Source organism: Megalopta genalis, chromosome 2 (genome assembly GCF_051020955.1).
Source record: "Megalopta genalis isolate 19385.01 chromosome 2, iyMegGena1_principal, whole genome shotgun sequence".
Taxonomy (NCBI): domain Eukaryota; kingdom Metazoa; phylum Arthropoda; class Insecta; order Hymenoptera; family Halictidae; genus Megalopta; species Megalopta genalis.
Window position 1 is genome coordinate 22,415,256 of NC_135014.1, and position 121,896 is coordinate 22,537,151.

The 121,896-nt window shown below is 32.4% G+C and overlaps 16 protein-coding genes and 2 long non-coding RNA genes across 47 annotated transcripts in view; 10 read left to right on the top strand and 8 right to left on the bottom strand.

The window, feature by feature from the left end:
* LOC117220695 (carcinine transporter) overlaps positions 1 to 157 on the top strand; it is an 11,590-nt gene extending 11,433 nt beyond the window's left edge. For all 5 annotated transcript variants that reach the window (XM_033470914.2, XM_033470917.2, XM_033470918.2 and 2 more), the window contains exon 10: positions 1 to 157. This exon is cut by the window's left edge and continues 1,642 nt beyond it. The gene's annotated coding sequence lies outside the window, so the exon portion shown is untranslated.
* Positions 158 to 1,894: 1,737 nt separating this feature from the next.
* On the top strand, positions 1,895 to 7,468 carry kra (basic leucine zipper and W2 domain-containing protein kra). The gene is made up of 8 exons (XM_033470907.2): positions 1,895 to 2,053; positions 4,545 to 4,616; positions 4,688 to 4,968; positions 5,028 to 5,332; positions 5,420 to 5,663; positions 6,353 to 6,572; positions 6,651 to 6,828; positions 7,027 to 7,468. Exons 2-8 carry the CDS (start codon positions 4,556 to 4,558, stop codon positions 7,034 to 7,036), a joined length of 1,299 nt encoding a protein of 432 aa, XP_033326798.2. The 5' UTR covers positions 1,895 to 2,053; positions 4,545 to 4,555; the 3' UTR covers positions 7,037 to 7,468.
* A 145-nt stretch (positions 7,469 to 7,613) lies between these two features.
* On the bottom strand, positions 7,614 to 9,738 carry SerRS-m (Seryl-tRNA synthetase, mitochondrial). Its single transcript, XM_033470905.2, has 4 exons — positions 9,598 to 9,738; positions 8,781 to 9,511; positions 8,476 to 8,643; positions 7,614 to 8,231 (listed from the first exon to the last, which is right to left on the bottom strand). Exons 1-4 carry the CDS (start codon positions 9,658 to 9,660, stop codon positions 7,910 to 7,912), a joined length of 1,284 nt encoding a protein of 427 aa, XP_033326796.2. The 5' UTR covers positions 9,661 to 9,738; the 3' UTR covers positions 7,614 to 7,909.
* Positions 9,739 to 10,016: 278 nt separating this feature from the next.
* On the top strand, positions 10,017 to 12,404 carry Coprox (oxygen-dependent coproporphyrinogen-III oxidase). Its single transcript, XM_033470906.2, has 2 exons — positions 10,017 to 10,156; positions 10,339 to 12,404. Exon 2 carries the CDS (start codon positions 10,345 to 10,347, stop codon positions 11,503 to 11,505), a length of 1,161 nt encoding a protein of 386 aa, XP_033326797.1. The 5' UTR covers positions 10,017 to 10,156; positions 10,339 to 10,344; the 3' UTR covers positions 11,506 to 12,404.
* Positions 12,405 to 12,618: 214 nt separating this feature from the next.
* On the bottom strand, positions 12,619 to 21,013 carry Remo (Remoulade). Of its 2 annotated transcripts, XM_076518747.1 has the most exons (13): positions 19,812 to 21,013; positions 19,328 to 19,531; positions 19,078 to 19,221; positions 18,437 to 18,508; positions 18,292 to 18,363; positions 18,099 to 18,170; positions 17,664 to 17,747; positions 17,256 to 17,585; positions 17,037 to 17,173; positions 15,794 to 16,666; positions 15,472 to 15,718; positions 15,119 to 15,412; positions 12,619 to 14,951 (listed from the first exon to the last, which is right to left on the bottom strand). In XM_076518747.1, the coding sequence occupies exons 2-13, from the start codon at positions 19,513 to 19,515 to the stop codon at positions 12,689 to 12,691; spliced, it is 4,776 nt and encodes a 1,591-aa protein (XP_076374862.1). In that variant the 5' UTR covers positions 19,516 to 19,531; positions 19,812 to 21,013; the 3' UTR covers positions 12,619 to 12,688. The 2 variants fall into 2 exon arrangements, with proteins under 2 accessions (XP_076374862.1, XP_076374863.1); XM_076518748.1 differs by lacking the exon at positions 18,292 to 18,363.
* A 250-nt stretch (positions 21,014 to 21,263) lies between these two features.
* Ide (Insulin degrading metalloproteinase) lies at positions 21,264 to 30,226 on the bottom strand. 6 transcript variants are annotated; one of them, XM_076518752.1, is made up of 14 exons: positions 30,108 to 30,226; positions 26,932 to 27,122; positions 26,334 to 26,834; positions 25,863 to 26,065; positions 25,537 to 25,785; positions 24,778 to 25,167; positions 24,592 to 24,701; positions 24,333 to 24,477; positions 23,873 to 23,983; positions 23,665 to 23,785; positions 23,361 to 23,567; positions 22,952 to 23,244; positions 22,493 to 22,702; positions 21,264 to 22,417 (listed from the first exon to the last, which is right to left on the bottom strand). In XM_076518752.1, exons 2-14 carry the CDS (start codon positions 27,104 to 27,106, stop codon positions 22,175 to 22,177), a joined length of 2,958 nt encoding a protein of 985 aa, XP_076374867.1. In that variant the 5' UTR covers positions 27,107 to 27,122; positions 30,108 to 30,226; the 3' UTR covers positions 21,264 to 22,174. The 6 variants fall into 6 exon arrangements, with proteins under 6 accessions (XP_076374867.1, XP_076374868.1, XP_076374866.1 ...); XM_076518753.1 differs by having other exon boundaries at positions 30,023 to 30,162; XM_076518751.1 differs by lacking the exon at positions 30,108 to 30,226 and adding an exon at positions 28,536 to 28,790.
* Positions 30,227 to 30,334: 108 nt separating this feature from the next.
* LOC117220687 (activator of 90 kDa heat shock protein ATPase homolog 1) lies at positions 30,335 to 36,772 on the top strand. Its single transcript, XM_033470904.2, has 9 exons — positions 30,335 to 31,061; positions 31,986 to 32,137; positions 32,348 to 32,427; positions 32,874 to 33,067; positions 33,589 to 33,709; positions 33,892 to 33,974; positions 34,356 to 34,493; positions 36,003 to 36,238; positions 36,395 to 36,772. The coding sequence occupies exons 2-9, from the start codon at positions 32,058 to 32,060 to the stop codon at positions 36,477 to 36,479; spliced, it is 1,017 nt and encodes a 338-aa protein (XP_033326795.2). The 5' UTR covers positions 30,335 to 31,061; positions 31,986 to 32,057; the 3' UTR covers positions 36,480 to 36,772.
* A 4,051-nt stretch (positions 36,773 to 40,823) lies between these two features.
* On the top strand, positions 40,824 to 71,512 carry mAChR-A (muscarinic Acetylcholine Receptor, A-type). Of its 4 annotated transcripts, XM_033470902.2 has the most exons (8): positions 40,824 to 41,374; positions 41,877 to 42,075; positions 54,719 to 54,844; positions 58,036 to 59,537; positions 60,261 to 60,540; positions 61,180 to 61,303; positions 61,922 to 62,212; positions 66,568 to 71,512. In XM_033470902.2, the coding sequence occupies exons 4-8, from the start codon at positions 58,913 to 58,915 to the stop codon at positions 67,114 to 67,116; spliced, it is 1,869 nt and encodes a 622-aa protein (XP_033326793.2). In that variant the 5' UTR covers positions 40,824 to 41,374; positions 41,877 to 42,075; positions 54,719 to 54,844; positions 58,036 to 58,912; the 3' UTR covers positions 67,117 to 71,512. The 4 variants fall into 4 exon arrangements, with proteins under 4 accessions (XP_033326793.2, XP_076374873.1, XP_076374872.1 ...); XM_076518758.1 differs by lacking the exons at positions 40,824 to 41,374; positions 41,877 to 42,075; positions 54,719 to 54,844 and adding exons at positions 55,830 to 55,947; positions 56,933 to 57,011; XM_076518757.1 differs by lacking the exons at positions 40,824 to 41,374; positions 41,877 to 42,075; positions 54,719 to 54,844 and adding an exon at positions 55,830 to 55,947.
* Positions 55,848 to 77,474, bottom strand: LOC143258817 (uncharacterized). Its single transcript, XR_013032706.1, has 3 exons — positions 77,353 to 77,474; positions 63,793 to 63,973; positions 55,848 to 55,986 (listed from the first exon to the last, which is right to left on the bottom strand). It is a non-coding gene; the product is annotated as an uncharacterized LOC143258817 (long non-coding RNA).
* Positions 77,475 to 77,721: 247 nt separating this feature from the next.
* Positions 77,722 to 79,715, top strand: LOC117220682 (E3 ubiquitin-protein ligase TRAIP). 4 transcript variants are annotated; one of them, XM_076518760.1, is made up of 4 exons: positions 77,722 to 77,983; positions 78,408 to 78,752; positions 79,181 to 79,267; positions 79,324 to 79,715. In XM_076518760.1, exons 1-4 carry the CDS (start codon positions 77,871 to 77,873, stop codon positions 79,550 to 79,552), a joined length of 774 nt encoding a protein of 257 aa, XP_076374875.1. In that variant the 5' UTR covers positions 77,722 to 77,870; the 3' UTR covers positions 79,553 to 79,715. The 4 variants fall into 4 exon arrangements, with proteins under 4 accessions (XP_076374875.1, XP_033326784.2, XP_076374877.1 ...); XM_033470893.2 differs by having other exon boundaries at positions 79,342 to 79,715; XM_076518762.1 differs by having other exon boundaries at positions 79,015 to 79,267; positions 79,324 to 79,506.
* A 146-nt stretch (positions 79,716 to 79,861) lies between these two features.
* On the top strand, positions 79,862 to 82,435 carry LOC117228265 (E3 ubiquitin-protein ligase TRAIP). 4 transcript variants are annotated; one of them, XM_076518765.1, is made up of 4 exons: positions 79,862 to 80,760; positions 81,187 to 81,540; positions 81,901 to 81,994; positions 82,062 to 82,231. In XM_076518765.1, exons 1-3 carry the CDS (start codon positions 80,648 to 80,650, stop codon positions 81,989 to 81,991), a joined length of 558 nt encoding a protein of 185 aa, XP_076374880.1. In that variant the 5' UTR covers positions 79,862 to 80,647; the 3' UTR covers positions 81,992 to 81,994; positions 82,062 to 82,231. The 4 variants fall into 4 exon arrangements, with proteins under 4 accessions (XP_076374880.1, XP_076374881.1, XP_076374878.1 ...); XM_076518766.1 differs by having other exon boundaries at positions 82,089 to 82,231; XM_076518763.1 differs by having other exon boundaries at positions 80,626 to 80,760; positions 81,901 to 81,987; positions 82,062 to 82,435.
* LOC143258818 (uncharacterized) lies at positions 81,815 to 83,821 on the bottom strand. The gene is made up of 2 exons (XR_013032707.1): positions 83,558 to 83,821; positions 81,815 to 83,445 (listed from the first exon to the last, which is right to left on the bottom strand). It is a non-coding gene; the product is annotated as an uncharacterized LOC143258818 (long non-coding RNA).
* On the top strand, positions 83,120 to 86,511 carry nopo (TRAF interacting protein no poles). Of its 6 annotated transcripts, none has more exons than XM_033470888.2 (7): positions 83,120 to 83,422; positions 84,554 to 84,910; positions 85,086 to 85,187; positions 85,262 to 85,384; positions 85,462 to 85,705; positions 85,784 to 85,924; positions 86,153 to 86,511. In XM_033470888.2, exons 1-7 carry the CDS (start codon positions 83,310 to 83,312, stop codon positions 86,252 to 86,254), a joined length of 1,182 nt encoding a protein of 393 aa, XP_033326779.2. In that variant the 5' UTR covers positions 83,120 to 83,309; the 3' UTR covers positions 86,255 to 86,511. The 6 variants fall into 6 exon arrangements, with proteins under 6 accessions (XP_033326779.2, XP_033326782.2, XP_033326778.2 ...); XM_033470891.2 differs by having other exon boundaries at positions 83,121 to 83,422; positions 84,554 to 84,919; positions 85,784 to 85,826; XM_033470887.2 differs by having other exon boundaries at positions 83,122 to 83,422; positions 84,554 to 84,919.
* A 321-nt stretch (positions 86,512 to 86,832) lies between these two features.
* Positions 86,833 to 91,885, bottom strand: RpII140 (RNA polymerase II subunit RpII140). The gene is made up of 5 exons (XM_033470622.2): positions 91,681 to 91,885; positions 88,884 to 91,504; positions 88,477 to 88,819; positions 88,132 to 88,390; positions 86,833 to 88,061 (listed from the first exon to the last, which is right to left on the bottom strand). The coding sequence occupies exons 1-5, from the start codon at positions 91,697 to 91,699 to the stop codon at positions 87,776 to 87,778; spliced, it is 3,528 nt and encodes a 1,175-aa protein (XP_033326513.2). The 5' UTR covers positions 91,700 to 91,885; the 3' UTR covers positions 86,833 to 87,775.
* Positions 91,886 to 92,205: 320 nt separating this feature from the next.
* On the bottom strand, positions 92,206 to 97,705 carry Rsod (Related to Sod). Its single transcript, XM_076518756.1, has 19 exons — positions 97,490 to 97,705; positions 97,047 to 97,269; positions 96,800 to 96,965; positions 96,498 to 96,720; positions 96,131 to 96,410; positions 95,739 to 96,004; positions 95,475 to 95,658; positions 95,165 to 95,404; positions 94,986 to 95,076; positions 94,644 to 94,894; positions 94,380 to 94,554; positions 94,042 to 94,316; positions 93,807 to 93,918; positions 93,656 to 93,742; positions 93,297 to 93,431; positions 92,931 to 93,205; positions 92,722 to 92,846; positions 92,500 to 92,655; positions 92,206 to 92,422 (listed from the first exon to the last, which is right to left on the bottom strand). The coding sequence occupies exons 1-19, from the start codon at positions 97,515 to 97,517 to the stop codon at positions 92,322 to 92,324; spliced, it is 3,393 nt and encodes a 1,130-aa protein (XP_076374871.1). The 5' UTR covers positions 97,518 to 97,705; the 3' UTR covers positions 92,206 to 92,321.
* A 4,266-nt stretch (positions 97,706 to 101,971) lies between these two features.
* On the top strand, positions 101,972 to 108,292 carry Mlc2 (myosin regulatory light chain 2). The gene is made up of 5 exons (XM_033470719.2): positions 101,972 to 102,127; positions 105,852 to 106,082; positions 106,601 to 106,784; positions 107,107 to 107,179; positions 107,810 to 108,292. Exons 1-5 carry the CDS (start codon positions 102,125 to 102,127, stop codon positions 107,961 to 107,963), a joined length of 645 nt encoding a protein of 214 aa, XP_033326610.1. The 5' UTR covers positions 101,972 to 102,124; the 3' UTR covers positions 107,964 to 108,292.
* Positions 108,293 to 109,379: 1,087 nt separating this feature from the next.
* Positions 109,380 to 117,094, bottom strand: LOC117220577 (vacuole membrane protein 1). 6 transcript variants are annotated; one of them, XM_033470678.2, is made up of 5 exons: positions 116,904 to 117,094; positions 111,866 to 112,210; positions 111,020 to 111,529; positions 110,673 to 110,942; positions 109,380 to 110,594 (listed from the first exon to the last, which is right to left on the bottom strand). In XM_033470678.2, the coding sequence occupies exons 2-5, from the start codon at positions 112,187 to 112,189 to the stop codon at positions 110,463 to 110,465; spliced, it is 1,236 nt and encodes a 411-aa protein (XP_033326569.1). In that variant the 5' UTR covers positions 112,190 to 112,210; positions 116,904 to 117,094; the 3' UTR covers positions 109,380 to 110,462. The 6 variants fall into 6 exon arrangements, with proteins under 6 accessions (XP_033326569.1, XP_033326568.1, XP_033326567.1 ...); XM_033470677.2 differs by lacking the exon at positions 116,904 to 117,094 and adding an exon at positions 116,375 to 116,803; XM_033470676.2 differs by lacking the exon at positions 116,904 to 117,094 and adding an exon at positions 114,639 to 114,668.
* An 854-nt stretch (positions 117,095 to 117,948) lies between these two features.
* Hacd2 (3-hydroxyacyl-CoA dehydratase 2) lies at positions 117,949 to 121,570 on the top strand. Its single transcript, XM_033470681.2, has 5 exons — positions 117,949 to 118,413; positions 118,493 to 118,609; positions 119,372 to 119,606; positions 120,532 to 120,636; positions 120,725 to 121,570. The coding sequence occupies exons 1-5, from the start codon at positions 118,330 to 118,332 to the stop codon at positions 121,288 to 121,290; spliced, it is 1,107 nt and encodes a 368-aa protein (XP_033326572.2). The 5' UTR covers positions 117,949 to 118,329; the 3' UTR covers positions 121,291 to 121,570.
* The last annotated feature ends 326 nt before the right edge of the window (positions 121,571 to 121,896 follow it).

Here is a 121,896-nt window from a genome sequence, read left to right on the forward strand (position 1 = left end):
TGTAATACTTTTAAGACAGAAGAGAAAGAGAAGTTAATCGTTTAAAATGTACGTACTGAATCATAAAAATGTCGGTAAATTCATTGACGAATTATACGAAACGTTACATGCCAGCACACTTTTTATAATTATGCATAATATATAAATTTAACATCCATTTGTTTTGTTTGTATTTATTTCAATGACAATAACGGACAATGCTTCAAGCAGACAATTTGTTTACAAACAAATTAAATAATCATAGTTATTAGGGATTTTAACTTGCATTGATTATTCATTTACAATTTTAAAAAATTTTAAAAACTATAGTGATTAAAAGTGTTTGTATTTTACGGGTTATTTTGAATTGACTTTAATATGTATTCCCGTAGAAATGTTCAAACTTCCGAGGGCTCAAATTGAAGCTGAAGAATCATATTTTGTATTGTACTGAATGTTATTTAAAATCGAAGAAGTCTCCAAAAGATTTATAAACTTGTCGTCTCTATCTTTTCTTGTTTAAATAAATCGAGTGAATGTGGCGCCGCTGTGACGACTTTTAGAAGCTCGCTTCGGGGTTCGTACAGCGTCAATTAGTGTAGTGGCAAAACGCTCAAACTGTTAGCCACAATCAGCTATCGGTAATTTGAATAGCAGTTTGAACGTTTTGCCATTACATTAATTGGCGCTGTACGGACCTGAAACCGAGCTTCAAGATTTCACCACAAAGAGTGAGCTAGTTGTCAAATACGGCGCTAATTTTAAATTTTCAACGAGCTTCGGGATTTTTGGAGATGAATTTCGATCAAAGAAATATTAGAGAGCAGTGAAAGCAATTTTATCGTTATATCACTTTTTAAATATTATTTTAAGTAGCGTGTTATTTTATTTCACAATTTGATAGTGATCAGCTCTAATTATCACCTCTGAGCCTGGTTTACACGAACATCCTCATTGACATTTCTGCAAATAAAATTTCTACGATCTAAGTATATCAAATAATTATCCGATAATAAAACAGCAGTGTTTTTTCAAAGCAAACTGCTACAAAGATTTCTTGAAATAAGATCTTGTTGCATATTATTTCGAAGACTATTTCTTTTGTTATATTCGAAATAAAAAATAATGAAATAATTCATTAAGTCGAATTATTTTACATAGTTATTTCTTATTTTCACTTCAAAGAAAATTTGCTCAGGTCTGTTCTATGAACATGTATTTATCTCATTTGCATTACGACAGGTTTTATGATTCGGTAGCCATACATTCATTTGGGCGCACACGTCTGTACATAATTTGCATACTGAATACAGATTGGTTCTCAAAAAACGCCGAAGTTTCTTACCTGTTCAATTACATAATCATAGACTCAACACTAACTCTTGCAACCTTTGGTCACGGTGGCGGTACTATCGCAACAACGAATTGTCAGCCAATCCCAACAAGGAAAAACTTCAGTTTCCTTCTTCATTGTGTCATTTTGCTTTCCGAATTCTACATTACAGAGAATTTGTATACATATTGATATGATCAACAATTTTTCTCATTGTCATTCATAGAAATAAAAAAATATGTAATATTATTTCCACCTAGCTTTACATCACCTACGTGGTATATATACATATATATACATAGTACGCAATTATTGCATGACACAATCTCTGCAATTCTGTAGACAAGTATCAACACAGCGAAAATATTACATACACTTATATTTGTAATTTTACCTACATTAAGAATGATTGACTTAGATACGTAAAATAATGTCTCTATTCAAACTTCATTAATCTTGTAGCGCACCACAGTGAAATAGAAAATTAAATTAATGGTACTATGTGTTTCATATCTCTTTGGTTTCTAGCGCCCTCTTCCTTCACTTATTTAGATGGCGCTAAGGAGATGTTATGAAACAGAAATTCGAGTATCCCATCTATTCCCTGTCAATTGTAACTTCTCCTCAGATTGATTCTCTTCGGTTTCGCTGATCTCGAGTACACAAAATCCTCTTTGAGATATTTCTTATTGCCTTTATTCACCTGGAAAAGGGTAGTTCTACAGTTGTACGTGCATTTATGTAAGTCAAAGAACAAATTTCATTAATACCAGCCCAACAACTTTTCGTTTTCGTGACAACTGGAACCAGTTCGTACATCACACGCAGTATAACATTTTCGTAGATTTCAGCCATCGTGGTCTCATTGCATGACCTTAACCTTAGAAATAATAGACTACTTAAAATATACGAATTTCATACGAATTTCGAGTAACAGTAATAACTTTCATGTATCCGACAACTATAAGTTATGATATAAGACGGTATATTTAACAAAAGGCGCCATTTGATAGCGAGCTGCCAACAGCAGTTCCAAAGTTAAATGTTACGTGCCTTGTCTTCGTATTATAGTCCGCCTGACCTTATAACGCTATAAAACGGACAATTTCGGATAAGAATACCTTAAATTGTAATTTACAACGAAAACAATTCATATATACGACTTAAACATTAATATTCTACGATAGAAAATGTTTTTTACGATGTGCGAACAATATTTTAGCAACAGATATAGCACAAAAGTTACAACGGAAATTTGTTTAAACGTATCTTTAATTTGACCTTGTTTCTGAGTTAAGGCCAATTTTAGGTCGACTGAGTTACTAATAATTATTTATATAAGTAATACGATTATTTCTAATTTATTAGATATTTAAGCTATGTCATTGTGTAGAAAGATAACAGTTATGAGACATATAAAGAATGGATCAGTAGAGTGTTGCAGACTGATTCTGAAATTATAGCACATATAAATTTCATTTTTTTTAAATTAAATAACTGAGGAGAGAAATAGAGCATCATTTCATGTGCAACACACAAATTTTTCTAGGTCACTGTGAAGTATAGAAAATGAGGTCCTTTTTTTCCAATTTTATTTAAAGAGTATCTCAAGAAATTAAAAGTATATAATATTTACATAGAGTATTTTTTTCTTTTTTGCATACTTCAAAAGTTGTAAGAACAAATTCAATTCAAATCTAATAATAAATAGGTTTAAAGACAACATCATTGCAAAAATATTGTTTTTTTTTAACTCTAAAGCATATACTAAGCTATTATATTATTAGAATATTGTCAACACAATATATAAAGTAACTAAAAAACTGTGTCAAAACAATATAGTGTAGCTAGCAGGTCTAAACCTGCTATATATTCTAAAATATATCTAAATATTCAAAAGATACCATTTTTAAGAAGTAGTATAGTTCTATTGTCTACTTTTGTACATTGCAAGTTATTTTAAAACCATTTAGAAATATGCTCATAGATTATTTCAATATTTGTCTGACCTCCCTTATAAAATAAATATTTGAAATAACAAATATTGACAGAAATTTTGAAATATCATTAGTGTCAGAAAAAACTACTGTAACTACAGAACACTAAGGATTTGCATGTAAGAAAATTGCATTCAATATAATTGTTTTTTTAAAGTCTGTTCTAAATTATTTTTTTAACAAAGATGATTTCTGTGACTGGATTTTTCTTACCAATAACAAGTAATGCTCATTCAATATAATTTTTTGCATTTTAACACCGTTGACCAATACCTATTTTAACAAACTTTGAATGCTGTATATTGTGCTAATTAAAGGAAACATATTTGCCACATATTTAAAAAATGTTTCACTAGATACAACGTCTTAAGACATTTCAATATTAATGACAAGACAGTGATTACTTATAAAGTGATAACTTACTGAAATTGTAGTTCATATGAGAAACAGATTTTATTTGTATTTGTAAAAAAATGTGAAATAGAAATATTGATTAAATTCAACAATATAATAATGTCATATCTTGCACACAAGATTGATTCAGTGCATTTTTAAGTCCTTGATAAGATATTATGGTGCATAAGATATTAAAAATATGTTTTAAAAAATGCATTTATAAAATATATGATTTGTTCTTTACCACCTCGATTGTCATATTGAATATTAGCAGTTTCTTTTTATACAGATACATTCCAAAGTATGTATTACATCATTTAATTCGTTAATATTATTATCAATGAAACAATCATAATATGAAAGAAAAATCAAGTTACATTGTTATTCACTTTGTTTTCTCCAACTTAAAATTAGCTTATATTATAATTTTTAGATTCTTCGTAAATGTTAACAAATATGTTATTTGTGTGTGTGTGTGCAATATATAATAAAATACTTCTTACTTTAGGTATTATTTTACCTTTTCCAGATACTTTGTTTGGTTTCCTCAAAAAAGTATTCTTTGCATAACTTATTAACAATATAAAATAATGATCCTTTGCTCCTTCCTAATCAAAATTCTTCTGGAAAAAACTGAGATTAATATCTGCTTCAATTTCAGAGAAAACACTTCATAACATTTTATATCAATTAAGACAAGATATAGTCATGTATACTCTTTTAACCTTTGTTGTTACTTTATATCTTAAACTCATTATAATATTTTAAATGCATTATTAAAAATAACAATGTGTATAGAAGAAATTATTATATCATTGCATTACTTGTTATAATTTCAGAAAGGTATTGTATGAGTCAAAAAATAGAAAAACCAATATTATCAGGTCAACGCATAAAGACCAGAAAAAGAGGTATGTTTTGATGATAATAACAATTTTAAACTGATATTTAGACGTATAATTAAAAACAAACTTATTTTCAGATGAAAAAGAAAAGTATGATCCAAACGGATTTAGAGATGCTATTATATTGGGTTTGGAAAAAGCTGGTAACGACCTAGACGCCATTTCGAAGTACTTGGATGCAGCTGGTTCAAAATTAGATTACCGCCGATATGGGGAAGACCTATTTGACATCTTAATAGCTGGGGGCCTTTTGGTTCCTGGTGGTTTTATTGTTCAAGATGGTGATAAACCAGTCAAAACTACTGCTTGCGTCTTTGATCAAGCAGAAGATATGGAATCAATGCGGAACTTTGAACAAGTAATTTACCTTTTTTATGACATGCGTTTATAAAATTTTGAATATAAATTAATTTTTAGGTGTTCATTAAACTTATGCGACGCTATAAATATCTGGAAAAAATGTTTGAGGATGAAATGAAAAAAGTATTGGTCTTTATGAAAGGATTTTCTCCTAAGGAAAGAATAAAATTGGCTAGGATGACAGCTCTGTGGATTTCGAATGGTTCTGTACCACCATCGGTTCTTTCAGTTTTAATCAATGAACATCTCGTCAAGGATAATTTAGCACTAGACTTTTTGTTAGAAGTCTTTGTTACTTGGAGAGATGAGAAAGGCTTATCTAGTTTAATGACTGCATTGAAAAAAGGCAATATTGAACGAAGGTACCGAACGTTTTATTCAATCTGTCATATAATACCTTGCATTTATATCTTATATTGTTGTGTTCTAATGAAATTTTACCACATAAGGTTAATGGAATTTGTACCACCCAATAAACGAACAGAGGAATATTTTCGATCTGTATTTGAAGCTGTTGGTCTCGCAGATATTGTAAAATTACATAAAGCTCAAGCAAGTCAGGAAGCAAAACGAGATTTACAACAACTTCTATTGGACGATTTGGCTGATAATCGCCCAATGAAAGATGTTATACTTGATCTCAAAGAAATGGCACAAAGAAATTGCATTCCTGAACATGAAGTTATTGGTTTGGTAAATGTGGCTTTATTACTACACAGTTATTCATTTAAAGTATTAGTAAACTAAAAACTCTAGATACACCAATAATATAGTATTGTAACTATTCACACTACTCTGAACACCAATATAGCATCACCTGTTTGAGATGATTGCTTTGTGGTGGATAATTATAGTAATTTCAATGCACTCGCTAGATTTCAAAAACTATCTGTTAAGAAGCCTAGAAGGTATATCAAAATTTTCAATAATTTAGTTTTATTCACATTATTAGGTGCATTTGGTAGTTAATCGGAATATTTCTTCTATTAATAAATTTTAAATTTAGCTGGTAAATATAAATGAACATGTTTAAACATAATCCAAGGTGATTGAATTTTTCTTATAATTTAAAATTATGCTACGCTAATATTTCCGATCGATTGAATGTTCCTTTGACGAAAAACGAATTGAAGTATTCCATAATAACGATTTAGAAGCTTTTTAACGGATCGTGTTTCTGAAACTCTACGAGTGCGAAATCTTGAAGTCTGATAACTTTTATGTCACATTGTCCGTTCGTCATTGCACGAACAATTCAGCGTGATTTACAAATTCAATGAGAGAACTCTCTCGTCTCTATATTATTACTGTAACTTGTAATTAGTTATTATTCATTTATAGTTATCTAGTAATTAAATTAATATTTTAACTTCAATTTATAGATTTGGGTTGTTGTAATGGGTCAAGCCGAGTGGAACAAAAAGGAAGAACTGGTAGCTGATCAAGCACTGAAACATTTAAAAGTTTATACTCTACTGTTTGATGCTTTCACAGTCACTGCCAGATCTGAGCTAGCACTTCTTCTTAAAATTCAGGAATTCTGTTATGAAAATATGAACTTCATGAAAGTCTTCCAAAAAATCGTTTTACTATTTTATAAAAGTATGTTATATGAAGTATAAAGTAATTTATATGAGTTCCATAAATATTTCTGCATTCTAATAATTTTGTTTGATTCAGCTGATATAATATCGGAGGAAGTGATTTTAAAGTGGTACAAGGAAGGCCATTCTGTCAAAGGAAAACTGCTTTTCCTGCATCAAATGAAAAAATTCGTAGAGTGGTTACAGATAGCCGAGGAAGAATCTGAATCAGGGGAAGAGGAGGATGGCGAAGAGGAAGAAGAAAAGCAACAAAAGTATTCGATTTGAATTTACACCGGGCACCATGAGAAAGCTATTTTTTCATTCTGAAACATAGCTTTCCTTACAAAAACCTGTCCTTTCTAGTAAAAAAGATATCGTAATAGAATAAGAAAAGAAAGTAGCTCTCTCGTGGATTTTACTGGATCAAGATTTAATTTTATTTGAATTCATTATATTTCTTTGTATTTCAGGATAACATAACCTTCATTATCAGAATCTAACTTTTGGATTTTATCCAAAATTTAAAAAAAGAATTAGGCATAAACTACAATTGGATTGTACTGACAAATAGAAATTTTTAAAAACCAAAGTTTGTATTATTGCGAGGCACAGTATGACGAATCAAGTATATAAAACTTTTTAATTGTTAATAAACAGGAATCGACATTACCGGCATCCAATTAGTGTGCAAGATAAAATGTAAATTTGCAATGTCCTTAAATTGTATTACTTTAAGAAGAAATATTTTGTGTTACATTTTTATAATACCGCAACAAAATATATACAGAATAACAAAAAAAGTAATTGAGGAATAGATCTTTATCCCTGTGTGTGCATAATTTTTAGACCCTCTTTCTTTGTATGAGAATATTGTATTAGTTTATAGAAAATATATTGTCAGGTGATGTTTAATATTTGAAGTTTTGGTAAATCCTAGCTTCCTGTAATAATGTTAAATGATTTTAAGGTGTTTAATTATGAAGATATATTTATCTTATAGTACCTGCAAACAGATTTTGTGCTTCAACACCAAACTATAATTTAACATTAACTAGAATTTAATTATTAATATATTGCTTTATTTGATCAAATAATACAAATTGTTCAAAGTACATATTTTTAAATCTACATGTAACTTGTGTATTTTATTCTATATATGATTACTTAATCATTTGTTTAGTTAAAAGTATTAGTATTGTTTATAAGTATATAATTCATCAAATTATTTTGAACACTTATTTAATAAATATTTTATATATAATATTATATAATATAAATATTAAATATTTTTTAATTTACTAAATATTTTGAAACAAGACATGGATATGTTTACACGTATATAACGATGATGCATTAAATTTTATGTTTATATTTATACGTTTTTGAATTTGGAATAGGTTGTTTCTTAATTAACGTTTTATTCCTCATATAAGGAAGTAATATTTCAGGAACCATAATTCGAGAATGTTTCGTTTGGTGTGTTTCACAAAGTGCAATTAACATACGAGGTATTGCACAAGCAGTTCCATTTAGAGTATGCACATGTAAGCATTGACCATTTTGTGTTTTGTATTTTATGTTAAGTCGTCGTGACTGATAATCTGTACAATTACTGCAACTAGATAATTCTCCATATATTTTTTTTCCAGGCATCCAACCTTCTATATCAACCTTCCTAAATTTAATAAATTAACAAATTAGAAAATTTCAATCATATACATATAATGTGTAGAATGAACAAATTCAGGTAAATTTAAAGAAAATGAAACTACGTTAAGGAAGTATGCAACCTCTTAAAAAAGATTGAAAATTTGTTTGCTTATATGTACAGAATATTGTGATAGCAGAAGTATTCGAAATACAAAGAATTTGTAAAATTATAACAATTTTGCAGCATAATATTGCCATTCTTTATATACCTATATGCGGGAGCTCCTAAATCATGAGGTGGCATATCAATTACTTGGAAATGTAAATTTAGAGATGAAAATAAATTTTCTTGAATTTTTTGAAGTTCCTGAAATTGATCCATTGACTTCTCTTGTGCAGAGCATACAAACATTTCAACTTTTGTAAATTGATGAACTCTAGTAACATACAAACATATTGAAATGCAATAGTCAAATTATAATTTAGGATATATTGATCAAGTTTCAACAGTTGCATAATAATAAATTATATTAGTAATACTTTTTGTAACACTAAAGAGAATAAGAAAAGTTACCTGTATATTCCTTTTTGATCAGACACACTAGAAATTTCTGCTCGGAAACATCTACTTACAGCAGCTAATTTTAAAGGTAATTCTTCAACAGAAAATGTATTATTCATAACATAATAAGCTAACGACATTTCTGCTGTTCCAGACAAACTGTAGTTATCTCCATAAGATGGACTTAGATTATATATAAGGGTTCGTCCACCATCTGATAACAATCCACATCTTTCTATAATATTAGTAGGAATAATGTCAGGAACAGAAACAATTTTAAAGCCGTTCTTCAATAATTGTTTAATTGTGTAATGAACCAATGCTTCTTCTAAATCTGATAAATCTCCTATAAACATATATCCCCTTTGACCTATCAAAGGACCAAGAAATTGGTGTTTCAATAAGTTTAATTTCGTAGTCAATTCTACAAAATCTTTTGGTTCAAAATCAAATTCTGGTTTATGACCATATTCTCTTAGCATCTGTGGTTTATCACCATAAGATAATACAACTGGATCTGTTTGATTCGGTATTTTACTCAATTCATGCAAGAAGAATTGTTTTAATTCTGGTTTTTGTGACAATTCAAGAACCTTGTCAATATCTCCAACACCTTTTCTTGCTGTTATATTATTGAAAATATCATCTCGATTAACAGGATTGCATAAATAGTTTATATTATACTCAGGTTCTGGAATACATTTCATTAAGCATGTATCATTTTGTATGCATCGTTTCTGAGTCTGTAATGAACCCCATATATAACAAATTATAACTTCTTAAAAAACATTTATCAACTATGTATAAAAAAATATATTTTATAATTTACCAAGAAATGTGTATAAAGTCGTTGATTCTTAACAAAACGGTGAAATCCTTGTTTAAACGACATTTTAAAAATTGATAAATATCAGTTTTACATACGTATCTATTAGTTGCTGTTGATATTTATATAACCTAATATATGTATAAACATGTAATTGTACTTTTCACAAACGTAATAACAAATACCGTCGTGGTATTACTACCATTACTATTTTAAAATAAGAAAAGATAATAACATTTACTACATTTATAATTATACTATTGTCATCAATTGTATGACCGGTTTGTGGAACAATTTACAATCTCTAGCGTTACCCACATTCATTCTCACAATTTATAGCAATATACACTTAGCTTTGTTGATAATTTCTTAAGTATTAAGATTAAGACACATGTGAATAGTCTTAAAACAGTATTACATATTAAATAAATATTACAATATTAAATCAATTTATTTAAATCGTTTCTTTACATAAGTTAGGTTATATACGATTTACACGAACAACTCTTGGATTATTATATTACTACACAAGTATTTGTTAATTTATTTGAAAGTAAAAATAGTAAGTATCACTAAGTTTTTATAAAACATAAGAAATAAATAGTTTAATTATTAACAATACAGTTTTAATGTAAAATTAATGTTAACCTTTTTCACCACTCACTTTTTACTATAAAGCTGATAGTAAGATTTGATGGCATAAATCATGTTATACGAGCTTAAATTTGTAAATAATAATTGCAGATCGTTATGGGTCTCCGTATGCTATCAAAGAGATGGTCTTCTCTACGTTATCTTCTTTCCAATCATCATGAGTTTAAAGACAAAACTAGAAATTTTAAATATTTTGGAGTCGGTGTTTTCACAGCTGTTGTGATTTACAATACATCTGGAAAATCTATTTTAGCAGCACAAAATGAAATAGATATTACAAAATTTATGGCAGAACCCATCACTGATATTAAGGATTTAAAGAAAAATAATAATATGAGGAAAAAGATGGAGATATTAGTAATGAAAACTCAAACAGACTTCTGTAAATCTTTAGAATCATTAGAAGAACCAGATTGTCATTTTAAAACTGATAGATGGACTAGAAAAGAAGGTGGTGGTGGAATTACTTGTGTTTTACAAGATGGAACTGTATTTGAGAAAGCTGGTGTAAATGTGTCTGTTGTTACCGGTACATTACCACCAAGTGCTGTGCAACAAATGAGAGCACGAGGCAAAAAAATGCAAGAAGGTCCTGTCCCATTCTTTGCAGCTGGTGTAAGTGCTGTAATACATCCTCGCAATCCTATGGTTCCCACGATACATTTTAATTATCGTTACTTTGAAGTTGAAAATTCAGATGGTACAGTTCAATGGTGGTTTGGAGGTGGTACTGATTTAACACCTTATTATTTAAATGAAGATGATGTGAAACATTTTCACAGTACTTTAAAAACTGCATGCGATAAGCATAATCCATCTTATTATGCAAAATATAAAAAGTGGTGTGATGATTATTTTCTTATTACACATAGGGGAGAGCGTAGAGGTGTAGGTGGTATCTTTTTTGATGATCTTGATGAACCAAGTCAAAATGAAGCATTTCAGTTTGTAACATCTTGTGCAGAGGCTGTAATTCCCTCTTACATTCCATTAGTAAAGAAACATAAAGATGATGGATATGGATATGCTGAAAGACAATGGCAATTATTGCGTAGAGGAAGATATGTTGAATTTAATTTAATATATGATCGTGGTACAAAGTTTGGTTTATATACTCCTGGTGCCCGATATGAAAGTATATTAATGTCTTTACCCCTATCTGCCAAATGGCAATACATGCATGAACCAGAAGCTGATTCACAAGAAGCAAAACTTATCGAAGTGCTAAAAAATCCTAAAGATTGGTTGAGTTTGTAAAAAATATCTCTCATCCATCAAAGGTAGAAATGAAAAATTACTCAGCAAGAATATATTTATGTTACCTCGTATTAAAGTAGTATAATAATTTGTTCTTTTTTTATATTTCATATATCTGACAAATTGATATAGATACAAAAAATATATTATTGTATAAAAATACTATACAATACAATTAAGATTCTCTAATATAAATCATGTAATTCATACATTAATTACTTAAGAAACTGGGTGCTAAAGAGTGTCAAAGTTGATATATTCTGTATGAAAGTAATATTTATATACAATGAATATGTATAATATGTATACTATTGTATATATATATATATAATGTATTTTTAAACATTATATAAGATAATTTTACTGGAATAATTGTTGATTTACACAAGTACTGTTTAATATACATATTTATTTATATTAAAAGTAACACTGAAAACTATGTACAATATACAAGATTTAAAAGTAAATGCATAAATTATATGATCCTTGTACATATAAATATATAGTACACAATATAATTATATTATAAATACGATATAATCTCATTTACTTGTTAAAATATTCAGTCTTAAAAACACACTTTATTAGCGGCAGAAGGTATTAATATTCCGTGAGAATATTTTTAAAAGCGATATACAATATTACGTCATAGAGTAAATTACATAAAATATTATTACAAATAGATCAGTATAAAAGTATGTATAAAAAGGAAACGAATGTTAATGACTATTTCATGTAACTATAATTATATAAATTTCGATTACTTCTTACCTAACGAAGATGTATGATTATAAAATTAGGTGAATTGGTTTTAAATAATAAATGTGGTTATTAACGTTAAAAATTCATTAACTATGTATATACACCTTGATGAGAATAAAAACATGTTCTAAAAGTCATTTAAGATGTACATTTTTCTTATGTTTTTATATAAACAAAAATATATGGAAGATATTTGGCATTTTTGGAAAAGTCATTAGTAGAAGATAGAATATTTCCTATATAAAGAATAACTTTTGTCGTTGTAGGAACTATACTTTATAAAAGCAGCGACATAATGTAATAAGTCATCAAATTTCTTAGATTTAATAGGGTATAGCTATTATCGTTAAATTATGTTTGCTTTTCCAAATATTTTTACTAAAATAAATGTTATTCGTTACATGTCAATAAACAGATTTGATTAAACGCTTGTTTCCTTCTTAGCAACTTGTAGATAAATGTTCTGATTTTTCAAATAAAATTTACTGATCTCAGCCTGTTGTATACTATTTAAGTTTGTATTTTTGTTTACATTTTCTATTTCATTGTTGGAATCAAAGTTTTTTACAATATTGCAAGGACTTGATATAAGTGATCTAGTGTCAGTTAAACAATTGATAGTCTTTTCTTTAGACTCTTGTGGCACATTAGTGTGATTTCTGTTAGATAACGTGATTTCAGTAGGAAAACAAGAATTGTATTCCTTTGTGCATGCATTAGAGACACATTCAGCGTTTATTAAAGATTCATACTTAAATTTCAATGGTTCCTCTAAGTTAGGTGTACTTTCACTATTGAAGTTCTTTTTTTCAGAAAATAATTCAAATTGATTAAGTGATTTTCGTGAAGCAGAAACCCGATTAAACAAAATTGAACTTTCAGTACATTGTGCGTTTATTAATAATGATTTCGAATGTTCACAGTTCTTTGAATTAACGAAAGATGTGATGTCATTTAGTGAGTTACAATAATTACTTCTTAAAGGTTTCGTAGTGTCTACTGGAAGACAGAACATACTATTAGAATGAGATATAAGTTGTAAGTTACTTTTTGAGTGCCGTTGTCTTGTTTCATGAGATTCATTCATGCTTTGACATCTTTTCCTTACAAAATTTTCTTCTAAAACCGTTTCTGCAATTTCATAAATTTCTGGTAAATTATGATCACTCTTTTCACTGGTCATTTGAGTAGCTGATTCTATTTCAGAGCTGTATTCTAAACTACATTGTTGTGAAACATTTCGCAGATGTTTCTCTTCATCACTTTTAACATCTACATCTGACTCATGTGATATAGTCTTTTGCAATCTGCAATTGTTGTTAATTTTATTGACATTTCGAAGAAGACTTTCTTGGCCAATAACAAACCGCATTGGAACATTTCTCTCTTCTGACATGCTACCACCGCTATCCGAGAGAATGTTAACGTTCTTAGAATCCGTTATTGGATTCAATTCGACATGTATATTTGTATTATTTACTTTTGCACTAGTACTTAGAATAGTTTGACCTATATTACTTTCTAATTTTGCAGTAGATCGCGGTGCAGACATACAACTGCCAGCGTCACTAGTAGCACCGCCATCACCTTGTTTCCTAGGACCAAGATTATTATTCTTTGTATGACGGCGTTGCTTCCTAAAAAACTTCCTAGCAACACCACTTTGATGTGGGTTATAAAACATTTCAACACAAGTCGGTTCAGTATATGTTGTAACAGAATTATTAGATCTATATTGTTGACGGTGTAATACAACTAAATTTACATTTGCCATTTTTCTAACATCAGGCAAGGATTCTCGATTGCTTAAAGCATCTGTAAATTTAAATGCATTACACGTTTGAGATCTATTCGTACACCTCGACGAATTAATAGAATTGGAGTCAGATGTTACTTGAATTGCCTGAGAATTAGATAACGGTGGCACCAAATGTTGTGCTAGAGGATGCGTTGGTATTACAGGATTTGTATCAGAAATGCTTCTTGTTCTGCAACAACGGTTTTTTCGCTTTTGAAGCCAGCAACTCATCTTCAACCACTCTGATTTAACATCGTTTCGTACAATTCCATAAAAAAAAAGTAGAAAAATACCAAGCGAACTTGAAAAAAGTGAATATAAAATGGAAAATATGATTTCATCAAATAATATGTATGAGCTGAATGGCTTTGCGGTCGCTGCTGCTGCAGTGAACCATGATATTAAATATAAAATAAATACAACAATTTGGCCTTTTAATTGTCCTATTTGAGTGTGTTCAGAATCTACAATATCAGACGATACTGGTGCACTGTGCATGCTATTTCTATTCATAGGCAGATTCGTGCTTGGTTCTAATAATTCTAAATCCATGTTTTCTGTACCTTGTGTACCTTCAAATGATTGAGCAGTCACATCTTCATTTTGAAGTGCACATTTAATAAGTAAATAAAAAATTATTAAATATACAATTAAAATTGCTGCTGGAAGAAATAGTGCAGCAAGAGCAGGACCTGATGTAAGAAAGCAATAAGAATGTCCTGCATATTCCTGGAGATTGATTGCTCCAGATATACCACAAATTATCATAGCTATACCCCAGCCAACTAAATAAATGCCTAGTAATGGTTTTGGTATTGGTTCATCTGACAGTTCATTATTTTGAATGTCTTCAAGGTCTGGTTTAGAAAACTGATTATACATATTGCTGCAAATAAATTAAGTTTTTACATAACGTCGTTTAACAACAATGCAAATATAATCTATAAAATGCATTAATAAAGACTTTGATCTGAAAAAACTAGGTGTCTTAACTAACTTGAATACCTCAAATATCTCGCTTATTGTTTCTTTTAGAATATAAAAAGTAATTACCTAGCAGTTGCTGCCATCCATAGTAGACAGCACAAAGATAAGTAGTGAAGTGTTAAGCCAACTCCTTGACAAATTTGAATGTTTTCTGTTTGATGAATGCCAACAGTATAAGAGAATGTTAGTAATGCTACAGCAAACCAAGTATTAATAACACAGTGTTTTGCTTTTTTTGGCATAGCAATCGATGTGTAACAAATAATATATGTTACAAAGATAATAATTAAACATGTAATTGTCACAGCACTTCCAATATATATCGCAGGATTTGAGTATTTAAACTTTGCTCCAAGTAAACTAAAAAAGAGATAAGGATGAAATTCAAAGAAGATATCGAGGCATTATTAAATACATACCTATTGGTGCTTCTATCAAGATAAGAAATATCTTGCAGAAGTCCATAATATCCTAATCGATTGCAATGAAATAATATTAAATTGTTTAATTCACTTCTTAAATGACAACCATCGCTCGTCCAACCACCTGATTTATCAAGTGTTTCATCCCAAACCATGGGCTGCAATCTTTTTGCAGAATAATAATAAGTCGGTATTCTTAACATAACATACACAGGTTCAGTTAAATTTTTTACCGATATTCCAACTGAAAATGTTTTAATTTTATACACTATTACTTAATTCATGCATTTTTCTATGAATATATATTATCCATACATACATAATTTGCTTCCAATAATACACGATGTAATATCCATATTATTATTGTTATTAGGAAATTCATTGTTGATATTATCACTAATAGGAAATAATTTATTATTGCTATATGCAGAGATCATTAATTGATGAGTAATGATTTCTTGTGAGTATTCTAATAATGAAGCAGGCAAATGTATCGAAGCTTCTATTATTTTGTCTTTTGTATTAATTGGAGTACTTCTATTGTTTGTGGTGCATTGTAAGAATTTTGAATCGGGGTCACCAACGAAAGCAACATTGGAGTACCATGTACATATTAACCCGGAAAAACTGTTGCGTTTTATCTTAAATTCTTCTAGAGCCATGTTTTTTCTGAATGATTGTATTGATGGAGTATACTGCACAATTTTTTCCACTGTTTTTATAAGCCTTGTGCATGACTTGAAAGAAAGTTCGGCTCGTTTTAATATGGTTTTTGGCAAATTACTCACAGAACTAATAATATCAAGTAATATAGTACCAAGATCCTTTTCTTCAACTAAAAAGTTCAAGTATTTTTCTATAGTTTGAGTTATAAAATTTACTTCAATAGGATCAGTTACTTTAATGTCTTGCCCTGTGTAATTTTTAAATTTTTTGGCAGTTTCCAATAAATTGATCTTTGCAAGAGAAAGATTAGCTTTAGAAAATTGTTCTAAGCTTTTTGTTGTCTGGGATATATAAGGACACAGTTCTGTATTTAGGCTTTCCCAATATCCCGTGTTGTTGCAGTGATAAAACGCTTTTGAAGGCATTTGCATTGAACCTGAGAAATGATTGCCTTCACATGGCAGTTCTGCTCTCCATCCAACCACAGTTTTTGGCCATGTGTAAACACCCTTATTGCTCTTAGTTACTGCAACACATTGATTTATTAAATATTTATTTGTATCAGTATAACAGTAATGGTTACTAGTTTCAGGGATGAACCTGCATCCTTGGATTAATGGATATTTGTAAAGAAAATTGTCACAAAATTGTCTGCAGTCGCTCAATGAGTACTCCTTTTCTTAGAAAACTTCATATCTAGAGCCCTTAATCTAATCATTTATTGAATGCTTACTAAAATTTCATTAATTTATATCTTGAAAATTATTTGTTATAGAATATTTTAACTTCAAATTTTTTTCCTACAAATGCTGATTAATATAAATATGGAAGCATAAAATCACCTCTGAGAACAGTAACCATTTCTTTTGATACATCTTGTGCGTATAATGTTTTACCTGCTAGAGGACAATAACGAGTTTGATCAGAAATGACAATCACAATAATTGATTTTGTTCTATTGCCATTCACTGAAAGTAATAAACAATTCCACTGCCCATTATGTTCTTCTTTAACTGAAATAATACTAAGTGAACTGAAAAAATAGTGATATAACTATATCAATGTACACAAATATATAAAAATACTAATTTATCTTTGTATGAAATATTAAATACCTGTCTACTATTCCACTGTCTTTAAGATATCGATTATCAATTTTAATATTAGATAAACTTTTTTGTGGATCTGAAAATGCATTTAAATCCACAACATTAGTAGTAGTGTTAGGATACCATAGCCAACTCAATTTTGCATTTTTATCTTCCGTGATACTTGGAGCTCTACACTTTAAAGTCAATGAATCTCCAGCAAAAACGACTTGATTTTGGATAGGTCGAAGTTCTATTGTAGGAGGTGCCCATTGGCATTGAATATTTTCTGAATATCTTAGTTTTTTTACGAATTCTCCTTTAATATTTTCAGGAGATGTACATTTTGGAGCATTACTGAAACATCGAACACAGTTTATTGCATATCTATGAAAACGAAAATAAAAGTAAGTTTTATAAACAAATATATATTACATTAACTTGACAGAACTCTTATGAACCCAATCACTAAACCAATATAATTCACAATCACATTTCCATGGATTACCAGAAAGATCTCTAAAACAGAACATAAAGTTGAACTTCCTTAGATAGAATATACTTAAATTATTATTATTACTTCATTCTAAAGATTAATACTAGCAACTAAGTCAAGTTCATGGTCTACATTCTAAGTAAACTCAAAAAATTTAATAAAAAGTACAAGTGTATATATATGTGTGTATGTATGTACAAGTGTATATTATCATTTTTTACATTGTACCAATAAATGAGAAGCAAAGTAAACTACTATTATATTTACTTGACAAAAAATTGAAACTTTCAGATTATAAAAGTTTCTTTATTAGAACATAGGTATGACTACACCTAGTTGCTAGAATCATTTTTTATATTATTTCCCTTACTTACAATTGTTTTAAGGATTTAAGACGATAAAAAGTGCCTTCCTTTAAAGATGTTAACTTATTTTCATTTAATTTCCTAAAATATTTGAACAAATTAATACCTTTCTGAATATTCTTAAATGTAACTTGATGTATATGAAAATATTTAGAATGATTAAATTACATAGATGTAAAAAAAAAGTAAAGAACTCACTTACAAATGTTCTAAAGCCAGTAAATCATGAAATAATGATGATATCATGACACTTATGTTGTTTCTTGATAAATCACTAATAATTAAAGAAACAATGTACATATAAGGTACATATAAAATATGTAATAATATATGAGTAATAAACTTACAGTCTTTTTAAATTGGATAATTTTCGAAATGCATAAGCATCTATGGATAAGATTTGGTTCTCACTTAAATCTCTAAAATTCAATAAATATAGTATTAATAAACAATATTACATAATACAGTTGTTATTAACAAGTTAATATATCAAAGTGACATCACCATTTTTGTGAAACTTTAGTAGAAAGTGTTTTCTGACTACTGTGAAGACAGGATTTTAATAAAAGATGCAGTATATACATATTTTGTTCTTTTTACCACTATAAAAATACAAGAAAATAGATAAACATTTACTTTGAAAATTCATAAGAAAATTTTGCTGTTAATATATTACTTAAACAAATGGAATTATTTGAAATCGGATATTTAAATTATTCTTCTAGTTTTAACAGTTTCCAAATCATTTAACCAAATAATTTACTTTGCGATATAAAATATTCTTTTGTCTTTGTCACATCTCTGTTAATATAAAGCTATATTTATATAAGTTGCAAAAACAATTGAGTCACTGTAATGGTTTCTTGTTAAAAGATATTACCTAGAGGTAAGAAATTACTTTCTATCAGTTTCATCAAAATAAGTTTATATCTGTTAATATGGATAAAACTTTTATATCTAGTAAAGTATCTACAGCAAATATTCTTACAGTCTTTCTAAATTTCCAAGACCATTAAAACAACCTTCGCCAATATGAGTTATGTTGTTTTGTGATAAATCCAAACGTTTAAGATTCGTTAAGTTTTTAAAAATATCAACATCAATGTCGAAAATATTGTTTTTACTTAAATCCCTGTAAAATATTATTTTATAAGTAGTGAAAAAATGTATACTATATATTATAGTTTACACATTTGACACATATATTTATCATGACAAAATACTCTTTGTGATCTTACAGTTGCACTAATTCCAAACTGACACTATCAAAATTAATGTTTTTAATATCCTGCAATTCATTGCTACATTTAACACGTAACCATTCCGCCTGAGCACCTAGTTTGCAGGTACAATATTGTGGACACGTTTGTACTGTTTTTCCTCTTGCTTGGGTTAAAATTAAAAACACAAGTGCAGTTCTCATCATTATGGAAGACTTTTACCTATATAATAATAGAACCAATTTAAAAGATTAATATAAAATCATGAGCATCAAATTGTTTGTACACAATACGTTTACAAAGTAGTATTTTTAACATCAAAAAACAAATATATTGAGCGGAGTAATTATAACTTCTTTTGTTTACACAGTGCAGGCTACACTATCAACAAATACATAATTTTCACTCATAAATAACTATTTATCTCATAAAAGAACAAAGATAAAGTAAATAATTTTTGTTAAAGTGTACAAAATACAGTTATAAATCGAAAGTTACTTACAACATTCACGATCACGATAACAATTGTATTTGTCACATCCTTGTATTGTCAAACTTTACAGGTTTTTCTCACATATTGTCCGAAACTGTTTGCAAACATTCATTGTAAATGATCACAGGAACACGAAAGTATTGTCAGAATAAGTACCGGGATCTCTATGAATTACTATCGGCTACATATGCAGAAAACTTTCGATACCAGCTCTGTCTTTCGACAGATTTGAAGCAAGCTATGTTGCGTGGGTTTTGGGGGATATTATACAGTTCGTTCACGTTAAAGATATATGTATATACATACATACATACACTATACACGGTTGAACACAACACAGAACACAATACAGCACGTACAATGTATGTACATACATATGTACATCTACTCTTTTATATATTCCACTGTTTCTCTTTGAAAGCACTGGACCACACTGGACAGTACGTATGTACCACATTCCCATCTATAATATATGGTTTCATGGTGCAGATTGCAGCGACACATATGTACATAATATCGTTCTGAAATTAATCTTACTGTTGGTACCAAAAGGGTTACACCTAGGGATTTTACCACAAGAGACGTCCTATGATTGTCCCACATTTCATTGAACAATGTATAAAAAATAGTATGTAAACAAAATTTAACTTATGTCGCAATGCTTGATGTCCTACTTTTATTATCGCTCGTATATTCCGTACAGAACACGTTGACTCTAACTCCCAGGTGTTGAATTGTTATATGAATGAGCGTACAAAGGGGAACCCCGTATTAATAGGGATATTTGTTCATTCTCGAAGTAGAATATTTGATTATTCTTCGAGCGAAATAGTAGTTCTAAAACTAATTCATGATGTACAATACAAACTTGTGTACGCATTCGCATATAAAGACAAAGGTTTATTTTTACTACAATGTTGCTGCTACATGTACGAAAAATGTACAAGTCCATCTTTGTTTCTGCAAAAAGCAATCGAAGAATGGCTTTCTTTATTCTAGAACGTATTTCAAATGAATAGACAATAAGGACCTTTATTGTATAAGAAAAAATAGAAAACAAACTTTTATTTTATCGGATTAAATATTCATGTATTCCTTAAAATTTCAAACGGTAGATTTCGATCGCCAGTTGAGATTATCAATTAAAGTAGTCATCTTCTTTTAACAGGATGTTATCTTGTAAAAATTGGTAACGGAACGGGTTCGAGAACTAGTTCCCGACTCTGTCCACAATTTAAATATCCTGGGGTTGTATACGGTCCAAAGTCTTCCTCTACGAAACCTAGGGCATCTTCGACAGATTTCCCTCAAGTAAAAAAAAGTTACGAATGCCTTGATAGAGGAATTAAATTAAACGCAGAAAATAATGATTCAAATGAATTTTTTAATTATATACTTATTGAAAATTCTCAACCTATTCGATGAGGAGGATGGCAGCGGTTTAATGACCAGCGGAGAATCTTTAAAAGATTTCTCTTTTGTATTTATTCGTATGACATTTTCTCATACAAATTTTCAAAACCACGCTCGTACAAAGGAGAAAAATAAATTGGCAACAATTGCGATCGATCGCAACTTGCCCCGCTCTCCTCGTGAAAGTTTGGCTGGACTGGATAGTTCGTACCTCGCGAACATTCTAATATTTCCGTATTCTGAGTTATTTGTTATGACAATTGCGATTGTTGAAACTGTTGTTATTCTAAAAACCGCTCTCTTCCGGTGAACATCATTAGTGAAACACAAAGTTAAGGCCCCATAATACCACAGACTGGTAGCAAAATAATGTGAATGTTAAACTTATACGATTATGATAACAATTCGAAGCAGGAATTTTTCTTAAAATCTTTCTACAATTTCTTTTACACACAATGTAATTTAGTACGCGTCTAATATTTGTGGAGCTATTCCCATCTTTTCTTAAAACAGTTCGAACGGTTTTTCTCTATTTTGTTTAAATTCGCGCTTTTCATTATCATATCAGCTACACTCAAGAAGAGAGATAACTGACAATTCTCAGAACACCTATTTTTCTTAACAATACTCATGATTATGCAATTTTAAATGTTACTTGATTGTTGTATACTACAATTTATAGGTACATCAATAAATTAGTGTGCATGTTAGTGTCAACATAGTGTAGCAGAATCGAAGAAGAAAGTTTAGATGTTATTCAGCCTTCAGACATGATTGTAGACAGTTAACACAAAAATAAAAGTTAATAATGGGCCACAGAGTGGGGTACATAAGGGTGTTTTCTGATAAGTGGACTGTATAAGACCGCACAGCACTTACCCCAAATCAATGATAAGGACATTGCTCCGTATTTTTTTATACTAAAATTTCTAATATGCAATTACGATCTCTTAAAATCGTTACAATTTGGATGAGTGTGCGCCCTTTCTAGGTATATTGCTAAAGGGCTTCAGTAATGGATGCAATGACTGACTAATTCTAAATCCCATAATGTCATCTATCTTCTTGTAATCGAAAGATTCTACTATTGAATTATCCAAATCGGTACTTTTGCTTGCGTCCTTTTCTGTTGTATCTTGATCTCCTATAGTTGAAACTATGTGTACCGACAATTTATGCTGCATATTACGTTGGAGCATGTTCTACAAATAATGTTTATTTTAAATTAATATAATTTGTATTAATATTGAAGTGTATAACACAATTTTGATATATACCTTGTAGAATTTTAGTATATCTGCCTTTTCTATTGTTTTCAAATATGCAACCTCAATATTCACTCGGTCAAAATGATACTGTTGTGATGAAATTTCATTGTAAAAGATATTAGTTAAGGTATTCAGTAATTTTGGCTTTTCTAGACGTTTTACTGCCAATGACTCTTTGTGTCTGTTAAATTCTTCATCTGACATATTTGTTATGGTTTCCTAAAGTTATTTTTTAAATTGTTATATAAGAGTGTGTTGATAATTGATGCGCATGGTAATATTCAAACTATTATCATTAAATTATTAACAATAGTTAAAAATTGATGAGATAAAACGGAAAAAGTAATTATAGTAATGTATGTTCATTTGATACACAACATCGAGAAAATTTGATGATTAGAGAAATTTTAGACAAAATAAAATTCCAGGATCTCTAGTGTAAAGAAGATTAAAAATAGTTTTACTAACCAGCATAGAGTGTAAAAATGCATCAATTCTTTGTTCAACATACTTTGGATGCTTGTCACTTTGAACTAATATCATTAAACCTTGTACACTGTCTGTCCTTCGCACATTACTAAATAGAATGTACCCCAATTGCTCCTTAGTTCTTAACGTGGTAAAACATGGTTCTGAGATAATTTGTGCCAAGAGCTCAAGTAACATATTTGATTCTGTTGATTGTAATCCAGTTTGATAATAAACGTGTACACACGAACTTTTATGAAATGTATTTTCTATTTCAAACAAGAAATTGCAACCTAAAAATAAAAAAAAAAACAGGAACATTATTTTTTGTAAAATAAAACAATTAAATAATTATTACAATGAAATGATGAACAAGTTTGCAAAACACATTCCTTCTCTCTTAACTTACCATCTTCCAATCTAATTTCACGATTCAAAATCATATGCCTGGACAAGAGTGGTATTCTCTGAGGAACTGAATTTGCTAATTTTGATTCTATTAACTTAGCTGTCTCAAGAGCCTCTGATTTTGTAACATTGCCATGAATTAAACATTCCACATGTACTTTACTTAAAAATTGTGGAATAAATTCTTGCATTCTTTCCACTGTTAAATCTATATAGTAATATAATATTTTTAAAAATCCGTTTTCCTAAATAGACCACGAATTAAATTCATAATTTTCACAATTATTTCATTATCCAATACTCACATGAAGTTGCTTTTAATAATTCGTCCTTCATCCAAACCTGTTCTGATAACAAAACAGTAAGATAATAACATGCACGAGCATATGGTGGATCAGCATAAGAATTTTTTAGACTTCTGACATACTGAAATTTGTAAACATTTAAGTGAATATAAGTATGATCATTTTGTTGCGTATCATATTATTTATATAAAAATTAAGTATTACATACATTTTCTTTTAAAGGTTCAAATCTCTTTGGATCAACCTTAAGATTGATCATCTTATCCAGAATTTCTTCTAGAAACACAAGCTGTTTATCATCATATCCAGCAATTGTTATCTGAAAAATATTGTCCATTACAGAAAGAATTATAATCTCTAATATACATGTGTTAACTTTTTTCATACTTCGAATTATCAGTAGGTTTTTCTTATAGATTTTTCAGCTGGCTACTACAAAATAATTGTTTAAAGCTGAAAGTATGTTTTGAATTGAAAATTTGTATTTTCTGAAAAAAGTATATCAACAAAAAGACTTATAAATTCGTATTCAGCGGATAAAATCTATAATAAACACTTATTGAAAGTTAGAAGTTGCATTCGCATAACATGAATTGTACATAGTGTTTGTGTTGTGAAAGAACCTATAAAAGAAATATATAAAAGAAAATTAAAAAGTTCATACTCACTGTTATTCCATATTTGGAAATAATAGTGTCAAATTTGAGACATGCCAAGTCAGCAGCATATGTATATTCATTCGAAGCATCACGAAGTAGTAGCATAAACATGACAGTTAAGGCATTGCTAAGAGGATCTATATATGTCAATGGACTGTAAAATGTATACTCGAATATAATGCGCTGACACGATAAATATTCATTTATTTTTCAGTCTATGATTGACTGATTAAATTTTATGTATACCTTATTTTTCTCAGTACTTTACCTGACAAAATCTATCCACAAATTGGCCTTAGGTACAAGAAATTCATCATCTTGTTTAAACCATAGTCTCATGAATGGAGTATCTTCAATAATTACCGGAAACTTGGTCACCTAATAGATAAGACAAAATAAGTATCTATACAAAATATAATTAACGGTTATTTAATATTTGTTAATTGTTAATTACATTCTCTGTTGGTTTTGTATCAAATCGTTTTGGTATAAATTCATTTTTTGGTGGCAACTGGAGATCTGGATTGTAACCAGCATTATTCCATTGATCAATTGTGTGTTTCGGTATTTTTTCTTTTTTAAATTTAGTACCATACCATTTTTCAGTTTCATTACATATACTTTCATATAATTGACCAATAACATGAATTCTTACTTTCTCAGGCACTAAATATTTCGTAATTGATTCAATTAAGTCAGGATCCCATGTCATGATAATGTTACCCACAACCAAAATTTCTTCCATTGGAAAATCTTGTACACGGGATACCAAGTGAATAACATACTGTTTTGGTGGCATTTTTTCCATGAATCGAAAATTCATTTCAGCAATGTCTTTATATTCCTTTAATAAGAAATAACTGTAAAGCTTGAGTAACTAAACGAGCTAATTTAAGATAAGTATGGTATGCAGATATATAGTAATTGGATAAATTAATTACACAATTAAAAATGATGTTTTAAGATATAAAATAAAATGATGTAATAAAATTTATATAAATCCATTAAAATTTGTTTACACCAATAAATATGCTCTCTTATACTGTGTAACTTCTATATAAACATTTGATTTATATCTTTAATATTTTACGAGGTAGTTGATTATACCACCATAGTGTAGACAATTTGTATATGTGTATATACATATACATTAATATACTTATGCAGTTTCATTAACTATATTGAATAGTAATTGTAATTTGTGTGTAATTACATTGTATATCCATTCAACGGGTCCATGTTTTTTTAACATATTAATGTATTGGAAAGTCAATAGAATGATATCATCAACATGCTGTATACCTTCCTCTGTTAAATCAGCAATAACGTTAAAGAAGTTAAAACCTCTGGCACTTTGTCGTTTGCCTGATATAACAGAATTACACCATCCTTTTGCTTTCAATGCAGATAGTAAAGACCCTTTTCCTTCATGTCCTAATAAATATCCTAGATAATGTGCTGGCTAAAAGAAAAGTATCGAAAATGAATTCTTATTAAATAATAGAGAGTAATCAAGCATAAGTTAAATATGATTATTACCATAGATTTGTAATGTGCTCGTAAATCAGGCAAAGGAAATGTAATATTTAAACGTCTTGTGTTCCTTATTGGAACAATGTACCATTTGTGTTGGAAGTCCTCTTCAGTAAAAGGATGATCCAACCAAACAGGTATTTCAATGTCCTTATTTTTTACTTGCGAAAATAATTTTATTACCATTTCTTCAAGTTCATCTAAACTTTCTAAATATAAAATAAATTTTGTATAACCATCAATATTCTACTTTAATATACAATGTAAGTAAATAAAAACTTCCATTTAAAGTAATTCTACATTTTTTTTTCATCCCTCAAATAGAATAACAACGTGTATAAAATATTTGTCAACGAAATGAATAAGTAATAAGTCATTTCAGATGGAATTTTTTATTGATACACCTAACATAATATAAAGAACAATAATTGCTATATGTACTCACTAAATAAAATAAATTTCAATAAATAAACTTACCTTTCCCAAGTACACATAATGCCATTGCATTAGCTGAATAATAAGTTTCATGAAATTCAAGTAATTTTTCTCTTATATTTATGTTCTTTTGCTTTGGTATGATCTCCAGTGTTTGTTTATTTCCAGTACCAAATTTTGTGAAAGGATGACTTGGATTTGCAGATGATTTTTCCAACTGAATAGCACGCCATGTATCATTTGCGAGATTGGCTTCATGTTCCAAATGAACAGCATTTAATTCTAAGTCAGTTAAAGCTTCTGTAAAAAGTGGTGCTATAAAAAAATGGGCAAAACGATCTAATGCCCCTTCTAAGTTTTCTGAATGTATGCTGAAGTAATAATTTGTGTGATCCATGTTCGTTGCTGCATTGTATGAACCACCATGTTGTGATAAATATCTTTTATATTCATTTTTTTCTGGATATTTTTCGGTTCCTAAGAATAGCATATGTTCACAAAAATGTGCTAAACCTGGTAAATCATCAGGGTCATTTAAATAGCCTACAACAGTATTAAAATATTATTAAATTGATATCATGGATAATATTATACAAAATCTGATTTTTAAATTTAATAGAAGAATTTGATTCAAAGTTACCAATATTTACATCTAAAGATGCAGCACTTTCATCAGTTGTTGGATTACTAATAAGTAGAATTTTCATTTTATTTTTTAGTAATAAACCTCTATATTCCCTTATATCATTTTGTGACTTAGTAATATTATCATATCGTTTTTCTACAAAATTTTGTGATGCCGTATTCTCTGCCATATTTGACGATTTATATCTGTAAAAATAAGAATGTAACATTTAGTTAAGGTAACTATACACACACACAGATTTTTGTTGTTCTACATATAATTTATAAATAATATGCAGAAATAAATCAATATCTTTTCATCAACGTTAGCACACTTGCTAAAAAAACTCTTTATTATGACATAAATGTACATACCATAGCTTACATCTCATCAGATAAACTATTATGTACTAAACGAATTAAACTATTACGAATTACATAAAAATGTTTGACAACACATCTTTTATATTCTTCTATAATTATAAAATTTTATCAACTTACTTCATTTAGATATACAGAAAAACCTTCCATCAACAAAAATTTCAGTTTTTGTATTTTTCCTAATATGATATTTGCATATACATATAAAGCAGCTCGAAGATGTTATTTCGATTGGGTCAACATGTTGTTAGGTTATATCTTGTACATATAAAACGTATGTAATGTGTACATCAGTGTGTATGAATAGTAATGTATGTTTTACCAATTTAATTTCTGCGAGTATCGAAATAATTTAAATATTTTGAATTATATGAACATATGTATGTATAAATGTATGAACGAGTATAATATATGTATTTATGTAGTTACGTATGTATATTAGTTACATGTGTACATTAACGACCAAATCAATTGTAAAAATGCGTAGATGAACCAGGAACTTAATGTGATTTAACTAGCGATTAAATTCCTTTGTTTGTTTCACAAATGATAAAAAATTCACTCGTACAGATCAGGATCAAATTATATTAAACATCTACGGCATTCTATTAAAAATATTAACATACCTGCGATACAATAACGGCTGTACTGATACGTAAGGAATTCGAAATCTAGCTATGCGTGTTAAAACCATTCTTTGTGAATTGTACGCATCCGGTGAATTAGATATTTTTTAAATTAATTGTATGTTGGTGTTCATGGACCCCCAACCCTTCTTTGAACAATATGCGATTGTTCAAAATAATTTGGCGAACTCTACTATAAATTTACTATTAATTCGAAGCCACGTATAATCAGTAGGTGCATAGAAATTAAATATTACAATTTTTATTTCCTCTTTGACGTTGTTGTTATTGGTAATTAATGTTAATTATTTGTCACGGATTAAATGTTGTATGCGGATATAATTTAGTTGCTTTTAGGTAATTGTTTAACACATTGACTGCAAATAACATGTAAACGATATATAACCAAAGAAAATAACAATGTAAATAACATTTATAATAACATACACTATGTACTGTTGCGTGACCGCACGAACTTAGCTACAATAACGCTATAATTGTCACAGTATTATCAGAAATAAGAGTACAATATGAATTTCCAATAAAGTGCAGAATAAATATTAATCGTTTGATATCGTTTAATTCACTCTTATGTTCGCATTCTTTTACTTACGTTACGATATATATTTAAATTGTAGTTAGGCCAAATAAAAATCACGCAAGTAATTGTTGTAGTGACGGCTAGAACTCTGTTACTTCGATCAGGTTCGTTTCCAATCACAGTGATTCGTGATTTTTCGTGAATGCCTTTGATTGGTGAAGACTCTTCACTGAAGAGTATATGTAGCTGTTCTTTGCATAAGTCTACACATCACTATTCAATCAATGAAAATAAGCAACCTAACCTATATTTATATTTTATGCAAATCAACTAATTAATGAAAATGCGAATATCATCCCATGAATGATTGCAAAGGACAGTAAATCTTATAAATATAGAAGATGCAATAAAGAAACATATACAAGCATACATTTAAATAATGCTACATATTATATACAATATTCTATAATTATTGGAAAATCGTTGTTTTAAAATTCCTTCCTTCTATTGATTTAAATAACATTTGTGTGTATGCACACATTAAATAAAAGAAATTATTTGCACTTTTATACACTATTTAAATGAATATCTATTACTATTTATTGTTGTGAAATTGAAACGAAGAATTAATTTTACTTGCTAAAAGGTCGAAATGGTACAGGATAAGGAGAGCAACATTCAGTTACCTTTCATTTTTCATTCAAAAGTATTTTATTACATGCAGATTTCCATATAAACTATATGTATATTGAAGCATTTTATAAAAAATAATTTATCAATCAAGATTCAAGATCAAATGAATCATATGATGATGCACACACAAATGTAATCATCACGTGTAGTAAAAATCAGTCAAAACGATAAAATCATGATTACAGTGATAAATAGTGACTAATCACGCAATTTCTAATTGTTACTATATCACGGTCACGTCGCGCGTACACAAAAAATATATTCTTCGCGTCTTTATCACGGAGGGCGCGACGTATGAATACGTCATATAGGTCCACGCAGTTCGTACTCGTCCGACACAGCGTATGCAAGGTCTGTAGAACTGTTGACTAATTAGAGGCTAACTAAAAAAACGCCGGAATGACGTCACTCAGGAGTATCAATTTCAAATGATACAAATAATATGTTATTAACATTATCTAAAGTAGCAATACTTTCAGTATAATAACACGTATCTGACAAAATGAAAATTTTAGAGGGAAACAGAGGAACTAATTCTTTCGGTCTAACTTTATATTTTCATCACTAATTACCATACATTCAATCAAATGTAAATGTACAGGTAGTCCGTCGATTCGTTCAAGCGAGACAAATTACATTGCAAAAATTAAATATCAAGTCGCTACTTTAAAGCAAAACTGATGAATTTTTGACATAAAATTTATGCCACACGGCACAAACATAAAATTTGAATTCGACGCTTACTTCTGAATAAATACAAAAAAGCAATGGCACTGACTGGCATTGGGCAGTAGGGCGCCTATGTATTTTTTTGTTTTTTTTTTGATACTCTGAGTGACGTAGCAATATGGCCGCCCGTAGCTTACCAAATAACTTCTCGTTTTATAGACCTTGCGATGTATGACCGGGATCACGGTTCGCGTTCGGCGCGGCTTTCAAATAGGAACTCACCGGATCCCTGCTTAACGGTCTCCACGAATGTGCCTTCTCGATCGTGGAAACGGAGTGACTACGACAACTTCCGAGCGGTCTGCTCCACTTATAGCCAACGGGAATGTAGTACAAGAGAGATACGGATACTTATAGACTAAATCGGCGCGTCGAAAGGCTATGACTATAAAATTAGTATAGATGCGAATGTTTGGTAATTAAATCAACACGCGCGAGCATAAGAGTAAATTCTTTTGAACAATTCCGTACCCTTGGTTTAGTTTTTTATGCCCTAATTTTGCAAAAAATTAATGTTTTTAGACCATGAATCGAACGAGCTCCTCAAAGGCCTTTATCTTATCCATAATTTCCTTATAGTATCTGACATTGGAGCTCTCAAGATAATAGACAAGTCCTGGTTGGTTCTGTATTAATATTGTAAACACAAAAATTGAATCTTGTATTATACTTACATATTTATTTGTAAAAATATTTTGCTTCTTTCATCTTTCATATTATATTTTACATATTTTCAACTACTCACCTATAGGTAGCATATTTCTGTATCAATGACTTATTACATATCTAAAGTTATATTTTTTGAATAAAAAAAAATGTAACCGCATTGTTTCTCTCTGCTCTGTGCATGACTTAAACTCCGTATCGATATTATACATTACATAGATACTAAGTGATTCGCGTGAACATGTTCGTGAATTTTCTAGAAGGCATCTACATCCCCACCTTAATATTTGTTTCCTAATTTCAAGTCTCGTGCGAGGACTTGTGAATTTCACGTTATTTATTCGTTCATAAGGATATTGACGTTGAAAACGTGTTCCGAATATTTAAAAAAATTGTCTCTTCAGCAGAGTGATCAGATTGTACCAATAATTTTTAGTTGGAAATTGTTTTATATTAAAAATATAAGAGAAGTGACTGGCACAATTGTACAGAACGTCGGCAAACATTTTTGTAAGTAAAATATGTACATAATAGCATTATTATGCAAGCTTGTGTTACGTACTATCTCATGTCGAAATTATTAATTTTATAAACATCACTTTCTAGGTTATTATTTCAAAATTTAATATATTTAGATTGTAGGTCTAATGATTTTCTAATTTTGGATAACAGATTTGAATGCTTCTCGTTACTTCTCGTTAATCATTTTCATTGGAATTTCTAGAATATGTTCAATAATGTTAATTATTGAACAAGAGCATTTACTTAATCCTACAATTTCATGTAGTAATTGTGATGACAGTTTAATGAGATTGGCAATAAATATAAAAATGAATCACTACAAGATTTTTAAAAACTTGATTTTTGTATGAAATGTGTATATAAAACTTTGTCATTTTATGCAAATTTTTATATAGTAGTGACTATATTATTATATAATTGAATATGTACGCATTAATTAAAAACATGTAACAAATAACTTATTTATTAAGTTAAGATCACAAGCATGTTCAATATATTCATGAATGATTTATAAAAGATGTAACTGTATATTTAAAATATATTACATTTAGTTCATAACAATAATGTTTGGAATAATATGGAATGAGTACATAATTAAATATAAATTCTAAAAGATACCTGTATAAGGAAATATAAGTAGAGTAAATTGTATCTTCCAATTGCATTTCTTAATGTCAACAATGAAATGATAGAAAACAAGGAATATAATGTTTTTGTAAGTTGTTTAATATCTTTCCTTCTTCTCTTTTTTCTATCAACCCATTTCTATCCACAGATAAGTGTTGGAATGATTGTGAGGGTAATTTAATAAGATTAAATCAGTTTACAAATTTAATGGATCTTATTTTTTTATAAAATTTATAGTATGATTACAATCATTTTAACAATATAATATTGCTTTATATGTTCTAGGAACATCTTGGTTACAGTTGATATATTTGGACGTTACAGCAGTACTGACACATTACTTATTTCACTTATAAGATGGCAAAGTGGGGTGAAGGTGATCCCAGGTGGATTGTTGAAGAAAGGCCTGATGCCACTAATGTCAATAACTGGCATTGGTATGTTAAACCATATATTGAAACAGAAAAATGATTGCTTACGAGCATTAGTTGCTCAAATAACTGGCAATGTCTTTTTATAATATCATTACTATTAATTGCACTCTAATTAATTGATACTATTCAAATGAATTGGCAATTAACTACATGAGAAAAATGATTGTTGAACTATAATGCAATCTATTTAACTGATCATATCTTTTTCTTAAGGACGGAGAAAAATGCCTGTGCCTGGTCCCAGGATAAGTTGAAAGAATTATTTACCAATATGAAGATAGAAGGAGATGAAGGTTTATATTTTATTTTTTATCTTTTAATATTTTATGTGTAAAATGATTTCAGTAACATTTGAATATGCGTGATTTTATACAAAACAACTCAATTTGATTTCTTTTTAATACTAGCTGTTTATTGTATCAATAATTCATTTCTTATAAAATTTATATTGGATTTGACTTTCAATTATTCAATTTTTAATACACATACACTCACCGAAAGTAGATAAAAAATGAAACAATTTTAATGGAAATTAACCATTTGCTCTATTTATAAAAAATGAATATAAATTAAATTTGCATTTTATGTTTATTGTATGCACAACAGAAACTTATGGACTTAAGTAGAAGAAAATATATTGTAGTATCTCTGCTTAAATATTTCGTTTTCTACTATTTGTCGGTAAGTGTGTATGTGTATGTGTACATTGTGTGTGTATTTATATAGATATTTTTTTCAGTTGTATGTATGGTAACAGAGGTAGAGAAAAGCGAGGGTGAGGCAATGGCTAACAATAGGAAAGGTAAATTAATTTTCTTCTATGAATGGAATATTGTTTTAAAATGGATATTCAATGGAAAATCTGATAAGAAGATTGAGGGTAAAATAAACATTCCAAATCTATCTGAGGAGAATGATATTACTGAAGTAGATGTAAGTAAATAACACTTGCCTCATAAATAATCTCTGGTTTAACACGTTCACTGTTTTGGCATGTACATTGTAGCTAAAAGAATGTTTTTACGAGAGCAATAATATATATCATTCCACTAATTTCAAAATAGTTTCGAGATTAATCATATTTAATATCATGTAATCATTTCTTAGTTTCCATTAATCGTATCAATGTCGCTTATTATCACAAACGGATTGCGGAACTGTGAACGTGTCAATATTGCTATGATCCTCAGTTTTATTATACATCCTAAGTAGTGAGGAAGAGGCGAATTAATACCTAGTTTTCCATGCTTCACTCATTCTTAACTTTCATACGAAAATTTACTGTTTATTTACTGTTTCTAGATGTTGTATAATGTTTGAGTTTTTTTTACTATGCTTCAATACGATTTGTTTAAAACGTGCGATTATGAATAAAATAAATTTTATTGATGTTTCTTTCTAACGTATGAATACAATCTTTACTAGTAAGATGATGAAAATACCTTCAATTACAGATCGAAATTACTTTGAAAGATAGCACAGATGAAGGCGAAGTAATAAAACATTTTCTACACACGAAAGGAAAGGACGCTATTCGAGAAAAATTAAAGAAATATGTCTCCGCTTTAAAAGAAGGTAGAATTTGATTTGTGAATCTAAATATGCTACATCTGATAGAGGTTTTCCATTTGTCTTCTAAATTTTAAGTAAATATATTGTACTATCGTTTTGTAATACATAAGTTTTGCATTATGTTGACTTTTTTTTTAATAATGAGAATAAAATATATTAATTTGTATTTTTTCTTTGTTCAATAGAGTTTGCAGCTGGAATGATACTACCAAAAAAAGATAATGTAAAAGAGAATATTTCAAATATCATTTCTGGATTCAATGCAAAAGTAAGTATAGAGACAATTATAAAAATAATATTCGAAATATTTATGCAACATCGCAAAGTACTATTGCGTTTTGAATTCATGTGTTTTGGCTGAGCAAAGAAATTGAAAGAGTAGTTATATAGTGATATACTAATGATATGCATATGTTTATACATATTAATCACACACGTAATATTTTGAATATATCAATTTTTATCAATATGGATGAGTGACTATTTTATTTTGTGCAAATACAAAAAATGCAAACGTTCCGATTCAAGTTTCTATACTTTTGCGAATTTTTGTGTGAATCAATTTAAATTGAAGATTTTAGCAGAAATTATTTGAATTTCTTCTATTTTACGGTTTATTAATTACACATTTTTTAATTAATTGTTGAAGATGCAAATGAATTCCACAGTGGTGTCGTCAAATAAGGAAAAATCATTGGGAACCAAGATTTTAACATCAACAATCAAGCAGCAACAGAAGTTCCAATGTAGAGCAGAGGATTTCTATAATGTGTTCACAAAAAACGAGGTAAAGTCTCTATCATTTTGAAGGAACATAATAATTACTCTAAGTACAACACAAATTTTAATGTCTTGGATTACGAACTTTTATTAAATGTTTCTGATCGATTTTCGGAAAGTAAACATAAATTTGAAATTTTTTTAGAGAATGTCAAATTTAGTAATAGTTATGCAGTTCTAATTTACCCATTAGTAATCTGTGGGCTTTTTTGAGCAAACATATATAGTTCAATATTACATTACTAATTAGGAAGTTTAAATATATATAAACTATACCGCTGTTTGATTAATCATATTCGTCACATTAACGAAAAAACATTACTTTAGTTAGAATAGAAATATCACTAGCTTGTATGGTTACAAATTGTGTAAAGTTTATCCACCCTGCAACTTTGTTTCCTCATGTAAACTGTGCAAAATTCTATGGAAATCTCTTTTATTCAAGATCTTTACCTATAAATTTGTAAACAATAATGTTATTTTTCGACTGTACTTAAGTCTTTTAAGTAAATCTTGGGGCTAAATACGCTACATAAATACCTCAAAAGTTGTACTATACCACTTGATCATAGCATAAAATCAGTCACCATGTTTCGAATGTTCTAGAAAAAATTTGACTGCGATAAGTCTAACGTTTTTAAATTCTCATTAGTGATTTACTGATTTCAAAAGCTTGCCAAAAGCTTGCTAATTTGTCTTTTACATGGACTTCTTAAATGGCTTTTAAGTGTCACAGTACACGTTTTGGTAGAATTCAATGTTTCTTTATCTGATTGTTATTGAATTAGTTAACTTAATCCCCTGAAAAAATAATATAAGATTATGTTCTGCATGATAGATACATGAATGTATCAGATTAATTCTTGACAATTATTTACTCATATTTACTTTCAAACAATTAAAAAAGAAAATTTATTCTCTAATAATTATTCAATCTTTTTAATTCACGTACAAGTTTATCGTTTGCAAATGTAAAAGCAAGATTGGACAAATTTTATTTGATCCTATAACAAAGCAAGTATGAAAGTACTTTCCTTGTTTATCTTCCTTATACATCAATTACTATTTTAGAATCATTTTGAATGATCATATACTGAGCGGTGTAATGACTATTTACCATATCTCCGAAACAATGGAAGAGAAAAATTTGTTTAACAAAAGTTGCACGGTACAGAAGGGGTCATCATATGGCGATGAAGATTTCTTTGTAGGCAGAGGTACTTGCGAGATATTATTTATATTTTAAAATACAAACAGTTGCTAGTGACAACTGTTTATACCAATAAAATGATCTTAATAACGTTATTATTCACCTTCTTTTGTTATTACTGGTATTTTGATTTTGACGAAGAAAGTGGTGATAGTGGAAATGTTGGACCATTTTTTTAAATTCGTGAAACAAAAAAATTGGAATTTAATTTCATTTGGTATATCCACAAAATTATTATAAATGCATTAATTATAATGATCTTTTGATAAGGAATTTGCTTTCAAACCAACAATGTTTTTTTTACAGATGGTTCAGGCATTCACGAAAGGACCGGTAAAATTAGAGCCGAAGAAAAGTGGAAAGTTTGAACTGTTTGGTGGTAACATTCATGGAGAATTCACTGAAATTACGCCCACAAAGATTGTGCAAAGGTGGCGTTGCAAACAATGGCCTGATGGACACTTCAGTGAAGTAACTATTGCAATCTCGGAGAAGAATGATCATACTGAAGTTAATTTAACACAAACCGGTGTTCCATCCAGGTAACAAAAGCAAAATGTTTTTCTCTTATAATAATTATACATACCTCTACCTTTAGATAAACTATTCCTCTACATCATTTTATTGTTTACTACCAACACTTTACTACCACATTGTAATTGTGGAATAACATGTAATAATTTGTATCTGTTTTGCAGTGAGGAAGATTCAACGAAAGAGAATTGGGAGAGGTACTATTGGGATGCTATAAAACGTACATTTGGATTTGGCTATTTCATGTGATCTATGTATATTTTAAGTTTATCTTGCTTATTGATAAGTAGAAGAATTATTAAAATGTGTACTATTGTGCGTCGCCTCGCATGTCTTTTACGAATTAGCCACTTAATAATCAATCTTAAACAAACTGTGTCTTGTCTCGATTCTAGTTACTCGAACTTTTCATTTTTCGACATTTTCTATTTAATACGCTGCATCATTTAAGCAGAGCATCATGTTTTGCTTATACTTGAAATATCGATGAGACGTCTGTATTGATAGTTGTATATGTCAAATAAAACAAGTTAAACACTTAATCCTGTTTCTTTCCTTATCATTCGTTACTTCTTTCCCACATAATATTATTATACATTTACCATGGTTCTCCTTATGTAGAATAAGTCTGGAAACAATGGTTCATTTTTCTTTAATACATCACTACACTATAAATTTAATCGATGTCTAAAATTAAGAAATTTATTTACAATAATAAATACAGTAGCGTCTCTGTTATTTGCATTCATTTGTATTTTTATAATTATGTTAATATAATATAAATATAAATCAAATATGGTTGTATTTATATTTTTCTGAAAACTACCTCACACGTAAGAAAATGTTTTGAATGAGTATTGGATGGGATTATATAATTAATTTCTACTCAGTGGAACTATCTTTAATTTGATATAATTATATAAATAATTGTGAAGTGAAGAATAATACATCATAGTACAATTTTTACAGCATAAACCGAAAATGTACTATATTTAATACATAAATAATGTTATTCTAATTTTCATAGTCTTCCGTAACTTTTTTTGTTTCCATCGGATAAACTGAAAGAAAGAAAAATATTGAATAAATAAAAATACACTTATTTTTGCTAACAGTGAATCCAGTAAAAGGACTCAACTCCATTTTTCGTTTAAAAATTGATCAGAAATGATTAATAAAAATTTCATTTTTACATTTATACATTCACCTAGAAAAAAATAATCATGTCAAATTATGATTCTTTCAAATTGTTCAACTTTTATTTGGAACATTCTTTCGATTTGCAATTTCCATAAAATCACCCCGTGTTTTTGCTGCTTTCTAATCATTATTTTATAATAATGAAAAATTTGTATTTTCTACCATTTTGCGGAAGTAAATATAATATTTATTTATTTAATGAAAAATGTAAAAATACATGGTGTTTTCGAACTACTACTAAGGTATAAGCGAGAAGTGGGTGATCCATATTAAAAAATAAGTCGAAGAAAAAATATTTTTTACAGTTCTACTACTACAGTTCTACTTCTAAATGCTAGAGCACGCATAGCTGATTAATATCCAAATTCAATCAGTCAAACGAAAAAATGTTTTTCTTTATTTTCGACCACCAGTTTAGAAACACCCTGTATGATTTAGCAAAAGAACAGTCACTCAGCTTTTTGCTCTAATAAGATTAGAAATACGGTTTGATATTGAAACAATTAATTTTTAAAGTGTCTTTGTTTCAACAGAAGCTCACGCTTCAGATAAATTATAATTATTATTTCCAGTATATAGAAAATGTCTAACAACGATTCACTATATTATTCAAACATACTATACAACCTAAGTCGATCCATATTTATTCCAAAAATCAATAAATATTTAATTCAGCGTTGTATCTAGTTATCTTAGCTGGAATAACCAAGGTGTTATGTATTGAAATTATTATTTACATTTAGTTCTTGTTAAACGCGGCTTATTGTAAACAACGACTGTTAAGATCGGGTTCACGATACAACTTTAAGTAAAATTCCGAACACTGTCAACCTTTAGCCTTGCCATTCGTTGGCGTAGACCTTTTGTACCTGCTTCTAGAGATAGTGTTTAACATTTGCCACTTCAGGCGCAAACAAGGCCGCCTGCCGATACGAGTGGCATGATCTTTCAATAGCTCATTGTAACGTTAACCTTATACAGTATTCATACCAGAGAAGGGCATAGGCTGTAAGTTACGATAGAATGTGAACGCGTAGGATTTGTATTTTCTAAAATTTCTAACAGCACATTTTCTTAGAGGAAAAGAAAAACTGGAAAAAAGTTGTTCATTATTTTCAGTATTAAAAATTTGAAATGTCTATTAATTCCAATCGATACATCAATCGACAATGCAGTAGAAAATAAGTAAATTCAAATATGTATATCATATTTCTTGTAATGTAATAAAAATAAAAATCTTGTGATGTAATAAAAAACATTAGAAAGCATTTAAAGCGTTCAGAAACGCTGTTGCTTTGTTTTTAATAAAACTAATTTCTAGTTGTTTTCAAATTAATTTTTATATTCATGTAAAATTGTTAAGAAATTAAGCGTATGTTTACATGTGCACCTCCTGTGCCGTTTAATTAATGCAAGCAATTTCTATTTTGCATAAAGAATCTCATTTTAATAGCTAAAATCAGGAAAGAATGTATTGATAAACATATAAGTGAAAATGTATTCATTTTCACTTATCCGAAATTGTTCACAAAAACTGAAAATATAGGGGATTGTATCTAGTGTTCATAGTATAATTAGAACTATATGAAAAAGTAAACCGAAGAGATAAAACATTTTTCTACAGAATTCCGTTTTTAAGAAAAACAATTTTAAAAGTTCATAAGGTACGGGTGCCAAAGAAACTTTTAAGCCAGGACGGCTAAAGTGTCTGCTCACGGCTTACCGCTTCTACTTGTTGTGTACGCCAGTGTCAGTGCGGTGCTGGTTAAAATAGTATCTGAAATAGAAACTGAAGCTGTTTTTAGAGATCATTTCTTAAACTGTATTACATTAGTTAATTTCAAATAATTATTTACTTCCTTATTAATGAAAATATAATATTATTTTACACGTTTATTTGATTTTACAAATATATGCACGGTGTCATACATAAAACTTACTTGTGGTTGCATTTAAATAATCAGACAAAAATATAGAATAAAATTTGTTCATTTGAGGTTTTGCATCAGAAAAGAATCAGATAGAGATACGCCAGGTTCGCGTATGCTACAATAAGTAGAATCGGTTGGTCTTGATCAGACGCTTCAGTGATCATCTCCGCTATTCAACAGGCGCGTCTCCGCTTAATTTTCAAACTCATTTTTCTTGAAAACGGTGCCTGAAATGAAACAAATTTATTCTACATCTTGGCCTTATTTTTTTGTGTACAATCCTATACATCTCTAGATCTATTTACGTATCGCTCTAGAAACTATATTTTTTACATTCCTAAGCTATTCTACAATTTTTTTTCCCGTCTTGCCCCGCAATACTCTTCCTACACTCAGATCTGTCTCTTCCATCTCTTCGCAATCTTTTAACAGGTGTTTCATTGATCCTTTCTCTTTCGCAAATATCGCATCTTCTCATCCGTTCTCCAATACATGTTCCTCTCTTCCATATTACCGCACCTTGCTCTCGCCATAAGATATTGCGAACTCTTCCTTCCTTTTTCTTCTAGCTACTTCGCTCTATCTACCTCCCTTACAAATTTCTATTTTTCGTTATACCTTGACTCCTTTATTTTATTACATTGCCTCACATTTTCCCTTTCCCCGTATCTCTTCCTTCCCCTTCTTTCCTTATTCCTTCTTGGCTAAAACTATTTCTATTGTTTCTAGTAATGAACTTTATTGAATTTCCTTACGGTTTATAAGTGGTCCATCTCCTTACATATCAACATACCAATAAAATGAAATAACTAAAATAAGATGAAATAACATAGAATAAAATAATTAAAATAAGTTAAAATAACATAAAATAACTCAAATGAAATACAATACTCATATAACGAATTTAAGAAACATATTAAAAAAAAATTTTGAAGTTATACTATTAATACTATGAATCGCCAATTAAAAATTATATGTTTGATTCTCTATTGCCTTTGCTTCTCTCTTTATTGTTCCTAGTATCACACCCGCGTCTTCTTTCCTTTAGACACTCCTCTCTCAAATTACCGCTTCGGGGAAGGCGTTTTGACTCGATCGAAGCCATAAAAGAGAATTCGCAGACGCGGCTGAAGGCAACACCTTCCCCATCGTTTGAAAAACATTTTGAAAACCAGCAGAAATGTTAGCGTATGTGTCATCGCCGTTGTTTCGCGGGCGACAAAATCAATTTCGCCGCACGAATACACAGTATCTTGTGTTCGATTTCGAAATTCCGGGTAGTTTGGGAGGAGCTGGGAAGTGTAAAAATTCGGAACGCGGCGTGTGGCGATCCAGAGAATAGTATCTAGTAGGCAAGGACCAATGTCCCATACGTATGAATGGGCTGAACACGAAGACTCGACTCATGCGCGCGCTTCGAAAATCAAAATCAATGTGGTCCTCCCCTCGGAACTCAACACCGGCCTTGCTCCGGTTGCCCACGCCCTTAGTGTGCCTCGTACTTCCGTCGCGAACGCATCCTTCGTGCAATCATCGTTGCTTTGCGTCCTCTTCTCTCCTTCGCTCTGCTTCTCTCTCTCTCTTTCTTCTCTATTTCTCTTTCCCTCACCCACCCTCGCAGTCTTTCTCTCTCTCTCTCACTCACTCACTCACTCACTCACTCACTCTCTCTCTCTCTCTCTCTCTGTCTCTCTCTCCACGTTTACCTCTTTCTCGATTTCTCTCTTTCTCAGTTATTTGCTCACTTACTCTCACGCATATACACGTACGCGGGTACATTATATAACATACACGCGGTTGGTCCTCTCTTGTTCCGTGTGTCGTCTACTTGTTGTGTTGTCTATCCTCTTTGGGTTTAGGTTCGGGCTCGAGTGAATCGAGAGCGACGGGAATGTGTGTCGCCGATGATCGGCGGAAAAGAGCGGCAGCCTCTCGCGCAACGGATCCTCCACGGTGTTCGATCATCGGCTGAAAATATTTCCGTGCACCGATGCACGCAACGGTTTGCCCTCGGTACGGTCCATCCACGGACGGCGGGGCCTGTGTGTGCTGGCCCGTTCAGTGACTGAGATTTCTCTGCACGACACAAACCGTGCCCTCCCAGCCCCGTGTTCTCGCCCCGACCCGCGTTACACGGGTCCAAGTGGAATTCTCACAGGCCGCGGAAAGTTTTTCTTTGATTCTCGATCGCGTTCCACCGAGGCCGCGTCCCTTCCATCCCCGCGGAACATTTTGTTGACAGCACGCTGTTTATCCGGTATCGACCCAGCCCCGTGAATTATTACATTCGCTCGGCTTCGTTCGCTTTTTTTTTCCTTTTTCCTTCCCGTTTGTTTTCATTTTCGATGTTCCCGATTTTTTGTCGGCTCGACCGTCAGCCACGGCACTCGGATCCGATTGTCTTGCCACGCGAACCATTGAATTTCTCCCGTTCGCCTTTGTTTTCGCCTACCTCCCTAACCAACAACTGGTCGCCCACCACGCCTTATATTGCTTTGTTCCGATATTCGAACAGCGGGCCCGCGGATACGGTTCTGCAATATGTTCTCCCACGATTACCGTTTCGTTTCTACCACGAGCAGCACTATTCTGGACGTAACGAACGTAACGTAATGAACGCGAGGCCAGGAGACATGTAAAATGTGTTGTACAATTATGGAACCGATGAATTTTATACCAGTGATTTAGTGCTATGTGTGAACACATGGAACAAGGTAATGATTATTCGAATTACGATTTATTGTTGCTCCGTACGGAGAGGGGGGGGGCTACTTTGGCCGATGGAACGTGTATAACGTGGTGTAGCTTGTAAGTTGGTGTTGCTAGTCGATTTATGCTGTAAGGATCGTTAGTATTGTCCCTAGCAAGTTGATCGTGGCTTTTGTTCTGTTTTCTGGAAAAACTTCGGTATTTTCTGTGCAGGTTTAATAGGTCAACTCTAAATACAGGGACGTTGTAAACGCTGTTGTTAACTGTTTATTGTTAACTTGTTATATTTTGTTTAGATCGTATTATGTTTTTCCACACCGTGTTATATCTCTTCGAGATTTGTATCTTATTTTTTGATGTTATCATCCATTCTCGAATTCATAGAAAGCATTATTTCCGATCTCAATTAGGTTGCTCGTTAAATTACGTTACGTTTCATTTTGTTACGTGTAATTTGAATTGTACAAAGTGCTTTACACGTGTCTGGAGACCGTTTTAATAGCGGAGAAACATTACGACGATGTAATGGCTTGTCATTTGTTAAATAGTGCATGTTGGATATAGATAGCATTCGTGATTATATGGTATACGTAATTGAAAAATTGAAGATGCTCGATGTCCGTGTGATTTTGTGGATTTTTTTTGGCGAATAAATATTAGAGTTTGATCGAATTTGAAAACAGGGCGTTGGTACCGACCCTTTTTGTACACACTGCACGCTACCCTTCTCTCGTTGTATTTACATTATCGTCTTCTCAGTGTTTTTCGTTAGCTTAAATTCGTTGTTACGATTTCTGACGCACGAAGGAAGTTGCATCGGTTGATTTTGTTTTGAAAAATGGACGGTGCCGAAATTGTAACCTAAGAGATACGAAACCATTGGCATTTGTGAATACATTTGTAGATATGTGTATGTACAAACTAATTATAAATAAATAATAAAGATGATTTCAAATGGCTGTGAGTCCAGTATTTTTATGTTTCTTCATTCTGCGTATCCTTCATTTGGCTCGAATAAATTTTTGTGTGTAGATTTCGTCATTTATGGTTTGATGTGAAATGAAGAAAGAATTTTCGGTATTGTTATAATATCAAATGTCCTTGGTTGCACTAAGGTGTGATTTTTAATTTTGATTTTTACGCACAGTCCGAGTTTTTATACTTTAAAAATTTAATAAGAAGTTCATTAATCTTAATTTGTGTTATGCTTTGATCATTATGTCCTATTCGGTAAAACTGATAAAAATTATCGAGTTCTTTTTGCAAATTCAATAATAAATTAAAAACTCTCTTTCAAGCTCTCTGTACAATTACAATGATAAATTAAACTGTTCTTGGTGCGCCTTTTCAAATAAATACGGAATTACATCGTCGAATATTACAAACAGTTGTAATACGTTATTCAATTTCGTACAAAATAATCATCTTCAACGTGCAGTGCACACGTTTAAAAAAAAATAAGAAAGAAAAGCAAAAATGTTGGACATTTTATTGGCGTTGATTAACCTGTCAATTAAAATTGGCCAGACTCTGAGTTAATTGCGACGGTTGTTATATTTGCTCACCTGGAAACGCAAATAAGGTAATCAAAAACACAAAATCATGCAATATTATGCAGCAGAAACTCCGCGATGTTCCCGAAACTTTTATTGCGATTATTACCACGATTATGTACAACCATTTTGTTAATTTTTATGCGTTCGCGAATATGGTTCGTATATGTACGTATAAAGTGAGCAAATGATTTATATAGAATTAGATTAACACTTCTTTTTGCATCTTTTATTTAGAATGCGAAAAGATATTTAATAGGCTGTAATTAGTCTGCGTTATAGAAATAAATAAGATGATACGTATCTCATAAAAACTTTCATACATGAAAAATAAAATTCAGCACATCTTCGCATTCTCCCATAGTCTTCTTTCGATTTCTTCATTTCACTTATATGAAAAACTGTGTAACTAAAAATTGCGAACGATACAAGCTTGCGAACTCACTGAAATATCTTGAACTATAATCTATAAAAAACTTGAGGTACAGAGTCACACGAAGCAGGATTTAATCGCTTTTCTTACAAATTAATCTCTTCTTTCTTTTGATTTTATCGCTATTCAATGTTCACACACGCCCACACATAAGTGACAATAAACTCTTGATTTACTACAGGCGATTTATAATTAACGATTATTGGAGGGAAAATGCGATAGAACGGCGAAGAAAAAGGCTTTCGTTAAATAACGTTTTCATTACATATTGTACGCACTAATTAAGATTAAATCAGCGGGTGCATTATTATATTGTCAATCGTCAAAGAAATCTTGTGCGTATTACAATGGATACCGAAGCGTATCATCTGCTTACTGTAACATAAAGTGGAGCATTTTTTGTTAAACAGATCTTCGTTGTAATTTTCTACTCTGATTGGGCTTTCAGTGTGCTTAAATAGAGCGAAACAGGGAGCCTCGACTCAGCTCGCCGAGACACGTGACTCGATGAATGTATCGATGAAAAACAATGTGAATAAATGCCATGGGCCATGAGTGCTCAAGACACAGAGGGACAAAGGAAATGCGATTCCTTTGAAATGTTGCTGATACCGTTTTCAGTTTGCACCTTAACACACTCCGTGACATGACGGTCGCCCGAGCTTTCAGCTTGCGCGATTTTTATTCCATTTACGCCATAGTACTTGATTTCCATCACTCTCTCGACAGAAATCGATATTGCTTAAAATCACTGTTGGAAATAGAGCGGTCCAATCGATAATTAACCATTGCGACTAATGTGCAAATACATTCACGATTTATGGTTACCATTGCAAAGCAATCCAGTAATCATGATTCGTAAATAACAAATACTCCGACATAATGAACAGAGCTCAAGTGATTTTTGAATAAATTAAATGATCCAGCAATCCAGCATAATGAATAATTCAAATAATCCAGCGATCATAATTATTGAAAAACGTAAATGATCCAGCTATCGTGAATAATGAATAATTTAAACAATCCGGTGGTCAGGATTAATCAGGAAACGCAAATAATTCAATAATTATGGTTAACGAACAACCTAAATGATCCAGTAATCGTGATTAATGGATGACTTGAATAATCCAATAGTCGCGATTAACAAATGGCTTGATGTTAATTTCAATATTAAATAATCAAGGAAATATATAACCATCTGTTCTGATTAACATAGAAATTACTCGTCATGAAACGTTTCCTTTGTTTGATTCTGATTACTCCACGGCCACTATAGTGTACCAGTTAATAATGTCGAACGTCATTTATACCATCGTCGATGGATAATTATCTTCATTGATCTTAACTGGCTCCTCATTGGCAGATCAATGAAAGTTATCACAGGACACGGAGTTACGTTATAGCATATGAAATAAATCGGTTATCTGTGCTGATCAATGAAACGAGTATTCAGTTAACAGAACAATCATCGATTGAAGTGGCACTTTAAATCTTCTCTGATTAGTATAATAAACTACATCGAGGAGAGAGATCGTTTTCGATACATTCAACGTGGAAATTGCTTGTTTTATTGCTTTCATTATTTTTTATTGACACCTTGAACTACCATTTCTTTCACAGCTATACAGATTAGCGCTTGTTTCCGCTTAAATATTTTCCTAATAAAACGAGACTATTTTTTTGTTCCTCGTACGTTTTCAATTATTTTCATCCTTAGATTTTGATGACAGAAGATTAAATACTTCTCTCGATTTAGAAAGAGAACGAATAACACTTATATTTAGAAGACTGTTATTAGGTTGATTATTAAGTTGATTAGTTCGAAACTTAACATATGTTTTCATTACACTAAAAGTTACAACAAAAATAAGTTAAAAATATTCTATATAAATAATGTGTTATTATATAAAACTATTGTGTTGTAAATTATTATAGTTTGTATTGCTCTAGCGGATCAGGACGCCCCGTTTTTTATGCAGCATCGTCAAAGTGTCCTTTCTGAAAGCACGTAAATTTCACGCCGTCGCATTGGTAATTGCCACAGTTATCAAATTTTATTATCGCGCGTGACCCGGCCGCGGGCCGACCCCTTTCACCGTGTTATGACACTTGACTCGCTTCTTCAAACTGTTTACTTGAAAACACCAAGTCGAGTGGGTAATTGTTTTGCTCCCTTCGATGAAGATTGCGGCACAGATCTTTAGACCGTATTTTCATCAATCGTTTTATAAATGTCTGAAGGAAAGAGAAATTTCTCGCGCATCGAATTATAAGATTCCATGCGAGATGAACGTGGAATAATAACGCGAATAATAATTTGCATTAATATGCAGGTTTTCTTCTATTTTACAAACTTACAGGTGTCAATAATCATGAATGATAAACTGAACAGAAGTAAACATTAGAGATAGCATGAATATAAGATAGCGTTAGTTGAATCTTCAGGATCTTCATTATGAAAATTCTGTAATATTTGATCACTTTACATCGAGTACTCTGAAGGCGCTGTCTACTTCGACATTTTAGCTGCTTCATAATTAACACAATTCTAAAAGATAGAATTTATCGTGGTTATTTTCAACAGCTTCTGTCATATATTAATACAAATGTATTTGATATAATTTTATCTTCGTATTATCTCATATAACTTTATTACTTTATATGAAGCTATTTCATATACAATTCTATTATTTCATGAATTCGTACAAACTTATTTTGGCAAGCTATGCAATGTACGCGTATCAAAACATTTTGAATGAATTCATGAAACAGCGAACCAAATACCAAAGTAACATAATAATCTCGATTATTTACAAAACGAGACAATATTTTGAACTGACATTATCGGCCTTTTAAATATTCTTTCGTCTTTACTATGGCGAGAATATAAGAAAAAAGCGGGGGATGTTAAAAATGTTGGCTCACACAACAAGAGAACGCGTGCTGAAGATGTTCTACTTTCAGATCAATTGATCAACTATTATCGAACTTGAGGTATCGTGTCAACCGTTTCGAAAAATGAGGTTTCGAGAACAACTGCATTTATTACTTTGTCATTTTGACGAATTTAAACAAATCGCTTCGCACTCACGTTCTGTATTTTACTTATAGTTTATTTATATTGTACTTATAGTTTTGCTTCTAGTTTACTTATAGTTTACTTATAGTTTACTTATAGTTTACATATAGTTTACTTATATTTTACTTATAGTTCTGCTTCTAGTTTACTTAATAGTTTATTTATAGCTTTGCTTCTAGTTTAGTTAATAGTTTACTTGTAGTTTACTTATATTTTACTTATAGTTCTGCTTATAGTTTACTTGTAGTTCACTTGTATTTTACTTATAGTTTACTTGTAGTTTACTTATATTTTACTTATAGTTCTGCTTACAGTTTACTTAATAGTTTCCTTATAGTTTACTCATACTTTGCTTATACTTTACTTACACTTTATTTGTACTTATACATTAAGGATCCGTAAACAAAGAAAATTGATGTCCCGGAGATTCAAAATCAGTATACCCCTCCAACAATGAAGGATGTTGAGCAAATGTTTACAGAAGCAGACTGCATATGTTCACAACGCAATATCAAGTTTCGCAGAGGCATCCGTGGAACAGACAGCTGTTATATTTAGTCGTTTTTATAACGGTGATAGTTCAGCCGAAAGGGGCGTAGAGCAAAAAAAGACTTTGAGAAGGGGTTGTGAATCAAAAAAAGGCTGCGAAAGTGTGAATTGACACTTTCACTTTAGTAACCGGGCTTGGATGCGAGGCCGGCTGGGGCCACGATGGCCATGGGTCAAAGTTGAATGTCCATCTAAAGCCCCTTGTACAAATACCAATCGAGCTATTTACAAGATATATGCAGAGGAACCCGCAGTTTTTAAAGGTTCGTCTGACCGCAGGTGCTCTAATTATAGCGACAGTAATTATAGCGGTTCGATTGGCTCCGACAGTAAATTTTCTCCAATTGTCCCTCGGTTTCTAAACAAAAGTTGGCAATTTTTGGAAGAAGAGATACGATTATTCGATCCTCGCGGCTCGTTTTTACAGTCACCGATTGTCAACAACAACAAAAAAACGAGTCGCAAGGTTCGAATAATCCCCTGTTCCCAAATTGTCCATTTTTTTTTACAAGCCGAGAGACAATCGGAGAAAATTTACTGTATCTCGATTTTTCAAACCGCCGGCGCCACGCGCATTCGTAGGCCTTGAGAGCACTCCCCGAGGAAATTTTGAATCGATTATTGTTTATTTCGTTTATCATGAATTGCGTGCACCGTGTAAGGTCGAGTTTGCAGGAGCGCGCCAGGTACAGAACCAGCCCCTCGAATGCACTCTATTGGATGCTCCCGTCATAAAGACGGGTGCTCATCTGAGAGTAAAACTCTCGGCAGTTGTACTACAGGGTGTCCCAAAAATGTCTCGAAATCCGGAAATGGAAGGTTCCTGGGGTCATTCGAAACAACTTTCTCCTTAGCGAAAATGCAATCCGCGGCTTCGTTTACGAGATATTAACGAAAAACAATGACCAATGAGAGGCGTGACCAGCTGGCGCGAAACGGCCGAGCCAATGAGCGGAACTGAGCTCCGTGCGCTCGTTGACTGGGCCGCCTCGCGCCAGCCGAGCTCGCCTCTCATTGGTCATTATTTTTCGTTAATATCTCGTAAACGAAGCCTCGGGTCGCATTTTCGCTAAGGAAAAAGTTGCTTCGAATGACTTCAGGAACCCATTTCTGAACTGCAAAACATTTTTGGGACTGCATAGTTTCGTATATTCGGGATCCGCCAGACCCTTTATCTCTGCCCCCGCGTCTTGCTTAGCTGTATCCGGAGTCTCGAGGCTATTCTCACAACTACTCTCGTAAAACGAATCAGTTTCGTACTGTGAGAGTATCTATCCTACAGTAAGGGCGGGAAGGGGTAAAGGGTCTGACGGGTCCCGCATATACGAAATTATAGAGCAACTGTCGAGAGTTTTACTTTCAGGTGGACATCCGTCTTAACTCTTTGGAGACTATCGGGACATATGTGTTCCAACTATATATTTCGTACACCTATTGGGAGAAATTAATCCCATTTTTCCACAATACACGAATATACCAGTCTTAAAGTGCATACCATGCACATATTTGTTTACATATATGCCCCTTAGCGTCTAAAAGGAATAACCTACACTAATAAAATCAACATTTCCTGTCATTAGCATCTGCATATACGAAAAACTTGACTTCAGATATAACGCAAATTAGCAAAAAATAAGTCAGGCTCCAAAGGGTTAAGGACAAACGTCCCTTCATAGTGTTGGCTACCCCACGAATCCCGTGCCAGGGTAAAGAGAAGGGGGCGATCACACAGCGGCCAGAGAACTCGGAGACGACCAAGACCCAAAAACCTCAAAAACCCTTGTGTCGGCTACCTGCAGGCTCGCCAGCAGATGGATTCTCCCTTTCCGCAAGTAGCCTATCCGCTTAGTTCGTGTACGCACAACTTTATCCGTCCTTCCGGCATCCCTGCGTCAAATCAGGGCCCGCTAGAGAAGCCTTACTGATGAGTCCTCTAACGGGACCCGAACGAAACGCTTTCCCTTCCTATTCCCCCAAACCTCGAACTTTACAACCCTGTTGACACCGGAGTTCCGCGAAGACCAAAATCGTCAAGGGCTCCATTTCCGTCGTCTTGCTGATGTCTCGCCCCGTGCAAGAAGGGATTCTGCATGAATGGGTGGCGTGGACGCGGCCCGGGGACAATTCATCCTTCGGTCGCCAAGGCGATGGTAAAAACAGGCCGGGGCCGCAGAGATCACTTCGGGGCGATCCTTTGCGTTCGTATTACGCGCGCGAGGCAGGCCAATTAGGCTAATCCATGGTAATGAGTCGGGTGGGGTACGTAGGAGAAGCTCTCCTTGCATTGTCGAAACCCGGAAGCGACACTGCCGTGCGATCTGCAGTGACGCGACGACGCGTCTTCGTCTTTGGTTAAATTGCGAGTGCGATCGCGAATTACGTTCTGGCCCCGATTCCAGCCGGGCCCGATCTTGTTGCCTTGAGATAATCAACCAGGCAAACGAATGGTCGCGAGAAACAGTGAGAATCGTCCAGTGATATTTTCTTATTCCTCGCGAGCTGGCTCGGAAAATCGTCGCGCAAGAACCAAACGGCTTCTCGTTTCGGGCGCCGAGACGCTTCTCGTTTCACGCTACATTCGGTTTGCGTTGGTCTCGGCTGAAATTTCGAACTCGGCCGTTCTCCTCGGGGATGTAGCTGAGAGAGGAAAGAGTGCGGTGACTCTCGTCGTGTTCTCGGACTTCGCGTTTCGGTCGGGTAACATTGCGGCGGCCGTTACCGCGCTCCTGTGCGCGTGCATTCGAACTTCACGTGCCGTGCGCGTCGATTTTCCGTTCCGTCTCGGGAACGCAAAACGGCAGTCGTTCGTAATTGCGTCGGACATCTACGCTTCGCGATTTCGTGTCTCCTCGAAAGTATTTGCGATGCATCGGGTTGCTGTACGATCGCCGGAAATTCTCGTAGGGTGAGTGTGGGTATTACCGCGGACGGCCCGAATACTGCGGTATTTTGTAAAAGTAATCAAATCTAACATTTTACAGCGTGTAATCTTCTAAAAATGAATCTCGTAATTTTTTGTATATTTAATATTGATAATTTATGACGTACTAGTAACCGCAATCGCAGTTTTAATTCATTTATTGACTTTTGATATTCGGAAGCTTATGGGAACGTCGAGTCTTATGAAATACTCGCAACGGTAGCTGTGAACGCTGATTCGAAAGACATTTATATTTCGACGATTGATAATAAACTGTTCGTTTTAGCGGTATTTTTAGAAGTTATTTTATAATTTTAAGGTAATCATTACTTCGATAAAAAATCGGAAAATTGAAGATATCTTGAAAACAAAAATACTATGCCATCCTGATATTAATTCCCTGATAAGGTACTATCACAAGCAGTGCGATCAATTTTTCTCAGATTTTTCGTAGAACTGCGTCATCATTAAAAAAAAAATGAAAAACGAATTTATCGACGTTTTTGCTGCGAGGAAGAAAGTTACTACTAAAATCCGACCTTCTTTGGTTTTCCATTTTTGATAACCACAGCTTGCAACCGAAAAATCTGAAAAAATTCTATATTATGCGGCTCGATGTCCGAAATAAGCCACATTTTTTTCAAAATTTTAAAAAGTCACCGAAGGGGAAAAATGAGCGGAAAAGCGTCCAAATCTAATTTACCCTGCAACTACCCTCACGGACAAGTCACAGGGTTGAAATTTTGCACGGACGAGTATTCCTTGGTCAGCTATCGAACGGTATTATACTCATTAAAAGACCTCTAAGAGCAATTTCGACCAACTTAATCGGCTAGGCTCTTTGAGCTTTCAGAGATCCAATATTTTGAGAGAATTAAATATTCAAGTTAAAGAATAATAGGTATAGCTCAAGTTGTCAATTTATTGGCGTAAAAGGTCTTATTTTCTCTGTCAATGTTCTCCTTCATTGGGAAACCGCAGTAATGCACTTGCCCTATCGACAAGCATGCGCTGCGAACGAAGAACCGTTGCGTCGCGAAAATTGTGTGAAGAGCGCGGGCTCTCGGATACGGCCGTCTAATTTGTAATAATTGACGAGGATTGTGAGCCCAATCGTGTAAGCCCTGTTCCCGAGAATTGATTTCGTTCTACGAGATCCGCCCAACCGCGAGGGCTGCTTTTTGTTATTTCCGTGCTCGAACCTTGGATCCTTGTCGCGTCCGTTCTTTCTCGGGAAAGTCGGCAATTCGAGACCGACTGGAAGATCATTGCGTTTTATGTGGCACCCTTCCGGTGCCTGGCGCTCGAACAAATCTCGTCGCGTTCCGAATCGAATTCTCGAACATCGCGTTTTGTGTCGTACGTTCGTACGGCAGTGCGTGGCCTGGCCTAAGGGCCTTAGAATCCCGGAGTCGCCTCTGTCCGCGACTTTTAAGAGCCGCGGGAGCAGGGTTTACGTCACAGTTGTTACCGAAACACGTTTTTTCATGTAAATAGATCGATCTAAGACGATCCACACATGGCACTGCTCATTCATAAATAGGCCTACTATGACTATCAAAGGAACGATTAGCTTCCTAAGTGTCTCCTCTGTCTCTTGCAACAGATGCAGACAATTTTTATTTTGCGCGAAGAATCGATCGTCAGCGACGAGATCGTACGCAAATGTTTACTTGCACGTAGTGTACCAGCTGTTTCTCAACGAAAAAAAATTGTACATACTTTCTGAATATGGGGCAAATTGGCCTGAAAGTTTCGAGATGATTCGCTTCATGGTTTCTTACGATTTTATCAAGGACTGTGAGTTTGACGCACTAATTAAAATTATTGAGAATCTTATAATTGTGTTTTATCATCTTATAATCGGCGTAGATAATTTTTGTTTTGCATAAAGTAATCGCGGTCTAGTTATCACCATTGAGATGCAACATTTGATTTTAATACTTTCCTGGTAATTGTTCATAGACTTTCGTATAGCGCTGTTTCCGGTTTGCTTACATTTTTCTGTTTTGGGAAGTGTATTGATAATTCAGTGTTTCTTTTATTTCACGTGTCACGAATTTTCGTAAAATATCCGCAATCATATTGTCCCATATATCAAATATCCGAGCACTATGCAACTTATCGATCGGTGTGTCGCTAATGAATCAGTATATTCTTCCGAATGAAACCCAGCACCGCCATATTTCCATTGGACAGAAAACAATTTTTAGAGCGTTCGCAGAGCAGGCAGTCTCGTTTCCTTCAAACTATCGCAGCGATCTACAGGGTGTCCCAAAATTATTGTACAAGGGGGAAATGAGGGGTTCCTGAGGTCATTTGAAGTAACTTTTTCCTCAGCGAAAATGCGATCCGCGGCTTCGTTTACGAGTTACTAACGAACAAACACTGACCAATGAGCGGCAAGATTAGCTGGCGCAAGGCGGCCGAGCCAACGAGCGATCGAAGCCCAGTTCCGCTGATTGGCTCGGCCGCCTCGCGCGAGCCGAGCTCGCCTCTCATTGGTCATTGTTTTTCGTTAATAACTCGTAAACGAAGCCGCGGATCGCATTTTCGCTGAGGAAAAAGTTACTTAAAATGGCCTCAGGAACCCCTCGTTTCTCGCTGGTACAATAATTTTGGGACACCCTGTATACGTCACTCTACGAGTAAGGAATAGCAAAGAGAAAAAATCGATTCGAATCAGGCCACCAAAGATATTATTACGCGGCGTTTCCCATCGGCCATAGCTAATCCACTCCTAAGATAATATTTATAAAACGAAGAGAACTATCGCTTAACACAGTTTACAGGCGCTTACGCGTGCGAGGACGAAACAATATCGGAAAATTATTTATAGCCTGAATAAGGAGAACTAATGTAAAGTTATTGACGTGTGGGCATGCCATTTAATAATAAACCATGTTGTATCACTAGAAATACGAATTTAGAGGATACGTGGCTGCCAACTCTTCGAATAATAAATGTCTTTCGTACTCGGGGGCATTTATCGGCCGAGAGAATATCGATAACCGAAGGTCTGATTTTTGAAAGCTTTCGCGTTTATAGCGGAACTAGAATGAGGCAGGGGTGAGTAAGCTAATTTGGAACAGTTGTAAATTTAACCACCGTATAGGGGATGTCACGCGATGATGGACAAGATAACGCGGACGCTCGATATGCGGCAGCTTCAAAAAAGTCTCAACAACACTTTCCCGATTTTTGACGAATTGTCGTCATTCATAATTTCGTTAAAAAATATCGCACGACGATGAACCTTGACTCATTTTAAAGCTCGAAGCTTCTACTTTTGTCACGCGTAATTCTTTCTCTCTCAACATCTGCACAACACACATTATATTATTCAATATACGTACATTATATTATTCAATAGACACACATTATATAATCTAATAATGCTTTATATTATTTAATAAACGTTTGTAGCAAGTAAATATATCATTATAAGCTACATTCATTGAAGTTTGAAGCTTCTATTTTACAATGACTCCCTGAAAGATATGCAATTTTCGTTCATTTACATTACATTACATATTCTTTCTTTTATTTTAACGTCTTTATTAAATTGTATCGATGATATACTCAACTAGATTTGTACCATGAGTGATTACAATAGCTTGCCGATTTCGTCGCATTTACCATCGTTAAAATTAGTCGAGTTACTGTGGTAACTATCGCATACGATTGCTTCCGTTATCTTCGTTATTTCTAGGGATAGAATCGTTTTGTTATAAGTTGCAGAATCTTCGAAGATTGGAAGGTCAATTCTTTTTTAAAATAGAATGCATATTTTTTACACGAATCGATTCTTCGGAACGATCTGCGTAATAAAGTATTAAGGTATAAGGTTAAAATAATCAATGGTTCATGAGAAGTTTTAATTTAAAAGTGACATACTTTATACTGAATATTCGTCTTCGCAGCCTAGCACTATGTGACGTTCAATTTCTCGAAGAAAATGAACTATACGTATATTTATAATAATAATTGTATATTTTTTACAGTGAACACACAATACAGTCAACGTATTTTTCGTTTATATATCTTGCGATTTTTATTTAAAGCATCAAACTCCATCGTACGCATATTTAAAAGAACGTTTCGAATGTTACAGGGACTTCATAAATGTTCAAAATGACTTCTTCCCGTTTCGCTGCATATACTGACGTGCACATTCTAAGGGAAACTTCCGTCGACGATGGCAACAGTGCGCTGGATATTTTTATGGATTCCTTAAATGGTAATGAATCTGACTTATTGTATCAATTTAATCCTTAACTGGTGCACCGGGATTACCGGTGGCTCCAAGTATCAGGTTTTCTCTGCTTTGTTTCAATTAGTAAAAAGTTCTTTGGGAATGTCGGATCTTTGACACTTTAACGCTGGGTCCACTTGGACCCAGGGTATAAATATTGTTACTGACGATTAACTGAAATTTCCGATTGCTTCGTTCAGTTTTGTAGCAGAAATTAAAGCGTGAAAGAAGTCCAGGTAAATTCTCCCCAATTTGCCTTCAGCTTTTAAACAAAAATGGACAATTTGGGAAGAGGGGATACGATTATTCACGGCTCATTTTTATAGCTGCCGATTGTCAATAATTATAAAAACGAGTAATAATCGAATAATCGTATCTCCTCTTCCAAAATTGTCCATTTTTGTTTACGACGGAAAATTAGGGAGATTTTTTACTGAAAAATTCGCATAATAATAAATAAGTAAATAAAATTGCAAACGATTCTAAGCATACTCGGTTATATTTTTGCCAAAAATTCACAATTCGCTACCTTCTTAATGCTTTCTCTACCGCAAGCTTATTAATAAGATTTTTAATTACTCTGCTATACTGAGGGAAACCTAAACAAACTTTTATCTCACTATCTTTTTCATCTAATTACTAACTTTATTCTATATATTACTAACTTATTAATATATTACTAATTATTACTAATTAACATATTACCAATTATTACTAATTTATTAATATATTACTAATTATTACTAATTAATATATTACTAATTTACTAACTTTTATCTAATATGTATAATAATCACAAACGAAACTTACATCACGTCACTGAAGCCGACTTTTTGGTACGATAGCAATAGTCTCAATATCGCTAATCAATTTATTAAGAAATTATCAACTGTAAATCGTAGACTTTCGATAGTTACCGAAATCATTGGCGGTAGATGATGTGTTAAGATGCGAACATTGAATTTCCAGGGTCCAATTTTCCATGCGTGCTGTATGTACTCCAGGCGGCAGAGCGCGCAGTAGCACAAAGACACATTTACACACAGGAAACATGCATAGATGCACACTTACCTGCAATATTGTTAACAGTAAGTTCGCTGACACTCAGCTTTGCATTAACCCCGCATCTGAAAAAATTGAACGGCCCTGATCAATGAAACTTTCGCGATTTATCTTAGTATTTTTTATGCAGAAGAATCACGATTACCTTCTTCGATTCTAAACAGTTATGGAATCGTTTGTTACGGTCGTATGACATCGTAACGCTTGAAATTGTATTTGCTTAGCAAGAGAAACTCAAAATGTTTGCACTTCGCTCAACGATATTTTGGTTCACAATTTGTTTAGTTTATTAAATTAATTTCGTCATTTCGTGGAAGGACAAATTGTTCGAACAACGAGTAAATTGACAAGAGATATCACGTGGTTGATATTGCAAACTTCTTTTCAGTTTGGTAATTGATATCATTGTGGCAATGATGCCAAGGTATAAGAAAAATAAATTAGGAAAGACCAGAATAAATAGACTAGACAAAATAATCTCGAATAAGTAAGAAAAAACTGTCATAAAAATATTCAACAGATTTTCTCGACAACACTTCGGCACATTCGGTAATTGATAATACAAATAAATCCTGAAGTAGAAACGTCGATTCGAAGTTGGACCTGCCGTCTACGACGAAATTCCTAAACTTTCAATGTCGACAATCTATTCCACCTATCGAAGCGCGACGCTAACGAATATTTGTCATCCATTTAAACGAAAATATCCCCCCCCCCCTCCCGCACCCACAAAAGCGGCAGAACCGTAAATCCGTCACCGTCTTTGCAAATTCCGGAACGCTCCAGCTATTTACATTGTTGCGAAACCGCCGCCATTTTGCTGCGACGAGACACGCCATAGCAGATAGTTAGAATAGCAATTCCATAAGCCGTTTGTTCTCATAACAATAGAGTGCCGGGATCTCGCCGAACTTATACCCATTTATAATAGAATCACAGAAGATACTTGCGGATGTGTTCTATAGTCCCATTTCGATGTAGCATTAACGATTGTTCATGATTATTTTATAGTAGGTGGATGGGTCCCGAAGACGTCATTGGAAACTGAGATAGAAATATGGCTCTGTTGCTCTGAGTACATATCGAGACGGTAGGTGAAACGAGTGTGAAAATCGCACTCGTTCTATTTATACGTTGTGACGTGTTATTTGCACTAGCATGGCGATATGATCCTTCATTAATTCTTTAATAATAATAAGTGCAAACGAAGAGAAATTTGGTCACGTTTGTCGACGTTCGAAGAGGGGTAGTAGACAATGGATTTTGGAAAATGGATATTAGAAAATCAGAAAATTTATATTAGAAAATATATATATCCATATATATCCATTTTCTAATATCAATTTTCTGATTTTTTAATATCCATTTTCTAATTTCAATTTTCTAATATCCATTTTCTAATATCCACTTTCTAATTTCAATTTTCTAATATCCACTTTCTAATTTCAATTTTCTAATATCCATTTTCTAATTTCAATTTTCTAATATCAATTTTGTTATGAAAGAAGATGAAAGAAAATGGATTTTGGAAAATGAATATTAGAAAATTGATATTAGAAAATGGATATTAGAAAATTGACATTAGAAAATTTATGTTGAAAAATGGATATTAGAAAATGGATAGTAGAAAATTGAAATTAGAACACGTATATTAGAAAATCAGAAAATTGATATTAAAAAATTGATCTTAAAAAAATTGATACACAATGTTGAATTATTATGATACACTGTATTATAGGTTAATGCAGTGAAATTATCTAGGCACTGTGTATTTATAGCTCGATGAGGAACAGACGTTTGAAGATCATTAGATAACTGTTTCCTGCAATGGATAGCATTTGCGTAGAGCAGTCGCAATTCAGTTGTTCTCGTTCCTGCGTTGCGAAAATAAACATTCGCGCCGGCCCGATTAATAAAATCGGCCCGGTTTAAAGCTGTTCGTTTACCTCGCCGCTAAAAATCGAACGTTTCCTATGCAACAAGTTGGCCCATCTCGAGTTTACGTTCGTCGGAAGTACTCGTTAAAAATCGGCGATACCGTACGAACGCGTGTTAGTGCCAATCTGCAGGATACATCTTCGCAATAAGACGGAGCAATGAATCTCTGGTTGCAGATAGTACGCGATCGATGTGGAAATTGAAGGAGCTATGCAGTTGACGTGTTCCTCGATTCGGTGAAGAGAAACGAGCACGGGAATATCGTCGTGGATGTACAGACGAGGGAGGCGGAAAGAATAGAAATTCGCAGACAGTTTGAAAACGAGAACGAAGATGCGCTCGGCCGACACGTGACACGAACAGAAACATAACAGAGCTAAAGTATTTCTAAATACGTACGGACAGAGGATAGTAATCTAACAAAAAGAGAGGAGAAAAAAGATAGCGAGAGAGTAAGAGAGAGAGAGAGGGAGGGAGAGAGAGAGAGAGAGAGGGAGGGAGAGGGAGAGAGAAAGAAGAAGAGCCAAAGGAGAAGAAGAAAAATATTTTTCGTGAAGGAATAGAGCAAATTTTTACAGAAGCAGTAGACAAATTACGAACTACGAAATAGAAATGAGAGAATAGAACTTCGGAGATGTTTCTACTACAACGACAAACGGAAGATGCTTTAAATAACAAACTAAAATAGAGAAGGAGAGAAGAAAAACGAGGAAGCTGTACGAAAACAAAGGGAGAGGGGATATAAGTGTATAGGAATTAATAAGCGATACAATTAAAAGTAACTAGGAAAAAACACTTTTATATGCGAACGACGTGCTTTTAAATAGGAAACATAAACGCGAGGGAAACCGCGAGAAGGGGGGTGGAGTTGATACGGAACTGGATAACGCGGTGTGGACAGGAGGTTTTAGTCGGGGCGAGGAGATATAGAACGTTGCGGATTGGACGGATTCGTTTCGGCGAGATAGCCGAAAATGGCAAGACAATGCTCGTCGTCGCGTCTGAACGTGCGAAGAACGAAGAGGAACGGAATCGACGGTGGACACTTCGGGAATGTTGTTCAATCGAGAATGGAATAACGAACGTGATCAGAGACGACTAGAGAAAGAGAGAGAGAGAGAGAGAGAGAGAGAGAGAGAGAGAGAGAGGGAGAGAGAGAAAAAAAGGAAAGAAGAAGTCTGCGGGAAACGCGAACACGTTCCAGACATGAATGTTACCGTAATCGTGGACTTTTCCAGCACCGAGAACTACGACGATGCAACCAACGGTCTTGATTGCGGCGGAGAGCCATACGCGTACGGGATATGGGAGCGTTCGATGATAGTGATGATCGCCGTCATGCTCAGCTTGGTAACCGTCGTCGGGAATATCATGGTGATGATATCGTTCAAGATCGACAAACAATTGCAAACTACCTCCAATTACTTTCTGTTCAGTTTGGCAGTTGCTGATTTCGCGATCGGTCTAATTTCCATGCCTCTGTTCACGGTTTACACCGTGCTCGGCTATTGGCCGCTAGGACCGCACGTGTGCGACACGTGGCTGGCGTTGGATTACCTGGCCAGCAACGCGTCGGTTTTGAATCTTATGATCATCAGCTTCGACCGGTACTTCTCTATAATGTGGCCTCTCACCTATCGCGTCAGGAGGACTACTTCGAAGGCGGCCATCATGATCGGTGAGTTGACTTCGATCACTGAAACGGCTACCAACGCCGTTGCGCTGTAGCAAGGTGTCAGATATTTTCGTGCATAATCGACTAAATGTAAATGTTGTTCTATTTTTCTATATACGAGACGTACGAGGAACAAAATTAATCGCATTCTGTTAGAAAATTATTAAGGGCCAAATCGTAGCACGAGCCGTGTCCATTAGAAACGTTTTCTTTAACTTCATGTGACCTCTACGCGGTCCATTTTTTAGAAGAGATAATGATCTACAGATCATTTACTTTCTATACGAATTATTTGTAGACAACGAATTACTTGCATCTATCTAACCACAAGTTATTTGTAGACAACATTTGTATACAAGAAATTATTTGTATAGCATAGCAAATATTACATGCGTTGAAGAACAAATTATTTGTGTAGTACGACAAATTGCTTGTATGCACTCATTTGTACAGTATCACAAATTATGTACATACTTATAACGCTACAACAAATTATTTATATATATTACGAAGAATTAATTAGGGTAGTTCACCAGTTCTAGCGTGTAGCATTTGTATCGTCTTCGTAAATGAAAATCTGACATCGTACAAATTAATTGCATATTTATATTAGTATCTATAGACGACGACGATGTGTCCACGTAAATTATAATATTTGTAAACGTGTACCTAAAATGGTTGGCGCGGTTACGTACGCATTTCAAAGGAACATCATTTCGATTTCAGCGTCTGCATGGGGAATTTCGTTGCTTCTATGGCCGCCGTGGATCTATGCATGGCCGTACATCGAGGGCCAAAGAACAGTGCCACCGACGGCTTGCTACATTCAATTCATCGAGACAAATCATTACATTACATTTGGTACCGCGATCGCCGCGTTTTACGTACCCGTCACGGTGATGATAATCCTTTACTGGCGGATATGGAAGAAAACCACGAATCGGCAGAAGACCCTGCCGTATTTGCAGGCGGGCACTGAGGACGCCAGTAAAAGGAGTTCATCTAGGTTAATAACTTAAACTGATCTCAGTTCAATTATTCAAATGAATATACCACCCCCACCAAAATGATACTCTATCAGAAATGGTCATATTTTACGTCCCCTTTGATTTAAATATATCAACTATATATTGAACACGCGTAATAATTTTATTTCACTTACGTATGATTTTTATTTTTGGTATAATAATAATAATAATATTTTATTATTTAAGCTTTGCTTCAATATTACAATTCATGTTAAATACAACTGTGTATACATATACATATATCTATATAACAATATATTTCTATTTTATTTTATATTATATTTTATACATGTTTATATATTAATGTATAAACAATAATGTACAATGTTTATATTGTTTATTACATTAATATATACATGTATAAAATATACAGTAGGTTAATTTAGCCTGGTTTCGTTTCCCCTTTTTACATCATAGTTACATTTAAATTTAAGATTGCCAACATGAAGTGTAATAGCAGAAACTAAGTATGTACCTGTAAAACTACCAAACACTTTAATATGAGCGTACGGATTGAAATAAAATTATTATTAAAAATTGTACAGTACTTATACTGTACTACTATATTACTGTATTACAGTAATTAATATATAATTGCTTTTTGTGGTTTTAAATAGTATTGGGTTGGACACAGATGACAGCCGGAGGCCTAGGAGCGAGTCTAGCACAGGCGTAAGCGACATGAATTCGACACATATGGCAGTCTCATATCTTGATAGACAGTATTCTCAATTCAAAACAGTAAGTATTCAGAATGATACACTCAGACAGAATCAGCCAAGCAACACTGTTTTACTATTACCAGAATGGGAATTTTTATGCATTTACGGCGAAATCGATTTGTTGCAATACAAATAACGATCAATCGAATTTCAAATTGTTAACGTAACAATCTGTTGCAATTATTATCGAAAGAAAGAACTTGCTGTTTAGATTTCGCTGAGATTTCGCTTAGATTGAAGCTGGCAAGCTTTATTTGTCACGAAACTGTCGCTTGCCGATTACGAGAGACAGAAATCGAGGAGAAATGAATTGTCTCCTCTCCGATAACTCCGATAAATTGAAAATACTGTCACAATATTATGAAATTGTTCTTATGTCTTCGCAATTTTATGTTTCAGCCATTCATTTTTACCATACATGCATAAAATCCGCGGATTCATTTCATCACGACATCTTCGTACTAAAAATCGTTATCATTTCGCGTGCACTTCTTCCTTCACCGGGTCATCCCGCGAATCTGCTAAAACGTGTTCTCATTGTCTCGCTTGCAACGCATCCTTCCATCTCAATTTTTTTCACGCGTTTACGCTTCTGCTCGGGTTAATCTGACTCCGTCGGGTTTGTCCGCAATTGCAGAAATACAAACCATGGATCCGATTCAAAATGTGGTGCACCGCCTGGTGGCTGAGCGGTCGGGACGACGATGACGACGACGACGACGACGACGACGATGACGACGACGATGTCGAGGGTGCCGAAAGTAGTCGCACCACCGGCCACGCCGTCGACGAAGCCATCACGCCGTTGTCGGCCGAGACACCCCTAACCGGCACGGTGTCCCGGTCGCCGTCGATAACGAACAACCACGAGTACGGGAAACCAGGGAAAGTTAGCGAACTGTCAACGAAAAACATCCCTAGCGACACTGTACGTTTCTATTCCTCCACGTTCTACGACTGTTGCATGATCATTTGATTTGTTTAACTGGTTGCACTGGTCACCGAGTTCAAAGCTCAGCGAAACGGTGGACAACTACATTGACACCCAGTTGGAACTTGGTCTTGATAGATCAAAGCGATAGACTCATAGATAGGCTGCGGATCTTTATGGAAAATAAACATTGCCCGCGCGAAAAGAGACGTCAAACGAATGTTCCAATTCCTTGATCATTTTCATGATAGTACAACAGTGTGTTAGTGTGAACACACTAACTCTTTGATCACTTTCATGATAGCACAACAGTGTTTTCTTTTTTAAGTTCTCTTCTTGAAGTTCAAATGAATACACTAACTTCTTGATTACATTCATAACGGTACAACAGTGTTTTCTTTTTTTAAGTTCTCTTATGCTTTCGTCGTTTCTCGGTTCATCTATCGAGTCATAAACAGTGGTCGCAATTGTTGTAATCGACATGAAAAAAAGAATCGCTGCACAGCAATTTATCTGCGACGGAATTTATTTGTTTTCGTCGTCTGTGTTGTTGAATTTGTAACAAAACATTCAGATCTTTTAATCTCGTGCTTTTCTCTGAAAAGATTCTTTCACTTTTCAAGATTAACGGCTTCAACTGGACTAACAAACACGTTTTTCTTAACGATTTGTTTCATCAAAATTTGTCGGATACAGTGGAACTTCGTTTATGCGAACGAAATCTTTAGCAGTTGGCCGATTAGCAGTTATCCTGTTGCACGAACCAGCTGATTATGCGAGTCAACGCGTCACCGGACAGGTTTACATGAACGGAGTTCTACTGTAATTGTTATTTCTGGTCTATGGTTATAAATATATAAAATCCGCAGTCTATACTCATACATTACTATTTCAGACGCTAGCGGATGAATTTTATAATCAGTGTGTATTTGTGACAAAGGTATACGAACCGGTATACTTTAGCGTTACTATTTCAGCTACGATTTTCAACCCTCCTATTGGGTTCGGATCGATATCACCCCGTAAGGGACATTTCAATCTCCATTCTTTGCATCACATTAGCTTTTCTAACAATTCTATCTGACTTCTCTTTGTATCTCGGAATGCGATTACACGCCGACTTTGTCGACACTTTATCGCCTTTGATTTGCTTTCAGGATTAATTTATCTTTATCGAATAAGGCATATTAAATCTTTTTATTCCTTTATTTAGTTTGTCTTCGAATACAAATATTTAATATGTGCCATTCGATGAATGTACAGCTAATTATGCCCGAATGCAAACCAAACGCACAGCAACTCGTCACCCCACGTTCTTTTATTTTGTTTATTTTTTGATAAAAAGAAATGTGATACCTCTTGTTCGGTAAATATAACGTTAATTATGTAGCAGCCGGCTGTCCTACACAGTGCGCTTTTAGAGCCGACCCAGAAAAAAGTGAACGAAAAGACAGAACAATTCTAAGATTCCACATTAGGGCAAAAACGCGATTCGCATAAGTTTCGTTAGAGAGCAGACAAATCGACTTGCTACTGCGCAGTTTCTGTATTTTTGCATATTTTGCATTTTATATTACCAATATAATTCGATTCCACTGCAAAACCTTCAGACTTTTCGATTGCAACGGTATTTCCATCTGCCCATCATTTGACTCTTCGCATTTTCCACGCAGAATTCGATTAGACACCAATGATCTAAATAATGATGGAAATGAAGAATCCATCCTGATCTCTTGTTGTGTATGCGTTTTGCAGCATCTGAAATAAGATACACAGTTCTCATATGGTTAATGCATTTATAATTCGACTGCGGATCTTTATGCAAAATGAAAGTTTACTGTCTGCATTTACTGCAAGATGCAGGAGCTTGATAAACATTTATCTCCTTTCGTAATAATTTTAATGAGTTGATCGTAACACTCTGGTATATTCAAATTCTTTTGAATTCGATCTATAGTAAATTCTCTCTAATTCGCGCTCAGATTGCGCACAAAAATGGACCATTTGGGAAGAGGAGATTATTTTATAGTTATTATTATTTTATTATTATATACATATTATATATATTATAATATTTTATTATATTTATAGTTATATTATATATATTTATAGTTATCCGCAATGCTGGAATAATCGTATCTCCTCCTCCCAAATTGTCCATTTTTGTGCGCAATCTGAGCGTGAATTAGGGAGAAATAACTGTACTAATCCTTCTCACAAATACATCAAATCCGCGGTCTAATTATAATTCGACCCTAGACTTTCATGCGAATGCATATTTTCCTACGCAATTGCGAATAAATTACTGCCTAGATAGAAGTTTGTTTCTTTTCTTTTCTTCTTTTCATACGGCGTTCATCTTCGTAAAAGAGACGCTCTTATACTATACTGGCATTTGTTCACGTATCTTCGTATTCATCGTTATATTTCGTTTGCACGTATCGATATATGTATTTTTAGAGCATGATCGTGCACAGTTTGTCCATTTATAGTAGCTCGACGTACTTTTCTAATACGATAAGTGACTCGTGTTTTGCTCGAAGCGCGGCGGCACGGCTCTGCAGAAAATCGCATGCGCAAGATGTTATGTGATATTCCGTCAATCCACCACCGAAATAGCGTTGTCAGTGGACAGCTGAGCTTTATGGAAATTCTCGTTCTTTTTTTAAATGAATTATTCCGTGGAAATCTGAGGCGGAGAAAGATTTGTCATGTATCGTTGGAAAATCCATGTTAACATGCACGTTCTCTTGCATTTTACAGACTCGCATGTGGCACGGGATGCATAGAGATCCGCAATCTAGTTGATCAGATCTAAATGAAAGACGTTGAATTATTAAATTCTTGCTAACGGTAATTATTAACAAAAGATCCCGGCTGGTACAGTGCCATTTTTAAGCCGCGTTCGATGCTTTATTGAAATTCGATACGAAACGGTGGAAATCTCATTTGGAAAACTGACTTTATGTCTCGCTGAAAATTTCGAGTATTACAATAACATCTCGTACATGCAGCAATGATTAAACTGTAGCATTTCAACTTGATTTATATTTCATTCAGTGCCTGTTTTCTCGCATCTTATCGATACCGTACGGCTCTTTTAGCCATTTCTTTTTCTATAAACAATTATAATTGATATGTTAACCATTTTTTCATAAAGCTAACAATGTATGATTTAGAAACGTCAAGTAGGTTGGTTTGCGTAGAAATTATTAGTCCGCAAAGCATGTCCTGTGGGGGACAACTTATGATAAATTACGACAAGATGGAGGCGTCTCTGAGATTTTAACAAAATGTTTCTCTTTTTTTAAATGTTCTTCCAACTTCCGATGACCTACGACTTTCTATGATACGTGTGCATATTCGAGATATGTAATTTCAAAGAAACCGGTGACGATCATGGAAAACGAAAAGAGAATTTTCCTCGCATACAACTATCATTTGGAACAAAAAAATTTCGAATCAAAGTAACACGATTTCGTTCGTATCGATTGGAACAGTTATGGTTCCTGCCTAATGTAATTACAATTTCTCTCATCCAGAACTACAAAAATTTCGCGCGACCGAAGTAGAATTTTTCTCTTTGCGGACTGTTATAAGCAACGGAAACAAATTTTCTCGCGGACGCCGTTCGACTGAACGATACAATTTTCCAGTACGACCGCGAGAAACGGCAATCAATGCAAAATCAAATTGTTCCTTTTCGCAATTTCGATATGTTGAGAACGGCCCGACGATATACAGGGTGTCTCAAAATTATGGTGCTTCCAGGAAATGAGGGATTCCTGAGGTCATTTGAAGTAACTTTTTCCTCAACGAAAATGCAATCCGCGGCTTCGTTTACGAGTTATTAGCGAAAAACAGTGACCAATGAGAGACGAGCTTGCCTAGCGCTAGGCGGCCGAGCCAATTAGCGCAATTGGGCTTTGGCCGCTCGTTGTGTCGGTCGCTCCGCCCCAGCCGATCTCGCCTCTCATTGGCCACTATTTGTTATTCAAATAACTCGTAAACGAAGCCGCGGATTGCATTTTCGCAAAGGAAAAAGTTACTTCAAATGGCCTCAGGAACCTCTTATTTTCCGGAAATGCCATAATTTCGGGACACCCTGCACAATCCTCCATGCGTCCTCGCTATCTTACATTTCACCTACATGCCGGCATAAATGCAAAAGATCCGTCGGTTTTTGTCGCGTTGATTATAACAGTTACGTTCGTTCTGTGCACCAAGACCCGTATACGAGCTGCATGCATGGCTGGTAACAAAATGTCTCTCGATGTTAAACCGTTAATTCCTTCGTCGCGCAGCAGACCAGGCAACTGACTCACACCGTTACAAATGTTGAACAATTGTAGGTCTACACAATTCTAATCCGGTTTCCCACACATGACAGCAGCGAGAAGGGCAAGTACACGGAGAAGCCGAGCATAAAAATGTACCATTGCGAGAGCCCGACGACGCTGACTAGGAGGCCGTCGCAAATGCCGGACATTAGGATGCCGTTGGGCATGAGGAACATCCCGAAGCAACCGGTGGCGGCCAGCAAAAGTGCCGCGAGCAAGGTCGCCGCGACGAAAAAGAAAAACATTCAGGACAAGAAGGGGGAACGTAAGGCCGCGAAGACGTTGTCGGCCATCTTGCTGGCGTTCATCATCACGTGGACACCGTACAATATCCTCGTTCTGATCAAATCCATCACAGCCTGTTCGTTGTACATACCGCAACCACTGTGGGACTTTTTCTATTATCTTTGTTACATTAATAGTACTGTGAACCCGATGTGTTATGCCCTATGCAACGCGGCGTTCCGAAGAACCTATGTGCGAATACTGAAGTGCAAGTGGCATAACAGGAACAGGAGTGGGATGTTCTCGCAGCTGAACCCGAAGAACAACTCGATTTAAAGGAGATAAACGAAAAAAGGGAAAAAAAGGAAAAAAAACTAAGCGATCGAGAGAGAGAGATAGATAGATAGATAGATAGAGAGAGAGAAAGAGAGAGAGAGAGAGAGGCGCGTTTTGCGTCCCGATCGTTGTTGCTAAGAACAAAGAGTGTTCGATCCGTTCGACTTTTCCACAGGCTGGTTTCGATTTTCTTTTCCCGGGTTGAACCGCGGCTAAATAATAAGTGTATTGTTGTATTCGACCAAAGATTTTTCTCGAATAATAGTGACATAAGTATTATTTATTTTTACGTCGTTGTACCGAGGGTGATCCGCGTGCGGCGACGACCCACCGCGGTAGAATATTATTGTACTTAAACGGGACGAGGGAATTTTTTAAATCGAGGTAAACCGCTGGAAACCGAGTGCCGGGCGATTTTCACCGTGGTTTTTTTAGTTTACGCGAGACAGCTCGGATTTCCACATTTGAGGCAATGCAACGTGAATACTGCCATGGAAATAATCCTTATAAATATAATACTGAATTGTACAAAGGAAAGACCGAGATAACGGGGGAAGATATTTGGCACATTATTATAGTAGGTGACGGTGCCAAAAAACAGATGTATGATTCGCGTCTGATGATGATGTTGACGACGAGACGATGTTGACGATGAGGCGATGTTGACGATGTAACGATGTTGACGATGATGATGATGATGAGACGATGATGATGATGTTGACGATGATGATGATGATGATGATGATGAGACGATGATGATGAGACGATGATGATGATAATGATGATGATAATGATGATGATGATGATAATGATGATGATGATGATGACGACGATGATGATGATCGAACGACATTCGAGCGGACGTGAACTAGCGCCTTTCCCCAGTTCGCGGGATAAAGTCAGCTTCCGCAAAACGATGTACTGTCTCGCGATCGTACGTATCGAATGCGATACGGCCAGACTTATTCTAAATCAAAAATAAGAACAAACGAGAAAAGAGACGAAACAATCGGTCGAATCTTTAGACGAACCGTTTCACTTCTGACGTTTCGACGTTTGCGTTTACCGATCGGTTGGTCGGACGGTTTCTGCGCACAAATGTTTAGTCAATCTTCCATCTGAATTGCGTTCATTTCGAGGACGAGAAACGTTCCGCGAGTTTTTCGAGCGGTGTTGTCCACGGGGGAGGATCGGGTTGCCATAATCGGAACACGGTGACAAAAATAATTCCACGAGTCCAGTCCGCCCGATTTTCGCTGCGATCACGGATCTAATACTTCGACTCTGTCGTTTGATCGCGATGCTTCTACGGATCATGTGACGGCAACCATAATCTAAGCTGGTGAAACTTTTCTAGGCGGTTTAAGAAAAGTAAAGTATTGCCGTAGGAGAAGCTTAATTGCTAATGTAGTATGTTTCGTTCGAGAATTGTTTCTTAATGTTCATTTAATAAAACTCTTTGATTAAAGAATTGGCTAAAAAAGAAAGAAATTTGGCTTGAAAAAAAAATTGGCTACGCTTTGATTAAAAATTCGTCGAACTCGATTCAGTCTTATTATGTAAACTTCGTAAGTTCTTCGACGAGTTCTCTTGTTATAGAAAATGGTGGTCAGATACATCCGGTAATCCCTTAAGCAACCAGCATTTGACGAAAGTATTAAATATACATATTTAAATAAACATAACAAATATCTTATAGAGGTAATAAGAAATATTGTTTTCTATAATAATCGGTTCGTTCATTTCATGTGAAATTGTGTGTATAAATTAATATAAAGTGTCTACGGGTTTCTACGATATTATTGTTATTACAATTACTATTATAATTATTTGAAAATGTATAATGCAAGTGTAGCCAATTACAAAAGTACGTCAGACAAGTTTCGTATGTCCGAGGCAAAATGCCGTTCGTGGATAGTAATTCATTCATAAAATGGAAGATATCCATTTTCTTAAAATTAGGCAACGTTTGGATAATTATTATATCTTCTTTCTGATCAGAAGAAAGCATGAATGAAAGGAAAACAGGAACAACGAACGATAATCTAAAAAACAGTTAACATGGACTTGTTACTACGATTATCATGATAGACATAATAACCAGTTCTTTCGACAGCAATATTTATTTAAAGGTTATTATTTACAGTTTCTCTTTACACGAAAGTATGCATACGTATTTAAAAATATATATATATAACTGCGGATGTTTCTGCAAGATACAAATTTTTTTACTTCAATCGCAACAAACTGAAGAAAAATAGAAGTATACTTCCTTCCATAACGTGTTCAATAACTTGAAAATAACGTACCAATACATCTAAATTTGAACAGAACTTTTTCCAATGTTCTCGCTGCTTCTTTTTCCTATTAAATTTCCTCAGAAGCTCACAGATAACGTCATTGTTTTTACAAATTTAGGAAGATCGTATTACAGACACATATTTCAAGAACACGGGACATTTTTTAACATTTATTAAGGACAAGAAAGTGTTGATCAACTGTGAAAGAAAACGTAGCGCAAATTAAACGAATGTTTCTCCAACGAGGGTGCTACGTTCCTTGTTTCCGTATTGCTGTCCACACGAAAGTTGTAACCTCGACTGTTTCAATGTTCGAATACCCGTTGTGTCTGACTATCTCCCAGCAAAGTCGAATCGGTAGAACGAAATCGCAACAAGTCGAGAGAGTCGAAGTAAGTCTGATCGATTCTGCTCGCAGCGTTCCTAGAGCAGCGAGCAAAAAAGCTCCGGTGAAAGCATGGCGACATCAACGAAAGGCAAGAACCCGGAGCAGGCATGGGCAGAGATTGTCCTGTGGAACAGAGCCCTCGTCGATCACAGAGAGGGATCAAGATAGACAGTCCTCTATCTCTTTCTCTGGCATCGAAATGCCTTGAAACGCTGACCGATCGGAACACCGTGGCTCAAAATGCTCCCAACTACTCTATAGTGCTCGATGCCCATGCCTGATCGAAGGGGATGCTCGGCCGCGGATGTCGGTTAATTTCGTTGAGATGTTGTTATGCTGGGGTAAAGAAGGTGGCAAAGGTGACGAGAGAAGCCTGGACAGCACTGTCTCGAACGACACCGTTTTCTATTTTGTAATTACTCGGAGAACGACGGAGCTCTGTGCTGACATGGAAAAAAGAAAACACTAAATACGAGTTAGAGGATAAAAATAATTCAATGTTACCTGACAAATTTGATATCGTTATTGTATTTTTCAAGACGGATTGGTTCTTGTTTCTTGTAACTTATAGAGGATAATACATTTAGAAAACTGACTCTGTTCCGTGAACATTCTACAAAGCTATACCGCACAAAATAAAATTTATTCGAGTACATAAGGGAAACGTTATAAATGACCGGCATTTTTTGCATGTGTTATTCAAAGAGTAACACAGAAACACTTGGTGTACATTTTAAATAGTAGTGCAGTTGTAAATGAGTGTTTTATGTGTAAACTAAACGACGGCGAACCAAAAAGCAAGCGCTATTATAAATAGGAAGATGTTGCGACGTTAGCGGCGGAGAAAAGCGAGTGATGAGAGAGAGAGAGAGAGAGAGAGAGAGAGAGAGAGAGAGAGAGAGAGAGAAGCGTTGCATAAATTCTATCGTATTGTAAGACATATTCTAATAACACGTGCCAAATAATGCTTTAAGGTGTCACTGAATTAGGAAAGTAACCGTAATAAGTGTGTCCTTTCAAATGTTCACTCTGTCACGTTAGATTAAAATAGATTAAAGTGTTAATGAGCAGGGTTTCAAGACAATTCAAAAGAAACGTAACAATACTACTGCCTAAATTAAGAGGACAAACGTGTAGAGAGTATCGATTTCTAATCAGTTGCTTCATACGGATCACAAATTCGAGGGAACGCGTCGATTGTCATACGATCAATTTTTTCCAAGAAAATCAACTTGTAAACGGATAACACGAGATTGCGAGGTACGGACTCCGACGAACACATTTTCCGGCGATGTTACATCGATCCACCTGATTCGATTCAGTGTCGATCGAGTGGCGATCCTCCGCGGAGGCTTCGGAGAAGCATAGCGAAATGTCTAATTGAATTTTCATGAATTCCATTTATTTTTTATAACGTCCTACTCAGACCGTGGAATCCTCGATGAAAAACTCGGTTCACTTTTAGCAGAGGCATTCGCGAAACGAATGAAACATCACCACAAGAAAGGCTGACCGTAGCTGAACAGAAATATCTCGTCTAATTATAATATGAATGTTTATTTGCCACTTGTTACACGATATGTATACACGCGTTACGGTATTAATCAAATACACTTATTCGTATTCGACTCTAAGATTCAATGATCTCCGACGACTGTACCGACTTCAACCGTCTCTATTAGAATACCAATAAAAAGTGCATCACTCATTTTTGGAATACGAATTGCAACACCCTTGAAATTCCCACGGTGTCACGTATCGAGGCATCGGTGAGACACAATCTCTCTTTTATTCTTTCGTTCTTCACATTTACAGGTTTCACACGCGAAACTGATCGCTTTTTCTAGGTCGTGCTTACCATTTTTGACCAACGAATTCATCGTTTTATCGATCGTATTTACATTCGCACGCCAAATTAATCTACCTCTGTAGATCGCATTCATCATTTTGCAAATCAAATTCTTGTCAAATACAAGAATTGAAGGATATTTTATAAACAATTGCCGAAGACCAACGAAGATTATAATTTAAAGATTATACACGGCATTCTATGAACAATTATCGAAAATTAATGAAGATTAAATTTAAAAATGATGTGGCATTCTATGAACAATTATCGAAGATCAACGATGGATAAAGTTTAAAAATTGAAGGACATTTTATAAATAATTACTGAAGATTAAATTTAAAAACTGAATGACATTTTATAAATACTCATTGAAGGTTAGTGAAGATTAATTACTTGTAATGAAATTTGCATTATTTCATAAATGACTATATATATAAATACATATTCAATCTAAGAATTGAATGAGAAACAATCGTCGATCTTTTAGTAATCATGTTACGAAAAACATAAAATTGATTTGCGAAGAGATGAGTGGGCTGTGTAAAAGGGTTAATTTGATTCTCGAAGGTTACAAATGTGATCTGCAAAAGGATTAATTTGAAGTGCACAGAAATGAATATATGATCTACAAAAGGATTAATCTGAATTACACAAGAATGAATGTGACCTATAAAAGGATCAATTTAGAGTGCAAAAAAATGAACGTGATCTACGAAGGAATCAATTTAGAGTGCACAGAGGTGAATATGGTCGACAAAAGAATCAATTTGGAGTGCAAAACCTGTACTAGAATTGTTATACATAATTTATGAGTGTACCATAATCGTTTTTAAGAAAACAGTATGAATTAGGTGTACCAATTGCGACTAACCGTCGACTAACTTCATTTGATTTCACTAATCGCGACTCCTTCATCTACGATAAATTCTCTCCAATTGTCCCTCGACTTGTAAACAAAAATGGGCAATTTGGGAAGAGGATATACGATTCCCAAATTGTCCATTTTTGTTTACAAGCCGAGTGACAATTGGAGAGAATTTACCGTATTTCGTCTTTGTCTTTCATGCAATTTTCAAGCATATCTCACTTGTGTTTATTACTTTCATTCCGCATCGTCTCAGTTCCAACTCACTATTTGGGAAAGTTTTTGATTTTCTTGGACAGAAGCACATACATACGGCTCTGTGAAAAAGAAGATTATGTACTGCACGCATAAGAAGAGCTCGTTAAACTAAACTGAAACGTTCGTTTCCACGAAACTTTGAAAGTACACATTTATTATCGAGGAGGACGATTAATTTCCCAGCAGCCACGACAACCGTCAAGCACCGTACGCAGAAATTGGTCGAATCTCGTATTCAATACGTTTCCAATGGTTACTTTGTTTGCCCAGTACAGTTGCGTGTAACGTGTATATTTGTAAATACTCGCGTAAAATGTTCAATTTGCAGAGTGCTGCCTGTTCTTCTCGCAAAACTGCGTGAACGCGCGAGGTGCGGCGGAGAATGCGAGCGTTCGACAGGCTAAGATCGAATCGAAGGTTTGTAGAAACGTTTGACCACTCCCGGATCGTGTACGATCACCTAAACATCCCCATCATCGACGTAATTAAGGGGATTGAATGTTATTTGAGCTCGTTGACAAAGATCTTTAATCCTTTCATTTTGCCGAGTCGCTTAAAATTTGTAACTTTTTGGTCCATTCGATAAGAACAAATGAAAATCAATCCAAATACGAATCGAGAGAATATTGTGAACAATGAATTTCAGCAAAATCTTATCGTTGTCTCTTAAAACTGGATTGCGGATCTTTTTACAAAATATACATTTTCTACTATTTCCTGTCAATTGTATGAAACAAGAATTAATTAATTTTTTCTTTTGATAATTCGAATGAGTTGGAAATAATGTGAGAATGTTCTTAAATTCTTCTAATACCTCCACAGATTTTTATTGCATCCATTCATATTTGTTCTAAATGCATAAAATCCGCGGACTATTTATAAATAATGTCACAATCGTATTTAAATCTTGTATATATGTACCTCGAAAAAAATGAAATTCCAAAAATATGTTTCTCTCGAAAGATTTTCGTTAGATAATAATTTTCGATAAAGGTCATTTCTTAAAGCGCATGATTTCTAACTAATGCACGCAAAGTAATCGATTTCTGATGAATCACATGTAAACTCCAGAATATTAATGACAATTTTTATTTACAATTGCTTAATAAACAGTATCTGCATGCATTTCTTATAAACACAGTTATAATGAATTTTTTATACCATATTTATTCTGTTTTACCCCGTTGAATACGCGTCTGCAGATTGTCGAGGAGAATCAGTATCACTCTGGGTATATTCGGTGTTTCATAGTATGTTGGAACCGTTTGAGCAATAAACAAAGCACAACATAAAATAACGTTAAAATTTGTTGACGTATATACCCGGTTTGATCTTGTTCACGAACCTAAACCGCTTTCATACTAACATCACAAAGAAAAGATCACAACAGAATGGTACAGCATTGATATATTTGTTGCAGAAAGATTACTGAAATGTTTCACACTCAGAACAGACTTTTTGAAACTACAGCGTGAAAAAAGGGAGAAGTAAATAGTCGAAAAGAAAATCCTATTGAAAAATAAATTCATATAATTTAAAGGAAATGCACAAGTGTAGCATATGCTGAAGTATAACACCGTAGATTTTTTGTAGATATTCTTACATTAAACGCAGAAAATGTACACTTTGCATATCTTGCACATTACATGCCTTTTCCAGTATAAGTGCACCAAATTTCAACATGCAAAAAGTTTCTACATGTAAGAAAAATTTTGACGGACATACTGTAGAAAATATGAAGGATAATACAACAAGTACAAAATTTGTCATTTTATTATGAAAACACGACATAAAGTATTGTATTTATTTTTCATTGCATCTTCTTTTTAAGTAACATATAAAATAGTTCATTGTTTTATTCAATGCATCGCATTCGATTTAGAGAACTATCTAATTTAAAGATGATGATGTTAAGAAATGATTATTAACGTACGTTTTCTACCTTCAAATATACAAAATATGTAAATACTTGAAGGTGCTCTAAGATGATAAAGAATTCATTGCAAGAATATCCAAATTGCACATTAATTATGTAGCATATCTGTAACGTAAACGAGCAGAGATTTTGTCACAGAAAAATTACTAATTTGAAAGATTGTTCTTGTAATTTAAAAATTTATGAAATATAAAAATGAAAAATTCATTCATTTATTTATGAAACTATAAACTTTTGGTAATTTAAAGATTTCTGAGACAGTAAATGGCCGCATCTTGGGAACAAAATCAAATAGGGCATTATATTCGTATGAACTCTTTTGTTCGTTGTTCTTGTGACTTAGTTCACTGCTAGATTGGATCTCAAATGGTATGAAATACCTCGTGAGCGCACAGGCTCGCACAAACGTACGAACAAACCGTTTGTCCGAATCGTTTCCAACATGTGTCATTAAAAATATTGGCAAGTTTGTGTGTGTGTGCGCGTATGTGCGTGTGCGTGCGTGTGCGAGTGCGTGTGCACGTAGATGTGCGAGAGCGTACCGTGTGTGCGTGTATTCTACTTATATGTATATATAATATACATATATAGACACATGTACCGACTTGCATGCAATCGGAGGCCACCGATGCGCCTACTCAAATGCAAGAATCTCCGAACATAAAAAATTCACTGCAAAAATCAGTGCGCACAATTTTCTGTACAGAAAAGTCTGATTACACAGTGTTGCTTCGAATTATTCTTTGTGAATTTAATCGTGCATTCAGATTTCACAAAAACAAATCATTTGTAGTCTGTTTTTCTAAAATGAATAACTGACATCATAATAGCTGTCCACCCCGCTGCTATGCCGCAAGTTAAACAGCAGAAATGTGGTGGACAGCTATTATGACCTCTGCTATTTTCCTTCGAGAAGCACATAATAGTGACATTCTGCAGTTCAGTTCAAATGAACCGTTATTCGTCGTGATTTATTTGCGTGAAAGAAATCTTGTAGAAATTGCGTAAAACATTTTTTCTATGCGAATCTACGGATTCCACTAAAACGAAACATAATGTGTGCTAGCCGTCGGTAGAAAAGTAAACAAAAACAACAAATAATTCCTATTCGAAACGTTTTCTTAGATGTATGTTTGAACTCTCCATTAAATTCTCGTTGTTCGACGTAATGATTTCGCATCGTCTGTAATCGGATCGTCTATTGTAATGAAAAAGTAATGAACATCTCTCGGGATTTGGCAATAATCGTTTGCATTCGAATTTATAGAAGTTAAATGGCGACAATTCTGTGAAAGACTTGCCACGTTAGAACTATAATACATTCGTTGACTTGCTACACTCGTGTTCAATTTTAGCTACTATCGATTTCACAGGTTCGTGAAAACTTTATTGCTAATGTTTGTAAAGTGTTATTCTTTCGATTGGAATCTTGATTCATCTATAAAGCATACTCTTTGCTCTGGCCACCTTTCGCACACTCTAAAATACATTGCAAGATATAGTAAGGATCTTCTGATCAGATTGTGTATCTAATGTTTGTCTTTTCTCATAATTATACGCCGATATGATTCTACAAAAAAAGACAACTCTGTCGTTTCTACTATTTCTATTCGGTTGTTCTGTATAATAAACAGTCACAATCTTTTCTACGATAATTTTCCAAGTCGATTTATTCGAGAAAATACGAAACAGTTCAATATTTTATACCAAAGTATTATTAATTGGTAAGACATAATTGAAAATCGCAGTACGTATGGTCGGACACGAAAATATTTGAACAATGGATTAACTTCGATATCATAGCTCCGTATTTCGCATATACATGTACAATGATCCAGGAAATGTATTACACCGTATTATAATACAGCATACCCATACGAAAGATGAAGGAAATTAATTGACTGCATACAGCTGTTTTTATGTATTAATTAATCGAGTACGAACAGATTTTTTTATCAAATTATTTACGCGCTTCTTCTTTTTTAAAATATAAATTTGGTTCTTCGATTCACCTGCGAATATTTAAATAATCATAAATAATATCGAAATGAACTTACTATTTTTCATATGTGTATACTGTAATAAAATATATCATTAATGCATTGTTAGCGGTCGTTGTCTCTTTATCGAGATTATCGAGCTAAAACTAAAAAATGATACTCATGTCCAAATATTTTGTTAACCGACTGTATAAGTATACATATAGTAGAACGCGATACTGAGAATTGTGTATCACTCACTTTTAAGAAACATTCTCTTCGCGTAAGCGTATACTGAACGAAATTGTGTACAATTTTTTTTACCATAAATTATTGTAAACACCAATACACTCCACCTATGTTTATATACGTGTTTTATATTAACGAAGAGTATATAAGGCGATGTAAGGTTACATAACTGGACGAAGCGTATAGAAAAATTGTATGTAATGATACTAATAGAACCTGACAAAATATATCCTATTATCCATAATAAACAAGTGTTCTATTTTTCTCAGCTTAGATCTAATTTCATTGTAAAAGTATGCAGGAAATTGTTTGTTTCAAATTCCAACAATTTGCTATTTGTGATCTTATATCGTACTCCGAGAGTTGGCGCGAGAAAGAAAATTCAAAAATTTTAGATAAGAACTATCCTAACCTTAGTATGAGCGGCTGTAAAGGCACGTATCCATTTCAGAGTTCCTCGCGCGAGTTGCTCTCGCGAATACATACATTTTCGCAAATTTTGTATGCATTTAGGAGCAGCTTTGCTACATTTGTTCTTCTCACGCAATTTCTTTATCTATATAATCAACTATAATGGTAATATACATATTAATGCATATTTTGTACCGCTACGATATAAACACGACTCGCAGATTGCACAGAGCTATGTACTTTCAAAATACAAAACGGTTTCCTATTGGATTTTCAGAGCAACTCGAAGCAATTTGTATATGGTTTCACTCTCAGATAGACACGCGCCTTTAAGTTAAGACGTTAAGAGTAAGAGTCCTCTGTGGTCTAATTGAGGAAATTAACTTTCATATTCAACTATGTGCATTGTGAGCTCTGTATGTAAACTCTACGATTCGAGATTTATTGTATTAAAATTTAATTACAAACCATTAAATTAAATTATTTCTATTTAAAAATTTCTATTTATTTTTCTATAAAATGAATTTTACTTGTGCTATATGCACTGATTTGTTAACACCACCTGACGATATATTTCGTACGCCTTGTGGGCATATATTCCATTTCACTTGCTTGTCTGAGTGGTTACGAAGGTAAGCACATCTTTTTGTTGTCGTTTAAAAAACAATAAATTATGACGATCACACTCCATTATATCTCAGAAACAGCTGTTGACTAAAGCATTTTTATTCAGTGCATTAAGTCATATTGAATGCCCTATATGCAACAAAGGAAGAGATACAAAGTTGTATTAGTTAAGATATAAGATAGTTCAGTTACATATAAATTTATAAGTGTTGAAAAAATAAGTAAAAACGCAAGAATATCGAAAAAAGAAAGAAATTTATTTGATAATAGTAATTGTCATCTAGCTTTTTTCTTTTCTTTGTATTTGACAATCTATCACATTGTCACTTCAGTTTATTTTCGTTAACTATATACATACACATATATGAAAGATTATTATGAAATTTATAAAGACATATTTATTTTAATTGATTTTAATTTCCTATACAGATCGCCAACTTGCCCACAATGTAGAGAGAAGACCCCATCACATAAAATACATAGATTATATTTTAATTTCTGTAATAATGATCATATTACAGATGAAATACTTTCTTTACGAGATAAAGTTAATAAACTAACATGTCAACTAGCTCAGAAAGTGAAAGATATCAAGTATTATTCAGAAAAAGCTGAAACCATAGAAAAACAAATTCCAGGGAAGAAAAGAGAAACACAAGATTTATTGCAAACCATTGATAAAATGAAACAGCAACTCAATTATATTAGAAAACAAGCTTCAGAAACAGACAGCTTGAAAAAAACTAATAAACAGCTAAGGAAAAAACTGGAAATGTATTTATTTATATTTTTTCAATTTCTTAGTTTTTCATATTCAGTGTCATTAAAATCATAATATAACTTGATTTAATATTAATAATATTCTGTAGAATATTCTCCTAATTTCATTATTTTCGCTTTGCATGCTTACAATTGAATTTTATTTTTGACATTAACTGACTTATATATAATTATTCACTGTTTCATCTTACATTATACCAAACTAACATAATAAGACATACAAACACAAAACAAAAGATTTACAATTTACTTACAGGAAATATTTCCATCCAAATATGTTTGAATTGCCACTCCCATTTTGTTTTATCAGAGAATGTATTGCATATATTTATATAATTACTTTTGCATGTATTTTTTTATTAATTAAATGTGTTTACAATGTTTGGACATATATGCTAATAATTACATATTATTTATCTCAGTATACAAACTTTAAGAAAAGCATTCCAGAAAGATATTGATGACATGGACACTGGAACAGCTGACAATAACTTTTGTATAATGATGAGGTAACAGGTTGTTATAATTGCTTGATGTTTTCAGTCTTTATAAATTGTTTTTACAGATTATATATTATATTTAGAAAAGAGATAAATAGTGTGGATTTAAGTTCAAATATGAAGAGTCTGCAGCAGAAACTTTCAAAAACTACCATGGAAAAGGAGTTTCTGTCAGAAGACACAAGTACAAAATTTGTCACTTTATTATGTAAACACAACTTAAAGTATTGTATTTATTTTTCATTGCATCTTCTTGCATCTTCTTTTTTTCCCTATGCGTCTTATTCAATTTAGAGAAGCTTTTAAAATGATGATGTTGAGAAATAATTATTAAGATGACTTACATTACTTTAATGAAAATGCATGATGTGCAAAGTGTACGTTGTCTACTTTCAAATGTGTAAAATATGTAAATACTTAAAGGTGTCTTTAATATATTGAACGAAATTGTGTACGATTTATTTTTACCATAAATTATTGTGAATTATTAACGAAGAGTATATGAGGCGATGTAAGATTACATAACTGAACGAAAGGTATAGAAAAATTGTATGTAATGATACTCATAGAACCTGACAAAATATATCCTATTATCCATAATAAACAATTGTTCCATTTTGCTCAGCTTAGGTCTAATTTTATTGTAAAAGTATGCAGAAAATTGTTTGTTTCAAATTCCAATAATTTGCTTTTCAATATTTGTATTCTTATATTGTATTCCGAGAGTTGGCGCGAGAAAGAAAATTCAAAATTTTAAATAAGAGCTATTCCAACCTTAGCATGTGCAGCTGTAAAGGCGCGTATTCATCTGAAAGTTCCTCACACGAGTTGCTCTCGCGAATACATACATTTTTGTAAATTTTGTATTCATTTCAGAGCAGCTTCGATTCATTTGTTCTTCTCGCGCAATTTCTTTATCTATATAATCAACTATAATGGTAATGTACATATTAATACATATTTTGTACCGCTACGATATAAACACTACTCGCAGATTGTACAAAGCTGCACAGATCTACTCTCAAAATACAAAACCGTTTCCTATTGGATTTCCAGAGCAACTTGGAGCAATTTATTTATATGTAGTTTCGTTCGACTCGAATTTCGTCCTATTTCTCTGCCTCTCACGAGGTGTCGGCAACAATAAAGGCGAGCCGCGAGGCTCAAAGATATCAATTCCTGCGTACTACTCTCGGTCCCGGCGACAGATAGGGAGATTTTACTAATTTCACTCTCAGATAGACACGCACCTTTAAGTTAAGAGGTTAAACTACATTGTGAGCGCTGTATATGAACTCCGCGATTCGAGATTTATTGTATTAAAATTTAATCACAAATCATTAAATTAAATTATTTCTATTTAAAAATTTCTACTTATTTTTCTATAAAATGAATATTGCTTGTGCTGTATGCAGTGATTTGTTAACAGAAACTGACGATATATCTCATACATCTTGTGGACATGTATTTCATTTCGTATGTTTGTCTCAGTGGTTACGAAAGTAAGTACATTTCTTTGTTGTCATTTAAAAAACAGAATAAATTAAGCTAACCACATTCCATGGTTCATCATGTAGAAATGATTATATTAGAAACGATAAAAAACGACCTTCTTACTCAGTACATTATGTCTTAGGTACCATATAAATATGGATGCCCTATATATTACAAAGGAAGAGATACAAAGTTACATATAAATTTATGTGTTGCAAAAATAAGTAGAAACGCAAGAATATCGGAAAAAGAAGAAAGTATATTTGATAATAATAATTATCATCTAGCTTTTTCCTTTTCTTCATACTGGATAATGGATAATGGATATACTTTATCTTACTTTCATTAATTATATACATATTCATATGTGAAAGATTATTATTAAATTTATAAAGTCACATTTTTATTTTAATTGATTTTAATTTCCTATACAGATTTCCAACTTGCCCACAATGTACAAAGAGGACCGCATCACATAAAATACACAGATTATATTTCAATTTCTGTAATAATGATCGTATTACAGATGAAATACATTCTTTACAAGATAAAGTTGATATACTAAGTCTAGAACTAACTCGGAAAGAGAAAGATGCCAAGCATTATTCAGAAAAATCTGAAGCCATAGAAAAAAAAGATGAAAGCCTGAGAAAAGAAATATTACATTATTCGCACATTAGGGATATAATGCAACAGCGGCTTAATCATGTTAGGAAACAAGCTTCAAAAACAGACAGCATGAAAAAAGATAATAAACGGCTGAGGAAACAACTAGAAACCTACATTAAGTATTTATTTATATTTTTCTTGTTTTTTTTTCAGTTTTTCATATGGAGTGTCATTAAAATGATAATAAAACTTAATATTATTTTTTACATTAACTGACTTACATATAATTATTCACTGTTACATCTTACATTATACCAAACTAACATAATAAGACATACAAACACAAAACAAAAGATTTACAATTTACTTACAAGAAATATTTCCATCCAAATATGTTTGAATTGCCACTCCCATTTTGTTTTATTAGATAATGTATTGCATATATTTATATAATTACTTTTGCATGTATTTTTTTATTAATTAAATGTTTTTACAATGTTTGGACATATATGCTAATAATTACATATTATTTATCTCAGTATACAAACTTTAAGAAAAGCATTCCAGGAAGATATTGATGACATGGACACTGGAACAGCTGACAATAACTTTTGTACAATTATGAGGTAACAGGTTGTTATAATTGCTTGATGTTTTCAGTCTTTATAAATTGTTTTTACGGATTATATATTATATTTAGAAAAGAGATAAATAATGTGGATTTAAGGTCAAATATGAAGAGTCTGCAGCAGAAACTTTCAAAAACTACCATGGAAAAGGAGTTTCTGTCAGAAGACACAAGTACAAAATTTGTCACTTTATTATGGAAACACAACTTAAAGTATTGTATTTATTTTTCATTGCATCTTCTTGCATCTTCTTTTTTTCCCTATGCGTCTTATTCAATTTAGAGAAGCTTTTAAAATGATGATGTTGAGAAATAATTATTAAGATGACTTACATTACTTTAATGAAAATGCATGATGTGCAAAGTGTACGTTGTCTACTTTCAAATGTGTAAAATATGTAAATACTTAAAGGTGTCTTTAATATATTGAACGAAATTGTGTACGATTTATTTTTACCATAAATTATTGTGAATTATTAACGAAGAGTATATGAGGCGATGTAAGATTACATAACTGAACGAAAGGTATAGAAAAATTGTATGTAATGATACTAATAGAACCTGACAAAATATATCCTATTATCCATAATAAACAATTGTTCCATTTTGCTCAGCTTAGGTCTAATTTTATTGTAAAAGTATGCAGAAAATTGTTTGTTTCAAATTCCAATAATTTGCTTTTCAATATTTGTATTCTTATATTGTATTCCGAGAGTTGGCGCGAGAAAGAAAATTCAAAATTTTAAATAAGAGCTATTCCAACCTTAGCATGTGCAGCTGTAAAGGCGCGTATTCATCTGAAAATTCCTCACACGAGTTGCTCTCGCGAATACATACATTTTTGTAAATTTTGTATTCATTTCAGAGCAGCTTCGATTCATTTGTTCTTCTCACGCAATTTCTTTACTATGTAATCAACTATAATGGTAATATACATATTAATACATATTTTGCACCGCTACGATATAAACACTACTCGCAAATTGCACAGAGCTATGTACTTTCAAAATGCAAAACGGTTTCCTATTGGATTTTCAGGGCAACTTGAAGCAATTTGTATATGGTTCACTCTCAGATAGAAACGCGCCTTTAAGTTAAGACGTTAAGAGTAAGAGTCCTCTGTAGTCTAGTTGAGGAAATTAACTTTCACATTCAACTACACGCATTGTGAGCATTGTATGTAAACTCTGCGATTCGAGATTTATTCTCATTAAATTTAATTATTTATGTATTAAAATTTAATTATAAATCATAAATTTAATTAAAAATCATTAAATTGCATTATTTCTATTGAAAAATTTCGACTTATTTTTCTATAAAATGAATATTGCTTGTGTTATATGCAGTGATTTGTTGACACCAACTGACGATATATTTCATACGCCTTGTGGGCATATATTCCATTTCACTTGCTTGACTCAGTGGTTAGAAAGGTAAGCACATCTCTTTGTTGTCACTTAAAAAACCGAGATTATATTATTTTTTGAATTTTCTTTATAGTGGAATATAGAAATCTTTATTCACTGAATAACGAATGTATTTAAAAATATTTTCAACATTTAACTTACTTTTTTTTTCTGTTGAAATGAGGATTCTCAGATCGCTGTTTATGAACACTCAGGTAAACGTCGCATGCAACGATACTTGGAAGCCTGAAAGTCAGTATACAGGGTAGGCCAAGCAACGTGATCAGCTTAATTTATTCTGTTGCTAGTGGTTCGATTTGGAAACTTTTTGAGCTAAAATAATATAGTTTAAGGAGAGATTTAAGATGATTATACCAAAGTTTTTGTTAACCCATTTTTCTCCAGAGTTGTCAACATCATTGTCAGTTTTTTATAGGATGACCTATAATTTTGTTGTACCTATTATTTAGGGGATGCTGAGACGAATTTGGCAAGCATCATAACATATAGTTCTTCTCAGAATGTAAACAAAAACATATAATCCTATAAAAAATCTTGATAACTCCAGAAAAAATAGGTTAAAAATGGTTGGTGCAGTCATCTTTAAGCATCTTTAACCACCAACTTAAAGTCATCTTCAACCATGATATTTTAGCTAAAAAAATTTCCAATCAAACCATAGAATAAATTAAGTTGATCACATTCCGTGGTTTACCCTATATAATGATGCTAACATATGGAAAATGATAATATCTCAGAAGCAGTTGACTTTTCAACCTAGGTTTACTAAGGCATTTTTACTTAGTACATTATATTCTGTGTCCTATATAAATATTGAATGATTTTTTTGAACACCCTATATGTAATAAAGGAAACGATAGTTATGTTAGTGATGTTAGAAAATAATTCAGTTACATATATATTTATAAATGTTACAAAAATAAGTAAAAACACAAGAAGATCGAAAGTAGAAAAAAGTATATTTGATAATAACAATTATCGTGTAGCTTTTTTCTTCCCTTCGTATTTGACAATGTATCACATCGTCTCATACACTTCAGTTTACTTTCATTGATTGTATACATATTCATATACAAAAGATTATCATTAAATTTATAAAATCACATTTATTTTAATTGGTTTTAATTTTCTATACAGATCGAAAACTTGTCCACAATGTAGAGAGAAGACCACATCACCTAAAATACATAGATTATATTTCAATTTCTGTAACAATGATAGTATTACAGAAGATAAATATTCTTTACAAAATAAAGTTGATAAACTAAGTTTGGAACTTGCTCTGAAAGAGAAAGATGCTAAGCATTATTCAGAAAAATCTGAAGCCTTAGAAAAGGAAACTAAATGCCTGAAAAAAGAATTAGTTAAAATAAATACTGAAAAAAATAGTGTCATTGCTGCACTTAAGCAACAGGTTAATTATTTTAGGGACCAAGCTTCAGAAACAAACAGCATGAAAAAAGAAAATGAACAAATGAGGGTCCGACTAGAAACGTACAAAAAGTATTTATTTATATTTTTTTTGTTTCTTTAACTTTTCATATGGAGTGTCATTAATTTATATTGCATATATTTTTATGTATAATTACTTTTGCATATATTTTTTTTTATTAATTAAAAGTTCTTACAATGGACATATATGCTAATAATTACATATTATTTGTTTCAGTATACAAATGTTACTAGAAGCATCCGTGGGAGATATTGATGACATGATCTCTAGAACAGCTGACCCCAACACTCTTGTTACATACATATCTGTGATGAAAAGGTAACAGGTTATTATAATTGCTTGATGTTTTCTGTCCTCATAAATTGCTTTTAAGGATTATGTATTATATTTAGAGAAATGACAATTAGTTTGAATAAAAGAAGAGAATTAAGGGCAAAATTGAGGAGTATGCAGCAGGAACTTTCAAAAACAACCATAGAAAAGAAGTTTCTGCAAGAAGAGCATGCAAGAAGGAAGTATGCAGACAATAAAATGAAATTGCAGAATTTAAATTGTTTCTTGAAAGTGTATACAATAATTCCATTACTTGTAGAAAAATTGAAGAAGATTTTATGATTTGTGAAAGCGAAAAGATGTTATTACAAAATAAACTCAGAGAATTAGAAAAGGCTACATGCTCGTTAAAACGAACATGCAACTTAGAGAATAATGCGAATAGCAATACAGACAATGTTTGTAACGAAAATGCTGTTAAAAATACAACAAGGAATGAATGCATTACGGTTGAAGATACTGATCATACAGAGAAAAATGTAGCAGCTAATTCTGTGAAAGGGGTGATTAATTTATCATTTTATATCATACAGTCTTTTATATCATTGTCCATTTTTAAGTATATGCCATTTAATTTTCAGAAAAAAGAAAATGATTCACCATATCTTCCGATAAAATCGGGAGGTTTGTATACTCTAAAACAAGTGCCCGACAAAAAACGTGGTACAAAGAGAACACATTCATCAATATTTACGATAAAACCTAGGGCTGAACAAACAAGTGTAAGAATGTATTAAATGAATGTATTTAAATGTATTTGAATGCATTTAAACCTCAGATCTTTATGCAAACTCTTATAAATTATTTAACGTAAATGTATTTGAATGAATTTTTTTGATCATACGTTTGTTATTGTACATTTTACAATTGTTTGTTGTATTGCATTTTGAAGATCTGTAGTCCAATTATAATGTATATGTACAACATATGTATAAACGCTATTTTTATAGGTACGTCCAATTACATTTGATGGATATGGTGGACATTCTAAATTTGATGAATTTCCTAGTTCTTCTGGTACAAGGGCGAAGAAAGAGAAAAACAAAGACTAAATACAAGATATAGGAATTCATTAATAACCATTAGAGAACTGTAAATAGCAATTAGAATTTGAATGTTGTTATAAATAGTATGTAGTACTCTAGGGTTAGTTAATAATATTTATAAATAATATCTATTACACATTTTTTACTGTATAAAAATAACAAGGATATATATGTGTGGCTACTGACGGATCTCTGAGATTCTCATTTTGTAACCAAATAATGACAATGTTTTCACGAATTAAAAAATTGTAATTTGTCCTTTATGCATATTAACAATCAATTTTGACTTCCTAAGACGGGCCAGAAAAAACAACCTGTCCGTTAAGTGTTAAAAAATTTCTCTCTGTTGTATGTCGCGTTAAAGTGACTAGCAACCAAATTGAAAAATAAAATTCATTTTTCTAACGGGTTTTAAGAAAATTAAATTTCTTTTACGCAAGTTATATTATTACTTCGTATTCATATTACTTCGTATTAATAAAATTTTATACTGTGTATGAAACGCTACTTAAGATGAACAAAATAAAAAAAATATTTATTTAGCTTTTATTATCTCGTGCTTATAGTTTTTTAGGAACCAAAACTTATGGTTGTCAAATTTTTGTTTATTACGAACTACATTTTTTTAATTTTTATTTGTACCTTATATATGTATAACATTACAATATAAATGATAAAAGATAAAATTATTATACAATTTTAAATTTTACTATACATGATAATAATATTGTTGCCAATACAAAATATATCTAATACTAATTAAAGATACTTAAGGTATTAACATATTATCGCGGTTTCAAGTAATCATAAGCAATAAATTAAAATATCTTTTGATATTATTACTATTTCTGTACTTAATAGGCAGTCCTGAAACATTGATATCATCAAAAATATTTGACTTATTATATCTTATTGTGGTGTAAGTTATCAAAATGCAATATCATATTTAGAGAAATTGAAATGTACTTCTTTATAGTAAAATTTTTAAAATACACTAATAGTTACGTTTCTTCGTTTAAAAATCAGTTACATAATACTTTGCTTACACTGCATAATTACTTTGTTCATAGATTGTTAACGAACTTACAATTGAAAAGAAAAAAATTGAGACTTGACCAATATATCAAGTTTAAATAATCCACTAGATATATAAGAGAACACTGTTAAGCTTCATAATAAACATAACTTGAAACATAACTAATTCAAGTATATCTGAAAATATTACATATAAATTATTACGTTCAATATTTTTTTAAATTTAAAAACAAAATTTCTAAACATATTGTAATTCTATTATATGACATTAAGCTCTACTGTCTGAACATTTAAATTAAGGATTCAAAAAAACGGACAAAGTATGGCTTGCAATAAACATTTCAACAGTATTTATATAATAATTGATTGTATCATTTTCAATAAAAATTTCTAACGATTCTTTAACTTTCAGTATGATTCAGGAAATTGCTATTGTAAGTCCCATTCTATTTATAATATTATAAGGATAGCAACATAGAAATAATTCAATGTTTATGCTACCATTAATCGAGGGGCAATATTCATTGCCATAAGTTCTTGGAAAAGTAATTTCGCTGCATATGGCAATCTAACTTGCGAAATCTGTGTTTTGTTCTTACACCCTTTACATTCGAAAGTATTATTTCTCAAATTTGCTATTGCAATCAAACCACAGAAATTACATATGTGTATACGATATGGATCTGAAACTTCGAATAAGCGTTCCCTAAGAAATTGTGCAGCTCCGTGAGAAATCTGACAATCACGCTCCATTTCACCGAAACGTAATCCTCCGTCTCTGTAAATAAATTAACATTCATACAAAAATTTAAAAAGTAAACAAAAATAGTGGAAATACTACACTTTACCTCGCTCTTCCCTCCATAGGTTGCCTAACTAAAATCTGAACAGGTCCACGCGCTCTACTATGAATTTTGTCGTCTACCATATGTTTCAAACGCTGATAATATGTCGGTCCTAAAAACACTTGAGCGTTAATTTTACGACCAGTATGACCATTATACATGACTTCATTTCCTCTTAGTTGGTAACCATATTCTTGTAAAAGTGTAGATATTTTCTGCACGTTTACAGCATCATTAAATGGTGTAGCATCACCAATTTCACCTATAAAAAAAGTATATTACAATTTAGATGCAATGTATCTAATCGCTGTTGTAATAAATTATTTCTAATGATTTATTGAAATATACCTTTATTAGCAGATACTTTTCCCTGGATACATTCAATTAAATGGCCAATAGTCATACGTGATGGGATAGCATGAGGATTAATTATAATATCTGGTGTAAGACCTTCACATGAAAATGGCATATCTTCTTGTCTATACTGAATACCACATGTACCTTTTTGTCCGTGACGTGAGGCAAATTTGTCACCAATTTGTGGTATTCTGACACTACGTACTCTTATTTTACAAAATTTGTAGCCTTCACTGTTTAATGTTAACATTACTTGATCTACTATACCAGTTTCACTATTACGTAAGAATGTAGATGCATCCCTTTTTGTGAAACGTTTTGTTGTACTATCCAACTGAAAAAATAATTAAAATTCAGCATACATTGTAAGTGTTAATCTATTATATTGCAATACATACTTCATCATCTGCTTCCGGTAAAGTAATGGTTTTCCCTATAACTACGTCATCTCCAGAGACACGAATTCCTGGAGCAATAATTCCGTCATCATCCAATTTATCATATATAGCATTGCGCATTCCTTGACATGTCTGTCGTGTTGGTTTTTCAAATTGTTCTTCTTGGTCACCTATCCTTTTAGACTCCGAATCTTTGTATGATCTATAAAATACAGATCTGAAGAAACCTCTTTCAACAGCGCTAGCATTCAAGATAACACTGTCTTCTTGATTATAACCAGTGTAACATAATATAGCAACTATACTATTAATTCCAGCTGGCAATTCACGAAACCTAAGATATTCCATAGACCTTGTTGTAACTAAAGGCTTGTGAGGATAATACAGTACATGAGCTAAAGTGTCCATTCGTACATGGAAATTTGTGATATACACGCCCATAGCTTGTTTGCCCATAGCACTTTGATAAGTATTTCTTGGACTTTGATTATGATCAGGAAATGGAATAATTGAGGCACATACTCCTAAAATCATGGCAGGATGAATTTCACAATGTGTATATGTTGTACAATAAGCATATTCCTTTTCTTGTCTTAGATCTTCAGGAGACATGGCAATCATAACAGTCTCTTCCTCTAAGGTGTCAATATACTCTACTACTCCACTGCCCACTAATTCCTGCCAACCATCATTATTGTAGTCTCTCTCCTTTAACATATCAATATGTCTCTTCTTTAGTAGCAAGTTTTGTCCTTCTACAATTAATAGTGGCCTACTAATTCTTCCTGCATCTGTATATATTCTGATTTCACGATCTCTGATATCTCTTATCATAGACACTTCTGATACAATAATGTCCATTTGACGTCTTAATTTACGTAAAGTAGCCATTAATTGATCAGGATCTCTGTGAATACCAACCCAGCAACCATTTACAAATATTTTGGTTGCATCAGCTATTGCACTTGGTGCAATTTCTTCAAGATTTTCCATAGACCACTCTTCCAAGAATTCAAGAATTGGTGAAGGTTGAGATCCGACACTAATATAAGCCATTAATGCTAAATTTTTAACTAAACCTACAGCAGCACCTTCAGGTGTTTCAGCAGGACATAACATACCCCATAATGTATTATGTAATTGACGTGGTTTTGCTAATTTACCATCTCTTCCTATGGGAGAATTCACTCTTCTTAAATGTGAAAGTGTTGATGCAAATGTCAGTCTGTTTAATACTTGAGATACACCTGCTCTAGCTTGGTGAGCTTTTTTCTGATCACCCCAATTACCAGTAGCAAGTGAATATCGTAAACCATCAGTTATAATTTTAGTTTTAATAGCAAGTTCAAGATTGAAATCTTTTCCTCTATCTATGAATTTTTGTGCATATAATCGCACTTCTTTCATCAGGTTTTTAAACAGCCCTCTAAATAGAAATGCTAGTAATGGACCAGCAAGATCTAATCGTTTGTTGCCGTAGTGATCTCGATCGTCCAATTCTCTTCTACCGAGAGATGCCGATAATAATCTATGTACCATGTAACCAAGAAAGTAGGCCTTCTTTGTTTCACAGAAATCACTTATACCAACATGTGGAAGCATTTCTTTCTGTAAAATTTCTCTTGCATATTTTATACGCTTGTCTTTTGTTACACCAGGTCTTGCACCTCTAGTACCAATAAAATTTAAAGCAACATTCTGTTCTTGTATCACAAAAGCCTCATCTAAAGATGGTTTCACCATTTCCATCATTTCAGGATCATCGAAGTCATATATAATATGTTCCAAAATATCGCGATCTGCTACAAATCCAAGTGCTCGAAAAACGATCATGATAGGAATTTCTTGCTTGATATATGGAATAATAGCAATAATACGTTGTCCTATAGCAGATTTTTTAATACTGGCTCCACTCTTAGCCATCATGTTAATCCATAATGTAGATGTAGGACGAGAACTATGTTCCAAGCATGACCGAATTTCAGATTTGTATGCATATTTACCATCTTTCATACTAAATACATAAACTGTGTTTGTTGCCATTTTTTCTTGAGCAATTAATACTTTTTCTGATCCATTAATAATGAAATAACCACCAGGATCTAATGGACATTCATTCAATTCAGTTAAATCACGATCAGATAAGCCAGCAAGCAAACAATATTTTGACCTCAACATGATTGGAATTTTTCCTATGAATGTTTTTTGATGCTGTGTTTCAATTGGATCTTCGCCATCTTTTACAATTGTTTTTGTTATATCTACATACAATGGTGCAGAATAAGTCAAATTTCTTAGCCTAGCCTCGTTAGGCATCATAGGAGATGGTGCTCCATCCTTCTCCCAATGTGTAGGTTTTGATAAATAAATCTGTTCAAACTTTAACAAATGTCTAACAGGATTTTCTATTTCACCCGAAGTATGCTGTGCTTCTGCTTGTAGATCAATTTGTGGCGAATCTTCTACAATTCTTTGAACAGACATTTCAATGAATTCATCAAAACTGTCAAGTTGTTGCCGTACAAGACCCTTTTCATCAAAATAAGCGTTAATAACAATCCAGCACGCTTCCTGCCAAAGTTTTGATGAAATTTCTTCTGCATCTTCATCATCATATTGATCTATATAATGGTGTAAATATTTGTAAATTAAAATTTTTCAATTTTATTAAGGTATAATATGTAAATAAATATTAAAAACATAATATATAAACAAAGAATGTATTAAGGTTATGTTATAATGTTAATACTTTTGAATTTCTGTATTAATAAATATTACTTTATGTTAAATTACTCACCCTCTTCTAGGGCGTACATTGTTTATTTTTAAAAGTTTTGCAAGTGTATGATTAATTATGAATATTATAATTCAACGTAGAAGGAAATTTTCGTGTGCATACAAATGAAGATGTATGCAACTGAATGTAGTAAGTGTAAATTGATGTAAGTCACACACAAGGATAAAATCCCGGCGTTTTACGGGACAGGAATGAATTTCTACTACACATGCGTACGAAAGAACAGATCTATACCCTGAATGTAGTAGCTGTAACTGTAGACTGTAAAATATCGAGCAACTTTGAAGACACAGGAAAGAGAGCAAAAACAAAATTGTATTACAAAGTATGATACAACTTATTATCATTTTCCATTTGCTCTAATTTTATAGACATTAACTATATCAAATATTTATTAAATACATAACGTATCACATTTCTCAGTTTTATCCTTGGACTATACATATATATGTGTGATCCAAGGTTTTATCCTTAGAATGCTCTAAAAGTATTATCATTGCTGTAATTTTTTAAATATCGAACCAGTTATCTGGATAGTATATAATTTATTTGAACATTATTTGAATATTAAAATACTGTAACAATTTTTACTAAATATCTTTAAGACATAACAACTTTAAGTAAAATTTTTGGAATGTAATTTATAATCCATTTATGCTATAACTTATAAAGAATGTAATCAAAATTAATATTAGCTGTGATGGAATTTGTGGAGATGTACTTGATCCTGAAAAATTAGAACCTAAAAGTAATAAAATTATATTATTACTTTCATAGATGAATTATGAGTATTTCATTTTTATTCTATGTAGTTTTTACTTTTGTCATTTGGATCTCGACTTCCACATTGTCGATAACCTAAAGTAGCTTTACGTTTTGTTGGAACATATCCTGGAATGTATAAACTTGGTGTTTCTAATCGTCCAGTAGACATAAGTTTGTTAAAATCTTCTTCCATTTTATTGACAAGTGGACCTATTGTATGTAAAGGTATAAATTATTTGTTCATCAAATTGACAAGTTCAAATGAAGCATAAGTACCTTTAAAATGTAATAGAAATTGAATGCATGCTCCATTATGTAAAGTTTTAGTTTGTCTATTATCTATAGATAACATCCATTCAGGGATTCCCATAACTTTTCGTACATCTTCTAAAAATTGTGCCCTATATTAAAGAAATAAGAAAATTTGTTTAAAATTTTCCATTGAAAATTAATTTTTACGATTCAATACAATATGTTATACTAACACTACAAAACGTGGTGGTTTCCTTATGTTTGCATATTTCACAATATCATTATCTGGTTCAATATTAGCACAAGCAAATCTATTGCTTCCAAAATTTTGATCGAAAATAACGATAGATCTTCCCATAGCTGATACTGATCCACTTAAAGGAAAATTTGAATCTGTAAAAACTTGTCTTTCTAATCCTATGTTAATGGATCCCAATCGGCCTGATAAATCTCCTATGTAACATCTTAATGGTAAATCAGAACCACATTCTTGCTTATATAGGTCATCCTATAAAATAACATCAAGCTCACTTTACTGTATTATATTTTATATTAATTGGTTTCATATTAAATATAAAGCAAATTTTGATTAGTTATACGTTTAGAGGGTCTGCCAATTGAGTAAAATGGGGATTCCATATATATCCACCTGCTACACATCTAGTGTCTTTTACTTGTACAGATGCATCCACACCAACTGGATTTACATATATCGCCCAGTTATGATTTTTTGTCTGTAATAAAGTGTACAATATCAATTATAATCTGTTAACAAACATTACACTACTGTATTAAATTAATGATAAGCCATGAATTGAATATTTTCTACTTTTCCACACACAAAAATTATTTATACCACATGGTGTCATTCTTTTATAAAAAATAGTTTTGTAAGATTGTTTTATATTTATTGTAAGATATATTACTATTTGTGTTGCTACTTGCTTATATTACTTACAATATTACGATCATGTTTACCAGGATGACGAAGTTTTACTTCGATTATGGTTTCACTTTCAGCACCATCTCTATGTACTAGTTGCGTCTGAAATTATTTATTATGATAAACGAAATCTATACTTCTGTAGTTCCTCAATTTATTATTTTACCATTTTTATGTATCCATATGCAAATCCTTGTGGATGATGAAAAGAAGCAATAGCTCTAAGTTCGCTAGCTTCAGATGGTGAATATCCTCGTTCTATAGTTGAACATGCCCATCTAAATGATAAAATAATAGAACAAATTATCAACGATCATTTATTTTAGAAAGATTAAAAATATTAATACAAATTAATAGACGAGTCAATATTATTTATAATTTCTATATTAAATTATAGTAACCTTATGTTCTTTTCTTTTTTATGGATTACTATGCTTCGACCCAGCACACTTCTTGGTCCAAATAATGGAAGCATTGTATCATTAAAAGTTGATATATATCTTTTTCTGTTTTCTAAAGTTCCAAATTTTCCACTGAGATCACCCATTTCATATTGGTCACTTGTTCCTTCTCCAGGTTGTGGTGTACCATTACTTATATTTACACCAAATGGGTTCCAGTGACCATACAAAGATGTGCCTTCACAGGGGAACTCTAAATCATGTTCTACTGAAGTCTAGAATATATAAACTGTATTAGTATTATAAAAAATGAAAGTGATTAATTTTGTAACATTTACCATGTGTACATGATATCCACTCATTTTTCCATTGAGACCATCAAGAGTTATTTCTCCATTTGTAACATCATATTCGGATTGTTGTATGAATTCCAATTTTCCTCTTAACGAAATATTTTCTCCATTTCCAAACCAATCTTTTACTACAGCTTTACGACGGTATACTTTGCTAATTCTAAATAGAAAGTTTACTAGTATCAGTAATACTATTTAGTAAGAATAATTTTTTACATTTCTAAGTTGTATTAAATTGTGTGTACATACATTGAACATGCTAGTCTTTCTCCTCTTGCACGTGGTCCATTATCGTCATATATAACTAAACTTTTCCCTATAATACTATTAGGTCCAGACAAAGATAATAGTGTATCCGTAAAGAGTTTTCTAGTTAAAATAGATGCATAAAGTTTTCTTCCAGCAATATCGATTGTACCATGTCTTTTTAAATCACCTACTCTACACGATGTTGTCTCATCTATTGAACAATGTTCAGAATGCTTTGAATCCCACTCTGCCTAATAATTTTCAACACAAAATATTAAGAAAATTGTTTGATTGAGTATTGTAAGTTACATAACTATCACATTTATAATCATGCTATTATACCTTATAAGGATTATAAGGATCTCCTGCACTCAAACATCTACCTGTCCAATTATAGTAATCTTTCCCTGGTGCATTATCGTGAATCATCCATCTAAATATATATGAAATTTTATCTTTTAAGTTTCCTTATGTAAATTTTTGTAAACATAATTTTAAATAAACATAGCTACATATTGTACCTATGCAATGCTGAGTTGTTTAAAGCATTACCATCTGCATGCACTAAATATTCAATTATAATAGTTGTGTCCATTTGAGGATCGTTTTGTGGTTGACGGAATGTTATCCTTCCGACAATAGGATATCTGTATATTACTTGTGCTGTTATCATTGCCATCTGTCCGCTATTATCTGGTAAATGGGGACTTAACATTCCACATACCCACGGCATTATACTAATATTATCAGTTTCATTATACCTAATAAGAAAAATATATGTATAATATCATAAAAAGAAAAATAAAAAATAAAACGTATGTAGAATATTACTTATGAAGAACAAGACTTCTATGAGTTACACTGTAAATTCCTGAAAGTGGAAGATATGTATCCCAATAAATTCCAATGAGTTTGGCACTTCCCGATAAGATATCATTATGGTATGATCCTTCTTTGCGTCCTTGAAGTTTTCCAGAGAGATCTCCAATAGCATATTGATCTTGAGTTCCAAGTCCTAAAATACATACATACTTAAAAAGAATATATGCTTATGATCAAATAAATGATTGAAGTCTGACTTAATTGAATGTTTACCTGCTGGTGGTACTGTTGTTTCATCTATATGACTTGGATTGTATACTTTCCCAGTAGCATTACATACAACAGCAGTGTTGCTTACAGTTTTTGTCGTTTCTGGAGGTAATTCATGAATTTTATATGATTTTATCTTAGTAGCATATCGTAATCTTGTTTCCAAATCATTTACTGGTGTTAAGGATATATTAACCCATGTTGGTTCAAATGGTGTTACTTGAGTCAATGTCATCTCTCCTTTTATACCATGAGAATTTATTAAAGTTCTAAGGAGAAGTATTAAAAAGTTTCTATCACATACAGATCACAGAATAACAGGATTATATTGCAAAATACGTAATAGAGATAGTTTTAAATAAGTTAAAATTTGAAATACTTTTACAAAGTCTTACTTGGTAGACATAGTTTTCCAGTGATTGATCTTGGTACAAACTAGGAAGGAATCATCGTGTGTTGGATGAAAGATTACTAAGTATATGAGGCGATGAGGACCAAGTAAATCAGCAGGTAGTAGAGATAGTTCTGAATCTCTGTACAAAGTTTTATACCTTTTGTTATGATTTGTAGCTACCTTTATCTTGCCTAAACGCACATCAATGTCACCAATACCTTTTCCATTACCAGCATTATCAGGATCAAAAACAGTTTGTAGAATATTGCAACTTGATTTATCTGCATTATAATGAAACATTAATTTATGAAAAGTTGATTATTAGAAACTCATAAATCAAATGTTATAAATTTTATGAAAAAATCAACCTTTGCCAATGTCGAAAATATCAGTTACATAAATCTTCCAATAATGCTCTGTATAGTCTATGCTTTGCAATTTCTGTTTGTTAACATGATGCAGATCTGTATAAATTATTGCATTAGTAGTATTATCACCAGTATTACTGCCTAGCCATCGGAACCAAACAGTTCCAGCTACGGGCCCATAGAATTGTGCTCTTGCAACTTTTTCTACATTTTTTTCCAGCACCTAAAATATTATTGATATAAAAATGTGAATCTAAAAAAGGGGTAAAAGTGGGTTTGATTTCATTTATTTGGAAAAATACCGTGATCGAAGCACAGATGATCCTAGATGAGTATGTGTCCCTAAGTATTAAGCCTTTACCCCATAAACCCATTTTTCCTGTTAAACTTATACCTGGAACTTCCACTACTCCAGTTTCATTTCCAGGCAGATCTAACGGTCCAATTAATTCTGTAAGATCTATAACACTACGAAATTGGTAAGATTATTTTCAAACAATTTTATTAAATGAAAAAGTGTTCTCAACAAAATTGGAAATGCATACATACTTTTCTCCAAGATATCGTTCGTCGCATCTATTATTTATAAGCGTATAATCAACGGGAAACTGAGTAATTGACCAATACCATTGTTGATCCGGATATTGCAAAGTAGCTTGAAGGGAAAACCGAATTCTCACAGACGTGTCCGTGGCTTTTTCGAATCGAATTTCTCCGTGCAGACCGCCAGATGAAATATACGCCGCGAGACGTAATGAATGTGCAACAGTTACTGCAGCAAGGTAATTTAATATTATAATAGAATACTTGATCGAATTATGTACGAAAATTGAATGTGAAACAATGAAACTCGATTCTTATTTAATTTCTATTTTTGTGCAAATAGGTTTCATCCTTTGATCATTTTCCTTTCAATATCTTAATCTTTGACAATTCCTAAACATGTATCAAAGCGGAATAAATGGTTTTATCCTCTATGGAATTTTACTTACTATAACTTAATAGAATAAGCCACCACATGGTTTTTTTTTTCGTTCAGAAATATTATCTAAAGCATTTCTTTTAAAAAGAGAATCATATGTCAGAACTTGACAGTCTGACTTTAACCCATACTACGAGAAACTGTTACTTTAGAATGATAAGTACTGACTCTACTGACTAAGGCAAAGCGACTTTTACTTTCTCATGTCTTCGCGCGCTTGTGGTGGGAGACCTGTGGAAAAGAGAACAATGACCTTCATGCATACAATTACAAGTAAAGCCGAAATATTAAAATTGTTATCAAATTAATAAACGAAAATCATGTAAAGTAACTAAGAAAGTATATGAACAATTACTATAAAAAGAAACTACAGCAATATAAGGTAGTGCACATGGGCTTTACACAACAGAACTTGTTTTTATAATCACTTGTGACTCATTATGATTGAAATGTTCTTGAGACATGCATGGCAGTGACGACAAAATCCTAAGAAAATCATTTTGATAGTTTCTCTTTTTATCAACATCAATTTTCTATAATACAACGTTGTAGCATCAGAACGAGTTCAATGACTTATACAGTGACCTTGAAGTGACCTCGAAAATGAACTGACGCTTGTCTTTAGCAACCGTGTTTAAATAGAAAGCGAGTGCTTTTTTTTAATAGAATATTGAAAGTTCCATTTTAAATAAAATTTGTAACAATTAGGTGATATCTTAAATATACTTACCAATATACAATTATTAAAAAAGAAAAGATACTTTTGTTTGGCTGCTGTATCTGTTACAATTGATGAAGAAAATTAGTATTATGCTTAAAGATCCGCAATCTACTGATTAGTCTTCTCGCGATATCTATTTTCTTTGCTTTAAGATTTACCATTCACGTTGATAACGAAGTCGGAGAATAAGATGGAGAATAAATTGTGCAACGGTCGTTTGAAATTTAATAATAGTTAATAGTTGATAGAATAAAAGTAATCGAAAAAATTACTAATTATTTTTGAACAATTTACTATTAAAAAAAAAGACATATGTGTATGCAGGTATACATATAAATATACACATACATATACATTGGGAAGTACTTTAATAAGCAGCGCGTAAATACTAATCCCTCCGAGTAAGAGGGTTTCTTAATATAGAACTGCTAAAAATAATTATTGTTTTCTTTCTTAGTATCAGTTTACTATTTTTTCCTAACTATGTATTTATGTTACCATTTTATTATTCATGTTGCCACAACCTCTGGAATTTAGGACATTCTTTGCATTCCCTAACTGTTTAAATGATTTTTATTTAGACAAAATGTATAAATATGAACGATACTCGATCTCGGAGATACAAAATTGAAATGCAATACTGTAAAATGGTTTTCTACATTTTCTCCTGCTTATTATAAACAATTGTTGTGAAGGGAGCAATAACAAAAAATATAATGTCAATTAGGAAGAAAGTTTAATTCAAGACAGAGAAACAGAAAATGCTTTGTTAATATAAAAGATGATCGTACAGTCTTGGAACTTGAACGATGCATTTTAAATACATCGATGTTTTCTGCTCTCGAATATCGGACAGTTATTTATGGTAACTAAGCACATTGGACATTGGTGTGCGCGAGGCACATACATACGTACACAGGAAATCCTTGCGAAGTATAATGAATTAGCAAATAAAAATTGTCTTTCGAATTCTTGTCTGTCGAAATTATTTTAACGTGCAGGCAGCTGTTATAGTACAATACAACTTTTAATAGCGATGAGATTAATAGATCATTCTATTTGTTACATATGAAATATCTGATTTTTGACAGCAACTTTAACGCTAGAAAGATAACCATATGACAACGTACGTAAAAGATACCATACGCTTCAGAGGCGCATGCTTTTCTAAGGCGTCAATTTTATACTAACAATGGATATTTATTTAAGTTAATCTAGTCATTTTAAAGGTTTGGCATTATTGTAAAAATAAAATGCATTTATATTATATTTTTTTATATTTTAAGTAATTTTAAACTTAAATCACTAGACCTCTATGAAAAATTAACAAAAATCAACAGTCTTCGCAGGCGCCTCTGCGACGTAGGTTATCTTTCTCGGGTTAAATAAACATCATGTTCGTCGAAGTAAAATGTATTTATTAAAGTATGCGCCATCGTAATTAACACGCTACAAGATTTTCAGTTCCATTATAATAGAAAATATGTTTTTTGGTCATTTGCAATTTAGATCGTTCATAAAATTGTTACTTCCACTTCTCAATTTCTCCGATGACGCATGGTGTATTCATTCATCATATTTCAATATCGTGTTCATTTTTCCATTCACACAATTTGAATTTTTACATTATTAGTATTATTTATGTGTAGGCAAATAATCTTGCCGCTTTCCCCACAAGAGACCGTGTTAATTTCGGCACGAATTATCTGCTCCATTTAAATGTTTGTACAGCGCCAATGCACGTAGTGGCAAAACGCTCAAACTGTTAGCGAAAATAACCACAAACGGTAACTGTGGCGGCGCTCATGGCAAATTCCAGGAATTGCTTATTATCGCCACCTAGCGGTAAGTTTTAAAAAATCTTTGCCGATAAATTTGGCTATCAGTTTGAGCATTTTGCCACTACGTGTTCTGGCGTTATACGGTCATTTAGACGGAACAGATAATTCGAGCCGGAATGTGCATGGTTCCTTATGGGAAAAGCGGCAAGAAACATTTGCGTCGATATAAAGTATAATACCATGAATAATAATATAATAATAATAATATTATATAATAAATAAATAATATAAAATATATAATATATATAAATAAATAAATAAAATAATATTATAATAATATAATAATAATAATAAAAGAATAAAATTGTCAATAACTGGGTTATATTTTATATAATCATTGCACAGTGGTCTAAAAATCGACGTTTTTGTGACCAAAAAAACAGTAGCTTCAGCTTGTATCTCGATGTTTTATGTCAACTGTATAAAACATTTCATCTCACTTTAAATATAAGATGAAATGTTTTATACAGTTGACATAAAACATCGAGATACAAGCTAAAGCTACTGTTTAATACTGTTTAAATAATAATTTACAACATTATCGATCACATTTCAGGATTTCGTTTAGAAGCTGCATTCGATTTTGAAATTATTTTTTCTCCAGTCTGGTTCTAAAAATATCTTGAATATCGTTAAATAATTTAATGGAATCAGCCGTTCTACGAATTCCACGAGATTTTAATATCATTCGTTCGAACTTACTGATATAATTTATATATTGCACATTATATTACATAATATAAAAAAGGGTAAATATATAAACAAATAAATATAGCTAACTTATAATCGTTAGAATTTCTACAAAAAATTCATTTAGCTACACATACTCTGCCCAAGACTATAAAATTACGAAAAAAATCTCCTCGCTCATAACTCAATGGGTCGGATGAATATATAAAGAAATGATATACATGCGAATCGCACGAACATTCGAAATAAGGCTCGATTGCTTAGTATCCCCCTACGAGAAACGAATTTCCGTCGAACTGCTGTTTCTACATTCTCTTCCTACAAAAATTGCATTTTCACAGTAGCCAAATCGAGATCGAAGAATTATGTTTCGACTGACAAGAATTCGCTCTTCGAGCCACTACGCGAACGCGACGTTTAGACGCCGAGCGTCTATTTTATTCGAATCCGCGCGGAACGATATAACTTCGATGAACTGGCACTTGAAATTCATAAATGTCCCCAGCAATTCTTCGATCGTCCATACGAAAGAGGCCCGAGATCAAACACTTGTCCACATCCTTCTCAAACCTTCCCCGACGTTCGGATTGTCACCAATTATTATATATTATTATTATAATTATAATATTAATTTATTATTATTATAATATTATTAATTAATTATTATAATTATAATATTAATTTATTATTATTATAATATTATTAATTAATTATTATTATTATAATATTATTATTATTTAAAATATATGAAAAAAAAATTTAATAAAATTAAACATAAAATACAGCTGCTCGTCGAGCTACGTCGCACACTCCCACACAACTATCTAGCATAAAGGATAATCGAAAGAATTGTTATTCCACGGTGTCGTGGCCAAAAGAAGTGATCTCCGATCGCAGGGCCAGAGGGAATCGATATTTCTTATTCGAACGAGCCGTGGGATCGCGATCGATCGAAAGGACCGATTAGCGAGGCCATATGAGAACGGTTGAGAAATTCTGTTTTCGCCGAAAAGTACCGCTTCCTAGATCACTGTGCGCGCACTGTGCGCAGGCATCCTCTTCCGGGATACCCTTGACTCATATTTTCGTGGGTGAAAGCATATAGGCTGGCTGCGAAAAAGGGCCGCAGCGGGCAAGACACGTCGTCGGTCGCACAATCCTGAGCAAACTGTTTTAGTCGAAACATCGAAAGGGTTGCTATTTTGAGGTGGCTCGCACTAAATATGGTCAGATAGGCGTTGGCGTTGTACCCGGGCAAGACACCCCTGCTCAGGCACCGGCCCTGTAGTGGGGGAGATCTACCAAAGTTACTTAGACAAGTTCACCTCTATGACTTGGACAGTTGGTTCGCTCGGACCATCTCGCACCATCCTCTTACAAACCAACTGTAGACATGGTAAGTAAGGTGCAGGCGTGCACCGCGGACGCCGTTGTGACTTTACGCTTGATTACCGCGCACGATCCGGGGAACGGTCGCGAGCGAATTACCCTCTATAGAATCAGTGAGAATCCTGCGAGATCGAATTGGGAAAAGAAATCCCAGGGAATGTTCGATAACAAATGTACACGCCTGTGACAGACCAGTGGTGGTTTATAAGACGTTCGGGATCGATCGCGATTCATTTCCAGCGGTCGCGATCGGCCGATCGCCGAAACTGTGCCCGAGACTGAGTGATGAACCCGTCGCCGTCCGTGTGCAAAACTCGCGACGGGATCGCCGCGGGTCGGTTGTGTTCAGGCAGTGAAAAACAGTGGTTCGCGTTTTAGATTCCTGGCTCGAACCTTCGCCGTTTCATCCACCAGTGAATCCCCGTTGTTCGCGGACCTAGGGAAACCGTTTTCGCTCCTGCTCGCGGATCGAACGGGTTCCTCGATCCCCGACTTAAATCCTTGGATCCAAGCTCCGAGTTCCGCGAAATCACGCTTAAGTTCAACGAATCTGTCACAAAGTAACGCTCCACGGGATCCGGTCTTTCCACGGGCAATAATAATCCCTCGGGCTACTTTTATGGGCTGACCTAATATTTGTGTTCAGCTTTCGAAGACCTCGTTCCAGCTGGGATTTCTATTCGGTTTAACGCAACGAAAGTCTTGCCCCCCTAATCTTTAACAGCGGACTACTTATAACGAAGCACGATTCTCGGTTTCAACCCTTTACGAGCTTGTTCGGTGTTCAATGTTCGCGGCGAACAGAGACATTTAAACATGGCGGAGTTGTAAGAAGGGGGCTAACGTTCGGCAAAAACGCGGATATTTGTTGCTCGCGAACCGTATTTGCTGTTAGTGTACAATCTCCGCGATACGTAGATGTTTGAACGAGCTAGGAAATCGTCGGTCTTTCTGCGGATCTTTCTACGAAACCGAGCTTCCTGCGAACCGATCGTCGGCCAGAGGCTTCGGACGAACTTCGGCGATCCTGCCGGTTTGCAAGATCGCCGTGCATAACGCAAAAATAAGAAAATTACGTAACTGTAGTAACTCGAGAGGCGGCTACGAGTAAACGGTCTATATATGTCTTGGCTTCTTTTCAGTCACGGGTGATAGAAAGATTCTATTATTAGTCCTTATGAGTAACGCCTTCCAAATTTTCCTCGGCGATACTTACGTTGTCCCGGCATTGCCGGAATATTAGATAATTGTTATGTCACGGATTTATCGTTTAACCGTTACCCCATCGCGACAGCTTCTTTTTCCTTCCTGTACGATTGTTATTTCAAATCTACGAAGAGATTCGCGCGATTCATCGCGCGCTACGCTTAAACATTGAAAGTAGTTCTCTTTTTTGTTTTTTATTGTAAATACGTTGCTTCGAGCGTTTTCGTAAATAAGCATTCGATTATAATCTTTTCGTGGTAAAAGTGCTCGATCTCGACGCGTTCGATACGAGTTGTTCACGTTACTGTAAACAATTTAATATAAAGATCGGTTCGTTTGGAATTTGTACATTATGTTTGTTCTTTACGGAAATTTGAATTCGAATAAACTGTGATCGAACGTACTAGTATTTTGTACCGGTTACGTAAACATAGTTTATGAGCATATAAATAGAAACGTTATTTTCTAATTTATACGCAATATAATATTATACGCAAATATCTAATATTTTCTAATTTACACGTACTTTATATAAGTACACGAATGTTATATACGAATAAATCAAATAAAATTCATATTTATTCCATGAATTTAATTTATAAACTACTTTTATTTTTATTTTCCCCGCAAGTTGAGAGGCGTTCGAATACTTAATTGTTTAAACAAATGAATGAATTGTTATGCCGGCTTACTTTCCAATAGTTTATATATATGAACTGATTTATTTCTGCGCGATGTGGTGGAAATATTTATTTTCCAATAACCATCGTAACAACGAAGGGATGCTTTATTAATTAACTTCTCGAGTTACGTGTGAATTGCGAATCTTTGTACAAATCGATTTTTAAACATTGAATCGAGAGCGATCTTCCTTTCGTCGATTTGTGGATTTATCGAAGCGAAACCAAACTGAAAATGCTATTAATTTTTGTTAATATAAAACTTTCTCACATTTCACGTCAAATAAATTCACGAAGATTCGCGATTTAGTTACGAATTCAACGTGTCCTAGAATTTCACAAATTTTCGCATCACAATGTGATCGTTTAAAATTATTTGCACACAGAATCAGCGTATCATCATAATTTGTTAAGAATAATCTAACATTAAAAAGAGAAAACAAGGGCATATTTCTATTAAGGGACAACGATATTTAGATTTGTCAGAAATTGATCTAATCTTTTCGACGTTAAAAGAAATGCTGTAACGATATTTCAAATATTAAATATTTGTAGAAAAAAAGAACGAAAGTAAGCACATTGGGAAAAAGTAAAATGCACTTTTATCTATTTCTCAATTGTAATAGATTTTTTAAAGAACGTTACGTGGAACTAATTTTGCAGGATAGAATACAAAAATCGGAATTTACAGTTAACAAATATTATAAAAAGATTCGTGGTGTAATTAGATAGGTGGTCCAATTGAATAGGAAGTGATTGTGTTTATTATTAACGTCACTGTGGGGGGAATGAAACCAATCTGACGCAATTCTTAGCCCGATAAATATAGATACCATTTGTGCGCATTCTTCGGGAGACAAAGCGTTTAGGACAATTGGATCATTCGAATAATTAGAATCCACTATCTATCTTTTTTATTGCAAATTTTATTGCTGTTTCTCGTGTATTTGAATTTTTAATCTTGTATAGAGGGTGACCGTATTTATGGTAGATATATTTTTGAAAATAAGTTAAGAACATAACAGAATGGTTTTTGTTACGTTATAACAAAATCTTTAGACGATGCTTTCACAGGGACGATGTATTTAAAAATTTATTCGGTATTCTCGGTCCATTTTGTTCTCATCCGGTCAACGTGAATTTTCTTTCATTGATTAAAAGATACCTTGCGGTATAAATAAAATAAAACTATGAGATTAATTTTTACTGAAATCGATCGATAAGTAAATTGTAATTTGATTTAATAGCTACGTTTAGTATTTAATAGTTAGTAAATGTATTTAAGGATAACTTTAGAATACAGTATGACTGGATTAGTGTCACAAGCGGAATTAAACTAAACAAACGAAACGAAATAATTAACTCCCATTCCTTTTTGTTGTAATTCTCAAAATTTACGTACATCATAAATATAGATAAAGATTCGCGGTCTACTAATAAAGCTATTGTATAGAAGAAGCTGCTATAAATTAGCTGGTAAGAATTGTTCAGAATTGTATGAGAATTTGCAATCTCCCGAAGAAACCAACTTTCGCCTTTAATGCATGATAATTGATTATTGAAAATCATGAGTACGGTACAAATACTCCTGCGACTCATTTCATTTATTATTATTATTACTATACCACTACTACTACTATTATTATTATTATTACTATACCACTACTACTATTATTATTATTATTATTACTATACCACTACTACTACTATTATTATTATTATTACTATACCACTACTACTATTATTATTATTATTATTACTATACCACTACTACTACTATTATTATTATTATTACTATACCATTACTACACCAATTACTATAATTGATTGGCCGAACAATTGCAGGCGGATAAGGAGAAGAAGAAGAAGACCAAAAAGAAGGAGGAGCCGGCGCCGGCTCCCGCGCCGGAACCGGAACCAGCACCACCTCCAGAGGAGAAACCAGCAACTCCTACCAGCACACCGAAGGAATCTGGCTCGACCAGAGCAAGCAGTCGTGGAAGTCGAAAAGCGAAACGCACTGGGTCCAGTGTGTTTTCTATGTTCACTCAGAAACAGGTGGCCGAATTCAAAGAGGTGAGTTCCCCGATCGTTTCAACCGCAACAGCGATTTAAAGAGAAGCCCTTCGCACTCGGAGAATTTTCTCAATGCTAGACGTATCGAGATCCAAAAGCGACTGGTCTTCTAAAAATTATATACAATTTACATATGAAATTAAATATAAAATTATATATAATATACATTATTATATTATATATTATATTATATATATATATATATATATATTATTATATATATATATATATATATTATATATTATATTATATATATTATATATTATATTATATATATATATATATATTATATTATATGATATATTTATTATTTATAAGTGTTCCATAATTTTTAAAGTAGCACATGCTTAGATAGAGAAATATATTCAACGCGATTTAAGGAATTTGTTAAATTATTTTCACTTTCTTTACTTTCTTTTTTAAGTGAGATACAGTTAAGAAATATAATTGGTCACGTATGCAGACGCGAACGATAAAGCAGAAAGTCCGTTAATTAATAATGCAATCCACATTTCCAGGCATTCCAACTTATGGATGCAGACAAGGATGGTATAATCGGCAAGAACGACCTCCGTGCGAGCTTCGACCAAGTTGGTCGGCTTGTCACTGACAAGGAACTTGATGATATGCTAAATGAAGTACCCGTCCCAATCAACTTCACTCAGTTACTTAATCTGTTTGCAACCCGCATGTCCGGATCAGGTACTTGTCAATTACCGGAATTCTTGTGTTCGGTTTTATCGAATTTTTCTATCGTATTCTGTTTGCGTCGCTGTCTAGAAAATAGTTAATAAATAGTAATAGTTAGAGTAAATAGTTTCCAAAACCTGCTATCTCCACATTACTTTGGTATTGTTCATCTTTGCCTACCAACTGTAATGCGAATTTCGATCGTGTTGCTCAAAGTAGTTTCGTTAATACTATAATTTATTATTATTATGATTTAGTCGATACTATAATTTATTACTTCAATTTAGTACTTTAATTTATACTAATAAATTAATTCTCGCGTCTGTCATTTCAGGTACCGACGATGATGAGGTAGTAATAGCTGCCTTCAACACCTTTGACGTAGATGGTAAAATTGATGGCGAAAGGTTAGTAACGAATTATACAGTTACGTTATAGTGTTCGTTTCTCTAATATTGTACCGTGTTCAGTGAAAAGTTTGTTTTATATATATACATATATTTATAATGGTGGGATTTAAATTTTATTGAGATATATTCAGATGTCTTTGTGCAATTTATCGATCAATTTTAAACATTTATTTGAACGAAACAAATTGTTCACTCGCGCTACTATTTCTCTACCGATATCGACAAGCCTATTAACGCTTCCACGACCGCGTCAGAAACTTCAAAAATTTCCTAAAATTAAAGTATTTCGATTAATTAAACAAAAATTACGAAGCAAACTTATATGGTATCGATTACTTCTTCAGCATTCGTCTTGCAAATCTTAATCAAATTAAGCAGTTATTTTTAATGACACGCGGAAGATTTCCCCAATCGGTCATCGATCGACTGAATTTCAAACGGGGAGATCTCCCCATTCGGTTGGCTAAGTGTTAATTAAAATATACATATGTATGTATGATGATTGAACTTGTACGATCTAAGTCAGACATATTCTGCTGATGACACTGTCTGGTATACTGAATTAAAGCTTGCTTTAAAATATGATTTCGAAGGTTCGAGGAATAAACAACTATTGCCTTTTTACAGATTGAGGCACGCTTTGATGACCTACGGCGATAAATTCACCGCGAAGGAAGTCAACGATGCATACGACAACATGTACATTGACGACAAAGGTTTCATCGACACGCAAAGTCTTATCGCGATGCTGACTGGTACGGGCGATGATGAAGACGAGTAACTTTAAGCGATCTAACATGAAACAAACTTCTGTTAAACCTTCAATCATTGAAAACAAAGTCTTGCATTAGCGCCAGACCCGTGCGATTTGCTTCCGAAGGGTGAAAAGCAGCGATAAAGTAATTATAATCATTCCCTTTCCTTTGCTCTTCACTGGTAGATGTATTCTTTTTTTCCGAGGGAACTGTTTTCAATAATAAAAGGCCAGTAACGAATGACTAGAGATTCACAGAACATTCTCCTGGAGGTAAAACAACGTATCTGCCGATAAACGAGGCTTTGAATATCCACATTATTGTTCGTATAATAAAATTACTTAAAAATTTTAAACCGACTGTTTTCATTTTACCTGTTCACCGATGCGATTAATTAATGCACTTCCTGACGCAATTTCAACGTCTCAAGTGTTATATGTGCAGAACTTTCGGCGTTAGAAAATTAAACGTAATATGTTAAGTAATGGTATCTTATTAATAATTCATCAATTACATTGGTAAAAATGCTACATTTACAATAAAGATATTAATGATAATTTACATTTTAACGAGACACTTCTTACATCCATAGTTTATATTTATCTACTCTCTGTTTTTCATTTAATTCATTACAATTTGTAAAACAGTCCAAGATAAAATGGCTGACAATGAGTAAGCTTGTATGTCGCAGATAAAATAAAAGTTTTTTGCATAGTACAAAAAAGGAATTAATTGAAAATGTACTTTTCCTTTAAATTCTTTTAATAAATTAAAAATAACATAACAATATTCTGAAATTCGTAATTCTGAGATTTTTTAAATATACATTACATACCTCTCTAGCAATGGCGAATTACCGTACACATGGTGGAGACAGTCATCTTGAAACACATATGCCCCTTATAGTAACATATTACAATCGCACTAAAAGTTAAATTTATTAATAAAATTAATATGGAAATAAAAGTGTATTTAATATGTTTATTTAACCCCTGGTCCGGGGGGAAAAGTCTAAAGTCTGAACTCTATTTTGTTGAATAAACACGTTGTAATAAACTCTTGTGTCTTTTCGTAAATAATAAAGTTTTCCCTTAATGGATATAACAATGTAAGTAAAAGGTTCAACAGAAATAAAAAAAAAAATACAAATTCTGTGTGCATACGTTTCGCGTACTGAAAAATTGATTTTAGAGATATAAAACTCAAGGTGAATCCCCCAAGTGCAGTCACGAATTTACGAACATAAAGTGGGAATTATTACATCTTATATTGTTTTTAGAAATATGAAACTTTAGGTGAATCCCCCAAGTGCAGTCACGAATATGCGAACAAAAAAATTACATCTTACAATATTTTGCGAATAGAAGTAGGAAGTCGTTCATACGGTTCATTCCACATATTCAGAAAACGAAGAAACTTAAAATAAATGAGAGTCCTTAAACTATCTTTAATTCGCATTTAATTTGATGTCTTCAAAATATATATGTAAATTACAAATTACAACACATATGTTTGATAAATGCATTACAATGGAAACAGAAAATATTTATGTATAATAGTAGTTTACAATTTAAATCAAACCATATGAGGAACAGCCTGACTCTGCAAACAAAAAGCTTTTCAATCTATCACATATGGATAATTGGAATAATATTCTATCATAAAAATATAATATTTCATAACAAACCACGGAAAATAATTTTATTACATGTTTAAGAGCCATGTATACTATAGCCACTTTAAATATGTTACGGAATATTTTTGTAATTGTTCCCTAAATATGTCACACGATTAATAATACATAAGGTAATTGTTCTATGTATACGTATTCGTTGTCGAATAGAAATATAGGAACACAAAATTATTATTTCATCATTTTTATGTATCTGAATGAAAATTAAAAAATGCAAGAATACAGTAAAATAGCTTAATCAACACCTGATAGTGACCTTCAACATTCTATACACTAAACCACAGAAATATATCTCCTCTTTATTCATTTATGAAATACTGAGAAATATATTTAATAATCATAGGAGTACCTAAAATTATATGACTTTTATAAAAAGTGTACCTTAGCTAAATTTGTATCACTCTTAAACTCATCATAAATAAAGTTACAGACATTATATCGATTCTACAAATAATTCTGAATAGTATGTTCCATTGTCTTTATGAAAGTTACATGTAAAAGTAAAATGCATACACTATATATTACATATTTAAAAATTTTCTCTGATGTATGTACATTTTCGTAAACACACATGTTACGATTACGAGGGTATCTTCAGTGTTTACACAGCACTTTACAAAATTAGAACGTTAAGAAAACATCGAATTTTTCACAATTTATTCCTCACTCTGTTTGTTTACTTTGCAAACGTGGTACTGTGCAGTCAAAAATTTCACTGAATTATTATTATATTTAATACCTTAATTGTATAGTGCTATAACAGCAATTTTATACGTAGTTTGTTTAATTATTGATTTTACGTTTACATTGTACATCCTATATTTATTAATTTTTAATCAGTAGATAGTTTAGTTCGTTTACGATGATAATTTCTTGCCAATGCGTGAATAATTGTTACTAGGAAATAACATACCATCAACATCACAAATTTATCAAATAACCATGAGATTGTTGTTGATCCATCCTGTAAATAAAATATATTGACATACTTCCAGATATACCAAACACGACTAATTTAATATTAAATGTAATGAAACCATACCGCGGATGTTTTATCGTGCAACTTTTGTTTCTGTTGAATAAGATATTTTTTCAAAGGCTCTTGGAATTTAGAACCCACGTATGGTACAATTGCCAGTAATTTAATAAATTTATCTAGAAGTTCCTCATTAAAAGCTATAATTACTGCAAGCTGTTGAATGTGCATTTTTACAACAGCTTTTCCTATAAGAGTTGCACCAAAAAATGTCCAAAAAGGAATTAGATAGTGACCACATGTCAGCCCAGCAAGATCAAATAATGGATTAGGAATCTGCAAATCATTTACTTCGTTAATGTTTTGAATAATGTAAAATTAATGTTTTGAGAGAATAATGTGCAAGTACTTACTGAAGCACAGGCAAGGATTCCCCAGAAACCTGCTTTTTGTACAAAATGTTTCATAGTTAGCTTTATACGTATCAATAATGATACATTTTCACCATTTTCTAAAGCTTCTAAAGCTTCTAACTCTTTCAAATCTTCTTGATCAAATTTTTCGTTTTTGTTGTTTTGTCGACTAGTTCGAGCAGCTCTAGCCATAAAATAGGGTGGTAATTCACCAAGGGCGGTACCAGCACCCCAAAGCATGGCTTCTACGCGGACTTTTCTCATGATATTTAATATTCCAGCTGTCCACATTGGATCAACTTTCGTGGGACATATTATTTGATCAGGATATGGTGGTTCAGGAAAATTAAGCGCACCACACTCATATGCAGCCATTGTAACAGCTGCTATGTGTGGCCCTAAATACAGTACGAAAGTATGTAAGCCAGTACCAAGACCTACACTAGAAAGGACACCTAAACCTATCCAATATAACCACCAAATCACTTTGATCTCCCATGCTTTTAAAATCTGGAAACATGAAAATATTTAATAACTTTAATCGATCTTGTATTGGTCAAAAACATTATAAAACTTATGACAAATTTTTATTCTTTTTCTATATCATATACTGCCTAAGGATATCTTTTAAAGATAATATTGTACGTAAAATATAAATTTTGAGGCTCATAAAGAAAGTATCTCTACAACATTATTACATTCATAATTTTAGTAAAATATTTGCTAGAAATAATATTTCTTTCAACTAAAAATTTCTCTGTACATCCCAGTAGTAAAAACTTAAAACAGCTTGAGAAGCTTAGAAAATACGTAGGCATCAATGTTTTAAACCAATTTAAGATTTACCTGTTGATGGGGACCAACCACTCTACTTAACACCAAAAACAATATAATTATTGAAACTATGCTCCATACTGTTCTCTTATAAAGTAGTGTCTTATTTCCTAGGCTCAGTATATTATCAAACAGTTCTCGAAAAAAGTAATTGAGAGTAGTAATTGGATGTTGCCATAATGTTAAACATTCAGGATCTATATTACATTCGTTAGTTGAGTTATTTCGATCTCCTGAGCATTGTGTAAATGATTTTTTTGTCTCTATATTTTGTTGAGCACCATTAAGACGAGTCGAGTCTTTCACACGTTGAATGGCAGTGGTATTTTCCAACATGGTATCGCCCAGTTGATTATTCTGCAAACAAATAACAATCAACTATACAAGGTTGTTCGAGAAACATATAATTAGAGCATACTGTAACCAACTGTAATGATTGTTATGTTCATTACCGGTGACACAGCTACTCTAACAATAATGATGTAACTGCGAAAGTAGCACTTCTTTGAATAAAAGTGAGTTTTAAGTTCACAATGAAAGTCTTTAATCAGAATATCAACTACATTGTCTAATACCAATTTTGTGATTCGATGACGTTGTCCAACGGCAATTTTGAACTCAACACGAATTCGATGATCGTTTATCTCCATCACCCTCAGTCAACAAAATGTCGAACTTTCAAATTCAAGAATTGTCACGGCTTTAACTGTAAGAGCCATACGAATGATTCTCACATAGACCGATTCTGTAGATTTCCACAAAAGCAACGATATATTTTTTTTTTATAACATTATAAATATCTAAGCATGTTTCAGTAGTGTTTAATCAGAACAAGACACTTTCAACGCACCAACTTTCACAGATATTTTTCAATTTATTTTGAAAGTTAAGGATCTGCTGCACGATCTAATTACACCACGCGATAGGGCAAATCTTCTTCCTTCGGAAACCGTAAAAAAAAAAACATTCGAACGCAGATTTTCCTTTCGATTAAGAAAATGAGAGTATACAAAATATGTAAATAATATAGGCAAAGTGTCTTTATTATTTTATTATTTTCTCTAGCACTGTACTCTACAATCTGTGTCCAAGTTGGCAAACTACATTGTAGAGCAGCGCTGTCCAAAGTTGTTTCCCGGGAGACAACGTGCGCAATGAGCGCAGCCATGACACGTAATTACCGCGCGCAGTTCAAGCCATAAAACATTTCAGAACAATATTTTCTGCTATATCCAGATTTTGACCTTTTAAGTTGTTGTCAAAATGTTTTAAGCTTCTATGCTGTTACGATTAATCTAAAATCTCTTATATAAAATGGAAACTCATTATTATAAAAAGTAACTGATCGAATATTTGAATTTAAATCTTTGACAATGTTAAAATATTAAAGTGTGTACTTGTAATATCTTAAGAGATAATGATACATTTAGGCTTCAATGTGAACACACTGTACTTATGTCATTACATTAATTATATTATACATTATACATAGATCACCATTAATTCAAAGTGGAACACTAAAGTGTTAATAAATATAAATAGAAAACTTACAAGGAAACGTATGAAATGTTATCCAACGATTGATATAAAATCTTGGATCTTAGAAAAGAAGAAAATACTTCTTAAAAATATTTGACATGTGTCTTTTTATATTAATCACTTGTCCTTTGGTTACATTGAAGAAATTAAAACAATCCTCAAAACTGGGAATGACACATATTCCATTCGATGCCTTGTGAACTAATAGAGAGAAGAAGGCTGGTTTGTGGCAAAATTAGATATTTTTAGCACAGCTGGTGTACGGGCTATGGTCATTAACACTGTCACGTGTGGTTAATGGCTTTTTTATAATTGCTACTGAAGGTTTCCAAGCCTCGTACATATTATATGTATATTTACTATTTTCGTTTTATATTTTACTGCAATAATTGTAATAGTTCACAAAAAAATTAAAATATTATGAAATCCACGAAAAATGACTTCTATCGATTATAATACCCTTTTGTTATGATATAAATAAAACATTTCAATTTATTTAAAAAAATAAATTATTTACAATTATCTAAAAAAAAATGTATGTTATACTAACAATAATAATAACAATAAATATAAAATTATATTCTTATTCCCGATCATGTGAGTTGCTTTCATTTCTTTAGCATAAACCATGGCCAGTGTAGTCAAGAAAATCAACTACGTAAGGCGACGCATGCGCAAGGTGTCCCGCCCAACGGTGTGGGACGTCAACCGGGCGAACATTACAATTCTGAACTATGATCAGTTAGACGCTCTGCTTTGTGTCGCCATCGTAGTTTAGAATTGTAATGTTCAATTAGTAGACGCCCCACGTCACTGTGCAGGACTTCCTGCGCATAGGTCGCCTTGCGTAGTTAATTTTCTTGACTGCACTGACCATGACTAATCAAAACATGTATGTCAAATATTTCTGAAAAAGCCACTTTTTACTAAAGTTCCAACAAAATGAATAACTATCATTTTGTTATGATCTCTTATTGTTAATGCTGTTCTAAAATTTTAAACTATTATCCAGATAATAAATAACTATTAATAAATTATAAACAATTATCAACTGAATAATAAATTAAACTATTAATAAATCGAGTATCAATAGAATTTGCTAATAAATTCAGATAAAATTATGTTGTTTTTTTCAATAAATATGGAAATACATTATGAAAAATATGAGCTTCTAACATTTTAACATTGAAAAAAATTGTATTATGAAATTAACAAAAATGATGCATGCCATGAACCTAACTCAGACCTTGCAGTGGTACATGTTAATCCTTGGATTAATTCATGGTAGATTGAACGTCAGATTGGTACTAATAGAAGCGATGTTTTGTTATGTGAACTCTGTTATGAATTCAAATGAATTTTATCCATATCATGTTTATACACAGCAAGACCAACATGAAACAGATTTTAAAAATCACATTTTGTATCAATGGATGCAGTATTAAATAAATTTGATTTAATTAAGTTTTATTAGCTATCGACATAAAAATTTATAAAATACAAATTACTAGGTAGTGAAACTATTGACTAAGATGCATTGACAACTAATAACAATAACTAATGAATATATAGCTTAGTATTACAAGTGTCAAACATAATCGTACTGCATCAATCTCTAGTTTCTACTAGAAAATATGAAATAAAAAATGTATTAAGTACTATGACACCATATAATATACACAGAAAGCACTACATTTGCTAAGATTTTCCCAGATCAATGGTTAATATTCAATGAACTGATTTAGATCATAATATCTATAATATAATTTCTTTTTAAAGATTATCAAAAATATATATCAAACGAAACAGAGGTAGTACCAGACAATATGAAACAAAGAATCATTGCAGTGTGCATTAAATTAATTAGAAACTTATAAAAGGTGTATAGACTACAGTAATTCGATTAATGTAATGTATCAATACAAATTTTTCATTCTAAGCATCTCCTATAACATGAGAGTTTCTATCTCAGTTTATTATTTTTAAATAAATAATTATGTACTATGAACAGCTAAAATTGACAGAACATTCACTATTGTGTCCGAGATAAAGAAGCTAATATTTTATATAGGTTATAAAATATTTTACATAGTACGATTCATATGTATATTGTTGCAATTAAAACTATAATTTTTATTATTAAATGGAAGCATTACTATAATGACAAGCAAAAGCAATGCATTATCTATAATAAAATTATACTTTTATTACCTTTTTCAAACTATTTTTATTCATAAAGGAATATAAAAGGTTTTTAATAGATTTTAAATGAGCTACCATTAGGTTTCTTAAATACAATATTATATAATATGTAATAAATTATTGAACTGCTTATTAGAATTCAAATTTTATTTATCACCAGAAAATATGTCTCTTCATATAAACTTTGAAAGATAAAACAAATATTTCTACAAAGTACTAATCTCTTTAATAAACAAAAATATCACACATACTCAGAAATTATTTACATCCAATTTTGTAAATATTTTACAGAAAATGGATAGAATAATTTGTATAATAATGATATGTTATAAAAAGTAATTAGGTATAGTTTAAACTTCATTCTACATTAGTACGTTTAAATTATTTTATAAAATTAAATTTAAGCCTCAACATTACATAATAAAAATTCTAATCGATTACAATCTTAAATTAATAGCAATAATTCCTTTCGCACATTTATTTTCTAAGTAAATGTTTACATATCAATGTTTGCTTATGGTTTACACTACTATTCCTTAATTTATATAATAAATTACAAATTGCACGTGATTCTCTGAACTTTGAGAATACATTTGGGTATTAAAAATTGAATTCATATCAGCAAATTTTATAAAAAAAGAAAAAAAAGAAAAACAGTAATGCATGACACACATTGCAAGAAAATATGTTCGTAAACAACAATATGGTAAATATTTTATTTTGTAGAGTATCAAATAAATGTATGTGACAATATAATATAATAAAATACAAATGTGTTACCTTTTAACCTTAAAATACGAACGTGTCGAACCGTTGAATCAATGCAAAATGATTTTTCTCCAAATCATCGTACAACGCACATTTGAATAAAAACGAAATTACTTTGGCATGTATCAAATAATTAACAAACATTACACACATGTGCACCGATGAAAGTTAACGTCTCTTTATCTAACTTAATTAATTAAACTGTCAACTCGACAGCAACGCGTGTATAACATTCATGTGCGAGTCATATCATAGCACTTCCAATATATACCACTAAATTGATGCGCGTTAGTTTCCGTTTACGTACAAAAATGACTAATCACTAATCTGTTCAAATACAGACAACACGTAACGGATCTTATTATTCGCTATTGTACATTAGTATCACTTGATGTCAATTTAAATTGTTATACGTGGCTGTAACCTTATCGTATTGCATACATACATACTTCGTGTTTCGTACTTAGGCACATTTCATGATGATATACAATTGTATATATGTGGTCGTACCAAATTAATATTAAATACAAAAAGAACTTACCAATCACCTTCTCACGGTTTTAAACACGTGTATTTACAAATTTCATTTAAACAATGCACTACATATATACACGTGCATACTTTTTAGTTTAACACTTCGATCTTGTCTGCATGTAATTCCTCTATTGTTGATATGGATATGAAAAAATATGGATCATTGTATATATTACATATCAAATTGCACAAATCTATGTTAATAATTTAATAAATATAGATATTTTATAAATACATATAAAATTATAAAATATGTTTGATAGTACAGGAAAGTGATGCAATACAATGTTAATCCCAAAATTCACTTTTCAATGAATCGAACAAATTATTGTAGAGAGCAATATCGATGTAAAACATTTTAAGTTATGGAAATAGAGCAATGTACAAAGTATGCATCTTTCCGCTCTAGTTTCACTTTATTTTATGTTTTTGTAGCATTCATAAACGTTAAAAAAATGAGATTTATTTTGAAAGTAAAAAAAATGTACATACAATAAAACATAAAATAATAATGTAAAAATTATGTTGCTAACTATTTTGTAGCTACATATGTATATTTGTACGATTCGTACGTATCTTCTTTTAGTTTTAAACCTAACATTACACGATAAGGGAAATTCTTTTCTCGATACAAATATGAATTATTTAAATCAAATTGACTGAAAAGTTTATACATTATACTTATATGTATTTATTATGTACATACACCATTTATTAGATTAATATTAAATACATAATTAAACAGATTGTAATAACAAAATAATTGTGTATACATACATTCTATATTTTCTATGTACATAATACATATATGTAATGTTACCTTGCAGCGTCGTTGATTTGGCCTCTAATTTCCTATTGGCTGGCAATTCAGTGCCAAAGAAGAATAGCGTTGTGTGAGTAAGAAATACGAGCAAAAACCACTGATCTGTAAGATACAATAGATTGTTATAGATTATGAGTGACTTATTTTAATTCTCCCTCTTGCGGAGACAGTCAGGAAAGAATTATAACAACGCCCTCTGGTATCGTGAATTATTAACCTACACTGTGGCATACAAATTTGTGAAAGTATCCACTCTTTAAATATATTTATGTTTTGTACACAGTCGTGTATACATATACATATATAACAGCTTGTCGCTTCGTGTATTTTGATGCAGCCTCTTGACGTGAGCGAAGTATAGTAATTATTAAGCGGGATACTGACATTAATATGAATTCTGAAGCAAGTTTGTGATCTTGATCATAATTAATTGAAGTATATTTAATATATTAAAGAAAGTGTTTTATAAATAAATATTCTTTACACTTATGAAAATGTACGTGTTTTATATTCATTTTAAATGAATAACGTTAGAAATAACTACAATATAATTTGCTGACGATACAAAATACAAGTGATATGCAATTAGAATAAATATAAAATAAAAAATATGGCTGAGACATTAATTCCATTTGTATATTGGGCTCAAACAGAAAGTCAAGTTACGTTAAAGGTAGATTTGACCAATGTTAAGGTATGTATTTTGAATAATACACATATACAATGTATACTAATATTTATAAAATTTCATTAACATTAAATGTATTTTTTAGGATTTAGATGTTGATATGGATGAGAAGAGGTTGTGCGTAAATGCACATGGACAAGGTGCCAAAGGTTTCAATAATTATCGCTTTATCCTTGATTTAAATTCATCCATTAACACTGAGGTAACGTATGCAAGATTGCGACATATGAAACATTACACTGCAGTATTGGTATATCATGGTTTTAGTATTGGTATATCATGGTATTGTTTTGGAAATTTTTTAAGTAGTTGTAGTAGTTATTTAATTATATTATATAACATAGAATAACAAAGGCACTTTTCTAAGGAATGTATAGGCATTTATAAATGAATGTTTATGAATACGCATTATATATTTGCATTAACATATGCATGAGACGATTTTGAACTTTATCATCAAATTTACATACTAATAATTATGTTTGTTCAATGACCTTCACCTCATTTTTAAATATTCACATTGTGTTCAAAATTGTCCAATTTTAAATTAAATTTTATATCATTAAAACATTATATATCTATCAACACAAAATTATCAACATAAAATTATTTTTTTCTTCAAATGAAACAGTATTTGTTTGATGTATTTATGTTTATCATTAACAATGGATAAATTATTAAAGTGTACAGTTTTAATTGCCTCATCGCATGAGTAATATTTCATTAGTTAATATATTAAATTGTTGACCATTTATGAAAATATTGGAAGTATTTAATATCCCTATTAAAATCTGTATATTATAATTTGTGTTGTTATACTGCAAGATAGAAGTACATATTATACTTTTGAAAGATAAACAATTCACATGTATCTTAACTGAATTCATTTACCAAAGCCTAATGTAATAAAATTGAATCGGCGATTATACAATTAATTAATATAATTACTTTTTTATTGTTATAGGAAAGCCGTTATAATGTAGTAGATCGCGAAGTTGATTTTGTATTAAAAAAAAAATGTCTTGGTTGGTGGCCAAGATTAACTAGTCAACCACAGAAACCAGCTTGGTTAAAAATCGATTTTGATAAGTGGTCAAGTGAAGACTTAGATGATATTGAAGATAAAAAACGGGATATATGCAATGATTATCCTGGCATGTATGACAAGCTATACAAAGAAGAATTCGGATACAAGAAAGGTATATTTTCTTATAGAGACTGATGTATTTATTATAATAACGACTTCAATTATTTTCATTATTAGTGAACTAATCAAAATTTTTTTCATCTTGATATACATACAATATAATACATACACACATATAATACAAATTCAGAATATGACAACTTCAGATTTGTTATATTTTTGTTTGTTGAAATATAGTCTTACAGATGTTTTACATGTCAAGCTGTAGACATATAGGCAAATTGAACAACCTTATAATTGAACTTTTATTGATAGCAACTATAATTCAATATTTCGTATAACGCGGGAAAGTAAAATTGTATGTAGATTTGCAGAAATATACAAAATTTGCTCAGTTATAATTCATTGTATATTAACTTTTACCAGACTTTTATCGTTACTTTATTATGCAGTACGAACGATAATATCGGTTTATATAATAAAACAAAGATCTATTTCCATTTAAACAAATCGAGTAGGCTTCAATATTTCTAAAGATTCGTCACCGAAAGAAACTGTATTGCCTTTGCATTATATCCCTTTTGATATCGTACAGCTTGTAAATAAATTATTTTTATATCTCTAAAAATAGAACAGATGATTGAAGTAAATACTTAAAGGGAACATACCAAAATGGCGTCATAGAATCTTAATGGGGTATCTGCTTTTTAAAGCTAAACTGTAATTTATAATTAATTTATTAAGAAGGATAATAATATTAGAGACTATTATAATATGCTATATTGTTTATCTTGTGTAGATGTAACTATTTATTAGTTCAGAAATCGGAAGATGGCTGGGTAAAGGAGTGCAGATCTAATTGTACAATGAGCACATTTATTTTTGTTGTTAGTTGGAAGCCTGCTGTCCTCCTAGCCATCTTTTTCATCTGTATATACGTTTCTTGAATCACTAATTTGTATTTATTTATTCACTAGAGGATTCCAAGACGGTGTACTTAATAATTTATAATCTTTGCCAGTTTGTTGGTTTTACTTATGTCGTTACTATAATGGCAATAATGTATTTACGAGATGGACCAGGTTAGTAAATACTTCAATAATTTATGTTTCTATATTGGCTGCAATAATTAATAAAGTAATTATTGAAACATTAAATTTTGATTTCTAGCTTCCATGAAAGAAACATACACTGCTGTCGGGAATCCAATAAAATTTATACAACTTTTACAATTTTTAGAAGTTATGCACGCCTTATTTGGCTATACTAAAGGCAGCATCTTGGTATCACTTGTACAAGTAGGGGGTAGAGCATTTGTTTTATTTGCTATGATCGAAGCTGAACCACGTATGCAAACAAAACCTGTTGTGTTCTACCTATTTCTTGCTTGGAGTGTAGTAGAAATAGTTAGATATCCTTACTACATAACGCAATTATTGAAAATTGAAATTCCATTTTTAACATGGCTAAGATACACTATATGGATGCCATTATATCCGCTAGGATTTTTATGCGAAGGAGTCATAATACTAAGGAATATTCCGTATTTTGAAGAAACGGGGAAATTTACTTATTCCATGCCCAATTCTTGGAATTTTGCATTTCATTTTCCATCTTTCTTAAGAATATATTTACTTATATTTTGTCTACCTATTTTATATATGTTAATGTCTCGTATGAATCAGGTGCGTTATAAAAAATTAGGTAAATACAAATTGAGGAGAAAGTATGCATGATTTAACGACTAATTTTTAATATATTAATTGATCACATTATACACACACACACAGTTGCTAGACAATTTTTAAGATACCAGTGCTTGTCGATATTATATTTTTTTACATTTCTTTCTTATCCGTTTTAGTTTATTCTAAGTCAGGAGACATTTACCAAATATTTTCTTCTTATATTTATATCTATCATATGTAAGTTTAATATATATTAATATAAATAAATACAAATTTAGCTGTAAACGAGCATCACTATGGTCCAGAATAAAGTTATCCTTGTTCAGCACGTAATGTTTATTTTATTCATTCAGTTGTTCACACAATTTGTTCATCTTGAAATACCCTACCAAAATAAAAATACAAAAGACGATTTAAAGAGGAAAAGCCTATTGTTGCAAATACATAGAAAACTGAATATTTCTTACAGCAACAACTGATTATTGCTGTAAGGAAAGTATCTGTGCGGAAAATAGCATGAATCCTATCAATTCAGGGGCTCGAGAAATATTTTCAAGATACAGAAATGTGTTCAGTCGACTCTCTTGCATCCATATCATACAAAATCATTTAATAAATTTGACAGATGATTCTCGTCGCTTGTGCTTTAAAATA

Coding starts and splice junctions, on each gene's coding strand:
- RpII140 (XM_033470622.2), bottom strand. Junction 88,820..88,883: donor TACCGGAAGCAGATGATGAA/GTATGTATTGCA, acceptor TTATTTTTTCAG/TTGGATAGTACAACAAAACG. Junction 88,062..88,131: donor CCTATGGAGGGAAGAGCGAG/GTAAAGTGTAGT, acceptor ATTTATTTACAG/AGACGGAGGATTACGTTTCG.
- Rsod (XM_076518756.1), bottom strand. CDS start 97,517: ATGTGGTGGCTTATTCTATTAAGTTATA. Junction 96,005..96,130: donor TGGAAAACTATGTCTACCAA/GTAAGACTTTGT, acceptor ACTTCTCCTTAG/AACTTTAATAAATTCTCATG. Junction 93,206..93,296: donor AATTGGCAGACCCTCTAAAC/GTATAACTAATC, acceptor GTTATTTTATAG/GATGACCTATATAAGCAAGA.
- LOC117220577 (XM_033470675.2), bottom strand. CDS start 112,503: ATGGAGATAAACGATCATCGAATTCGTGTTGAGTTCAAAATTGCCGTT. Junction 112,211..112,428: donor GTCATCGAATCACAAAATTG/GTATTAGACAAT, acceptor ATTTGTTTGCAG/AATAATCAACTGGGCGATAC. Junction 110,943..111,019: donor GAATCCTTGCCTGTGCTTCA/GTAAGTACTTGC, acceptor AATGATTTGCAG/ATTCCTAATCCATTATTTGA.
- Remo (XM_076518747.1), bottom strand. CDS start 19,515: ATGATGAGAACTGCACTTGTGTTTTTAATTTTAACCCAAGCAAGAGGA. Junction 18,509..19,077: donor CTTGGAAATTTAGAAAGACT/GTAAGAATATTT, acceptor ATTGAATTTTAG/AGATTTAAGTGAGAACCAAA. Junction 16,667..17,036: donor TCGTTATTGTCCTCTAGCAG/GTAAAACATTAT, acceptor AATGTGTTGCAG/TAACTAAGAGCAATAAGGGT.
- LOC117228265 (XM_076518763.1), top strand. CDS start 80,648: ATGAATATTGCTTGTGCTGTATGCAGTGATTTGTTAACAGAAACTGAC. Junction 80,761..81,186: donor TTGTCTCAGTGGTTACGAAA/GTAAGTACATTT, acceptor TTTCCTATACAG/ATTTCCAACTTGCCCACAAT. Junction 81,988..82,061: donor AACTTTTGTACAATTATGAG/GTAACAGGTTGT, acceptor TATTATATTTAG/AAAAGAGATAAATAATGTGG.
- LOC117220682 (XM_076518760.1), top strand. CDS start 77,871: ATGAATTTTACTTGTGCTATATGCACTGATTTGTTAACACCACCTGAC. Junction 78,753..79,180: donor CTAAGGAAAAAACTGGAAAT/GTATTTATTTAT, acceptor TATTTATCTCAG/TATACAAACTTTAAGAAAAG. Junction 79,268..79,323: donor AACTTTTGTATAATGATGAG/GTAACAGGTTGT, acceptor TTGTTTTTACAG/ATTATATATTATATTTAGAA.
- Coprox (XM_033470906.2), top strand. CDS start 10,345: ATGGGTCTCCGTATGCTATCAAAGAGATGGTCTTCTCTACGTTATCTT.
- Mlc2 (XM_033470719.2), top strand. Junction 106,083..106,600: donor AGGTGGCCGAATTCAAAGAG/GTGAGTTCCCCG, acceptor CCACATTTCCAG/GCATTCCAACTTATGGATGC. Junction 107,180..107,809: donor GGTAAAATTGATGGCGAAAG/GTTAGTAACGAA, acceptor GCCTTTTTACAG/ATTGAGGCACGCTTTGATGA.
- Ide (XM_076518749.1), bottom strand. CDS start 27,990: ATGGTTTTAACACGCATAGCTAGATTTCGAATTCCTTACGTATCAGTA. Junction 26,835..26,931: donor ATCTTTAGATGTAAATATTG/GTAACTTTGAAT, acceptor ATACTGTTGTAG/GCTATTTAAATGACCCTGAT. Junction 23,568..23,664: donor ATTATTAAAAGCAACTTCAT/GTGAGTATTGGA, acceptor ATTACTATATAG/ATTTAACAGTGGAAAGAATG.
- nopo (XM_033470887.2), top strand. CDS start 83,310: ATGAATATTGCTTGTGTTATATGCAGTGATTTGTTGACACCAACTGAC. Junction 84,920..85,085: donor CGACTAGAAACGTACAAAAA/GTATTTATTTAT, acceptor TATTTGTTTCAG/TATACAAATGTTACTAGAAG. Junction 85,925..86,152: donor CTAGGGCTGAACAAACAAGT/GTAAGAATGTAT, acceptor CTATTTTTATAG/GTACGTCCAATTACATTTGA.
- LOC117220687 (XM_033470904.2), top strand. CDS start 32,058: ATGGCAAAGTGGGGTGAAGGTGATCCCAGGTGGATTGTTGAAGAAAGG. Junction 33,975..34,355: donor TTTCTGGATTCAATGCAAAA/GTAAGTATAGAG, acceptor TAATTGTTGAAG/ATGCAAATGAATTCCACAGT. Junction 34,494..36,002: donor ATGTGTTCACAAAAAACGAG/GTAAAGTCTCTA, acceptor TTTTTTTTACAG/ATGGTTCAGGCATTCACGAA.
- mAChR-A (XM_033470902.2), top strand. CDS start 58,913: ATGTTGTTCAATCGAGAATGGAATAACGAACGTGATCAGAGACGACTA. Junction 60,541..61,179: donor AGTAAAAGGAGTTCATCTAG/GTTAATAACTTA, acceptor GGTTTTAAATAG/TATTGGGTTGGACACAGATG. Junction 61,304..61,921: donor AGTATTCTCAATTCAAAACA/GTAAGTATTCAG, acceptor CCGCAATTGCAG/AAATACAAACCATGGATCCG.
- kra (XM_033470907.2), top strand. CDS start 4,556: ATGAGTCAAAAAATAGAAAAACCAATATTATCAGGTCAACGCATAAAG. Junction 4,617..4,687: donor CATAAAGACCAGAAAAAGAG/GTATGTTTTGAT, acceptor ACTTATTTTCAG/ATGAAAAAGAAAAGTATGAT. Junction 6,573..6,650: donor CGTTTTACTATTTTATAAAA/GTATGTTATATG, acceptor TGTTTGATTCAG/CTGATATAATATCGGAGGAA.
- SerRS-m (XM_033470905.2), bottom strand. CDS start 9,660: ATGTCGTTTAAACAAGGATTTCACCGTTTTGTTAAGAATCAACGACTT. Junction 8,644..8,780: donor GATCAAAAAGGAATATACAG/GTAACTTTTCTT, acceptor GTATGTTACTAG/AGTTCATCAATTTACAAAAG. Junction 8,232..8,475: donor TTAGGAGCTCCCGCATATAG/GTATATAAAGAA, acceptor TATTAAATTTAG/GAAGGTTGATATAGAAGGTT.
- Hacd2 (XM_033470681.2), top strand. CDS start 118,330: ATGGCTGAGACATTAATTCCATTTGTATATTGGGCTCAAACAGAAAGT. Junction 119,607..120,531: donor AGAATTCGGATACAAGAAAG/GTATATTTTCTT, acceptor TTTATTCACTAG/AGGATTCCAAGACGGTGTAC. Junction 120,637..120,724: donor GTATTTACGAGATGGACCAG/GTTAGTAAATAC, acceptor TTTGATTTCTAG/CTTCCATGAAAGAAACATAC.